The sequence below is a fragment of the Peromyscus leucopus genome, chromosome 1, assembly GCF_004664715.2.
Source record: "Peromyscus leucopus breed LL Stock chromosome 1, UCI_PerLeu_2.1, whole genome shotgun sequence".
NCBI lineage: Eukaryota > Metazoa > Chordata > Mammalia > Rodentia > Cricetidae > Peromyscus > Peromyscus leucopus.
Genome location: NC_051063.1, coordinates 101,494,250 through 101,638,428, shown reverse-complemented (window position 1 = coordinate 101,638,428; position 144,179 = coordinate 101,494,250). Strand labels below are relative to the sequence as shown.

Genomic DNA, 144,179 nt, shown 5'->3' with positions numbered 1-144,179 from the left:
CCTTGTGTCAAAGTGGGAACTTGGACACAGAGACACTCACACTGTTGGAGTGCTGCGTGGATGAGAAGGCAAAAATCGCAGTGCTAGATCTATAAGCCAAGGTTCCCATGAAGTCAGCCGACAGGCAGGTGTGCACAGATTCTCCCTCAAGGTCCAGAACACAAACCAATCATGTTGACATCTTGATTTTAGACTTCTGCCCTCCAGAACTATGTAATGGACCTGTGTGTAAGCTACCCTCAAGATTAATTTCTATGTACTTACTTCACTCACCAAATAAATACTGAAATTCAAAAGAATTTCATGGAAAAGTAAATGATTACTTTTCTATATTTCTACATGTCTATAATCATATTTCCCATTGCAATTACTACTAAGACTGTCTACATATGAAATTATTATGCTTTAAATATTATTTATTCCTTGAGAACTTTATAGAATTACATTGATCATACTAATTTCTCTTTCTAACTCTTCTTTCAGATCCTCCCCCACTTCCCTACTCACATTCCCTCATATTTGCTCTCTTAAAAACAAAACAAAGCAAAACAAAATATAGAGTCAAGATTTTTAAGAATACAAAATTTAATTATTTAAAATATCACATGTTGCCTGAACTTAAGGATATCAAGTAATGCCAGGAATTAGTAAAACTCGTGAATCATCTTAGAATCTACACCAAATGTGGTTTCAGAGCAGCAATACCATCAGAACTCAGAACTCAGGCCTCTGTCTAGAGCCACTGAATCCAATTTTTTCCTGCAAGAAAATGCATTTGTGTGGTCCTAAGATATACAAAAAATTTGCTTATTCTTATGGGCAGACAGTCACAGTTACTACTGAGATACTGAAGAAAGTTGTGAGCAGACAAATGAGACAAAATTTAAATTTTAGAGAATACATAAATAGTATTTCAGAAAGTTATGGTCAAAATTAAACAGAAATTTTGCATAGTTATGGACAATTGAATCATCATGAAAGGAAAGGATCAGTTTTCTTTTGATGACCTGGTGATGTTTCTTTCAGGGATTTTTTTGAGAGAGGATAGTATGACCTCTTTTCTCCAAACATAACATATGTTCTGTGTTTAAATGTTAACTTCACCTCAGGCATAATTCATTTGCTTTTAAAATATGGATAAACTAAATAAAATCTAATATGAAAATATAGTTACATGATTGTATGTTACTTGATATATCTTCTCCAGGGAGGCATCATGCTGTATTTGACTGAATGGGAAAGGAGGAAGAAGGGAACCAAGGAAGCATGTGAGCATGTGAATTCTACATAGTAGAAAGTAGAACCTGAATCTAAAGGAAGAAAGAACTGATGCTTGGTATCACTGGCCATCAGGGAAATACATTCAGATCTGTCTTCTTAACAGTGAACACTGGTGGAGATGTGCAGAAAAAATCCTTTACACTGTGAGGATATACATTAGTGTAATCATTATAGAGAATGCTATGGAGAGTGTCCTAAAGACTAAGCATAGATCCATCATAGGATCCAACTGTATACAGTGCTGGGTATTTAAAGAAGATGACATCACTGCAGTGCAGAGCCTTGCATTCTCATGTTTGTGGCAGGACTATTTCTAACAAACATATGAAATACAGAATTAACTGAGGTGTCTATCACCAGATGAATGGAGGAAGAAAATATGGCTTACATGAACAATGTAATATTATAAAGTCACAGAGTCATAGCCCATCATTTGCATTGAAATGGATGAACTGAAGCACTTTCCATTGGGTGAAAAAGAGACACAGAGAGACAAATATCATATTTTCTTTACATACATAGAAGTCTAAAAATGTCTTCTTGGCTTTAAGATAGTGGGATAGTGTACAGGAGACTGAGAAGTATGGAGGGTAGAGGTGGATAAATGAAAGGCAGGATGTTGGATAGCAGGTAACAAAAGGTAATTAAATAGATTAGGTTCTGGAATTCCAAACTACAAAACAATGCCACAGTGCATAATTATCTTTCATGCATTTTATGAAAATCTGTAATAAAGAAGCCTGAAGTTCCAAAAAACTATAGGGAAAGGAAAATGCCCATTATCTTCCTTGGTCAGTATAAGCTATATCCATGTTAAAATACCACACCAAAGCCCCACTAATGTACAGATTAATGCATACTAAATTTTGAAAACTGTCGTAGATAATAAGATAATTAAGATGAAGATGTTAACATATTATTTTAACCTGTCTCAGGTGTGTGTAGTCTCCTAGGAATTTCTAGCTGATACCAGTTGTAGACTCCCAAGAGCTCTTGGTAGAAATGAAAGTTACATGGCTGGTTCCTTATACAGGGGCAGAATCATGAGCTAACTAACACATAGTTGGCTTGGCAGCAGGTGGAACAGATATCTCCCCTTGGACTGAAAGTCAGGTAGGATGCTAGGATTAAGCACACAAGACAGAGGTTGTTGAGAACTCAGGTAAGAGGCAACAGTAGAGCAGGAAGTACTTAGAGGTGAAAGAAGACAAATTAGAGGTGAAGAGCAGAAGTATTGGACAGGGAGTATTGGAATAAGAGGCAGAAAACAGAGACTGTGGTAAATAAGTGAGAGATCTGTATGAAATTTGCAAGCAAATATTTGCTTCCAGGATAAAACATCAAAGACAGTTATGTCTTAAGTCTGGGAGAGAATTTTTATAGTTCATGGAGGCTCCAAATGTGACACTGTATACTTGAGTTATTCCTTGCATGGCCTTTAAATTAGGATGCATCTAAACTCCCATGTTTCTTAGGGAATAAGCTTCTATATATACCTTTAACAAGATCTTCATGTTATAAGATTCCTTCTAGCTCTCGTCATATTTAGAAACACATCAAATTAATATTTTCAATTTTTGGTCATCATATAAACAACTAGAAATAGGCACATTAGATATATTTTTGAAGTCCTGTTTTTACATATGGTGAAGCCTCATGCAGAAATGGGTAACCAAGTCCATTTAGTAGATGGAGAGTCAAAGGCATGTGAGTGAGTGAGTGTGTGTGTGTGTGTGTGTGTGTGTGTGTGTGCGCAAGCACACACATATGCATGCCTTCTATGTGTTTTCAGAGAAGATTTCATAATGCAGGCTCTTGTGTAACTCACAATCCTCCTGCCTTAGTATCTTGAACAAGTGCTGACATCACCAGCATATAACACCTTCCTCAGCACCAGGACCTGTCTCTTTGTCTATTGCTATGAGTCATCATTAATTTCAGTTCCTACATTCCTAGACACTGAAATGTACATTTTATATTTTCACTTCCTATTTCTAATGTGTGATGGTCAAACAAATTTTAGATGTCACCAAAAGAACACTCTATATGGGCAGCATTGGGTAGACGGTCACCATTCCTAAATGTTGGGATTTATTTGATATGGCAGAAGTTCAGTCTTCCAATTGGGCACCAATTCTAAGCTGCACAAAGAATACAAAAGCTACACAAAAGAAATGACTAATTGTGAAGGTAGAGTCATAAGCACAAATCTAGTCTATCAATTATATAGTTTTTCTTTGTTTGTTTATTTACAAAAGCCAGAAAAAGTAGTGCTTCTGAGATTATACATTCTAGGATCAAGATAACTTTGAAGAAGAGTTTATGCCTGAAAATACTATGGCCTTCCTGAGTGCCACAGTCCTGCTATGTATTTGCATGATGAATGTAGCTGAAAAAAAAAACCTGTTTGTCAAAGACTACTCATTTCTTTAGTTATGTGAGTTAGGTTGGGAGTTTGACAAGTATGACTGAGACATAAATCCTTGGCAAAGTTTGTTGTGAGATGAGGGAGCAAGACATGTGTAGCACAGTTTTCCCTCTGTGTGAATCCCACTATCCTAAGGACTGACTAACAGCTGGCCTGCTTGGATTCTTTGGTGTAGAATTCTTTTATTTTTCTTTTTGAGACTGTAACATAGTTTTGGCAATTCTTCCTTCTTTTTCCTCCCTCCAAGTCCCCCCATATGCCTCTCCTAGATACCAGTGATTCCTGAGACACTGTTACTAGAGTTATAGGCAGAATCAGTTTAAAACACTGTAGACAAGGACCTAAACTCACCACTACTATGATGAGTAGTTTCTATTATTTTTCACATCTCTATACTCAAATATCTAACAAAAATAAGTGGAGGAAAAACTTACTTTTTTTTATGGTTCAATGGATGATACATCATCACTTGGCTCTGTTTCTAGGCCTATTGTAAGGCAAATTATCATGGTGATGGGGATGTGTGGTGGAGAATCTTTATGCTGGACAAGAAGCTAAGAAAAATCTGGAAACACAGGAAGAGGCCAGGACAAAATTTAGTTCTAGGACTATATCCTCTGTGACCCATTCCTCTAACTAGATCCCAGTGTATACATTTCACTACCTTCCAATAACACAGTCATGTTATAAATACATTTAGGGATTAATCCATGCATTGTGTGAGAAATTTCATTAATTGTCTTTGGAGATAAACTTACAGATTCATTCAGAAGTGTGCTGAATTCTCCAGGTAGATCTTAATCCAATTTAATCCAATCAAGTTGATGATCAAGACTAATTATTAGCATAGAGATGCAGAATCCAAGAGCATCCAGGAAAGAATCCAAGATTAGACTTAAAAAAAAAAAAGGACCAGAGTTGTGAACATTCTGAGTAGGGCCAATAGCAATTGCCTGGGAAGATTGTGAGTGCTTTAAATCGATGCAAGTGGCAGCCATAGTACATTCATTGAACCTGTCAACAGCATTAACCAAATTGTCCCAGTTTGAGACAATGAGATAAAATGGACTACCAACACTGAATGGATAATAGATTCTCCTAACTGAGGTTTATTACTTCTGTTCTCCATAAGAAATGCCCATACATACTACTAAACCTCTTTTTTTTTTTTAAATTTTGATTTTTCGAGACAGGGTTTCTCTGTGTAGCTTTGCGCCTTTCCTGGAACTCACTTGGTAGCCCAGGCTGGCCTCGAACTCACAGAGATCCACCTGCCTCTGCCTCCCGAGTGCTGGGATTAAAGGCGTGCGCCACCACCGCCCGGCAATTTGTATCTTAAAAGATGTAGTTTGAGGTGCTGGGAAGATGGCTCTGTCACTCAAGTGCTTTCTGTGAAAGCATGAGGATATAAGTTCAGTTCTCTAGTACCCATGTATAAAAGCTGGGTGTGGGGGTATGTGTCTATAATCCCAGGACTGAGGAGGAGAGAAAGGAAGACTCCTAGGGTTCACTGGACAGCTACTCTAGCTGAAATGGAGAGCTCTGGGTTCAGTGAGAGATTTTATCTGAAAAAGTAAGGTGAAAGCATAGAGGAAAACACTTGATGTAGACCTCTGGTGTCCATATTCATGAACACATATAAGGGAACCCGCACACATACGTACACATGCACATGAATACAGAAACATGTAGGGTTTTTGTTGTTGTTTGATGGAGGAACCAAAACACTTATGTACTTTCCAGCTTTAGAGTTATGTATAAATATATCTGAAAATAAAAATCTATATTCAAATAATATAAAGGTCTCAAGTAAACAGTATAAAGAAACTGTTTAAGTACATTCCATATTTTAAAATGTTATATATGTATATATATATTTTCATCTTATAATTTTATAATTTGAGGTATATTAAATTTAACCCATGTTGTGTAATTGTGACAACTAAGAGATGATATGTGTTTATTATTGATGGCACTGTAGGTCCTGGAGCAGCTGAAGAAGACAGGTACTTGTGATGCTTCTCAATACCTCAGAGGTTGATGTCTCCTCATTCCTACTGATTGGGATCCCAGGCCTGGAGCATGTGCACATTTGGGTCTCCATCCCTATTTGCCTCATGTATCTTACAGCCATCCTGGGAAACTGCACTATCCTCTGTGTCATCAGAACAGAGCCTTCTCTACATGAGCCCATGTACTATTTCCTCTCCATGTTGGCCTTATCTGACCTGGGCTTGTCTTTTTCTTCCATCCCCACAATGCTAAGAATATTCTTGTTCAATGCCATGGGGATTTCTGCTGATGCCTGCATTGCCCAGGAATTCTTCATCCATGGATTCACAGATATGGAATCCTCAGTGCTCCTTATTATGTCCTTTGATCGCTTTGTAGCCATCCGGCACCCCCTAAGATACAGCTCCATCCTCACAAGCTCAAGAGTTGTGCAAATTGGGCTAGTCTTCGCTGTTAAAAGCATTCTTCTGGTGCTCCCCCTTCCATTTACTTTAAAGAGACTCAGATACTGCAACAAACGCCTGTTATCACATTCCTATTGTCTCCATCAGGATGTCATGAAGCTGGCCTGCTCTGACAACAGGGTTAACTTTTACTATGGGCTATTTGTTGCACTCTGCATGATGTCAGACAGTGTGTTCATTGCTGTGTCCTATGTGTTCATCTTGAAGACTGTGTTGGGTATTGCATCCCATGGGGAGCGGCTCAAAGCTCTCAATACCTGTGTCTCCCACATCTGTGCTGTGCTCATCTTCTATGTACCTATCATTACCTTAGCAACCATGCATCGCTTTGCAAAGCATAAGTCTCCATTAGCTATGATTTTGATAGCAGATGCTTTCTTGCTGGTACCACCCTTGATGAATCCCATTGTGTATTGTGTAAAAACTCGGCAGATTAGAGTAAAAGTCTTAGAAAAACTGGGTCTGCATTCTAAGTAATGGGGACAACATTCTTAGATGTTCCATTTTCTCTGCAATTAGCTACTTTAGAGACAGGATAGTGTTTCGTCTTCAAGGAGAATCATTTACTTCACAGCCCTATAGTTTGTTTCAATCAATGAGTACTGTCACTTTTCTGGTTTAAAGGAGGAAGAGGCTTCATATTTCATAGAGCGTCTATGAATCCTTTCACTGTTATTTGGATGGTGGAAGACATCTATCCTTAGGCACAAAAATGATGAATAAGAATTTCCACAATCTTCTGAAGAAAACATGGAGCATATGGTCTTCATTGTGTCTGGGAGAAGCCTGAAGGATTCTGAAACTGCTTAACATCTTGTATTTGTCTCTTATTTTGATCCCTCCTTATGTTGTATTAAACCATTTATTGTTTAATGTCTGAGTGGTTCTTTAATGTTCAGTGTGTTGTTGTAGCAATAGTGTCACCTAGACAGCTGCTGACACTGTAGAATCAGCACGGCTGCAAGCTTGTGAGCCAATACTCATGGTAGGGAGTTCCCAAGTAATTGACATGTCAATTAATGTTTGAGGATTACGTTCTAGGGTGATGTGAAAGAGGAAATTATAAAAACTGTCATTTGCCCATCCTGATTTATGGTGAAATCAATTTTAGAGGAGTAAATTATAAAAGGATGTTAGCATTTGGTAGGATTACAGTGAAAGTTAAGGAACTGAATCTCGGGAGTTGGAGATCAGTTGTAACTCTAGTTGTACATATGTATATCTGTCACACTAAATGTGCTATGAATTCCTACTGCAGATGATTTACTTTTAAATCTTTTATTAGTAAAGGAGCTTTTTTATCATATGTGTCTGGTAGATATATATCAATTTCCACTGAAATATTAAAGTAAATGAGGAAATATTGATAAATAGGTAGCACAAAAAGATATAAAATTAGGAAGCTGTTATAGTTTAATTTCTTTTGCTGTGTAAAACACCCTGACCAGAGGCAACTTGTGGGAAGAATGTGTTTATTCAGCTTATACTTCCAGGTCACGATCTATCACTGAGGGAGGTAAGGGCAGGAACTCAAGGCAGGGTCTTGAAGCAGAAGCAATGGAAGAATGATGCTTACTGACTTTGATCACAGGCTTGTGGAGTCCAGACCTACCTTTCTAGGTTTAGTGCTGCCTACAGTGAGCTGGGTCATCTCACATCAATCATCAATCAAGAAATCTTTCCTAGATATGACCATAGGCCAATCTGATCAAGGCAATTCTTTAGTTGAGGTTTCTTCTTCCCTGGTAAATCTAGGTTCTGTAAACTTGGCATTAAGAACTAACCAAGACAAAACAGCTATCAAATCTAGAAGCTTCTGTGCTGAGAAAATGCTTGATTCAGATTAGCAAAGTGTATTCAATAGTTAATGAAATCCAGGGCCAATGTTCCTCTGATTCTGCTGTGGTAAGCCGGAGTAGTCATACCTTAACTCTGTTAAAGCTTTCTACTCATCAGTGTAAGAAACAGATGTTGCAGGGATATAAGGAGCTTTGTGAGACACAGGGATCTATTCCACTCTAAAGAAAACCAACATGATAAAGTTTGTATGTATATGGATGGGAATGGAAAAAGTTCTACTGAGTGAGGCAACCCAGGTCCAAAAGGACAAATGGCACCTGTTCTCTTTTATATGTTAATGCTAGATCTGACTGACTAGTTTTGTTTGTTTAACTTGGAGTACCTGTGGAAGTGGGAAAACTAGGAAGGGGATATTGATGGCTCACTCTATGGGAAGGAGACAGTAGAACATAAGAAGAATTAAAGTGGAGTGGGAGAATATTGTAGGTGAAATGCTTAAACAGGGAAGTGTTTGGGCCTGAGGAGATGAGAATTAAGTGTAGGACTGTTAACCAAAGAGAAGGGCCTATGAACAAGCCATATGCAAACATACTATCTTGTAACCTAATTTAAAAAATATGAATGATACATTGAATGGAGGTACATTGCATGGGTAGATAATGATGCTCTTTGAAGCAATGGTTACTACAGACAATCTTCAGTGCCTTATAGGGAACACTCCCGTAGGAGTCATTGGTCAGGGAGGTCCTATAAGCCTCCCAAACAGCTCTTGTCAGTCCTTTTGTTGCCCATCAAAGCCAGGTTGTGAGACCCTATTATTGAAAACATAACATACCTGGGCTTCAAGATACAGAGAAAGCAAGTAGGTAGAGAGCTGTAAACTTCCTCCCTGTGGGCTTTTAATAATTTAAAAGATGTTATGGAGGCTTCTCGGGGAGAAAAGACATGAACAATTTTATTCAGTTGTGAGCCCTTATAAACTACAACACTGGGCAAGATATGTTTGTTTGTTTAATAGTGGCACAGTTATTATGAGAGTAACCAAACACACACATTTAAGGCACACATTAACCACACACCACAAAAGGGAGACATGTCTGGTATTATAAAGCTGGCCAGCAATCCATAGATCCAAGGGGGGAAACACACTGCTGTTGTTTAAATAAATTGACAGCATCAAACTGTCTTCCAAATCTGTGTACCTCCATAGAAGAAAGCTACTCTTAGATTTAATGAAAAAATGACAATGAATTCAGCGATCCAAGGGTGACCAATATGCTAAGAATAAGTGGTACCTGAGGGCTTAGCTCTAATTAAGACAGTTATACCTCCTTTTCTACACTAAGGTTTAAGGGACATTGAGAAAGAGGGGGATGGGAACAATGCAAGATCTTGAAGATAAGGAGAATGGCTGTGAATTGTCATCATCTAGGCATGGCCTAGTAACTGCACTCACAAGTCTACAGCAACTGTGGTTAATTACAATGGACCTACACAAGACAGGTCCTGTGAGCAATCAGTCAGGAATGGGGAAGGTGCATATATGGCCCTATCCCCTTACTGCTGAACTGTTTTTTTATTGATAGATTCTAGTAAAGGGGTAGTCATTGTCTTCAGTTGTATACTGATTTCAGAGCCAGTCTTCAATGGTTATCACCAAATCCATCATCACACAGATGACCCTGGTTAAATTCATAAAACAAAGCAGACATTAATGTGAGAAAAAAGTTTGTAGGGGAGAGGGAGGATAGATAGATGGAAGGGAGGTAAGAAAAAATGAGGTGTGTATGTGAAAACAATCAGTATGCACTACATGCTTGTATTAAGTTGCTAAGGAAAAATTTAATTAATTAAAAAATACACATGCCATTATATGTGGAATGCAAAGGTCAAAAAACCCATTGTAAACAATAAATAAAGGACAAAAGTTGTAGAGGAATAAAAAAGTGAAATTGGTTATATAAAATTATTTGACAGTTGTTTGAACAAAATTAAACATAAACATCATAATGGGAAAGGTATAAAATTAAGTTCACTTACAAATTTCAACTTAAAATATAAAAATAGAAATTAGGTAAATGCTTCTTTTTAGTAAACTCTTCATGATATAGGATACAAATATGAATAGAACACATTAATAGATGCATGAAAGAAATTCTTTTTTATTATTTGGGAAATCCAAATTAAAGTAAAGAGACATAGTTATAAAATTAATAAGAATTTTAAAACACTACATTCTTCTCTAGGACATAAGAATGCATGCATATAATCTTTTGTGAAAGGGCTATATACTGAAAATTGAAATTTACAGTCTTATAGAACCATTAGTAATGATCTAGAGAACATCCTTGTAGAAATACTAATGTAAATATTCATAAGGAGTTACACAGGGATTTCTATTTGGAGAAGCAGTAAACTGAAGACATCTTTAATGCCCATCAATAGGAAACAATTGACTAAACTATAATCCATTCATGCTATCAAATGTTATATAGTTAGTTACTTGAATCAATGAAGTCTGTACTAATTGCCTTGGAGAGCCGATGAAAGGAAAGGAATATGATCATAATATATTATATGCAAAATATCTTCTTTAATAAAAAAAAAGCATCAAGGCTCAGTTTAGAGCTTCCAAAAATATTTCACACATCTCTGAAACCATCATTCTTGTGGAAATATTTTCATAAGTATTAAGTATTTATTTAATGTAAACTCACAATTAATATTAGTCGCAGGTTGGAAGTGTAATGCAGTCAGGTTTTCCGAGCTCTACACAGTCAATCTGATGTCACGGAGAGAGAGCGAGCGTGGCATCAGCTCTCGGTCCCCGCTCCCCTCGCCCCGCCTCGTAGGCGTGACAGTTGCCAGAGTCTCAATGGGGGTTGGAACTTCCAGATCCAAGCTGGAATGGCTACCCACTACATCTCCCCCTTTTTGTCTAAATAAGAAGGTTCTAAACTAATACAAGACTATATACAAAGGAATGGTTATCAAATATTGTCCAGAAATAATGAGAGATAATGACCTAGATAAGATGGAACTACAACCAATGCAAACAATATCAAGCAAGAAACACATACTAAAATCCAGAGAAGTATAGAGCATAGGTAAACAGCATGTTATAAAGATCATTCAAAGGTGTCCTATCCTAAAGAACCTGAATCTAATACTTAATATGTTCTATCTAAGATATTATATATACCAAGTTGTAACTATAACTGCTAGTCTTCAATCCCATCAAAGACCTGAGAAGGAACATAATGGTACAGTCGGTAGAGCATGAGACTCTTAATCTCAGGGTCATGGGTTCGTGCCCCACGTTGGGCGCCAGATATTGGAGAAATTATTTGGCCACTCAAGTAGTTAAAGGATATTTATTTAATGGCGAACTCACAAATTAAGTAATGGTAGTCGCAGGTCTGGGAAGGTGTAATGCAGTCCAGTGGTGTTCTCCGGAGCTCTACACAGTCAATCTGCACTGGTCAGTGTCCCGCCCGAGAGAGCGCCAGAGCGAGCGCTGCCCATCCAGCTCTCGGTCCCCGGCGCCTCCCCTCGCCCGCCTCGTAGGGTGACAGTTGCCAGAGTCTCAATGGGGTTGGAACTTCCAGATTCAAGCTGGAATGGCTACCCACTACACTTATGTTGTTACCTAGTGTTCTCTAAAGAACTAAAAGTGTGATTCTGTACCCCCAAATACCTTTAGGATATTATTTGACTATTATGTTAAAAACAAGGCAAGTTTCTCATATAAGCATATTGATAGTCTTGATAACACAAAAATTTGAGAAAACATTCTGTGCTTGTAGAATTGGACAGAAATTAAAATGTGTTAGTTTGTTTTTGTTGAGTACTATCCACAAAGCTTCATTTGCACACCATTATAGTGCTTGTTGTAGTCATTAGAGGTAGTCACAAGATGGATAGATGTCCTCTTGATCTAGACTGATTTGAATTAGTGGCTCTGCCCCAAGTGTGAAGTAGCAGGCACTTGCCTTGGGGCATAGATTTTGCTCAGTTCTGTACAATGTCTCATTCTAGAGACCAGGCAGAGGGAGCAGGAACTACTAGAGAAGCACTTTCCATAGCATAGTAAGTTGAATCCTATTGAAGACTCCTTCTCTCATCACATTCATTAACACCCCATTTGACAAATTGAGATATACAAAGAACAGAGCAAGCCAGGTGCCCAAGATCCTACAATCCTACTACCTCAGTCTTCTAAGTACTTGGATTAGAGATGTTTACTATCACTCAGGACATTATATCGATTAACATTAATTAGGAGCCCAACTATGATTAACTTTGAATGATGTAAGTTTATCTTTACTTACTCATTTTTCTGAATTGCAAAATATTTTAACCAAAATGTACATATATTGAAACTTTGATTAAAATTTTGAAAACTGAATAATGAAAAACACCTAATTGTCTCTTTTTCAGGCTGATGAATTTTATGGCCCTTTTCTTGGTGTGAAGAGCATGAAGAAGCTATGTTTGTTCCTCTGAGGATCACTAAGAATACTACTATGAGTGGTAACTCAGGTGAAAAGTCCTCCATCCAGCTGGGCAGGAGACTCATCTTCTCTTTCTTCTTCCATGAGTCTTTAAATTCTCCACTCTTCTCAGTTACATAGCATATAGTGATGGAATTAACAAACATGCCCCATACTAGGATATATTGTATCCAGCTCTTTCTAATGTCCTTGATAGGTAGTGCCATAGTGGATGGATCACTTCTGTTCTTTAGAGCTTTTATGTTTTCTTAAGCATATGCATTTGTAGAAAAAAGTAGCTAATTTGTATACAAGTATGTATGGACCTAAGTGACTGGTCATGCATGGTGAACTGAGTTTTCATCACTGAGACCTTTGTTTGGGGAGCTCTTTACCACAAGCATGGAGGACATCCCCCTCACTGAGCACAGCCAACTTTCTTGGGCAGTACCCTTTTGAGAATTTTTTCTCTAATCTCCTTCATCTTGACACTGTAGAGAACTGGGTTTATCAGTGGAGGTAGCAGGAAGTGGACATAGGAGAGAAGAGTATGGGCAGGCTGAGGGAGTGGCAGCTTGAATCGGTCAATGAGTGCCAAAAGAATCATGGGTATGTAGAAGAGGAGCACAGCAGAGAGGTGGGCAGCACATGTTTGACCAGCCTTCCAACGATCCTCAGTAGACCCCACACCTTGCAATACTCTGCAATCAGGCCATAGGAGAAGAAAATAAGCAGAGGGTCTAGTGCCATAGCAGACAGTACCACAACCAGGCTGTAGACTGCACCCCACGCTCCTGGGCAGGCTAGGCGAGCCATATCTGGGTGCAAGCAATAAGAATGTGTCAGGACCTGTGGATGGCAATATGGCATGTGAGCCAATAGGAACGGAAGGGGCAGATGGAGACTCAGACATCGGAAAGCAATGGCCATGCCAATCTTGCTAATGACACCATTGGTGAGGAGTGCTGGGTAGTGGAGAGGGCGGCAGATAGCCAAAGCCCGATCAAATGCCATGGCAAGCAAGACAGAGGACTCCATAACAGAAAAGACATGGACAAAGAACATCTGTAGGAGGCAGGCTGAGGCAGGGACAGCATGAGTATCAGCAAAGGCCAGACCTAGCAGGGTAGGCATTAGTACTGTGGTCAAGCCAACATCAGACACACTAAGCAAGAAAAGGAAGAAGTACATTGGGCGATGTAGCGTGGGCTCCAGTGCAATGATCCAGAGAATTGTACCATTGCCCAGGGCAGAGAGAAGGTAGACAGTGATGAGAGGAATTGTCCACAAGGATGGTGCAGCTTCCAGGCCAGGCAGGCCCACTAAGAGGAAAGTGGAGGTCATTGATGTGCTGCTATTTGAGGTTTCCTGTGTAGTTAATATTGACATAGTTCAGGATCACTCTGGAACCTGAAAAGTAATTATATATATATTACACATTATAAATATTTTGGATGATACTCTCTACCACAATCTGCCTCTCCCTTCCAGGCACAAACTCATTCAAACAGTGCATGCTCGCCCACCTCTTGTCCTGTAGCTTGTTTTGTATAGCTTTTATTTGGGCTTATGTGTATTCCTTTAACCATGTTTCTGTACTTTCTTCTAATTTAATGTTCTTCCTTATTTGACACACAGCCAGGAGAAGATCTATATTAACATGATTATTTTTTTATTTGCTTCTTAACTGTAGACAGCCTGTCTTCGGTTTCCCTTTACAATCACATTTGGTCTCCTTTACCAATTCTCACTAAAGTCACCAATTACTACTCTGTTTATAAGTTGGATTGTTATATTGTTGTTTTTCATGTTTTTGAGTTGAATTTTTTAATACAATATATTTTGATCATACTCCTTCCCCTCCCCATCTCCTCACAGATCCTCCCTACCTCCTCACCCACTCAATTCATCTCTTTTCCTCTCTCTTAAACAAAAACAAAACAAAATGTGAAATTCAGAACAAACAAAAAACAGTAAGAGAAAAAATACTTGAATAAAACAAAAAGCCCACAAAAATACTATTGAGTTTGTTTTGTGTTGGCCAACTACTCCTGCACATGGGATTTGACCTGGAGAGAGGTTGATAAACCTACTGACACTCCATCAGAGAAAAGTGATACAATGACTTTTAATGACATATTGATAAATTAGATATTTTCTAAAATGTTTGTTTCTCAGGAAGCCTTGGCTTTTGTGTTCCTTACCTCTTTTAAGTACACCTCTCAGATTTAACTTCATAGTTTACTTAGTCTATGTAGGATGATCTTGATTCTAAACTCAGGCTAACATTAGAAAGAAGGAAACCATAGGGAACTATCTCTCTATTTAAAAATGGACTCAGATTTAAGAAAAGATACACCCTTCCTACCTGCCTCGCTGCCTATGCTGAGGGGTCTGAGTTATACATTTAAAGGGGGGATGTTTCAGTTTTCACTTTGGCTAGGAGCCAATGCAACAATCTCTATCCACACAGATCATGAACCCATGTGTAGAAACTCTAGGAGTTGTCTAAAATGTACTGATTAAAATAATCGATGAGTTTAACAAAATCACAGAATATAAAGGTTACCAGCAAACCCTGATCATGTTTCCATATGATAGTACTGAACAAATTGGCTATCAAATTAGGAAAGTAATTGTATTCATGACAGCATTTAAAAAGCATAAGATGCCTAAAATAAATCACATTTATATTCTTAAAATTACAAAGAAACGCTAAAGAATTAAAAAGCTCCAAAAGTTTCAAAGATATTCATGACTTATAGATCATAAGACTCAATAGATAAAAGTTCAGAAGCACAAGCCAACAGACCTTTTTGTTGTGATCAGTAAGCTTATCATAAAATTTAGATTTAAAAACTATGAAACTTTATAATGTCATGGAAAATTCTTATCTGACACTAAATAAAGTATATTTAATTCATAAGTTAAAATAGCAACAAATGTAGCAATGCTGAATTAAAACAGCTAGACTGGGTATGGTGGTACATGGATGTGATTTCAGTACTTGAGAGGTGGAGCAAGGAGTTGTGATTTTATGGACAGCTGAACAACTTAGAAAGATCCCATCTTGATGAAACCAAGCCATGCCAAATCAAACCAAGCCAAACAAATGAAACAAAACAAAGGTAACATTAAGCATATGCACAGATAAAATATGAAGGGCTACATTGGACAATAACTTCACTCATAAGAAAATTAGTTCAACCTATATTACTAACCAAAGTTCAGAATTTGGACTATCTAAAGAACTATAAGTGACTAATAAACAGATAGAAGAGCTAATATAAAAGATGGCTATCCACAGCTAGTGATTATCATAGGAAAATGTATAAGTAGTAAGAAACATATAATAAAATTAATTTCAGTATTACTGACAGAATACATATTTTAAAAGACAAAGCATGCTTTTATACATTGTATAAGACAAAAAATGTTTTTTAAGGGCTGAAAATATCTACTAGAACAGATGCTAAAACTACTTTAGATTGAAGTTTTTTTGATTATGAAATTGTGTAGTCCCTTTGGGAGAACTTGGGCAGGCCCTAATGAAATAAACTCATTATTAGTTTCGGTGGTTAAGCTGATGTATCTGAGGGTTAGCCTTGCATGACATAAAGAGGCATATAGAAGGGGCTGTACTTCTTAGGGGTGCCACATAGAAGTCTTCATAAAAGAACTTAGAAACAAGTTCCTAAGGAACAAGGAACCTTAAATAATAGTGTCAACTGAAGACCTATTGCAGAGTTTTAGAAAAAGAATGCTCAAAATAGTTATGAATTGTGGCATCACTTATGTTTTTAAAACCTCAAAAATTAACCAGTATCTCCCACATAGCTACCATTGTGTGTAAGTGCTAGAGAGAGACTGAGATAGGTAGCCCAGGATTTGTTTGGATCTGATTACTGATGGCTTGAGGCAAGAAAGAACAGCAACAGGATCTGTCCCAGAGTCCTCAGCCTGTGGCCTCAGCTCTCATGCAATTCCTCTTTATGAGGCATGATCTCATGTCAGTCACTGGGGAAGCTACATTGCTTCTCCTCAGGATTTCACCCTTTCTACTTCTCAACCATGCCGTGCTCTTTGCTGGGACTTTCCTTTGCCATACCTCAGGCTTTGCTGTCAATTTATCTGCCTTCCTATCCTTTGTCTATATATTTTCCTATTTCTCATTTTCAATTTGACAAAGTGGCTGTCCCCTCTTGTCTAAGATCCTTTGTTTATCCACTTCTTAAAAAGGGGGGGGGGCACATCCTTGTTTCTGCTTGTTTTTGGGACAGTTTCCTTATGTTACCCAGGCTGATTGCCGACTAACTATCTTATGTGATCCTCTACTCAGCTTTCCAAGTAGCTGGGATTACTACAGATGTTTGTTGAAATATACCATTGTAAGAGTGCCTCTGTCTCTGCTATAATCCCCCTTACCACTGGGATCCAGACAAGTACTTGTTAAATCATTTCCATTACATTTCAACGTATGCATATGAACGTTCCAGAATTACCGTGATTCTTAAGCTATGTAGATGTATCATACTTTTTTATACTTTCAAATATTTTATTTTGTAAAAGAATGTTCTTTCTCTGTGTCATCACACCTTATCTGTATCACGATGTTTCAGTGAAGACATTGCTCCTTTTGTTCTCAAACCTTGATGTCTTTCTTCACACCACTCTTGTGTTAGGGAATAGACTGTGATTTAGTCTGTCCATATCCACTGTTCATCTTTTATTCTTTGCCTTTCTTATGAATGGGCTTTTACCTTCTCAAGAGAAGGCTTATTATTTTTTTGCTGTGAATATCATCCCTTGCATGTTTTCAACTTCAAATAAGATGTTTCCTGAACCCTCTACACTTCTATGGAGCGTTTTCTTCACTGTGTTTCTCTTAATTTTTCTTCTGGGTTCTGTCTCTATGAAATGTCTTCATCCTCACTCCTTTCTCAAAACATCCCATCCATTCCATTCACCCCCCCCCCCCGTCCTCTCCATCCACTCCCATCCACATCCCACAGACCTTTCCTCATAATCTTAGTCTTTCTGTCACTGTGGTCCTTACTAGTTCCCACCATCTCCTTCTGGATATTGAAGTGTCTTTGTATGACACTTACTCTAGAAAGAGCTTCTGAGTGGGCTTGTAATCAGGACAACAGAGGTCCACATGCACCTCAGAGAACGCTCCTGAGCTTCAGGAATGTGTCAAGTACTGGGGGTGCCTAGCTGAACATAAAGCAAAGGGAGGTTTGAGACGGTGCCTTCTGAGAGAACCTGTAAGGGTTTTGTGGGGCAATTTAAATAGACATATATGAGAATCTAAATCAAAAAGTCTTGTCCTGTCTTATTAAAAATCATACCATACATGCCCTGTTCACATGTAGTGTGTTCATTCATACACCAGTACATACTCACATTCAGTAGGCAATGTGTGTACTAACATGTAAGAGATATGGACAACACTCACATATATTTCACACACACATATGTACATTCAAACATAGAAATATATACACTCATACACATATACAAATGTAGTTTATATTTTACCAAAAATTATTACAGTATCTGTAGATCAAATTAAAATAAAACTGTATATTCCAACCCATATCACATTCAAGGGATGAAGTAACAAATATTTGCTGATTTTCTCAGGCAAATAATTCAAAAAAATGTATTGATGTTTAAACATGCACTCACATGGAAAACCCTTGTGGAAACAAAAGCAATGAACATGCATATGTATTGTTATCACATGTATACCCATGGTTTAAAATTCTCAATGCTAATTGCTGTTCACTAATCTCTTACCACTTCACACAGCTAGGAAAACACAAAGACTATGAATCACACTTATGCAAATAGTAACTTCTGTACCTTAATATACATGTATGTTCACAGGAACTTCATAAACATCTTGCCAACTTACAGAACTCACACATGCAATATGTATGTATACCTGTATGCACACACATATATATTCATGTATATATGTATCATGAATGCATGGTCTCATAAACATGTTCCTTATGATAGTATTTCATGTCACACAAACCACTGTTATCCTTGTTTTGTTTCCATATATAATAAGTAGCTACAAAGACAAGCGCAGCTCCACATGAAATCTTGAATTCTGTGAATTTACTTTTAGATAACCATCACAGACAATGAAGACATTATTGCTAAAGGACATTTGTAGATACCACACAACATTTTCTAGAGGACAAAGGCTTTGTACTTTGTGAAGTTAGTTTCATGTTACCCGAGATGCAAATGACTGATATGATTTGGTGACTAGAACAGGATATTTAGTTATGCTGGAGAGTTGATACTGGTATAATGAAGACAATTTGCAGACTCACTGAAGTGGCAGCCAGTATGAAAAATTTACAGTAATTTGTGTGCCAGGCCTAGCCCTGACATTTAAATGCCTCATGAATTTTTTTCCTGACATTTACCAGACCAATTGGGTTAGACAGCATCTTTGGTTGCAGCGCAGACATTGCTCCTTTCTTTCTCAAATCTATAATCTTAGAATGACTTTAGTGTGTGGACAATATGATAGAATTCCTAGCACCAACTGCCCAGGGGGTTGTGCAATCTAGAATAGGCCAGAGACGGAAGCATGACTAAAGAGTGTGGATTTCTCCTCAAAGCAGTGATTGCCCTTCACATCTGAGAGATGCCCAAATGTCTCAACATTAATTCATAACATAGTGAGAAAGATTTCTCAGTACTGAACACTGTTGGGAGCAAAATAAGATATTAAGTCAGGTAAAATTTGAAATATGCATGTGAGAAAATACCCATATGAACATAAACAACAAGATAAAAAGCAAGAGCAGTGCCAGAGTTGAGCAAGAAAATAATCTAAGGATGATAAATATGTAGTCAGATTATAGAGCACTGGTGTAAATGATAACTCTAAGCGTTATTAGCCCCGATCTCTGTGGGTGGATGGATTCAGGGAACAGTTCTGTGTCACGCTATATTACATTTTTTACATTTTTTCTTATGCTGTGTCTTCATTAGTGACATCTGTGGGATTTGGCTTTTCCCTAAAGGACATGGACAATAGAATCCTAGCAGATTTCATGGGGTGTGGGTGGGAGGAAATCAGAAAGCAGCTCAGATTCAATTCTCAATGTTCATCTAATTTACCATCCAGGCATCTGACTACCAGCGACCTGACTAAACAGCACTATACATTGTAAAGCTATGTGTCAGTGGTAAGTTTGGGCGAAAAGGTCTGCTCTGAATAAATTAATTTGTAAAGTCTGGAGTTCAAATTTTAGAGTTTTTATCCTCAGTTGTGCAAGGCTCCCCCCCCCACACACACACACTTTGATGCTGTGTGCTGCTTCACAGGACTTGTCCTTGTATGCGCTGCTGTTACTGTCTCGGCATTTTCTATCACAGGAACCAGTTTAAGATTACTGGGACTCAGAGGTCCCCGGATCCTTTGGCCATTGTGATACATTGCTCCTTCACCGGCATTACTCCATTTATTACCATCGCTCTGGGTTGTCTCCACACATCCTGATACCTGCAGCCAGCACACTCTTACAAGCCTCTCCACTCAATTCTCCTACTCTTTGTGTTTGATTTCAACAGCATCTACCCATTGCACCCGACACAGCTCACTGAACTTCACGAGCATTATTTTTTGAGATTGCTGGCTCCATGTCTCAGCATCTTCCCTCACAGCATCATGCTTTTCTTTTCTCCCTACCTGACCACATTTAACTTTGCAGCTCTACTCCACTTTTTTTATGTTAAAAAAAAAAAAGAATAAAGTAACATTCTAAGAAGAGTGGTTCCTGATCTCTTTCCTGAGCTTCCAGGCTGAACAGTGGAAAGTTTCACACCCACCTCCGCTTCCCCTTTGCTCTCTTGCTTGTTTCCCTGCTTCTGTCTCTGTCCTTCTCCCCCTGATGATGTCACTCGCACCCCGTCATCCATCATCCTTTCCCGCACCTGCTTCTGTCTTCAATAGTTTACTCACCACACCTGGCTTCTCCCAGCGACCCTCACACACTCTAGTGCTGCAGCAGACTGCCTCTGCTGTATTCTTTATGTTATGTCGGCTGCACCAAGTCTGGGGGGATGGTTAGGGTGTGAGGTGAAGGGAAGGTGAGCACAGGTGTCCAGGCCTGTCTTTGCCAGAGCCCCATGGGGAAGCCTCAGCGAGAACTCTGTGGTTAGTTAAGAGCCTGTTTGTCCCAGCAGAAAGACCATGGTGACCTTTGAATTGCAGCGGGAACAGAAGGATCCCTTCATCACTGCACCCAGCCCTGATTTTGCAATGGAAGGAGCAGGCCCCTTTCCACTCTAGGCTATTCTGATTTTCATAGACCCGATAGGCCTAAGGAGCCCTGTCTTCCCCTGACCTGTCTGGCCTTTGACCATCATCACAACATTTACCTAGCCTTTTGTTTTCAGATAATGGGTAATGAGCCCCAGAGAGTGCCCCAGCTCAGTCCTTGGGGACCCTTACTGGTTTTGTTGCTTCTGGTTTTGACTAATTGCCATTAGCACAGTGTGGCACCACATGGTGCTAATAAGACCCAGGTCACAGGTCCAGCCTCCTCAGGGATGGCTTATGCACTTTGCTTTGCTTCCTCAAGTTTAGGCTAGAATCAACCCAAACCCATCTGGGCGACAGTATGGTATTAATCCCCATGAGATTTGATCTCTGCCTCTACATACATGCAGGTTGTTACATACAAAATCATGTTTACCTAATGTACACCTAAAGCTCAGTTAGATCCTCTAGCTCTTTTGAGCCAGTTATTAAATTCCTTTTCATCTCTTCTCTGTACTTTACACCGTCTCATTGTCCTTCTTGTTCTTTTTAAAAAATTTACTATTCATTTCTTTATTCATTTATTCATTCATTCATTTATTATTTATTTATGTATTTTTTATTCATTTTACATGCCAACCACAGATCCCCTCTCATCCCTCCTCCTTCCCCCGCAACCCCTCCTCTAACAAGGTAAATTCATGATGGGGAAATCTACAGAGACAACTGAACCAAGTTCAATGGAACTCACAAACTTTAGACCAACAGCTGTGGAGCCCACATGGGACCGGACTAGACCCTCTGCATACCTAAGACGGTTGTGTAGCTGGGCCTGTTTGAGGGGCACCTGGCCGAGTGATCAGGATCTATCCCTGATGCATGAGCTGGCTTTCTGGATCCCATTACCTATGGTCACACATCTTGCTCACCCTTGATGCAGGGGTGAGGGATGTGGTCCTGCCTCAATTGAATTACAGGGCTTAGCTGCCCTTCTTCTTCTTAATAAGTGCTTTCTTTTCCTGTTCTTACTAAGTGGTTAGCATATCACCAGATATACCCATTCCCATCCCAGATTGTAGCTTTTCCATTACACACAAATGCCTCTAAGTAACTTGGGTACCCATTGTGTGCAATGCCACCTCTGTTCCTCTCTTCCCCAGACCTTCCAGGAGTGCTTTTGTCCCAGTAATTCCTGCCATAGGCCCAAGGAACCAAACTCCTGATGTATCTCAGCTCCTCTGTAACACTCTAATACTCATTTCCAGGAGATTTTGCATTAATCTTTCTGTCCTTGAGGACAGCAATGTAGCTCCTGGACTGAGGGACTGCATGCCTTCTGCCTCTGCCTTCAGGACCATTCTAACTTGTGCGATGCTTAGGACCTAGAAGCTGCTCTCAAATTTACCAATTACACTTTACTTGGTAAATGGATCAATTGATCTTAGTTACTCAAATTGGCACAATTCCTTATCCAGGCCCCATGTCATCTATAGATTTTTAATTTTGATTAATAATGTAATACAAAAACATGAAAGTTGCAGGATTTTGAATTTTAAACTAATAACTTTAATTGCATAAAATTTATGCCCTATGTAACCTACTCTCATTTTATGAGATTGATGTCACCAATTATTTTCTTATGTATTATATAACCATTGAGCTAGATTTATGGTTTTTAGTGGTTCTATTATTTCAACTGCATATGCCAAAATTTTTAATAAAGTTGTTTAACTTGTTTGTCCAAATTTGCCTTATTGCAAAAATGCCTACTTTTGTTTAACTTTATTTTGCTCTGTGTTCCTTTCATTTTAATTTGAAGGTCTCTGTTTAGAAGTTTTTATAAGGCTAGTCTTCAGTTTTAATTTAACACTCTAAGTTCTCATTTTTGGAAGACAGGATTGCTGAACAAATTAATCTTGGTTTATAGGGTTTTTGTTGTTGTTATTATCTTGCTCTTTCTGGACCGTTCCTGTTCAGCATCTGCACCACTAACTTACAGAAAGATTTCTGCTGAAAATCAATCCTCTCCCAATGTGAAAATGCCCTTGAATGGGTTTAGCTGCTTCAAAGCATCTTCAAGGCTCCGATTCCTCTTTGAATTAGACAATTTCCTTATAAAGAGTTCCAGCATGGTCCTCTTTGGCTTCATCTTAACTGAAGTTATCTGAACCTCTTGAATTTATATGTCCACTTTCTTCCTAAGGTTTGGGTTACTTTTAATGGTGATCACCTATTTTCTCCATTCTCTCTTGTTTTATTAACTTATTTGACAGTAGTCTATAAATCCATTTAATTATTTACTTACTTCTTTCCATTTTTGCAAGTCTAAATTAAAGATTCCTAATGATCTATTTTCAAGTATGAAAACTATTTGCTTTCTCTTATAAGTCTGCACTTGGGCCCCTGTAATGAACTCTTACTTTCAATTTTCATATTATTTACTCCTAGATCTTCTAATATTCCCTTTTAGTTGATGCATCATGATCCTGATTTCATTTTTGTTCTCTTTTGGTTCATCCAGTATCTTTTTCATTTATTTTTGTTTAGGCTGTTTATAGATTATATGTCTTCAAGATTTCTGGAAGGTTTTTTGTTTTGTTGTTGTTTTTTTTTTATTATTATTTTACAACACCATTCAGTTCACATATAGCACAGATTCCTGTTCTCCCTCTCACCCCCTCCCCCAGCTCACCCCCATTCCACCTCCTCCAGATCAAGGTCTCCCCGAGGACCGGGTCGACCTGGTAGACTCAGTCCAGCAGTCCTTCCCCCCTCCAGACCGAGCAAGTGTCCTGCATAGTCAGGATTCAAAGCAATTCATGCAAGGACCAACGCACAATGCACAGCTGCTCCCAAACAGATCAAGCAAATGATGTCTCACGATTCAGGCTGATCAGTTGGGGCCTCAGCCTTTGGTTTATAGATCTGTGCTCCATTCATTTGGTTATTTGCCGCAAAGACTGCTGCAATGGTCGCGAGACGGCAGGAATGACTACTCTGGTGATGGATGACCAGACACCTGATAGTTTGCATAAAATCAAGACTGAGAATCTGAATGCAGACATCACGGCTGGCCCTGTGGAGCACTGGAGTCTAATTAGTGAGAAAGAAGAGGTTTATGAGCGAGAATTGTTGAAGCCAAGGTTGGATAAAGCACCGGGACAAATAACCAAATGAATGTTTTTTGTTTTTTGAGTCAGGTTTCTCCATGTAGTTTTGATGCCTGTCCTGGATCTCGCTCTGTAGACCAGGCTGGCCTCAAGCTCACAGAGATCCGACTGGTTAAAGGCGTGCGCTAACTGCCACCAGGCCTATTGCTGGAGTTTTATTTTGATCTTTTCATTGAGTTGTTTCTTTAGATATCTTGTATTATTTTTGTTTTTTTTTTTGTACTCCTTGTAATTGTTTTTGCTGACATTTGACCCTTTGAGAAAATTTTCTTTTCTTCCTGTTTATTTATTTATTTATTTATTTATTTATTTATTTATTTATTGCATGCTAGCTTTTCCCAGGGCAGTTCCCTCTAGCGTGATCACAACCCATCAATCATCAGTCTAGATGCTCTCAAATCTTTTACCAGTCTCATGTTCCCCCTACTGTCTGCTTGTGGTACCACAGCTATAAAGTCAGTACTCAACTCCTGTTTTCAGCGACCTCCAAGCTACCTAGGTCGTTCTTTGCACAAAATGTAAGGGGACTTAGATCACATGAGGAAGCATGGTACAGTTTACAGTAGGGATTGGGGAAATCTGTCAAAGATTTTGTTGTTATTTTTAACTTTTTGTGTATATAGAATACACATATATGTGCGTGTGGGTACACAGGACATACGTGTGTGATGCATATCTTCTGCATGTAGTCAAAGCTGCTGGTTGTTCCTGATCATAATGAACGTATCATACCCAGGGGATAACACTTCATAGCCTTTCTTTCCATCCCTTGTCTCTTACCACCTCTGTGACTTCTTTCTGCGATGTTCTCCAGGCTTTGCTGGAGGTCCAGGGTGGACCACCTCACAGTCGCTTAGTCTTAGCTCTTCCATCAGTGATGAGTATTTGCATAAAGAAACTTCTCTGTCGAAGGCTGAAAGTGGCACTAGTTCATAGCTTATAACTCGTAACATCATTTAAAATATGAATTCTCTGTAATAGTTTTTACAATGTGATGAAATGAAGTAACTTCATATTTTATATAAATATTTACATGTTTGTTCATTGTCTTTTCTTATATGCTCTAGACACAATGAAACAAAAACATGTAAAAATGACTTGGAAAAAGTGAGTAAAATTGGAAAGAACTGTACTACTTGGCTCCCAGTATTCTGTAAGACCATAGTGGTTGGGGAATGTGAAAGAAATAGACACATAGATCAATATGTAGTACAGACACTCTGGAAAGATTTACAACCTATACTTTGACAAGAGAAAAACAGCAAAATAATTCAGAAAGCACAGCTTCTTCAATAAATTACCCTGGAATAATTTGATATAAAATAGTTAAAGCATATTTGACATTTTATACAAAAAGTGACTTAAAAGGGTCATAAATTAAAATGTAAAACCTATCACTGTAAAATTTCTAAACAAAATTAGAGAAAAATTAATATATTTTATTGTGTATTCTTAACCAAAACCAGAACCTATAAAACAAAAAATATATAAAATTGATTTCATAAATTTAAAGTCCAAGAATATTTTCAAAATATTAAAATAAACCAGGTGGTGGTGCACACCTTTAATCCCAGCATCAAGGGGCAGAGACAAGCAGATCTCTGTGAGTTCAAGGCCAGTCTGGTCTACAGAGTGAGTTCTAGGTCAGTTAGAGAAAACTTCTCTCGAAAAGGAAATGGTAAAAGATATTGTTAAAATTGAAAGACAAGGTATCGTCAAGAGAAAATTATTACAGGGGTTAGTGAGTTGCTCAGGAGATAATGGCACTTGCTGTCAAGCCTGAAGAACTGAGCACAGTCCCTGGGACCCACAAGGACTCACTCTTTCTTGTTGCCTCTGAGTGCCTCATGCACACTGTGATGTACACACACACACACACACACACACACACACACACACACACACACACACGCATTGTACTAACGAATGGATAAATGTATGTAAAACTAAGGCTTAGGGAACATTGTATAAGGGAGGGTCTGGAAAGATTTTAACAACCATAGGGCCAAGATGTCTGTTGTGAGATAATCTCCTCTTTAAATGACAAGGATATTTCAGTCATAAAATTGCAAAGGTGTTTCCCCTGCAAAACAACACAATGACCACAACAGCTGACATGCTATTATGGATGAGAAAATTTTCACAAGGTTCCAGCCCTAGATGAAGAGCTATAGACAATTAATGGCAGCTGTGTGAGGGAGCATCAGTCTTTTCCAGGGACGATTCCCTTGATAGGTTGTCCACTCTCAGGGGCCAGCCCTAAACACATATATGTACATGCCATATGACATTTGTTAATTTCTTGTTTCTGTGATAAAACACCATGACCAAGGCAACTTAGAGAAGGAAGTTCCTGGTTTTGGCTTATGATTCCAGAGGGTTAAAGACTCCATCACTATCATGGAGCGGAAGTGTCACAGCAAGCACCAGACAGCAATAGGAACAGCTGAGAACTCACATTTTGAACCCAAAGTAGCAATCAGAGAGAATGAACTTGAAATGGTGCAAGTCTTTAAGCTCTTAAAAGTGGCTTCCTCCAGTAACCAGTAACACACTTTTTCCAGCAAGGCCACACCTCTTAAAACTATTTCAGCAGGGCTACCAAGTTGGGACCAAGTATTTAAATATCTGAGCCTATGGGAGTCATGCTTAAGGACTCAGCATTTATGTGTGTGTGTGTGTGTGTGTGTGTGTGTGTGTGTGTGTGTGTGTGTGTGTAACAATGATAAAGAATAAAAAGTTAGGAATTTGAGAGTGGGGGTGCACAGGAGTTGAAATGGAGAGAGGAAGGGGTGAATGTGATGGAAATGCAGTACACATGTATGAAATTCTAAAAAACTAAAATTTAAATGAAATAGAAAAGCATCAAAATGTTCACAAGATAAAATGTAACTCAATATCTAAAAATAAATATCCATCTCAGAAAAAGTGAGAGGAAATATTTACAAATCACAAAAAGACCCTCTTCTTTATTAAAAATAGAAGTTCTGTAAACCCAACATTTAAGAAAGAAGAAATTAATACAATAAAATTGAGCAGAAGAAAGGAACTGAAGAACCATTTCATCAAAGATTTATGCACAGCATATAAACACATAAATGCAGGCTCAACATTGCTCAGGGTTTAAGGAAATACAGAACGAGATTGGCGAGAGATTGCGTTATATAACTGTGTGAATACAGGAGAACTAGAATACTCTTACATTGAGATAGACATGCAAAATGGTATAATCCTTTTATAAAGCACTTCCATGTTTTCTTATAAAGCTAAATATATATGAAACACATTTCTAGATAATTTTCTCCTAATTATTTAATCAAAGAAATGCAAATTTATATACATATAAAACTTACACGAGTGCTTTAGAAATGTTATACATAGCTGAATGAATGAACCAAAAATTGTCTGTGTATGGAATGCCAATCAGCAATGATTTTGATACATATCAACTCATGATAAGTGAAGGAACCCAACTACAAAAGTTTGTATAACACGTAGTTTGATTCAGGTGATATTTTAGGTGAAGAAAGACTACAGTTAAAGAATAGATATGGATTTCTTAGGGCTTGACAGCTAAGGGGAAGAGCTGGCTACAAAAGGGTCACTTCAGTGAATGTTTTGGAATGATGGAACACCTTTGCATCATGGTCATGTTGGGGTTTACAAGACTCTATACATTTCTCAAAACTTAGGAAACAGCATGACAAAATGTGAATTTCATTGTATGTAAATATGAAAAATAATTAAATTGACACTCTCACAAGAACATTTGCCAGTTTCACTGTATTGGTGACTTTTCTTGCTGCTGTGACAAGAAACCAGGCATAGGTGACTTAAGGATAAAGAGTCATTTTCTTTTTTTTTATATTTTATTTTACAATACCATTCAGTTCTACATAACAGCCACAGATTCCCTTGTTCTCCCCCTTCCTGCCCCCTCCCCTTCCCCCCAGCCCACCACCCATTCCCACCTTCTCCAGGGCAAAGCCTCCCCCTAGGACTGAGATCGACCTAGTAGACTCAGTCCAGGCAGGTCCAGTCCCCTACTCCCAGATTGAGCCAAGAGTCCCTGCATAAGTCCCAGGTTTCAAACAGCTAACTCATGCAATGAGCCCAGGACCTGGTACTACTGCCTAGATGCCTCCCAAACAGATCAAGCCAATCGACTGTCTCACCTATTCAGAGGGCCTGATCCAGTTGGGGGCCCCTCAGCCTTTGGTTCATAGTTCATGTGTTTCCATTCTTTTGGTTATTTGACCCTGTGCTTTATCCAACCTTGGTTTCAACAATTCTCGCTCATATAAACCCTCCTCTTTTTCACTAATTAGACTCCCAGCGCTCCACCAGGGGCCTAGCCGTGGATGTCTGCATCCAGATTCCTCAGTCCTTGGATGGAGTTTATTAGGCACAACTATTAGGGTATTTGGCCATCCCATCACCAGAGTAGGTCAGTCCCGGCTGTCTCTCGATCATTGCCAACAGTCTTTTGTGGGGGTATCTTTGTGGATTTCTGTGGGCCTCTTTAGCACTTTGTTTCTTCCTTTTCTCATGTGGTCTTCATTTACCATGGTCTCCTATTCCTTGTTCCCCCTCTCTGTTCTTGATCCAGCTGGGATCTCCTGCTCTCTTTCCCTCGACCCTTGCCCTTCATTGCTCCCACTCATGTCCAGGTTGTTCATTTAGATCTCAGCCATTTCTCTGTCATTGGGCAATCCTCGTGTCTTTCTTGGGGTCCTGTTTTCCAGGTAGCTTCACTAGTGATGTGAGTAGCAGTCCAGTCATCCTTGTTCCACATCTAGTATCCTCTAATGAAATGATTGTGTGTGTGTTTTCTTTTAGTTTGTTTGTATGTTGGATTACATTTACTGATTTTTGTATATTTTGAATCATCCCTGAATTTCTGGCATGAAGCCTACTTGATCATGTGGTAGGATGTCTTTCTGTATGCTATGAATATGTGTGGCTCCTATTGGATAATAAATGAATCTACATTGGCCTATAGCAGGGCAGGATGGAGCCAGGCAGGAAAATCTGAAAGTGATAATGAGAAAAGAAGGGCAAGGTCGAGGAGACGCCAGCCTGCCACCCAAGGAGCAACATGCCAGCAGACCAGGAACACCATGGCCATGTGGCAATACATAGATTTAATAGACATGGGTTAATTTAAGTTGAAAGAGCTAGCTAGTAAAAATTCTTAGCCATAGGCCATACAGTTTGTTATTAATATTAAACCATCTGAGTGATTATTTTATAAGTGGCTGTGGGACTGTAGGTGAGAGATTTTTTCCCAACTGTGGGCTGGGCAGGACACAGGAAATCTTTCAACTACATTTGGCACCCAACATGGGGCTAGAATTTCTACCCAAAACCCGAGAAAGCTTTTAAAAAAGATTCTAATAAAGAGCTAAAGTAGCTTTCTAGTTGTGTCTCTCAGGCAAGCCATGATATAGACATGCTATGGCCTATGGGCTTGAGCTACAGAATGGCAGGTCTGTGGCATGTGGGCTTGACCTACAGCATATTCCTGCCATGGTACACAGAGGTGTCTCCAAGCCATGTATCTCACAGCATGGTGGATTTAGCTTTTGCTAGTACAGACAAAAGAAGTTTCTTGGCTACATGCTGCTGGATGAAGGAATAGAAACACTGCTTCCCAGACTTGGTGGTGAACATGGATCCCAGAGCTGGTAGCAAATGTACCTCCACCATGTTGGGAAGCTGAGAGGCATGGAGTCAACAGACAAAGTCATCAAGCATCTTCACAGTTTAAAATCTCTCCTGGTCAGAGAATGATTATAGATTCATAATAAGACAGATTCAGATGGAATAAAAGTAAGTGGTTCACAGTGTGTGTGAAAATGTATGTAGGCTTGGAAGAGCGAGAAAAGGGAATATATGCAGTTATATAAAGAAATAGCTTTAAAAATAAAGTTTTTTAAAGAGACAACAAAAGTAATATAAAAGTTAAGCCACATAAAGATGAAAATTACACAAAGAATCTGGATACCAGATATTATTATATTGTCTTGACTTCAAATTCGTGTCTAAGGTTATGTTACTTTAGAAAAGAGTTTCTGTTTTTCTTTCCACAGAACATAAGAACCTATGTATTGCATCCAGGCTAGATATGGTTTGATCAACCAAGACACCCTGAAAGGTCAATACAGCTATCCTCACAGACTACTACAGCCAAGATTTAACTACAGTTCTTAATTTTCTCAAGATCCCCATAAGATTGCCAGGACCCAACCAGCAGGAAGTAGTATGAGAAGTTATGCCCAAATTCCCAAAATATTGTTTATAAATCTTTATTTTTATTTAAAGGGGGTTGATTATAGATGCAATCTCTTTCTAAAGAAAAAAAGGGATAATATAGATATGATAGGATAAAAGGATAGATTATTGCATATACTTTTAAAGATCAACAACTTGTTTGAAATGTTTTACATTGCTACAGATTTTACTTTATTGATACAAATTTAGAGTTAATTTTGCTATATTGTATATATATATATATATTCCTACTTGTGTTTAAAGTATTATGTTTATGCAACTCATTTAAAATTGTAATGTATAGTTAAGAAATACAGATTAGTAATTAGTCATCTAAGATATTTAAACTTATAGTCATGTTAGTTAAGTTTTTTGGTATATAAAGTTATATTTCAATTAGGTAAGTAATCTTCAAATACTTCATAGACCTACAGAACATGGCATTTAAAATGTTTTAATAACAGGCTTTTTTTGGACAGTGAGACACATCTGCTCCTCACAGCATCAATTACTTCAAAGAGGATGATGGGCATCAAAGAAACTCATTATGGAGTTTGCTTTCTTTGTGGCAAAAGTTAGCCACTAGGCAAAAAAGTGTCCTTACATCCACTGCTTGGTAAAATGTTGTATAGACTGGACATATAGGACCCATAGGAAAATAACCACTGAATTTTGCCAAAACAAGGTAAGGTGGTCCTTCAGGTTTCTGATTCACAGAGGAGACTGGCAGACATTCTGAGGGACACAGGGAGAAGTAACTGAAAAACACTAGGCCTATAGGCTGAAGATAGATGCCCCAACATTGCAGAGGCACTTGGGTGACTGTCCAGGCAGCCAGATGTCTCTGTCATTTCTAGAATTATGGAAGTTGCTTGTAATGCACTTTCTGTTTACTTAGGTAATACTATATCCTTTTGGTGTCTTTGATGGAGTTGAAGACTAGATAGTTACAATTATAGTTTTCATAGTCATGATAAAAAAAGTTAGACATAAAACTTTATACTCACAAAAATATAGGTGATAGAATATTTTCTTCAATTTTGCCAAATACAAATAGACTAGATGTTGTAACTGCAATTCTTGCTTGATAACTGTTTTGTCATATATAATTTTACTATGTTAAAGTTAAAACCTTCCTTTTTGATTAGACAGAAAAGGGGAAGTGCTGTGGGATGTCTTTCTGTATGCTATGAATATGTGTGGCTTCCATTGGATAATAAATAAAGCTGCATTGGCTCATGGCAGGGCAGGACAGAGCCAGGAGGGAAAATCCAAGAGATAATGAGAGAAGGGTGGGGTCAAGGAGATGCCAGCCTGCCGCCCAAGGAACAACATGCCAGCAGACCAGTAATACAATGGCCACGTGGCAATACACAGATTTAATAGAAATGGGTTAATTTAAACTGAAAGATCTAGCTAGCAAGAATTCTTAGCCATAGACCATATATTTTGTTATTAATATTAAGTCATCTGAGTGATTATTTTATAAGTGGCTGCAGGACTGCTGGTGAGAGAGATTTGTCCTGACCACGGGCTGGGCGGAACACAGTAAATCTTTCAACTACGTGGCCATGGTGGATGATCTTTTTGATGTATTCTTAGACTCAGTTTGCAAGTATTTTTGAATATTTTTGTGTCTATGATCATGAGGGAAATTGTTCTGTAATTCTCTTTCTTTGTTGAGTCATTATGTGGTTTGGGTATCAGGGTAACTGTGGTCTTATAAAATGAATTGATCAATGTTCCTTCTGTTTCAATTTTGTGGAATACTTAAGGAATATTAGAATCAATGCTTGTTAGAAAATGTGGTAGAATTCTGTGCTAAAACTATTGGGTCCTGGGTTTTTTTTTTTTTTTTTTTTTTTTTTTTTTTTTTTTTTTTTTTTTGGTCTGAGAGACTTTTTATGACTGATTATAAGTAACTGGGGGGGGGTTTATAGGTCTATTTAAATTGTTTATTTGATTTGGTAAGTGGTATCTACTCATTTCTTTTAGGTTTTCCAATTTGAGAGAGTACAGGTTTTTTTTTTTTTTTTTTTTTTTTTTTTTTTTTTTTTTTTTTCCCCGAGACAGGGCTTTCTCTGTGTAGCTTTGCGCCTTTCCTGGGACTCACTTGGTAGACCAGGCTGGCCTCGAACTCACAGAGATCCACCTGGCTCTGCCTCCCGAGTTCTGGGATTAAAGGCATGCACCACCACCGCCCGGCCGAGAGAGTACAGGTTTTTAAAGTATGACCTAGTGATTCTTTGGATTTTCTTGGTGTCTGTTGCTATGACCCCTTTTTCATTTCTGATTTTGTTAATTTGAATATTCTCTGTCTTTTATTTAGTTTGGATAAAGGTTTGTCTATCTTATTGATTTTCTTCAAGAACCAGCTATTTGTTTTATTGATTCTTTGCATTGGTCTCTTTGTTTCTATTTTTATTGATTTCAGCCCTCAGCTTGATTATTTCTTGCCATTGTCTCCTTCTGGGTGTGCTTACTTCTTTTTGTTAGAGAGCTTTCAGGTGTGCTGTTAAGTTGTTAGTATGAGATCTCTCCAATTTTCTTTTAATGTAGGCTATTGAATGTAGCACTTTAGTGCTATGAACTTTCACTTAGTACTGCTTTCATTGTGTCTTATAAGTTTGGGTATGTTGTATATTCATTTGCATTCAATTCTGGAAAAGCTTTGATTTTTGTTATTCCTATCTTGACCCATTTTTCATTCAGTAAAGAGTTGTTCAGTTTCCAAGAGTTTGTTAATTTTCTGTTGTTTTTGACATCCCACTTTAATCCCTGGTGGTCTGATAGGAGGCAGGGAATTATTCAAAATTTCTTCTATGTATTGAGACTTGCTTTGTGTCCAAGTATGGGTTATTTTTGGAGAAAGTTCCATGAGGTGCTGAGAAGAAGGTATATTCTTTTGAGTTTGGTGACATGTTCTGTAAATATCGGTTAGGTCCATTTGGTTTATAACACCTATTAGCCCAAGTATTTTTTTTTTTTTTGTTTCGTTTTTGTCTGAATGATCTGTCCATTGGTGAGAGTGGGGTAATGAACTCTCCCACTATCAGTTTGTGGGGGTCAATATGTGATTTAACCTTTAGTAGTGTTTCTTTTACAAACATGTGTTTGGGGTAAAGATGTTAAGAATTGAAATGCCATCCAATCACTAGAGTAGATCAGTTTGGGCTTTCTCTCGACCATTGCCAGTAGTCTATTGTGGATTTCTGGGGACCTCTCTAGCACTTTGCTTCTTCCTATTCCCATGGGGTCTTCATTTATCATGGTCTCTTTTTCCTTGTTCTCCCTCTCTGTTATTGATCCAGCTGGGATCTCCTGCTCCCCTAAGCTCTCTTTCCCTCGACCCTTGCCCTTCATCACCCCCCCCATGTCCAGTTTGCTCATGTAGATCTCATCCATTTCTCTGTCACTGGGCAAACCCTGTGTCTTTCTTAGGATCCTGCTTTCTAGATAGCCTCCCTGGAGTTGTGAGTAGCAGTCTAGTCATCCTTTGTTTTACATCTAGTATACTTCCTATGAGTGAGTACTGTTGTGCTAGAACTCTCATCCAGTGACTGATGGAAGAGGATGCAGAGATCCACAGCCATGCCCCAAATGGAGCTCCGGGAGTCCAAACGTGAGAAAGAGGAGGAACTGTATGAGCGAGGATTGTTGAGACCATGATTGGAAAAAGCACAGGGATAAATAGCCAAACTAGTGGAAACACATGAACTATGAACCAATAGTTAAGGAGCCCCCAACTGGATCAGGCCCTCTGGATAAGTGAGATAGTTGATTAACTTGAACAGTTTGGGAGGCTCCCAGGCTGTGGAACTGAGACCTGTCCTTAGTGCATGAGCTGGCTGTTTGGAACATGGGGCCTATGCAGGAACACTTTGCTCAGCCTGGGCGAAGGGAGGAGGGGACTAGACCTGCCTTGATTGAATCTACCAGGCTGAGCTGAATCCCCAGGGGAGTCCTTACCCTGGAGAAGATGGGAATGGGGAGTGGGCTGGGGGGAGGGTGGGCAGGGGAAGGCTGAAGGAGGGAGGACAGGGGAATCCATGGCTGATATGTAAAATTAAATTAAATTATAAAATAAATTAAAAAATTAATTAAAAAAATTGAAATGCCATCTTGGTGTATTTTTCCTTTGATGAGTATGTAGTTTCTTTTTCTATCTATTTTCATTAATTTTGTTTTAAAATCTATTTTGTTAGAGATTAAAATGGCTAGATCAGCTTGCTTTGTAGATCCCTTTGCTTGACATATCTCTTTCCAATCCTTTACTTTGAGGTCTTGTCTATCCTTGATTTTGAGGTGTGTTTCTTGAAAGCAGCAGAAGGAAGGATTTTATTTCTGCATAGATTCTGCTATTTTGTGTTTTTTTTTTTTTTTTTTTTTTTTTTGCGGGAGGGGGGTTAGACCATAGATATTGAGAGATATCAATGATAAATGATTGTTGATTTCTGTTATTTTGTCAGTGTTGTTGTTGTTCTTGTTTTGTGTGTGTGTGTGTGTGTGTGTGTGTGTGTGTGTGTGTGTGTGTGTGTATGCATGTTTCCCTTGTTTTGGTTTTGCTGGTATGAGACTATTTATTTCCTGTGTTTTCATTATTGTAGTTACTCTGCTTAGATATGAGTTTTCCTTCTAGCTCTTTCTGTAGGATTGGGTTTGTACATAGATATTGTTTAAATTTTATTTTATCATGGAATATCTTATTTTCTCCATCTATGGTGATTGAAAGTGTTACTGGATATAGTAGTCTTGGCTGGCATCCATGGTTCCTTACAGTTTGCAGCACATCTGTCCAGGTCCTTAGAGTCGTCATTGAGAAGTCGGGTGTAATTCTCATAGGTCTGCCTTTATATGTTACTTGATCTTTTTCCCTTGAAGCTTTTAATATTCTTTCTCTGTTTTGTATATTTAGTTTGATTATTCTGTGCCCAGGGCACATTCTTTTCTGGTCCAGTCTATTTGTACTTTGATAGGAATCTCCTTTAGTTTAGGGAAATTTTCTTCTGTGATTTTGTTGAAAATATTTCTGGGCCTTTGAGCTGGCATTCTTGTCCTTTTTCTATTCCTATTATTCTTGGGTTTGGTATTTACATAGTATTACAGATTTCCTGGATGTTTTGTGTGAGGAATCTTTTACAGGGTACATTTTCTTTGACCAATGTATCCATTTCTTCTATCATATCATCAGTGCCTGAGATTCTCTCTTCCATCTCTTGTATTCTCTTGGTGAAGCTTGCCTCTGTGGTTCCTGTTCCCATTCCAAAAATTTGCATTTCCAGAATTCCCTCAGTTTTGTGCCATGTTTACGACAGAACATCTTGCAAGCAGGACAAATTGTAGGTCGAAAGTTTTATGGCTGGGTTGATGTCCCAATCCCTCTCTGCTGGAAGTCTTGCCTGGTTACTCCATTACTAGAAGTCTTCACTAGGGTCATCCTTGTGAGTTTCTGGGAATTTCCATTTCACTAGGTTTCTACATTGGCTTGAAATACCCACGAATTCCAGTTGTCTATCACAGTACCCTCTTCACTTGATCCATCCTATTCCCATTCCCATCTGCCCCTAGTCCACCCACAAAATCTATTTTCCCTTCTCAGGGAGATCCATGTGTCCCGCCCACTTGATACCTCCTTGTTACTTAGCCTCTCTGGGTCTGTGAATTGTAACATAATTATCCTTTACAGTTAATGTCTACTTATAAGTAAGTACATACCATGTTTGGCTTTCTGGGTCTGAGTTGCCTCACTCAGATGATTTTTTTCTACTTCCATCCATTTGCCTGCAAATTTCATGGTGCCATTTTTTTTTTTTAAAAAAAAACAACTGAGTATGTAAATGTACCACATTTTCTTTTATCCATTCTTTGGTTGAGGTACATCTAGGTTAAAACTTATGGGAGTGCCCAACCAATGACTGGTCCAACATTAAACCCATGCCATGAGAGGGAGCCCATGCCTGACACTGCCTGGAGGGTCAGGAACCAGAGGCTGGATAGCCCAGAGACCTAGGATAGAACCAAACACAAACCAGCAAAAAAAAAAAAAAAAAAAAAAAAAAAAAAAAAAAAAAAAAAAAAAAAAAAAAAAAAATCAATGAAATGATTCCTAATGTTACTCTGCTATACTTGTAGCCCAGCATATTCATCATCAGAGAGGCTTCATCCAGCAACCGATGGGAGCAAAATCAGAAACCCACAGCCAAACATTAGGCGGAGCTTGGAGAATCCTGTGGAAGAGGGCAAAGAAGGGATTGTAGGAGCCAGATGGGTCAAGGACAGCACAAGTAAACAGCCTACAGAATCAACTAATCAGGGCTCATAGGTGTTACAAAGACTGAACTGACAATCAGAGAGCCTGTATGACCAAGATCCTCTGCATATGTTATGGTTGTGCAGCTTGATGTTATTATGGAACACCTAACAGTGGGAGTTGGGGATGTCTCTGATTCTTGTCTGCTTTTGGAACCTTTTTCCTCCTATTGGATTGCCTTGTCCAGCTATTATGAGAGGATGTGCCTAGTTTATTGCAACATGATATGCCATGTTTGGTTGATATCCCTGGGAGGCCTGCCCCTTTCTGAAGGGAAATGGAGGAGGAGTAGATCTGGGGGAGAGGGAGGTTGGGAGAAAGGACTTGAAGAGAAGAGGGAAAGGAAACTGTGGTCAAGTTGTAATATATGAGAGAAGAATAAATAAAAAAGAAGAAAAGGAATTCCGTCACTTTGCATTTTCTTTATTGCTTTTATTTCCATTTTCAGGTCCTCAACTGTTTTATTCCTTTCCTTCAAACTTTGTTTGTTCTTGCATCTCTTTAAAGGATTTATTCATTTCCTTCAATTGTTTGTTTGTGTTTTCCTGGATTTCTTTAAGGGATTTATTCATTTCCTCTTTAAGGACCCCTTTCAACCTAGTATCTTTTTCTTGTGCTTCAGTTATGTTGGAATATTCAGGCATGCTGTGGTAGGATGGCTGGGTTCTGGTGGAGACTCATTATTTCTCACTGTTATTGATTGTGCTTTTACACTGGCAACTGGGCATCTGGGTTTGGGATGATTATAGGTCTAGGTGTTGATTTCTGGATTTGTTTTTGTTGGGTGGATGTTTTGTTCCTTGGTTTCTGGTTCCTCTCTAGATTTTCGGAGAGTGTGATGGCTGTGTGTTGCCTATTCTACTGACCTGCTCAGCTGGTGTGTTCACAGGGAATGCCTACTGGTGTTGGTGCTTGGGATACAGGTACTAGTGGAGTAAGGGAGGTTAGAAGGGCATGGTCAGTGGAATCCATAGGGAATGTGGGCAGGAGGGATCAGAGCAGCTAGGGCTCTGTTGCAGCACTGGGGAAGAAAATGAAGGATTGGGTCTGAAGGAGCAGAGAGAGGGCAGAAGGTCTGTGGGCAGCCTGCCTGATTTTCTGGCAGGCATGGCCTAGTAGTGGGTACCTAGTAGAGCTAGAGCCTGGGACACAGCAATGAGTGTGGAGAGGGAGGTTTGGAGAGGATGGTGTATGGGGTTCCCAGGAGATATGGTCATGGGTAGAGAAGCTGTGGTTGCTGGTGTGTTAAAACACTAAGGTTAAGACTGAGAGATTGGGTCTAGGGCAGTGGCTCTCAACCTGCCTAATGCTATGACCCTTTAATACCATTTAATCCTCATGATGTGGTGACCCCTGACTGTAAAATTATTTTCATTGCTAATTCATAACTGCAAATTTGATACTCTTATGAATTGTAATGTAAATATCCGTGTTTTCCAATGGTCTTAGGCGACCTCTATAAAAGGGTCATTCAGCTTCTAAAAGGGGTTGGAATTCAAAGGTTGGGAACCACTGGTCTAGGAGAACAGAGAGAGAGAGGAAAAGATCTGTGGGCAGCCTACCTCTTATTAAGTGTTTCATAAAAGTATATCATGCTATCCATAATGGATTTTGTCTTCAACTGAATTAGAAACCTAAATTAATGGTTAGTAATATTTGGTGGATAGAAAGCTATGTTTCTCATCAATCAACATATTAAAATAAAAATGATGTGGTGATGTCTGTTAAAGCTTTATATTTGTGCTGATATGATATGACAGAAAGACAACAGAAATCGGATTCCATAGAGATACACTTGATTGACTTGGATAATAAAATAATATTGGTTAAGTATTTAAAATAAAATTATGATGATTTAATTACATCAACACTTACGTGTCTGGAATGAGAAAACAATAACAGAATTGCAAGATGACATATTTACTAAGAGCACTGGAATACAAATGTTGCAAGCAGAGCAGATCTTCATGTTATTAGCTTGATAATTATACTACCACATGATTGTGTGATGCAAAGAAGAACTTTGAGTCTGGAAACTAAACATTTGGACAGACTCTGGGATTATGAGAATGTCCACATCAATGTGGAATAAATCTGGAACTAACATACAAATAGAAGAGCAGGTGTTGTGCTGTACGGGACTTCATTTTTTTTTGTCACTGTTTCTTCCTGCCCTTTAAGATCTCAGGTCTCAAGAGCACACTTTGGCCAGAGAAGAGCTCCTTTTATGTTATTTCTGTACTGTGTTATTTCTACAATCTAATTCTTACAAACTTGCCAAGTCTGGGCCAATCCCTAAATAGTGATTTTTTTCTGAACAAGAGTACAACATACTCACCAAATTTATGAAGATCCATGTGTATGAACACGAAACTATGAATAAATTCAGTACATAATATTATAGAGGACATTATTTATGATTGGTGTTGATATATTGCTCTTATTATTATAATTGGATATTATAGAATTCATTCTCTCTTGGTTGATGGAAGCATTGATTAATGACATCCCATATCTCCTCTTGTTTGCTTTTGTAAAGATCATGACTTATGACAAGATTTACTAGATGGATATTGGTGACTGGAAAATGAAGGTGAAATAAAAGAAAAAATGAGAAAGTCATTAGAAACTTGGAAATTTTTTCAAGTGAGATAATGATGAAGGTGTTTTTCATTGAGTTTTTAAAATTTGGATGAATTTTGAGGTAAATAAAATTGAATACAATTTGTTCATTGCATGAAAACTGTGAGATGTCTACAATGACCATGAAAAGATGTCATAGGGCAGTAACCTGTTTCTGGAACTCGCCCATCTACTTTCTAAGTAGTACCCTCAGCATTATCTAATTTGTCAGACCTAAGTGGCTAGGGATGGTTTAGTTGCCCTAGAGAGATCTCTGTTTTGGAAGACCAGGGGATCTACAAAAGTCTCCATGACACAATAAAGGGGAGATTGCTGGAGTAGATCAGTTCATAAAAGTCCTGATTGGTGTCATGGCAATGGCTTTTCTAGGAGAAACTTCGCTGTGCTGTTTAATTATTTTACCTAGTTTTGGGCCACTCAACAGTCAGGTAAGTGTGAGAGGAAATCAAGAAGGTAAAGATGGCCATGGGAAGATGATTTAAGATGGCTTTACAGAAGCGTCCTGGAGTGTCTCCTTTATCTCTCTTAGCTTTGATTTCTCAATGAAAACAACCTACAGCTTGTGTGTTGTTCTCTTTCCTATTCACATCTACTTGTTCTCCTTTTCACTCGTATCTGCTTTAAGGGAAAGGTGTGAAACTGAACTTCTGTGACCTAGTGGTGTAGGTGGGGGATAAAGACCATTTTCCAGACTGGACACACTGACTTTGAAGCAATGGATTTCAGTTACTGAGTTAATGTTGGCAGAAGATGAATGTTACCTATGGGTTATGGTGTGCTTACTTCTATATTTGAAATCACACTTGGAAATTTCTATTCTTGTGGTAGGCATTCATGACTTTTTTAAGTGAGGGTGGCTACAATTTATTCTGTGCAGGAGGGTTTAATTTATTCTTATTTCTTCAGTCTTGTCTGCCCTTTGTACACCTGGAAATAATGAAGGGTATATTTGTTCTTTCAATTCCAGTCCTAGCTGTAGTATATTTCCTACCAATACCTGGGGATGTCTAGGATCTCAGAAGTTACCTACTGCCTTACAGAAAATTAAAGTCCATTTCATTTCTTTATGGCTGCTCTGATAACATAAAGAATTCCATCTGCTTCTTCAATGTAAGACATGCAGTTGATGCTACAAGACTAGAAGGAAGCTAAGGTGCAGACACAGAATGTTTACATGGCCTGGTGTTCTTCCGCCAGAAGGGAGGCAGTACAGAAGGTAGAAGGGGCTCCTTGAACCACCCATGGCACAGCTTTGCCATGATCTGAAGATCGTTCAAGAGCACGATATTCAGAGAATAGAGTGGGCTTCCATCTGTTTTCTAAATTGTAGGTAATTTACATAAACAGTAAGACTTGAAGATTCATGACAAAAAGGGTCTCTGCCAAGAGCTGCAGTGACTTTGCCTTTTCTGAGTCTGCAATCCCCCTGGCACTTAACTCTACTTCTCAACAAGGCTATGCAGTTCCTTACCTCTTATGAACTTGGAACTTTTGCTTCTAAAATGAATGAAAGAATGATATCAAAAAATGTTAATTCCCTAGACTTCAGGGCTCTGTTAATTTATGATTAAATGCATCATTTTTTAATCTCTACTGCTCCTGTTTTCTCCCCCTCCTTCTTTTCTTCCACCCTACTTACTCCTCTTTCATTTGCTCCCCTCTTAAAATTTTTTTTAATCACCATTCTGCATTACAGGTATTTTGCTGCTAGGCCCTCTGGATATGGGGAGACAGCTGTTTAGCTCGAACTACTGTTTGGAGGCCCCCAGGCAGGGAGATCTGGATCCATCCCTGGTCCATGGGCAGGCTTTTTGGAGCCCAGTGCTTAGGTGTGACACCTTGCAGAGCCTTGGTGCAGGGGGGAGGGCCTTGGACCTGCCTCAGCTGAGTGTGCCAGGCTCTGCTGACTCTGCATGGGAGACCTTGATTGGAAAAATGTGGGGATGGGGTTGGGATTGGGGAACAATAGGGGAGTGGGAAGAAGGAAGAGGGGGGATCTGTGATTGGTATATAAAGGGACTAGAAAATTTCTTAATAAAAAATGACTATACGTGGAAGATGGGTAGCATAAGCACAACCATTTTTTTTTTTTTTGCTTTTAATTATTCCAGCAAGTTTATGGGGCAAGCTTGACAGACACTCCCTTAGTGGGTTTCTAACAAAGGGAGTCCTAGAGAACAAGCTCCAGCTGGCTTAGAGAGCAAGCAAAGAAAACTTGCTCAGGAAGTAATCTCTCCCCAAGCCTGCTTTGGTAACTTGTTTCATAAAGCAGAGCTCTGTGAGAACTTTAGCAAATCTGTGACTATAGATCTGTAGGTATTGAACAAACATTCACTTTGGGATGCAAATGGCTAGATAAACTTTAGATTGTACACCCTTTTGTTTTGTTTTGTTTTGTTTTTAAAGATGGAAGTGTTTACATATTTAAAATGCCAAGTTAAACTGGAAAAGGGTGAGGCAATGAATAGGAACAAATGAAGAACCTAAAATTGGCATGAAGTTAATCAGCAACATAACAGAACAGAGAACATCGACTTTTAAGGACTTTTAAATATAATTCCCATGGCTGCAGATTTTTAATATGTTTATAGTTTGAAGACAAAAAGAATTTTGAATTTAAAATCTTTAAATTAAAAGAAAGAATTTTCATTCTCAAAAAGCACTCAGGTACAAATATCTGATACAATAATTTATTAGAGAGATAGAAAACGTATATGTAAATGTTAACACAAAAGATGAAATGTTTTAATGAATATTCAAAAGCATTTCATAGGCACAATGGAAAGAAATGACGATTGCATAGAATTAGTAAGATGTCTCAACTCTTAGTAAGAAATCTTTTAGAGAGAGATTTCTGGGAGAGTTAAAACATAATTGCAAGCAGTTATAACTTATTCTTCTATCATGTCAGAGAATCAGTCAGGATTGGATGCACAACCACAGGGGGAGCTGCTTAATAATAGCACAGAAGAGGGTGAAATAGTTTTTAATTACAAGAGATATTAAATAACCATGATTCTTTGTGTTAGGGGAGAATCTATCAACTTCAGCTTCCACTGACTGAAAAGAACACTACCTCACCTGAAAAATAAAACCTCCAGAAAGCACAGAATAAAAACACATGAAAATCTAACATTAATACTAACAATGCACATTTATTCTGAATTATTATGATACCAAGCTCATATTATCTTCTTTTCCTCACAGTGATCCTTTTGGGTGTGGTCTACTTCTGGCTGAAAAGCAGACCATGACTTTCTCAAGGGGGTCTTTGGAAAAAAAATAGATTTTGGTTCTGGTTATAGAAGTATAAACTACAGATTTCCATTAAGGTGACCATGCCTCTCCTTAAATCAGAATGTGTTACATGATAAATGTGACTTAGAAATAGAAAAGTGTAATGTGATATGATCTGTAGGTGAACCTCAATGCATCTTATATTGACAGTATAAATAGCTTACTCTGGAAAGGATTTTACTATTGCTTCCACAACCATGATTTATTTTGCTTTTTGTTAATATCTCTGCAACTTAGAAGAGATAAATACTTTCATTTTAATGATGGATGTAGCTGAAGTGTTTGAATTCAGGATGATCTGTGCTTAGATCCAGACTCAGAAGGATGAAGGAATCTTGTAATTTGAGTAGAAATATACGAATATGAACTAGGCATTTTAAGAGTCCAAGGAGTGTGACTGGTGGGAGTGGCAATCATTATGACAATTCAGAATTTCATATTTTATACTAACATCATTAGAATTGTATTGTATAATTTACCCTCAGTGAGTCACTGACGCTGAATTTCCCTAGGTGTGACTCACATAGCGATAACGGGGAGAGCAGGGTCTAAATATAAGATGTGTGCTTCTCACCTTCTTAATAACCTTGAATCTAATCAATTAATAAAGAAAACTAAGTCTTAAGGTTTCAAGATTTTCAAGGAGGTTGTTTTACCTCCTCAGCTGCTGATTAGTCAACATATAGGATATTGATGAGGAGGAAAGGATAGGAAATGAGAGATTTTTGCTTCTCAGATGGTAGTACACTGTGTTCCTTAAGCTAACTGTAGTATGTGTACCTGAGTGTGTCATTTTCCCTGGACCATTAAATATGTCTTCAACCAGCATCTTCCTTAAAGTGGTAATTTCAGTGACTTCACATACACACTCATGAGGAAATAAAATGGCTGTACTCCTGGGCTGGACAGATGGTAACACACCAATAAACCCTACCATTGTTGCTTTAGGAAGACACTCACCAGGATTCCCAAAGATTCCTCTCCATGCCTATACCATATTGACTTCATGGCAGATCATAACCATTCCCAATTCCAGCATCTGTACTTTGTTTTAACTGGAATCCCTGGACTCGAGCAGAAGTATTATTGGATGGCATTCCCACTGGGTGCTATATATGTCATTGCTCTCTTTGGCAATGGTATTATCATCTCTACAATCAAGACTGAATCATCTCTGCATATTCCTATGTACTACTTCCTGTGTATGTTGGCATTTGCGGATATGGGGCTCACTGTTTGTACTCTGCCCTCTATGCTTGGCATATTCTGGTTTAACTACAAATTTATAAGCTTTGATGGTTGTCTTATTCAGATGTACTTCATTCACACCATCTCAGCCACCGAGTCAGGAGTGCTAGTCGCAATGGCCTTCGATCGTGTTGTAGCAATCTGGAACCCACTCAGATATGGCACCATTTTAACCAATGGTGTGGTCTGTAAAATAGGAATACTCATCTTGTCAAGAGCAGCCTGTGCAGGCTTGCCTGTGCCTTTCCTCATCAAGAGGCTCCCATTTTATCGCTCCAACATCCTCTCCCACTCCTTCTGCCTCCATCAAGATGTGATGCGCCTTGCCTGTGCCAGCACCCGTGTTAACAGTCTCTATGGCCTTATAGCTGTCATCTTCACCATGGGCTCTGACTCCCTCTCTATTCTTTTCTCCTATGTGTTCATACTCCACACAGTGATGGCTATTGCTTCTGGGGAGGGCCGGCTGAAGGCTCTCAACACTTGTGTTTCACACATCTGTGCTGTACTTATCTTCTATGTGCCATTGATTGGGGTATCAGTCATCCATCGTTTTGGAAAGCACTTGTCACCACTGATTCATGTCCTTATGGCAAATGCCTTTATTCTTGTCCCCCCTGTTCTCAACCCCATAGTTTATACTGTGAAGACCAAGGAAATACGAAAAAAGATTATCCAGATATTTGTTCGAACCAAAATTAGTACTACAGGGGGTTAAAACTTACTAGTTTGATAGAGAAACAGTTCTGTAAAAACTCAGATATAACTATGAAAATAAAATGTTTATTTTTTAAAGTTTTCTGTTTGAGTTGAATCTTGAAAAGACATATTTATCTGCTCAGAAAATAGAAACTTCATTTTTCTGTGCTAAATTGTCTTTTTCTTAATACAGAAAGGGTCACACACACACACACACACACACATACACACACACACGTGCTCTATTTCTCTGTAAACATATAGTTAAGACTTATTATATACTAGATGAAAGCAGGGAATATTAATAACTTTGTTTTGAAAATAACTTCATTGCTCAAAAATAAGAGAAATGTTTTGTGTCTTTTAAGTTATTGTCAATGTAATGACTTTTATTTAACATAGTAATTTAAAGCATTTCTCTTAGAAGTTGCCTGCATAAACGTAGTAGATGAGAAAAAAACCTCTATTTATTAAATATTAAGAGAAATGGAAGAACCTCTATTAAGTTAATTTTAAGACAAAAAATGGCCAGATTTTATGATTAAGAATATAAATATAAATCAAAGTATTGTTCTATTGTACAACTTGGGATCAAACACTTTAGTGTGACTTTAGCTGTTCCAGATGGGAGCTGAATGACAGTAGGTGTTACATTATTTTTCTTTAGACATACTTTTAAGTTTTGAAAATGGAAACACTTCTTGGTATCTACAAAACAGAGAGGGAGAACAAGGAAAAAGAGACCATGATAAATGAAGACCCCATGGGAATAGGAACAAGCAAAGTGCTAGAGAGGTCCCTAGAAATCCACAAAGATACCTTCACAATAGACTACTGGCAATGGTCTAGAGAAAGCCCGAACTGACCTACTCTGGTGATCTGATGGCCAAACACCCCAACTGTCATGGTAGAACTCTCATCCAATGACTGATGGAAGCAGATGCAGAGATCCATGGCCAGGCCCCAGGTGGATTTCTGGGAGTCCCAATCAGTGAGAAAGAGGAGGGATTGTATGAGTGAGAATTGTTGAGACCACGATTGGAAAAAGCACAGGTTGGAAAAAGCACAGGGACAAATAGCTAAACTAGTGGAAACACATGAACTATGAACCAATAGCTGAGGAGCTCCCAACTGGATCAGGCCCTCTGGATAAGTGAGACCGTTGATTAGCTTGAACTGTTTGGGAGGCCCCCAGGCAGTGGGACCTGGACCTGTCCTTAGTTCATGAGCTAGATGTTTGGAACCTGGGGCATATACAGGGACACTTGGCTCAGCCTGGGAGGAGGGGACTGCACCTGCCTGGATTGAATCTACCAGGCTGAGCTGAATACCCAGGGGAGTCCTTGTCCTGGAGGAGGTTGGAATGGGGGGGTGGACTGGGGGAAAAGCAGGGGGGCGGGAGGGGGAAGGACAGGGGAATTCGTGGCTGATATGTAAAAATAAATTAAATTATAAAATAATAAAAAAACTAGTAATAAAAGACACATGACCAACATACCAACAAAAAAATTGGGTAATTCTCCTGTTTATATTTTGTGGAATAATTTGAGGAATATAATATTGGAATTAACTCTTCTTTGAAAGTCTGGTCAAATCATGTGCTTAAACAATCTGGACTTTGTGCTTTTTTTTTGTTAAGGAGTCTTTTTATGACTACTTTTATTTCACTGCGGTTTATCGCTCTGTCTGTTTAAATTGCTTATCTGATCTTGATTTAATTTGATAAATGGTATGCATCAAGAAAATTATCCATTTCTTTTAGATTTTCCAATTTGGTAAAGATTTTTAAAGTATGACCTTATAGTTCTCTGAATTTTTTCAGTGTCTGTTGTTATATCCCTTTTATTTCTTATTTTTTAAAAATTGGATATTGCCTGTCAGCCTTTTAATTAATTTAGAGAGGGCTTTGTCAATCTTATTGATTTTCTCAAAGAATCAACTCCTGTTTCAGTGACTCTTTATATTTTTATTTATTTCTATTTTATTTATTTTATCTCTAAGTTTGATTATTTCTTCCCATCTACTTCTTTTGAATATGATTTATTCTTTGAGTCCCATAATTGGGGGTATGTTGCATATTCATTTTCATTCAGTTCTAGGAAGTCTTTAATTTCTATCTTGACTCATTTTTCATGCAGTAGTGAGTCGTTCAGTTTCCATGAGTTTGTAAGCTTTCTGCTGTTGTTGTTGATATCCAGTTTTAATTCAGATTCAGGATATATAGTGTTATTTCAATTTTCTTGTATGTGTTGAGACTTGCTTTGTGTCTGAGTGTATGGTCAGTTTTGGAGAATGTCCCATGAGATGCAGAGAAGAAGGTATATTCTTTGAGTTTATACAAAATGTTCTGTAAATATCTGTTAGGTCCATTTGTTTTTATCACATCAGTTACCTCCAGATTTCCTTTGTTAGTTTTTGTCTAGATGACTTGTCTATTGGCAAGAGTGTGATATTGAAGTCTCAAAGTATCAATGTGTGATTTAAGTTGTAGTAGTGTTTCTTTTACAAACATGGGTGCTCGTGTGTTTGAGGCATAGATGTTAAGAAGTATAATACCCTCTTTGTAGGGTTTTCCTTTGATGAATATGTAGTGTCCTTCTCTATCTCTTCTGAATAGTTTTGGTTTGAAATCTATTTTATTAGATATTGAAACAATTACATAAGCTTGCTTCTTAGGTCCATTTGCTTGGAATATCTTTCTCCATTTTTTACCCTGAGGATATCTATCCTTGAAGTTAAAGTGTGTTTCTGGGATTCAGCAGATGGATGGGTCTTGTTTTGCATCCATTTTGTTAGTCTGTGTCTTTTTATAGGGAATTGGTACTATTGATATTAAAAGATGTTGGTTAACAGTGATTGTTTATTTCTGCTACTTTGTTATTGTTGTTGATGTGTGTGTGTTTCCCCTTTTTTGATTTGTTGTCCAGAGATTATTTAGTTGTAGTTAACCTGTTTTCTTATTTGTAGTTAACCTCTTTAGGTTAGAATTTTTTTCTAGTGTCTTCTGTAGAGATCCATTTGTAGATAGATACTGCTAAAATTTGGTTTTCTCATGGGATGTCTTATTTTCTCCATCTATTGTGATCAAATGTTCTGTTGGATTTAGTATTCTGGGCTGGTATCTGTGGTCTCTTAGAACCTGTAGATCCCATCTACCCAGGTCTTTCTGGCCTTTAGAGTCTCCATTGAAAAGCCAGGTGTAATTCTAACAGATTTGCCTTTAAATATTATTTGGTCTTTTCCCTGTGCTTTTGGCATCATTTCTTTGATCTATGTGTTCAGTGTTTTGATAATTACATAGCTATGGGACTTTCTTTTCTAGTTCAATCTATTTTGTGTTCTCTATGCTTCTTGTACTTTGATAGATATCTTCTTTTTAGGTTAAGAAAATTTTCTTCTATGAATTTATTTAAAATATTTTCTGTCCCTTTGACCTGGATTTCTTTTCCTTCCTCTATTCTCATTATTCTTAGATTTGGTCTTTTCATAGGATCACAAATTTCCTGAATGTTTTGCGTCAACAGTATTTTTTATTTAACATTTCCTTTGACCAATGTATCCATTTTTTCTATCATGTCTTCAATGCCTGAAGCTTGTTCTGCCATTTATATTATTCTGTTTGTGAAGCTTGCTTCTGTGATTTCTGTTCAAGTTCTTAAATATTTCATTTTCATCTTTTCCTCAGTTGAGTTTTCTTTATTTCCATTTCAGATCTTGAAATATTTTATTCATTTCCTTCTAGTATTTGTTTGTGTTTTCCTTGCTTTTTAAAGGGATTTATTCATTTCTTCTTTAAGAATCTCTATCATATCCCTAAAGGCTGGTTTAAGATCTTTTTCTTGTGATTAAGCTATGTTGGAATATTCAGGTCCTGCTGTGGTAAGGTTGTTTTTGAAAGAGTTAAACATTAGAAAAGAGGAAAGAGCCTCAGTTCCAGACCCCCAACCCCTCAGCCTCAGCAGAACATTGGAAAAGAGGAACGAGCCTCAGTCCCAGACCCACAACCCCTCAGCCTCAGCAGAACATTAGAAAAGAGGAACAAGCACCAGTCTCAGACACCCCAAACTGTTAGCCTCAGCAGAAATATTCTTGTGATATTTCTTATGGCATCAGCAGAATGATCTTGCGACATTATTTGGGTCTAGCAGAACATCCTGTGGCTATTTTAGGAAGAAAAACAGCCCCCATGGAAAGTCCCCATAGCTATATGCCCCTCCTTGGCACTGATTTTTAAACTAGCCAATTATGTATTGCCCCAAATGCTAGGCTAATATTATGGATTTTGCTTTTAAAAGATGCCTGCAATTATTGTTCGGGGCTCCTCTCACTGAATTGTGTAGGGGGGTCCGTTTGTGCAAATGATTAACAAGCCATGAACCATATGGCAAAAACATAGATAAGAAATATGGGTTACTTTAAATATAAGAGCTAGATAGCAACAAGCCAAGCATTGGCCAAACATTTATAACTAATATAAACTTCTGAGTGGTAATTTGGGAAGCAACAGCCAGATATAATCAAGTATTTGGGACAGAATGCTCTGTCTTCTGGTTACCTTTAGGTGCTGGTATCTGGTCTTGTCTTTGTTAGGTGAGTGTTTTGTTCTTTGGTTTCAATTTCCTCTCTGGTTCTCAAGAGTGTAGTAGGTGTGTGTTGCCTGGTAGGAAATTCTTCTGGGTTTTTGATTGATGTGGCCATTGGGGATTCTGGGCAAAATGTTTTTTCTGGGTTTGAGAGCTTAGGAATGGAATTTCTGAACTTAGGAATGGGGATGAGCTGGTGCTGTGCTGAACATGCCTACAGTAGGGAGCAAAGCAGGGTGTTACACCAAGATCTACTTATTGCCCTAGTAATGGAGCAGAGAATAAGGAGAGGCCACAGTAGAAGGTCTGCTATAGAGCTCAAAATGAGACTGTCACATTGGATTTTGAAGAATGGAAGGAGAGGTGACGATCTGCAGTTTGCCTACCTGCTTCCTTTGTTGGAGTAGCCTGTGGGTTCCCAGGGAATGTCTTTTGGAGTTGGGGATTGGGATAAAGCAAGTAGTAGGGGGATGGAGGGTAGGAGAGGGGACCCTGTGGGGTTCACTGGAGATGGGGGTAGGGGGAGAAGGTGGGCACAGTTATCTGTGTGCTGGAGAGCTAGGGATGGAAATGGGGGATTGAATTTGGAGGAGCAGAGGAAGAATCTATAGTTAGCTTACCTGTTTCACTGGTCAGAGTCAGGAATCTGTATTAATTACCAAAAGAAGTTTCTCTGGTGAGAATTGGGTGATACATTCACTAGACTATGGGTATAAAGACAAGAATTTAGGTGACACTTTAGTACTATGTCCATTTATCAGCATAATAGTATTAGGTTCTCCCCTGGGGCCTATGGTCAAACAGCCTTAGCTTTTTTTTTTTAATTTTAATTTTATTTATTCTTTTTTTTTGTACCAGATATACGTTCTGTCTGCTGGAGTGGGCTTTAAATTCAACAAGATTGGTTACTCCCAACACTCATGCCACTGTGGTACTAGTGGACATATCTTGTCAGCCCAGTCATTTTTTAATTAAGAATTTTTTTATTCATTTTACATACCAAAGATCCCCCCTTCCCTCCTCCTGTCCCTCTAGCCTCCCCCTCCCATCCTAGCCCTTATTCCCTGCTACAGGAAGGTAAGACCTCCCATGGAGAGGTACATTTAATAGAGGCAGGTCCAAGCCCCTCCCCTGCCTCAAGGCTGTGTAGAAGTGGGCTCTAAATGGCCTGTTCATGCACCAGGGATGGATTCGAATCCTACTGCCAGGCCTCCCCTTAAACAGATCAAGCTACACAAGTGTCTTACTCTGTACAGGGCTTAGTCTAGTCCCACGCAGGCTCCACATCTGTTGATCTAAATTTCATAAGTTCCCACTTGTTTGGTTTGGTTGTCTCTGTAGGTTTCACCAGCATTATCTTGATGCCCTTTGCTCATAGAATCCCTCTTTACTCTCTTCAATTGGACTCCTTGAGATCATCCTGGTATTTGGCTGTGGATCTCTGCATCTGCTTCCATCAGTTATTAAAGAAAGGCTCTATAATGACAGTTAGGGTGTTCACCAATCTGATTACTGGGGTAAGCCAGTTCAGGCACCCTCTCCACTATTGCTAGTCTTCTAAGCTTCAGCAAAGTCATTTTTGAAGCTCACAGAATTTGCAGTTAAATAAGATTGTTGATGTGTTTCTTGCCTGGTAATCTGCATAGAAACCCACTCAGTATGGATGAAGTTTCAAGATCAGCAGCAGATTTGTGTCTCCAAGTCCAATGGCCCAAGTATGTGATATATTCAGCAATACATACTTACTGTCAAGTTCTGAAGGGCAACCAAGAGCAATGTTACTGGCTTGTAATGTTTGGGAGGTCTATGGGATTCCACTGACCAATTGCAAAACATGTAACCCATACCTGGCCCTATAGTGTCTGGTAAAAGCATTACTCCCTTATGACTGGATAACTCTATTTAAATCCTCAGATATATGTATATGTGTATGTGTTATGTGTATATTTAAGGAAGAAGCTACTATAGTAGTAGATTTTCATGTGGCCTTTTTGAAGGTCTTTAGTATTAGTTTTCCTTACCAGGACTCTATCTTACTCTGTTCTTCTATTCCCTATCCAAATTAATCCTGCCTATCACATTATCACCCCTCTTCCTCTTTATAGCACTTACTGTCTATCTGTCTTGCTTTAAAAATCCCTCCATGGTCCATTACTAGTTTCTTGCATGTTTCTGATATGTCTATTCCATTAAAACTAAGAGTTGTGATACAAGGCAGATTAGTTTTCTCTAAGACCTCTTATTTAAATTATAACAAAATATATTTTGATCATTGTTTCTTGAGTTTCCTAAGAAAACATTCTTCTTGTTTCAGCCACCCTCAAGTTTCTGAACCAAGCTGGGCGGTGGTGGCTCATGCCTTTAATCCCAGCACTTGGGAGGCAGAGGCAGGAGAATCTCTATGATCGAGGCCAGCCTGGTCTACAAAATGAGATCCAGGAAAGGCACAAAGCTACACAGAGAAACCCTGTCTCAAAAAATCAAAAAAAAAAAAAAAAAAAAAAAAGAAAAGATTCTGAACCAAATGTTTTATTTCTTTGTATAAAGACTAAAGGAGACTGACTGCCACAAACATGAATGGTAAAGACAGGCTGAGGAAAGAATCTGGGCTTAATTTGTAATGTCTGCTTATGTTATTTGAATGGAGAATGTTTGTGCCTTTATATTTATTAAAAATAATTACTCTGGTATCAGAGTTACTTCTGGGTTGTGTGATAATTAAGGTATGGATAGACCTCAATTTAAGGCAGTTAAATAGGAGAGATACATATATGGTAAACCACTCTTCTAATTTCTAAAGCTAGAAAACAATAATTTGAATGTTTTCACCACAAAGAAATAAAATTTGATCTGAATTAAGCACTATGCAATATATAGACATGTTAAAGGTCAGTGTACATTAAAAAACCTCCCATAATGTGTGTGTATATATATATATATATAAAAATCAATATATATAAATCAATTTCACAATTTTATGTTTTATAATATATTTCATTAAATGTTGCAACATGAACTATTCTGTATATGCACATATCAAGGTTTTTTATGTTTATGTGTATATTTTTGAACACTAATGAGCTTGTGTATAATATGTGTTAGGTCAGTGATAATATGCTTGAAATTTCAATACTTTTGGCTAACCTGTCTTTCACTTTTCACTTTTGGGCTAACCTGTTTTCATGTTATTAGCATGATAATCATATTACCACATGATTGTGTGATGCAAAGAAGAACTTTGAGTCTGGAAACTAAACATTTGGAGAGACTCTGAGATTATGAGAATGTCCATATCAATGCGGAATAAATCTGGAACTAACATACAGATAGAAGAGCAGGTGTTGTGCTGTACAAGACTTTTATTTTTTTGTCACTGTTTCTTCCTGACCTTTAAGATCTCAGGTCTCAAGAGCACACTTTGGCCAGAGAAGAGCTCCTTTTATGTTATTTCTGTACTGTGTTATTTCTACAATCTAATTCTTACAAACTTACCAAGTCTGGGCCAATCCCTAAATAGTGATTTTTCTGAACAAGAGGACAACATACTTACCAAATTTATGAAGATCCATGTGTATGAACACTAAACTATGGATAAATTCAGTACATAATATTATAGAGGACATTATTTATTATGATTGGTGTTGATATATTGCTCTTGTTATTGTTATATGAAGTAATAATTGGATATTATAGAATTCATTCTCTCTTGGCTGATGGAAGCATCGATTAATGACTTCCCAAATCCCCTCTTGCTTGCCTTTGTAAAGAACATGACTTAGGCCATGATTTACTAGATGGATATTGGTGATTGGAAAATGAAGGTGAAATATGAGAAAAAATGAGAAAGTCATTAGAAACTTGGAATTATTTTCAAGTGGGATAATGATGAAGGTGTTTTTCTTAGAGTTTTTTTTTTTAATTTGGATGCTTTTTGAGATAAATAAAATTGAATACCATTTGTTCACTCCATGAAAACTGTGAGATGTCTACAATGGCCATGAAAAGATGTCTTAGGGCAGTAACCTGTTTCTGGAACTCCCCCATCTACTTTCTAAGTAGTGCCCTCAGCATTATCTCATTAGTCATACCTAAGTGGCTAGGGATGGTTTAGTTGCCCTAGAGAGATCTCTGTTTTGGAAGACCAGGGGATCTACAAAAGTCTCCATGACACAATAAAGGGGAAATTACTGGAGTAGATCAGTTCATAAAAGTCCTAGTGGTGTCATGGCAATGGCTTTGTTAGGTGAAGCTTCGCTGTGCTGTTTAATTATTTTACCTAGTTAGGGGCCATCAGCAGTCAGGTAAGTGTGAGAGGAAACCAAGAAGGTAAAGATGGCCATGGGAAGATGATTTAAGATGGCTTTACAGAAGCATCCTGGAGTGTCTCCTTTATCTCTCTTAGCTTTGATTTCTCAATGAAAACAACCTACAGCTTGTGTGTTGTTCTCTTTCCTATTCACATCTACTTGTTCTCCTTTTCACTCGTATCTGCTTTAAGGGAAAGGTGTGAAACTGAACTTCTGTGACCTAGTGGTGTAGGTGGGGGATAAAGACCATTTTCCAGACTGGACACACTGACTTTGAAGCAATGGATTTCAGTTACTGAGTTAATGTTGGCAGAGGATGAATGTTACCTATGGGTTATGGTGTGCTTACTTCTATATTTGAAATCACACTTGGAAATTTCTATTCTTGTGGTGGGCATTCATGACTTTTTTAAGTGAGGGTGGCTACAATTTATTCTGTGCAGGAGGGTTTAATTTATTCTTATTTCTTCAGTCTTGTCTGCCCTTTGTACACCTGGAAATAATGAAGGGTAAATTTGTTCTTTCAATTCCATTCCTAGCTGTAGTATATTTCTTACCAATACCTGGGGATGTCTAGGATCTCAGAAGTTACCTACTGCCTTACAGAAAATTAAAGTCCATTTCATTTCTTTATGGCTGCTCTGATAACATAAAGAATTCCATCTGTTTCTTCAATGTAAGACATGCAGTTGCAGTTGCAAGACTAGAAGGAAGCTAAGGTGCAGACACAGAATCTTTACATGGCCTGGTGTTCTTCCGCCAGAAGGGAGGCAGTACAGAAGGTAGAAGGGGCTCCTTGAACCACCCATGGCACAGCTTTGCCATGATCTGAAGATCGTTCAAGAGCACGATATTAAGAGAATAGAGTGGGCTTCCATCTGTTTTGTAAATTGTAGGTAATTTATATAAACAGCAAGACTTGAAGATTCATGACAAAAAGGTTCTCTGCTAAGAGCTGCAGCGACTTTGCCTTTTCTGAATCTGCAATCCCCCTGGCACTTAACTCTACTTCTCAACAAGGCTATGCAGTTCTTTACCTCTTATGATCTTGGAACTTTTGCTTCTAAAATGAATGAAAGAATGATATAAAAAATGTTAATTCCCTAGACTTCAGGGCTCTGTTAATTTATGATTACATGCATCATTTTTTAATCTCTACTGCTCCTGTTTTCTCCCCTCTTCTTCTTTTCTTCCACCCTACTTACTCCTCTTTTATTTGCTCCCCTCTTAAATTTTTTTTTAATCACCACTCTGTATTACAGGTACTTTGCTGCTAGGCCCTCTGGATATGGGGAGACAGTTGTTTAGCTCGAACTACTGTTTGGAGGCCCCCAGGCAGGGAGATCTGGATCCATCCCTGGTCCATGGGCAGGCTTTTTGGAGCCCAGTGCTTAGGGTGTGACACCTTGCAGAGCCTTGGTGCAGGGGGGGGGCCTTGGACCTGCCTCAGCTGAGTGTGCCAGGCTCTGCTGACTCTGCATGGGAGACCTTGATTGGAAAAACGTGGGGATGCAGGGTGGGTTGGCAGGGGGAAGGCTAGGTGGTGAGAAAGGGAAGATGGGGGAATCTGTGGTTGATATGTAAAGAGCCTAGAAAATTTCTTAATAAAAAAATGATTACACATGGAAGATTTGTAGCATATTCACAACCATTTTTTTGCCTTTAATTATTCCAGCAAGTTTATGGGGCAAGCCAGACAGATACTCTCTTCATAACAAATTTAGTTGGGGTAGAAGGTTTCTGACAAAGAGAGCCCAAGAGAACCACTCCAGCTGGCCTAGAGAGCAAGCAAAAGAAAACTTGCTCAGGAAGTAATTCTCTCTCCCATAGGCTGCTTTGGTAACTTGTTTTATAAAGCAGAGCTCAGTGAGAGCTTTAGCAAATCTGTGACTATAGATCTGTAGGTATTGAATAAACATTCACTTTGGGATGCAAATGGCTAGATAAACTTTAGATTGTACACTGTTTTTTTTTTTCCTAAAGATGGAAGTGTTTATATATTTAAAATGCCAAGTTAAACTGGAAAAGGGTGGGGTGATGAACAGGAACAAATGAAGAACCTAAAATTGGCATGAAGATAATCAGCACATAACAGAACAGAGAAGAACATCGACTTTTAAGGACTTTTAAATATAATTCTCATGGCGGCTGATTTTTAATATGTTTATAGTTTGAAGACAAAAAGAATTTTGAATTTCAAATCTTTAAATTAAAAGAAAGAATTTTCATTCTCAAAAAGCACTCAGGTACAAATATCTGATACAATAATTTATTGGAGAGATAGAAAACATATATATATATATAAAATGCTAACACAAAAGATGAAATATTTTAGTGAATAGTCAAAAGCATTTCATAGGCACAATGGAAAGAAATGACCATTGCATGGAATTAGTAAGATGTCTCAACCCTAGAAAGAAATCTTTTAGAGAGAGATTTCTGGGAGAGTTGAAACATAATTGCAAGCAGTTATAACTTATTCTTCTATCATGTCAGAGAGTCAGTCAGGATTGGATGCACAGCCAAAGGGTGAGCTGCTTAATAATAGCACAGAAGAGGGTGAAATAGTTTTTAATTACAAGAGATATTAAATAACCATGATTCTTTGTGTTAGGGGAGAATCTATCAACTTCAGCTTCCACTGACTGAAAAGAACACTACCTCACCTGAAAAATAAAACCTCCAGAAAGCACAGAATAAAAACACATGAAAATCTAACATTAATACTAACAACGCACATTTATTCTGAATTATTATGATACCAAGCTCATATTATCTTCTTTTCTTCACAGTGATCCCTTTGGGTGTGGTCTACTTCTGGCTGAGAAGCAGACCATGACTTTCTCAAGGGGGTCTTTGGAAAAAAAATAGATTTTGGTTCTGGTTATAGAAGTATAAACTACAGATTTCCATTAAGGTGACCATGCCTCTCCCTAAATCAGAATGTGTTACATGATAAATGTGACTTAGAAATAGAAAAGTGTAATGTGATATGATCTGTAGGTGATCATATGCATCCTATATTGACAGTATAAATAGCTTACTCTGGAAAGGATTTTACTATTGCTTCCACAACCATGATTTATTTTGCTTTTTGCTAATATCTCTGCAACTTAGAAGAGATAAATACTTTCATTTTAATGATGGATGTAGCTGAAGTGTTTGGATTCAGGATGATCTGTGCTTAGATCCAGACTCAGAAGGATGAAGGAATCTTGTAATTTGAGTAGAAATATACGAATATGAACTAGGCATTTTAAGAGTCCAAGGAGTGTGACTGGTGGGAGTGGCAATCATTATGACAAATCAGAATTTCATATTTTATACTAACATCATTAGAATTGTATTGTATAATTTGCCCTCAGTCAGTCACTGGCACCGAACTGCCCTAGGTGTGAGTCACATAGAGATAACAGGGAGAGCTGGGGTCTAAATATAAGATGTGTGCTTCTTAATAATCCTGAATCTGATCAATTAATAAAGAAAGCTATGTCTTAAGGTTTCAAGATTTTCAAGGAGGTTGTTTTACCTCCTCAGCTGCTGATTAGTCAACATATAGGATATTGATGAGGAAGAAAGGAATGGAAATGAGAGATTTTTGCTTCTCAGAATGTTAGTACACTGTGTTCTTTAGGTAACTGTAGTATGTGTACCTGAGTGTGTCATTTTCCCTGGACCATTAAATATGTCTTCAACCAAGATTTTCCTTAGAGTGGTAATTTCAGTGACTTCACATACACACTCATGAGGAAATAAAATGGCTGTACTCCTGGGGAGGGCAGATTGTAACACATCAATAAACCCTACCTTTGTCATTTTAGGAAGACTCTTACAAGGATTCCCAAAGATTCCTCTCCATGCCTATATGATATTAACTTCATGGCAGATCATAACCATTCCCAATTCCAGCATCTGTACTTTGTTTTAACTGGAATCCCTGGACTCGAGCAGAAGTATTATTGGATGGCATTCCCACTGGGTGCTATATATGTCATTGCTCTCTTTGGCAATGGTATTATCATCTCTACAATCAAGACTGAATCATCTCTGCATATTCCTATGTACTACTTCCTGTGTATGTTGGCATTTGCGGATATGGGGCTCACCCTTTGTACTCTGCCCTCTATGCTTGGCATATTCTGGTTTAACTACAAATTTATAAGCTTTGATGGTTGTCTTATTCAGATGTACTTCATTCACACCTTCTCAGCCATTGAGTCAGGAGTGCTAGTCGCAATGGCCATCGATCGTGTTATAGCAATCTGGAACCCACTCAGATATGGCACCATTTTAACCAATGGTGTGGTCTGTAAAATAGGAATACTCATCTTGTCAAGAGCAGTCTGCGTGGTCTTCCCTGTGCCTTTCCTCATCAAGAGGCTCCCATTTTATCGCTCCAACATCCTCTCCCACTCCTTCTGCCTCCATCAAGATGTGATGCGCCTTGCCTGTGCCAGCACCCGTGTTAACAGTCTCTATGGCCTTATAGCTGTCATCTTCACCAAGGGCTCTGACTCCCTCTCTATCCTCTTCTCCTATGTGTTCATACTCCGCACGGTGATGGCTATTGCTTCTGGGGAGGGCCGGCTGAAGGCTCTCAACACTTGTGTTTCACACATCTGTGCTGTACTTATCTTCTATGTGCCATTGATTGGGGTATCAGTCATCCATCGCTTTGGAAAGCACTTGTCACCACTGACTCATGCCCTTATGGCGAACGCTTACCTTCTTGTCCCCCCGGTACTCAACCCCATAGTTTACACTGTGAAGACCAAGGAAATACGAAAAAAGATTATCCAGATATTTGTTCGAACCAAAATTGCTACTACAGAGGGTTAAAACTTACCAGTTTGATAGAGAAACAGTTTTGTAAAAACTGAGATATAACTATGAAAATAAAATGTTTATTTTTTAAAGTTTTCTGTTTGAGTTGCGTTGTGAATGATATTTTTCTGCTCAGAAAATAGAAACTTCATTTTGCTGTGCCAAATTGTCTTTTTCTTAATACAGAATTTTTATATATACAAAAGCTGTATTTCTCTGTAAACATATAGTTAAAATTTATCATATACTAGATGAAAGCAGGGAATTTACTATTTTGAAAATAACTTCATTGGTCAAAAGTAAGTGAAAGGTTTTGTGTCTTTTAAGGTATAGTTAATGTAATTTATTTTATTTAACATAGTAATTTAAAGCATTTGTTAGAAGTTGCCTGAACGAATGTAGTAGATGAGAAAAAAACTATATTTATTATATAACAAGAGAAAAGGAACAACACTCTATTAAAGCTTATTTTAAGACAGAAGAATGGTCAGATTTTATTATTAAGAATATAAATGTAAATCAAAGTATGTTCTATTGTACAACTGAGGACCAAACACTTGAGGCTGACTTTAGCTGATCCAGATGGGAGTTGAATGACATTAGGTATTACATGGTTTTTCTTTAGACAAGTTTTAAGTTTTGAAAATGAAAACATTTCATGTTATCTACAATGATTATGAACTAAATTAAACAACAAATTTAATAAGAAGCCATTATTAGAGCTATTTGTGAGCTATAAAGTACTATGTAAAATTGGGAATTATTAAAGAATGTTGAACACCAAGGAAGATAAGAACCTTCATTTATAGACTACTAAGTAAAAGATACAGTGTTAGATAATTTTGCAGGTTAGCGTATCTAAGAATCATGGCCTGTCTATCAAGGAGAGAGTTAGGCATAAATTCCAAGAGAAAAAAAATAACAACAAAGTGATTGATTTTGTAGGCTAGGGCCCAGCTATACAGACTTTCCCAAGAATATTGAGTGTCATTGTAGACAGAGTTCATTTAAAAGTTCACTGTAATGTATATTTTTAAATATTTTGAATGTGTATATTTTGTAATATATATATTGAACATTTTGAATAAAGATTGCATTGCACATTTTGAGTAATAAGCATGTTCAGGGTTGTTCTGAGTGAAGAGTGTTTGAAAGGTTGTAAACTTGGAATGAAAAGGAGGAAGTCATTAGGAGAAGCTTGATTATCACAGAGAGTAAGGAGAGGCCACAGTAGAAGGTCTGCTATAGAGCTCAAAATGAGACTGTCATATTGGATTTTGAAGAATGGAAGGAGAGGTTACGATCTGCAGTTTGCCTACCTGCTTCCTTTGTTGGAGTAGCCTGTGGGTTCCCAGGGAATGTCTTTTGGAGTTGGGGATTGGGATAAAGCAAGTAGTAGGGGGGTGGAGGGTAGGAGAGGGGACCCTGTGGGGTTCACTGGAGATGGGGGTAGGGGGAGAAGGTGGGCACAGTTGTCTGTGTGCTGCAGAGCTAGGGATGGAAATGGGGGATTGAATTTGGAGGAACTGAGGAAGAATCTATAGTTAGCTTACCTGTTTCACTGGTCAGAGTCAGGAATCTGTATTAATTACCAAAAGAAGTTTCTCTGGTGAGAATTGGGTGATACATTCACTAGACTATGGGTATAAAGACAAGAATTTAGGTGACACTTTAGTACTATGTCCATTTATCAGCATAATAGTATTAGGTTCTCCCCTGGGGCCTATGGTCAAATAGCCTTAGCTTTTTTTTTTTTAATTTTAATTTTATTTATTCTTTTTTTTTTTTTGTACCAGATATACGTTCTGTCTGCTGGAGTGGGCTTTAAATTCAACAAGATTGGTTACTCCCAACACTCATGCCACTGTGGTACTAGTGGACATATCTTGTCAGCCCAGTCATTTTTTTTTAACTAAAAACTTTTGTATTCATTTTACATACCAAAGATCCCCCCTTCCCTCCTCCTGTCCCTCTAGCCTCCCCCTCCCAACCCAGCCTCTATTCCCTCCTACAAGTAGGTAAGGCCTCCCATGGGGAGGTACATTTAATAGAGGCAGGTCCAACCCCTCCCCTTCCTCAAAGCTGTGTGAGGTGTCCCATCATAGAAGTGGGCTCCAAAAGGCTGTTCATGCACCATGGATGGATTCAGATCCTACTGCCAGGCCTCTCCTTAAACAGATCAAGCTACACATCTGTCTTGCTGTGCATAGGGCCTAGTCCAGTCCCATGCAGGCTCCACAACTGTTGATCTAAATTTCATGAGTTTCCATTCGTTTGGTTTGGTTGTCTCTGTAGGTTTCACCAGCATTATCTTGATGCCCTTTATTCATAGAATCCCTCTTTACTCTCTTCAATTGGACTCCTTGAGATCATTCTGGTATTTGGCTGTGGATCTCTGCATCTGCTTTCACCAGTTATTGGAGAAAGGCTCTATAATGACAGTTAGGGTGTTCACCAATCTGATTACTGGGGTAAGCCAGTTCAGGCACCCCGTACTCTTGCTAGTCTTCTAAGCTGCAGCGAAGTCATTTTTGTAGCTCACAGAATTTGCAGTTAAGTAAGATTGTTGATGTGTTTCTTTCCTGGTAATGTGCATAGAAACCCACTCAGTATGGATAAAGTTTCAAGATCAGCAGGAGATTTGTGTCTCCAAGTCCAATGGCCCATGTATGTGATATATTCAGCAATACAGATTTACTGTCAAGTTCTGAAGGGCAACCAAGAGCAATGGTACTGGCTTGTAATGTTTGGGAGGTCTATGTGATTCCACTAACCAACTGCAAAACATGTAACCCATTCCTGGCCATAGATTTTTTTTTTTATTTAATACCCTATAGTGTCTGGGACAAGAGTTTCTCCCCTATGACTGGATAACTCTATTTAAATCCTCACATATATGTATATGTGTATGTGTTATGTGTATATTTAAGGAATATTCTATAGTAGTAGATTTTTCATATGGCTTTTTTGAAGGTCTTTAGTGTTAGTTTTCCTTACCAGGACTCCATCTTACTCTGTCCTCCTATCCCCTATACAAATTAATCCTGCCTATCACATTATCACCCCTCATCTTCTTTATACCACTTACTGTCTATCTGTCTTGCTTTGAAATATGTCCACGGTCGCTTACTAGTTTCTTGCATTTTTCTGATATGTCTATTGCATTAACAACTAAGAGTTGCAATATACTGCAGGTTAGTTTTCTCTAAGACATCTTATTTTAAATTATAACAAAATGTATTTTGATCATTGTTTCTTGGGTTTCCTAAGAAACATTCCTCTTGTGTTTCAGCCACCCTAAAGATCTGAACCAAAATGTTTTATTTCTTTGTATGAAGACTAAAGGAGACTGACTGCCACAAACATGAATGGTAAAGGCAGACTGAGGAAAGAATCAGGGCTTAATTTGTAATGTCTGCTTATGTTGTTTGAGTGGAGAACATTTGTGCCTTTATATTCAGTAAAATTAATTACTCTGGTATCAGAATTATTTCTGGGTTGTATGATAATTAAGGTATGGATAGACATTAAGTTAAAGCAGCTTAATAGGAGAGATAAATACATGTAATTCCCTCTTCTAATTTCTAAAGCTAGAAAACAATAATTTGAATGTTCTCACCACAAAGAAATAAAATTTGATCTGAATTAAGCATTATGCAATATATAGACATGTTAAAGGTCAGTGTATATTAATAAACCTCCCATAATGTAGATATATATTAATCAATTTATATATAGCTTTCATAATTTTATGTTTTTAAAAATATTTTATTAAATAGTGCAACAATGAACTATTTTATGTATGCACATATAAGGATATTTTATGTTTATTTGTACATTTTTGAACACTTGATCTTGTGTACTATATCTGTTAGGTCAATGAAAATATGTTTGAAATTTCAATACTTTGGGCTAGCCTGTCTTTTACTTTACCCTGATACTATCTCTATCATACTAGGGAAGAAGCTACCATTGTTGGCATGATCATTACCTGACAGGACAGAAAGATTTAATTTGCCTTTGCTTTTTAGAGTAGTATACTGATTACAACTCATAGTGAATAGATTCATTTTGTTTTAATGATCGGACATATCTAAAGGAGAAAATCCTACACTATTTTAATACTTTTTTAAGTGTCTATGTCTCTCACAAGAGGAAGGAATGTCACTGTCAGGAAGTATTGATAGATGCTGTTCAATGGTGACTTGGGCCAAGAAAATAACATTTGAATTAAGGTTTAAATACCACTTTCATTACTGATTTTTATATGGTATATATCATATACAAAACATATTGCTAAATTCATTTTTTTATCTTTTATTCTTCTCTCATACATTTCATAGAGACCATGGTTTTCATTCCAGCCACTCCCCTTTCCCTCTCCATTCTCTCTTTTCCCTGAGAGCAACTCCTTCTTCCTTTCCCTTAAAAAAGAGCATGTCTCCCAGGGATATCCAAACGTGGCCTAACAAGATATATAAGGAAAAAGGTTCCAAGCACAGGCAAAAGAGTCAAAGACATCCCCACTCCCATTGTTGAGAGTCCAACAAGAATATCAAGCTATACAACCATAAGGTATATGCAGAGGTGTAGCTGGAGAGCCTCTCTCCAGGTTCCACCAAGCCCCCACAATCCCACAACCCATGTATAAAATAATCACTCAGACTCTTATATTACTTATAAACTGTATGGCCATGGCAGACTTCTTGTTATCTACTTCTTCTATCTTAAATTAACCCATTTCTATTAATCTGTAAGTTGCCACGTGGCTTGTGGCTTACCAGTACCTTGCATCTTGCTTGTCATGGTGGTGCCTGGCAGGTCTCTCTCAGTCAGCCTTCCTGTTCCCATAATTCTCTTCTCTGCTTGTCCCACCTATACTTCATGCCTGGCTACTGGCCAATCAGCATTTTATTTGTACAGAGCAATACCCACAGCCCAGAGGATCTAGCTCAGACCCATACAGGGTCCATGTTTTTTTGCTTCAGGCTCTGTGAGCCCCTATGAGCCCTGCTTAGTACATGCTGTGGGTCATGTTCTTGTGGTGTCCTCAACCTCTCTGATTCCTACAGTCCTCCCTCCCTTCCCTTCTTCTTCCATGATTCTCCTGGCTCTGCCTGGTGTTTGGCTGTGGTTTCTTCATCTGCTCCCATCAGTTTATGGTTTTATAGTAGTGAATTTAATTAAAATTTTAGAAAGAGAAGGAAAGAGACAAAGTTAAATGTAGAAAGGGAAAGGGGAAAAGCTAACATGGAACATAGAGATATAGCTTCATCAAATGTTGGAAGAAAAGCAGAAAGTAGAAAATGGAAAGGTGACATGAAATTACTAACAAGATTAAATGGAATTGCAAATACTTGAATTTTACCCAAAGAAATCAAGTTTGGGGAGAATTCAGAGAAAATATTTGAATTATTACATAGAAGGAGATATGAACTGTAGAAACATTAACAGAGGCAAAGCCAGGGTCTACAGAGAGCATCAGCAGGTGCTTGTGTGGTGAGCTACAGAGAACACATACAGAGGCTTGCAGAAAGAATTTTGAGGTTGGGTTTTTCTTCCTCATCATCCAATTGAAGAATAAAGAGGCAGAGAAAATAGAAAGGGCACCTTCAGCCCTTTTTTCCCACAGAGTTTGAACAGAACAAATGTATTCCTCAAGCAACAGTCTTCTTCTCGCACTTTAGATGCAATATAATTTTGTTGTATGGTTACTAAACTATTAAATTTGATATTGGATAAAACAAACACACCTCTAAATATAATTATATTTTATATCTAATCATTTAAAATTATACACAAGCCGGGTGGTAGTGGCACATGCCTTTAATCCCAGCACGCGGGAGGCAGAGTCCGGTAGATCTCTGTGAGTTCGAGGCCAGCCTTGTCTACAAAGCGAGTTCCAGGAAAGGCACAAAGCTACACAGAGAAACCCTGCCTCGAAAAAACAACAACAACAAAAATATACACCAACACTATTATAACAATATATCTCATACATGGTAACATAAAAATAGTACTTTTGAAAGATGAGATAAACAAATGCAAATAAAGTTCTATTAGTTTTCTTCATAGACTAATAGATTCTAATGATTCTTTACTTTATCTTTGATGCTTGTTTCCCATTTATATCACATTGATATTTAGTCTTTGCTTAATGTAGAATAATGCTTTATAACTTCCAAACACATACATTCAAATTCTGCATAAATCAAGAAATGGTCAGGTAATTTCTGGTGAAATCATAAACTCAATGTTTCAGGATTATCCCTTAAACTGACTCTGTTTAGTTCATCTTGTCAAAGTAAAGTTCTTACTTAAAGTTCCAGCAGTATTGATTGCTTTTGTTTCTTAGCCATCTATCATAGGGCCATAAGGTCCCTTTTCTCTTCTGAATTTGCTTGTGAGTCTTGGAAACCCGGAGTCATGGGTCAAATCTCAGTTCACAGGTTTCAGGGAAATAGCTTAGCATTTGAATTCAGCTATGTCAATTAGAAGTAGGATGACCTTGATAAGTTTCTGCTCTGGGTCTCACTTTCCTTCTGTAAAAAATGCTTGTCAAAACTATTTTCCAAGATTGTTGAAGAATTCAATGAGATAACAGGTAAATGATCTAGTTTTATTAGTTAACACCTACACATTAAATACAGAATTCTAATATGATCTTGCTTGCATTGGAAACATCTGAGTGCACTTTTTTGCTGAGAAACATTGCAGAATTGAACAGGAAATAGGGGTATCCCTGGGGTCTAGAGTAATTACTGGTATTTCTTAATGTTAAATACATATTAATTGATGGTTAAATGACTTCTAATAAATTAGTGGTCTTATACTTGAAGTACTATTAAATCATATATTAGCATAAATACAAGAGCATGTTACATATTCATCTGTACATGTGTACAGTGCATTGAAAATCCCTCACTTATGCTCAGCATTTCCACTCGACTTACACAAACCCTGAAGTAGCTTTATTCTGTCAATTTTTATCAAAATCTTTAGTACACAGTAAAATTGGCAACAGTCTTACCAGGTCAAAAAATTATGTATGACTGAATTAAATGTGTGAAGGAAAATTGTCTCATTTAAAAGAAAAGATGTGTACTAGGAATAATGTGTATGATTTAATTTTATCACAGAATTCTTTCAAAACATAAATACCTAGACATAAAGGTAATTGAATTGTTGTGTGGTATTATAGAACTTTGTTTTCTCTATTAAAAACATAATATTTCATAATCCAGTTATTCAGTAGCATTGTGGGACTTATTGAATCATTCTTGATGCAGCTATTCTTTAACTAATACATCAAATATTACTTAACATTATAAGAATAATTTCTCAAAGAACTAATAGAAAGGACAAAGATCACACTCATAAGGGTTATCTGTAAACAGATAATATGTCATTACTGGTGCTCATGTTCACCTTTGTAAATAAAAGTACAATATCACCAAATTAAATTTGATTTATGATAGCAGATATTTAAATACGTGCTTTCCAAATTTAATATAACCATAACAAGAATGGTGTGTTTTATCTTTGCCTACAGTCTTTTCACTCCTACATTATATTCTAATCAAATTTCAAAATTGGATTGTATTATAGCTGTTGAAAGTGGAAATATGAATTACTCCAGGGTTAACTTAATTTTTATTTTAGATGAGATTCCATTTGACTAGGCTCTGCTCTTTCTCCCCTGGAACATTCGAATGACCCGACCTCTTATCTGTTTGTTTTTCACACTGTAGACAATGGGGTTTAGCACAGGGGGCAGGAGAAGGTAGATATTGGCCATGAGCATGTGCATGATTGGTGATAAATGTTTCCCAAATCTGTGGATCATGGTGGCACCAATGAAAGGAATATAAAAGAGAAGCACAGCACAAATGTGAGAGAGGCAGGTGTTGAGGGCTTTGAGCCTCTCGGCTCTGGAGGCAATGCCCAGCACTGTCTTCAGGATGAGTATGTAGGAGAAGAGAATGACGAGAGCATCAAGCCCCAGTGTGAGGATGACCACGATGAGACCATAGAGGCTGTTGACACGGGTGCTGGCACAGGCTAGGCGCATCATATCTTGGTGAAGACAGTATGAGTGAGATAAGACATTGGGATGACAGAAGGGCAGCCTCTTTATAAGAAAGGGCACAGGGAAGACCACACAGACTGCCCGGGCAAAGACAACTAGTCCAATCTTTCCAATAACACCATGAGTGAGGATGGAAGCATAATGCAGAGGATCTCGGATGGCCACATATCTGTCAAAGGCCATGGACAGTAAGACTCCAGAATCTACCAATCCAAACACATGAATGAAGAACATCTTTGTCACACATGCATCGAAGGGAATCTCAGGGGCGTTGAACCAGAAGATGCTGAGCATAGAGGGCAGAGTAGACATGGAGAGACTAACATCAGTCAGAGCCAAGATGCAGAGGAAGTAGTACATAGGCTCATGGAGGCTCTGCTCCACCTTGACAACTGCTAGGATGGTGCTGTTTCCAAGGAGAGTGAGTGTGTAGAGAAATCCCAGGGGAAAGGCCATCCAGGGGTTCTTGTCTGGCATCCCTGGGATGCCTGTCAGAATGAAAACTGGGCGACTGGTATGTGATCCATTCAAGTTTATCATAATGTTCCTACCACTAAGTAAGCTAACTCTCTCACTAGTTCACACTCAAAATTGAAATATTGTCTCATATGAGAGAATTAACTGGTTTTATGAGTGCTTAAGTAGAACCACAAAGGAAAGAATAAAGTTAAAAAAACAATGTCTGCAGGTCTTTTATATTATGTTGTCTTTGTCTTTCCTCAACAGTTCATATATGGTGAGGTGCCTTTTCTTGGGCTTATTTGTTCACCTGGAAAATGAAAATTAGACTAAACATTTCATATTTACACATTAAAGAACTTAAATCTCTCTTCTTTGACCATTTTCAAGGTTTAAAAGAAAATAAGCAAACATACAACTTTGCTAGCTTAGAGAAATGAACTAAAAATAATAATTGAAAAGCCACTAAGCTCTTAGTTCCACACTGACACCGAATTTCTCAAGCCCAAATGCATACAAACTCATATACACATATTCATATGTATGCATAAATGCATATATACATGCAAACCATGCAGTCATATGTTCATTAATCTGCCTCACATTGACTCCAGTGCCTTCAAAATGAACAACGTGGACAATGACATTTTGTTGAATAAAAAATTTTTAAATTAACATTTCATTGTCACACATTTAAAAAGTAGATGCAATTTTCCTTAACCTCATTTTAATATAGCAAAGAGCATAGTATAAAATGTAAGAGCCCATATCCACCCACATGTAAAACATGCATGAATATGCCACTTACATTTATTTAACACCATAATTTAAGTACCATTCTTGAAACTCAACATGAACCTATTTGCAAAAATTTCTATGAAGCATGTGACTATTGCAAACTTCTCCCTTTCTAGGAGCTAAAGCAACTGTGTGGCATTTTTCTTTAGGTTTCTTTTATTGATCATTTACATCCACTAAGGTTTTCCTCAAGTGAGTTCTTTATTCTGAAGTTAATGTTAGTGTTTTTATAATTGAGGTCTATTCCTTACAACTAGAAATTTCATTAAAGGCTTTCCAGAGTCTTAGGCCATCTTGCTTTTAAAATAGCATCATTCAACCATTATATACTTTGCTGGTGCAAAAATCACACCATTTATTCTCTTTTGATATCTTCAATTCATACAAATTTGCAAGTATGTTATCTCAATTTCTATGCCACAAAGATAAGAAGCTAGTAGTCAATATTTGTAATGTTTCTTCTGGAAGGAAAGTTGAAAGAAATTACCCAAGAGGTAAAGTCTGGTAAATGTTTTCCAGTCAATATATCTATTTCTGATTTGCATTCAAATTGTCATATTGTCAGTATTTCCACAACAGAGAGTGGTGGACTATCATATACTCATAAGGGAGTTTAATCTTTCTGTTTTTCAATTCCACATTATGACTTAGTTATATTATTTATTTACTCATGCCAAGATTTTATCATTGTTCGAATGGCTGTTTTCCATGACCTTTAAAAAAGAGTATCACTTGTCTAGAAGTCCAGTGCACTATCCATTGTGCCACAGAGTCAGTATGATGAAATAAAGCCAAAACCAAAACACTTAAAGCCTGAGGGAAAAAAAGAGTATCACTGATAATAGTAGAATGAAGCAGAGGGCAATAATGCCTATAAGCACAGAAATGTTCCTATAAGAGTAACAGGCATTGGGTGATAATCTCAAGTAGGTTGAAATTGAAAATTGCCAAAATTTAAACCATTCTACTCATAGCAAAGTTAGTTATGAAGACCCACACTAATGTTACACACAAGATATTTATAAGTTGATGCAAAATAAAGACTATCCCATTATAATTGCAAACTTTGTCCTATGAATAAAGCCATCAATATTAAGCAATTTGTGAGTGGTATGGCTATTGTAATAGCTTTAAGGGAGAAACATGACACAATATTGCAGATATTTTCTGTATAATATTGAGAGCAACAATATTATATTTGTTGTTTCTCTTTGCAATATATAATTTGTTGTTTCTCTTTGCAGTATGAAGTTACTTCAAACTGTAAAGTATAATATTGGCAATTTATAAAAATATATATCTAAAGACATGAGAATTTCAAAAATATAGTGAAAAAATAAGAAATAGCATTTTATATTAGCACCATATCAGTTGAGAAAAGATCCTATTATGTCACAAATGAATGCGTACTAATTGAATTATTTTTACTTTCTTCTCCTCTATCTTCTTCTTCCCTTCCTCCCTTCTTCCCTCCTTCCCCCTCCCATCCTCCCTTCCTCTCTCCCTTCCTTTCTTTCTTCCTTCCTTCCACCTACCTACCCGCCTGCTTGACTGCCTTGTTTCCTCCAGCTGGCCACTGAACTCAATGCATTATGTATCTTAAGAACATGTTATACTACTTACCTAAACCCTAGCCCCACTGACAAATTTTTAAAAACATAAAATGTCCCTATTTCACATTTCTTTACTTTTAGGTTGATATATTGGAGGCAAATAAACCTTTTGTTTGTTTGTTTGTTTTTTGAGACAGGGTTTCTTTGTGTAGATTTGTGCCTTTCCTGGAACTCACTCTGTAGCCCAGGCTGTTTTCGAACTCAGAAAGATTTGCCTAGCTCTGCTTCCCTAGTGCAGGGATTAAAGGTGTGCGCCACCACTGCCTGGCACAAATAAGCCTTTTTAACAATACTACAATAGTAAAGGGAACATATTTATGGTTTTCTTTGGATTAAATTAAAACTGATGTATAAAATATCTATAAAAATCCAAATGCTACAGTAAAAGGCTTAGGAAAAACAAAATCAGAGGTAGGAAAGCAAGAAAATCCAAGGTCATCATAAGCAGACTATTATCTGGTGAAATGGGCATCATAATCAGGCTATTGCATGGTGGAATGAGCATCAGAATTTCAGAGTTTTGACTTTGACTGTTTGCTTTGACACACATTGATGAACTAGATATACAGAGCACTCACATTCTTTGGCTTTAAAATATATAATTGGCATTCTAATTATCTAAATATTTAAAATATGTAATTAGTTTGTGAATCAGATCTACATTACCATCACCTGGGCAGCTATTAAAACATGGACTTTGCCGGGCGGTGGTGGCGCATGCCTTTAATCCTAGCACTTGGAAGGCTGAGCCAGGCAGAGCCCTATGAGTTTGAGGCTAGCCTGGTCTGCAGAGTGAGATCCAGGACAGGCAACAAAACTACACGGTGAAACCGTGTCTCATAAAACCAAAATAATAATAATAATAATAATAATAATAATAATAATAACAATAATAATAACAACATGAACTTAAATCTCCTCCTACATGTCAAATAAATCCAAACATATGGGCAAGTGCCCATGCATCTGCTTAATCTACATTGGTATCTCTTTTTCTTTTGATTATGTTTTGTGATTTACTTGATACTGAAGGAATTAGAGACAGGTAGGAATAGCACTGTATATAGATTTCTGTGCCTAGAAGTTTTAGTCATGGAGAAAACAGATGATTGAAAAAAATATGAAGAAACTAGAGCCTAGTATGATAATAGCTAACTGTAGGAAGCTGATTACTCATTTCTGTCTATGGTCTCATCCTCTGTTAACCTCACAATTTAAAAAATCTCTGTTCTGCCCATTTAAATTAATTTAAATTACTTTTGTGATGGTTAAAAGTATCATGATTAATTTTATATGTAGCAACATAAAAATAGTCATTCTTAAGAGGCTGGGGGCTAGATGGTTTTGAGGAAGAGGTCTTGGTGGACTCTTTCATAGAGCAAAGGGAAGCAATGCCTTCTGGGAAATGAGCTAAGTTTTAATCTAGTCTTTAAGATTAGAAGTCAAAAACAAAAATATTAAGGAAAGGAAAACCTAATTGATCTTTGAAGTATTGTTATGTGGAATTAAGTGCGACTTTTGAGGCCTTTCTTCCAGAAAACAAGGACTTGGTTGTCAGGCCTATATTAGGCCTAAACCTTGGTGCCATGTAGTTGTACTTAAATCATTTCAATGGAAAGTGTCTTAGTGATTGGAACTTCTAGTGCAGTTTGGAGTTCTTCCATTTGAAAAATGTGATATTTGCATGGGATTGTTTGAATCTTGTTTTCTAGTCCCTCCCCATCACCACCCTCATAGTCTGAAGGTAGATTTTTCTCTTGATAAAGGAACAAAAAAAGTGAACATGTTGTTTGTAAATAGGTATCTAGTAACTAGTGGTAAACTTGAAATGGTAGAATTCTTTAAAGCCTAATTCTAGGTAGCCTTAAGAAAATGTATCTTAATTATTTTTGAACCTGTATTCACCTTGTTTTTTTCAAATATCTTAAGTTATATTTTCTTTTTCAGAGCTGCTTCTTATTTGGGGCTACTTTTTTTTTTTTTAATTGAGGCGTAATTCATAAAAGGGTATATTGTTTTGATGAGACTTTTTACAACTGTGGCTGGATGTCTTTCTTTAGTCTTCCAAGAAGGGCCATTTTACTTTTTTAGAGTTACTTTTTAAAGTCATGAGATCAACAACTTGGACTACTATGCATGTAAGTGCTAATGCAAATTAAAGCCCAAGTTGACCTCCAGCAGCAGTTCATTCTATGTTGACAGTGAGAGAACACTTTGCCTGTTAGGATACTGTTACTCGTGAACTGAAATGCTGAAGAAACCCCTCCCCCTATTTTGTTTTTTGCAAAAATCAAGGTATATTCTAGGGTTTCCTGGTTGACCTCAACAGATAAATTGAGATGATAGTCTTAGTTCAGAAATGATCTGAATGTAGATTTACAGTCTACATGTACAGCTGGCTAAGTGAGATCGCTTTCACAGTTCTGCATGTATCCCATCGGCTCCCCATTAGTCACTGAACTCTTAAAACTGGTATTGTAACATTATCACAATGTTTTGCGCCAATTTTATAAACTTTACAGTGCTATATGTGTTCCTTTTCTGAGGCAAACCAAAGGTATATTTTTCAAGGTTCTGCTGCTATCAGCAGCGTTGATGGAGGATTTTTTATACATTTGTAATAGATAAAAATAAACCAGAAAAAAAAAGAAGAAGTAAAAGTGGTGGAGGAAAAGGTGAACACTGCAAGAATACTCAAAAGGGCTGAGAGTTGCAAACGCCAAAAATGGCTTTGCATAGTAAATGGAATAGAACAGCTCTGAACTATAGCTTACTTTTCCTGGTTTGGTCTGACAGAATGATTGAATGCTTTTGTACAAAAATCAGAGCCTTAAAAACAAGGATTTGGTGAGATTGTAAAATGGTGTGCCACTTTGGCAAAACAGTTTGGTGGTTGGTCAAAATGCAAAACATTGTTACTCTGTTACTCAACAATTCTACCCTTAGGAATATATCCTCAAACTACTGAAAATGTGCACCTATGAAACATGTACATGAAGGTTTACAGCAGTGTGTTGCTAATAGTAAAAAAGTTAAAACAACTCAAATAGCTATCAAATACTGGAGAGATATAAAATGTGGCTTATTCATACAATAGAATATTATTAAGACATAAAAATGAATTGTAGATCTTTCCATTTCTAATTTATAAATACATTTGGGGTTATAAATTATAAATGTACTGCCTCCTGTCAACATTGTATACTTCTAGTTGATGATTTCTGTGTCGAACATTATATGGAAATGTTTCCAAGTATTTTCTGTATTAACTGTGAATGAATAGAACAAAATAAATTGCCTGTGATGAAAAAAAAAAAAAGAGAGTGGGAAAGGAGTTCAGAACATGGGGGATCCATAAAAAGGTAGAACTAGGGTCAAATTTATAAAATTGAAAAAAATCCTATTTAAAAATATTCATGAAAGTATAGATATCAGCCAAATTTAAAGGCTGTGTGGGAAAATAAAGAATACAGTGTCACTGTGTGACCCACACAGCAATTCTACTCCATGTCTAGTCCATAACTGGCTTTGATGTTTTCTCCTGGAAAAAAGTATTGCTTGCAAGTTTCTTGCAGATTTCTCATTCAGTTCCCATGATCTTCAGTTTGTGTCTTTTACTCCAAACCCATCATCTAAACTTCTCTGCCCTTTGATTTGTAGTGTTTTACTTCTGTTCACCTGCCTCCCAACTCTTTTCTCTGTTCCCCTGCTCTGTTCTGTTCCTTCCATCTCACTTGTCAAAAATCACTGCCCAGTGTGCTTGGTCTACCTGCTCCAAGCATCTTACCTGGCTCTCACCAGAAGAGGAGGGCCCCTGCCCGTTTACTGTCCAGCCAAGTGTATGTGTACATGGCTTATGGTCATGCTTGTCTATAAGGAACTGAGAACACAAGTAACACTGCCACTAAGTGCCCTTGGGACAGAAACTAGATATGAGAAACTAGTCATTCCCAGGAGGCTCCACGCACTATCCTGAAGCAAGTCAAAAATAACAGATTAACATCTCCCATTTAGTTATCTTTTTGTTATAACAGTTTTAAAAACCTGATTAATATGTGTTTATTGGCACGTTAATGGAGCTTAATGTGATATTTCAACACATGCCATAGTGTGTGCTGATCAGATGAGGGCTGTAAGCAAAATTATTTTATAATTGGTTTGGAAGCTTTAAGCCACCTCTCTTTTAGATCTTCACAAAACAGATAAAATATTATTTTAAGTTATAACTATGCCACTGGGGGGTGGAATATTAGAAAGTAGCTTCCTGCCTCTCTGCCTTTCCCAAGTAGTCATACCTACTCCAATTTGAGTTGGCCTTACTCCATTATAGCCACACTGCATTCAGTGTTTAATATGTCGATTTGTTTTCTTGTGTCTTCATTTATCTATTTCCACATATATTACAAAGTGTGTTGTGTGTAAAGAGAGTTAAAAAGAAGAGACAAAGTATTCAAAAAGAAATTACATGTGCAAAGAAGAGCACATGTGTTGAGCTAGAAGAACACACATTTCCTCACTTTGGATTTCAACTTCAACCTTATATCCAAGGAGGTTCTCTGATCTCTGTTTTATTATGCTGGATTCTTACACTGAGACATGATAACCTAACAGTGTTCAGAATGCATTCCCTTTCTAATATCCTACATACTACACAATAACCTAGATATTTTCCAACTCAGTGTACTCCAAGTGTACTTAGTAGTAGTATAGCTCAGTACCTGTGGGATGAACTTGGTACACTGATTTAATTTAATAATCAGTGTTAACTGTTTCTTCCTTTTATTGAAAATATTTTTCTTTTTCTCACAAAATATATCCCTCCTTATACTCCTCCTAGTACCTCTGAACCTCTACTCTCAATCCATCCCAATTTGTCTCTTATTAGAAAACAAACAACCTGCTAAGGGATAATAATAAAATAAAGTAAAATATGTTATAATAAGATAAAACAAAAATAATACATCAGAATAGGACAAAACAAGCAAATAAAAGGAAAAGAACCCATAAAAAGTACAAGAAACAGATGTAGATGCAGAGACCTACTTGTTCCCATACTTAGGAATCCCATAAAAACATTAAATTGGAAGCCATGATATACAAAAAGAACCTGTATGGTAAAAAGAAAAAAACTGTATAAATAGAATATAATAAGATAAAAACAAAAATAAGATAAAAATTTAAAAGACCTGACACAACATTATGAGACAAGAAACCTCCAATGCTGCCATGAAGTTCATTTTCTGTTGGCCATCTACTGCTGGGCTTGGATCCTACCCTTAAGAGTAATTTGTTTCCCCAATGAGACTCCACTGGAGGAAACTAAATTTTCATTTGTAGGTGGTTATCAACTGGAGACAGTTTCTGGGTTAGGGGTGGCAGCATGTGTCCTGTCAGCCCCAGGAACACATCTGGTGCAGACCCATGTAAGCCCCGTGCATGCTGCCTCAGGCTCTGTGAGTTCACATGTGCATTGATCCTGCTGATTCAGAAGGCCTTGTTTTCTTGGTGTTCTCCAACCCCTCTGACTCTTACATTCTTTCTTCCAGCTATTCTGCAGGGTTCTTTGAGCCCTAAGGGGAGGGATTTGATGGAGATATTCTGTTTAGGATTTAATGTTCTAAGGTTTCTCATTCTCTATATTGGTTTCCATCTGCGGCACGAGGAAGCTTCTATGATGATAGCTGGGCAAGGCACTCATCTATGATTATAGCAGAATGTCATTAAGAGTCATATTGCGGCTGGGCGGTGGTGGCACATGCCTTTAATCCCACCCAGCACTCGGGAGGCAGAGTCAGGCGGATCTCTGTGAGTTCGAGGCCAGCCTGGACTACCAAGTGAGGTCCAGGAAAAGGCACAAAGCTACACAGAGAAACCCTGTCTCGAAAAACAAACAAACAAACAAACAAACAAACAAACAAACAAACAAAAAGAGTCATATTTCTATACGTCTTGTCATTGTTGTTTTCTTTTGTATTTAAAACAATAGTGTTTGTTTCTAATCCCAGGTCTCTGTGCTATCTAGTTGCAGATTCTTGGTCACCTAAACAGTGTTGGGTATAGGTTCTGTCTGTGGAGTGGGACTTATGTCTAATCAGATATTTGTTGGTTACTCCCACAAGCTTTGTGCCACCATTACACTAGTATACCTTGCAGGCAGGACAGCATTGTAGATCAAAGGGGCTGGGTTAGGGTTTACATTTCTCCTTTGATACTGTGCAGAGTACCACCCCCCTACAAAGCCCCTTACACATAGGTATAAAAATTCCATGTAGGCATGAGCTCAACTTCTCCATGTTCAATGAGTTGTTAGGTTTGGCTTCAACAATGGGGCCCTGCCTTCTGTTTATGAAGAACAACCTGTAGAATTGGAAACAGCCTGGGTTGTTTAGGGGTTCCCATGGGACCATTTTGGCTAACGATTCACTTAGATGAAACCTATTCCTGGAATTGGAAGCTTCATTTGGTGACAAGAGATGGCCAGTTGAGGCTTTGTCTCTCCTATTATTTGCGAATTTCATCTAGATTGCCTTCATATATGAATATATTTTACAAGTGTCTACTGTATTAGCTTTTCATATTACCCTTCAAATGGTCCTTAATTATAGCTGTTACTCTCTATAATTATCTATTCTATTTCCCTTTCCTTGGGAGATGTGTCAATTACCCTCTAGCCCTTTACTCTATACCTAACCTCCATAGTTCTATGGATTGCAGTTTGGTTATCATTGACTTAACAACTAATATCTGTATATAAGCAAATACATACCATATTTGTCTTTCTGGGTCTAGGTTGCTTCACTCAGGATGATTTTTTTCAAGTTCCATCCATTTACCACTGAATTTTGTGATTTCATTTTTTTTAATGGCTGAGTAACACTCCATTTGTATAAATATGTCACTTGTTACTTATCTATTCATCTCTGGGGGGGCATCTAGGTTGTTTCCAGTTTCAGGATATTATGAATAGAGCTGTAATGAACATAGTTGAGCAAATGTCTCTGTGGTAGGAGGAAATTTCTCTTGGATATATGTCCAAGAAGAGTGGGTCTTGAGGTAGATTGAATTCTGTCTTCCCAAGGAACTGCCACTTTGATTTCCATAGAGGCTGTACAAGTTTGCACTCCCTTCAACAATGAATGAGTGTTTCCATTACTCCACATCATTGGCAGCATGAGCTGTCAATTGTTTTACTGATCTTAGCCATTCTGACAGGTGTAAGATGAAATCTCAAAGTAGACTCAATATTTTAAATCTTTTTTGAAACCTTAGTGTCTATGGGAAATAATGTATTTGCATAGAAATAGAAGCTTTTCTTAATATGTAATACACAAAATTATTAATCTCAAGATACTTACTATGATAAGCCCTTTTATTGTGTGTTCATCATGCAAGAGACTATGAAAATATGGCTGTGAAAACGTTTAAAAGGTGCCAAATCTGGGAAAATTAGCTTTTATAAAGATTATTAATTTAGTATAAGCTATAGAAAGCTAAATTCTAGTCAAGATAAGGTTTAAATTGAACACATTCTTGTAGCTGGAATTAGGAGGTCTATAGGATGGGTTAATTGAGAATGAAACATTGAAACCACACTTACCAATGATGTGGATAAAACAGTTTACTGAAGAGGGTGCCTTAGTGTAGCCAAATTTCTAAATGGTCTTACTAAATAAAAAACACGGAGCCAAATATAGGGGTGAAAGCCTTAGAGATCAGGGAAATAGGGAAAGCTATCAGCCAACCTTACCTCACCAACTCTGCAGCTTCCAAATTCGAGTTACTTCCTGTCTACCCACACCTTTATTGCCTTGCTATTCTGCCCTCTCATTGGCTCTCTTAGCCCAGCTATCGCACTTCCTCTTTCTACATAGATCTGTCACTTTATGTCTGTCTGTACAGACCTCCACGCCTCTGTGGTTGGTAGTGGGATTAAAGGTGTATTTCACCAAGCTTGGCTCTGTTCTCTAGTGTGGCCTTGAACACACAGAGATCCTGCCTGCTAAGTGATAGGATTAAGGGCATGTGCTGCCTGACTTCTTGTTTAGTTAAAATGGCTGGCCTTTCCCCCCTGATCTCCAGGCAAGCTTTATTTGTTAAAGCACAAATAAAATATCACCACATTTCAGCACAAATAAAATATCACCACACAGTAGCTGACTGAGTAAGTTCCAGAACTTTACAATAAGACATACACTTAAATTCCAGCTCTGTAATGTGCTAGCTTTTAGATAAGGTTACTCACTCTTTGGTCTGTATTTCCCTCAGCTGTGACAAAATGATGACTAGGTTGATTACAAATGCATATAACAATGTATTTAAAATGTATAGTGTAGTTTCTGTATTCATCAAATATTAAGTTGCTTATACTTAGAAGCCAAATAGAAAACAGGCATGACTCAACTGTTATGGCTTCTCAGGAAGGGCTCCTGTATAAGAGGAAGGACAAGGGAATTGCTGATGAGATATTAGAACTTGTTAGACAAAAGGTATATTAGCATTATAGAAGAGAGAGATTACCTTTTCTACCCTGTCCAAATTAATCTCTGACATTTAGGGAGCTTCTTTGGCTGATAATCTGTAGCCCAGGGCTAGGGGAAGAGAAATGGATGTAGTTATCTAACACAAGCAGGCTGTTTCTGTGGACACCTATTACAGGCAGCCTCCAGGGCCAGGCCTTTGCTCCCAGCTTTGATGGATGGGGTTTGTTTGAGCCTGAGAGCAGTATGTTAAGTTATGCCTGAGCTGCTTTGGGAGAACATTTCATATTGATCTCATCACTCTTGTTTTTATCTAGTGTACTTCAGTAATCAAGATTACTGTTGTCTGGTGACTCTGTGATACTCCCTATATAGTCCCCTCCTTGGGAACTGGTTTATCTCTGTTATGTGAAGAGGCTCAAGAGATGTGACCAGGTAAGTGGAGTGTGTATATGGGAAGGGATTGAAGGGAGGAAATTAAAGTGTCAGTGACGGGAGGAGAAAGATCAAAGAAAACTCAAGAAAATCTTAGAAGATGGATAATGTGGTTGAAGAAATAGAGAGACATTGTTAGATAATCATAGTAATTGAGATGAAGAGACAAAGGACAGGGGGAAAATAAGAGAAAAATAAAAGGAGCTAGAAACTCTTTATTGTGACTATCATAATCATTCTGCAATCGATATTATTAATCAAAACTTTCTGTTGTTCCAGATCATGTATCACTAGCTAGCACTGAGATATGTAAGACTCACATGCTTAACTATCAAGAAACTAACACTCCAGATTGAAAGGATAGCACTTGCTTATACCAATTTTCAGTATCATTTCTGCCTTATAATTAAAAAATCTAATTCAATGTCCAAACATTGTGGTCCCAAGATTTATTAGCAAAGGAGAATTTTCAGCTTAGCATGTTCTGGAGTTGTCAACATATGTTGTGGATTGTGAAAAAAATAGAATATTGACAAATGAAAACTTCATAGCATCTGGGAGCTACAGAGGATGGGCTCTGGTGCTGTTGGTGCTGGAGGCAGTGATATAAGCCTTTGAATTACTAAAGAATAGAATAGAGTGGGTCTTATCTGAGTCACTGTTTTTTGTCTCTTGTATAAGCCAATGTTACCTTCAGTATGGCTGTTCCAATACAGACTTGTGTCTATAATGAAAAAGCACTAATCTTCTTTTCCTGGTTAGTTGGACATGTAGGGAAAATAAGAATTATTCTAGAATAATGTTCAGAAGTCCTGACAAGACTCTTTAAAACAGTATACCTGCAGTAAGTTGGTTCAAAGTCACATGATGGATCTCAAAGGGAAGGCATAGAAACAACAGTGCAAAAGTGTAATAAAGAGGAAAGAATAGAAACTAGGTGGTTTAGTGAAGCTGGGAAGCCACACAGGAACACAGAAACAGAGAGCAGTGAGGGCATCTTACAAATATGTGAGGTGGGAAAAGGAAGACTTACTCAAATTATTTGAATAGGAAATAAAATAAAGAATACATACTAAAAATAGACTAGGAGAGTATGAGGAGAGGGTGACCAATGATTCAGCTACAAGGATTCATCTGGACAGCAACATCTCGAATCATATTAACAGCGGCATCACGTTGTGAGTATCACAAGTGGCAGTGTGACACCAAAGTGCTTCTCTAATAGTCTAGTGCTATCTCTAGACAAACTCCTTGACCTTTTTGGAGGAGGGGATAAAGGGGTGGTTTAAGGAGAGGCTGGGGGGAATGAGAGGAGGGATGAGAGGGGATCTGTGGTTGGTGTGTAAAATGAATAAAAACATTTCCTAATAAAAACAATGTTGTTACAGCAGCACCTCAAACAACAACACCAACACCAACAAAAACAACTCAGAGATAGCTTAGTGACTCAGCACAAAGTCCTATCAGGTTACAAATATGGCTATTATTATTTCATAGTCTACATTTATATGAAAGATATCTAAAAGACTTTATTTCAAGATAGAACTAATCTGGAAAATAAGATGAGAATGAATCTAAGATAAATAATTTATAAAGGGGAAAGGCTCATTTAGTCTTACAGCTTCAGTCCATGGTACTTGATTTGGTTGATTATGCCTGTGGTAAGGCAGTACACTATGGTAGAAGCCCAAGGCAAAGAAAAATGGCTCATTTGATGGCAACTATGGGACAGAGAAGAGGAAAAGGCAGGGATCAAAACACATCCATCCGTGGTTCATCCTCAGTGGCTAACTTCCTTCGAGTAGATCTCATTACCTAAATTTTACTTAACTTCTTTATATCCTATTAATCTAAATGGATTAATACATCCATGATTTTACAGATTTTATGATTCAATCACTTTTCAAAAGTTCAACTATAAACAGTGTGTATTTGGGACCAGAGTTCAACACAAGAGCTTTTGAAGATATTTGGAGTCTAAAATGCAAGAGACAGTAATATCTAAGAGAGAGAGCAGAAGCAAGAAAATGGGGCTAGGCTCTAGCAAGAATGGTCCAAGGTGCTGTAGAAATTAGATCAGAGGTTTTAATTCCTTTATGTTATGGAGGCTGGGGAGTTCCGAATACAGAACACAGTTGTGTAATTTGAGAAAGATGGATAAAAGCATAGGGACTTGCAAGAAGGATCTCATGACACACTGCTTTTTTCCCCCAGAGTTTGTCTTCAACTCATGATGCTGATCTTCAATAACACCACGTCCTCATCTTCCAGCTTTCTTCTTACTGCCTTTCCTGGACTGGAACTTGCTCATGTCTGGATCTCCATTCCTGTTTGTGGTCTCTACACTGTTGCACTCTTGGGAAACAGTATTATCTTGTTGGCTATTATCATTGAACGGAGTCTCCACAAGCCTATGTACTATTTTCTCTCCATGCTCTCTGTTGTTGATCTAGGTCTGACCATCACAACCCTTCCTACTGTCCTTGGCGTTCTTTGGTTTCATGCCCGGGAGATCAGCATTAGAATTTGCCTCATTCAGATGTTCTTTGTGCATTGCTTCTCGTTCCTGGAGTCTTCAGTGTTGGTGGCTATGGCCTTTGATCGCTACCATGGCCATCTGCAGCCCTCTGAAGTATGCTACTTTCCTCACAGACATGATGAGTTTTGTGATTGGACTGATCATCTGTATAAGACAAGTGGTTTTCATATTTCCTTCGGTTATGGCCGTGAACAGTGTGTCTTTCCAGGGAGGCCAAGAGCTTTCCCACCCATTTTGTTTCCATCCAGATGTGATCAAGTTCACATACACCAACCCCTGGATCAGCAGTTTTTGGGGAATGTTTCTTCAGTTCTACCTGAATGGCACTGACTTATTGTTCATTCTTTTCTCCTACATCTTGATCCTTCGTACTGTTCTGAGCATTGTGGCTCCCAAAAAGCAACAAAAAGCTCTAAGCACATGTGTCTGTCACATCTGTGCTGTGATCATTTTCTATGTGCCAATGATTACACTGTCTGTGGCACACCGTCTCTTTAGTTCTACCCCCAGGGTGATCTGTAGTATTTTGGCCAATATGTATCTCCTCTTGCCTCCTGTGCTGAATCCAATCATTTACAGCTTGAAGACCAAGGTTATTCGCCGGGCCATATACAGGCTGCTCCAATTCAAGGGCCCAAGGGACTACAGTGTGAGGAGCCTCAGAGTAAGGTGGGATAGAAGGAGACAGTTTTCTAGTACATGAGTTATGGTTAAAGGGGAAGATGATTTGTTAGTGTTATCTCCAGGTGTGATGATTAATAAGGAAATTTCAACTTTATTACAGGAGTGGAAAAGACCACATGACCTTGAGTTTATGAGAGCTTAAAAAGCACATTTAAAAGCCAATTTGTGAGCAAATGCATAAAATGATGATATTTAAAGCACTTACATGGACTCTTAAGCACAGAATGATACTTTCATGGACAGTGAGGTGGCGTCATGAGTAGACACACCAGCTGTTAAGTTCAAAGACCTGGGTTTGATCCCCTGAACCCACCCTGGGGAGGAGAGAACTGATTTCCATAAATTGCCATCTTACCTGGACCAACAGCACATATATGCACACACACATGTATACACACACACACACACACACACACACACACATACACACACGACAAGAAACCCTAAAAATCCTCCCAGTGGAATTACTATTTCTGTAATTACTATACAGTAGAGCAGGCATATTTAGAGCAGAAAAAAATGACAATGTTTATATTTTAAGTAAATGCTTTTTTCCCCCACTGAGGTTTATATTTCCCAGGGAGTGATGGGGTTTCTTTCTCCCACTCCTGCTGGTGAAAGGAAAAGTTACTTGTTTGTGCAAAGACAAAGACATAGACATGTGTAATTAAAAAGTTTTCAGTTCAAATCAGAGTCCTGTTTCCTTGCACAGGCACTCTTATATATCTTTTGTTAACCTCTTTTGTTTTCTTAACAAAGGTGATGTCTTTACAATTTAAATTGCTTATATATTTCCCTTTAGTACAATACAGCAAGTTACATATTGCCTTCATTGTTGCTGCATGGCCTGGACATGTTAGGATAGGTTCTTATTCTTACTCTCTAGCAAGTGCAGACTCTGCTTTAAGACATTAGCCTTTGTTTGAAAGTGGTTGCTGCCTTCTACCTAGCCAGCTGCCTCCATACTCTACTTCCTTAGACACAGCAGCGTTATGCAGTGACTTTAGTGTTGGGTAATGAGTAATTTTAGGAGCTGGAGAGATGGCTCAGAGGTTAAGAGCACTGGCTGTTCTTCCAGAGGTCCTGAGTTTAATTCCCAGCAACCATATGGTGGCTTATGACCATTCATAATGAGATCTGGTGCCCTCTTCTGGCCTGCAGGCAGGTGTACAGGCAGAACACTGTATACATAATAAATAAATAAATTTTAACCAAATATGAGTAATTTTATGTTGTGTATAATCAGTAGTTTTGATGCAATTATGACATCTTGAGACCACCATAATTAAGGATATTTGTTTTGTAATGAAATAGCCTTGGGTATGGTATTGATAGTACATCAGAATTTTTCTAAAATTTTCTTCCACTTCTGGGATTAGGAAACTTTATTTCCACCTAGAATAATCCATGTCTGAACACAGTAAAGCAACAGATAGTCTGAGCTGAGTTACCTGTTTCTTTAGAAAGTAGGGAACACCAGCCCTAAACTCTTTTCTGTTTGTTTCTGTTTTCTGGAAAACTCCACAGTTTTGCAGAGACATTGATGGCATAGTGATTCTGCTTTGCATAGCTCACTCTATTTTTCAGATAACCATTACCAAGCAACATTCACATTACTTATGATTAAAATTATTTGTATTAGTTCTTTTTAAGCAACACATTCAAGTGTTTTAGATATTTCATCAGATTCATGCTCCATCAGAACAAGCCATTTATTATTCATTTATGTGTACTGAAAGTTTCCACACTCAGTCAGTAAATTTAATTATTTTAATTATTAATTTAATGTTCTTTCTACCACCAGGGTGTAAGAACTTTGATATCAGGGCTATACCTTTAGGTAATCCCTAACATTTAATTTAGTGAATATCACTTAGTTAATACAGTGTGGCATACATTTAATCATAATTTATGTTGCAATAATTCTCTAAATAAGTTCTCACAAATATGTATTTGATAATACCACTCATTATACTCTTAGATCCTTAGAAACTGAAATCCTAATTTTAGAAGAAAACATAATTATTGAGAATCAACGTAGTGTCTAAAGTTGTTTGCTTTGGATTTATAGTTTTTGGGCTTAGATTCAAACACAAAATACTTTGGAAATATGGGTATTTGTAAAGATTTTTTTCAAATTAATTTTTAAAGCTTTAACAACTGTAGAACATGAGTAGTAATGAACTCCTCTTTCACATGCTTACATTAAGTCCTAGAAATCACTGTGTAGACCAGGCTGGCCTCTAACACACAGAGATCTGCCTGCCTCTTCCTGCGAGTACTGAGATTAAAGGCATGCACCATCACCACCCAGTTAAGTGTATGTTCATAATATAAATAAAACTTAAAGTCATCTCAATATATTTTACTTCCTTATGACAAAATACCAAACCTAGACTTATAATACTTGAATAGATTTCCATTTGTCTTTTCAGTGTTATTTGACTAGTCAATCTATTTTGCATGATGTGATATTTCTCCATGTGTTAAGTTTTACAGGTTACATTGATATTGAATGTTTTTGCTTGTTCTCTTTATTGATTTACTAAGAAAAACAGAAATTTCAGCTTTTTAATAAATGTCATTATCACATAAACTCAGTTTCTACTTGTTATTATTGTTATTTACTCATACACTTTTGTAACTTCAGTTTTAGAATGACTTGGGTAAGTTCTAAAAGAATTAATACTGTAAGCTTGATGAGAAATGTATAGAATCTATAAGAAAACTGAGAGGAAAAGACTTTTTTTAGAAGCCTATTTACTCTTCTGGTGCAAAAATAGCCTATCTGATAGGGATTTGAATTTCTGAACTCAAAAAATTAAAAGAGGTATAAATATTCTTTTTTGATTCCTTGATTACAATATAATTTCTTTATGGTGTAATAGAACATGACTCATTTTTAGGAGCAAATTTATTAAATTTATTGAGTTTAGATTAACCTACCCCCCTCTCAATTGTAACACTGTGGCTTTTCTAATATGAGTGCAGTGGTTCAGGCCTGTTATCCCCACAATAAGAGTGTAGAATTAGAGACTCAGAAATTAGGATGGAACAATTAGAGGCTGACCTGGGCTACACAGTGAAATCAAGACCAGCCTAAGCTATATACTGAAGCCATGCCTTAGAAAACCAAGGTCTGAGAATGTAGTAGTGGTGGAATGTTTGTGGAATGTTCACCCAAAAGGTCATGTTTGATCCTCACCATAATATATGAAGAATTAGATATTCTCTGCATATGTGTCTCTTTTTCTCTGATTATGATTTTAGCCAACCATTGGAGATACAGTAGTATATATGATTTGTCTAAATCTTCAATTGAAACAACATACAAATTAAAAAATTGAAGTTAAGTATTGTAGCATAGCTGGAGAACGTGTGGAGCCACTGAGAAACAATTGAGCATTGAACCTAGGAAGAGGCACACATGCTTTTCCCCAGTTAAGCCAGGGGTGTCAGTCATGTTCAGATATCTAACAATAACTCCAGTAAACTGCCCTGGGGCATAAAGCCAGGAGTATTTAACCTTGAAAAAATAACTTTGTCAAATGATTCTTTGAAATAAAAATTATTTGCAAGTTCAGCTTAAGTAGCAAAACATTGAAATTTATTGACAATTTTCTCCCAATTTATGTATAATTTTTAAAGTATTAAATTATCATAAATATTACTTTTTAAACTTGGTCTAGCAATAAATAATCACAAATAAAAGGAGAATAAGAAATAAGAAAATTGTTTGAGAGACTAAGTCATTTCAGCTTTTTACCTTAGCTTTTTATTTTGTTAGAATATAGATATATATTATATATCTTTTATTTCATAATAGATGTTTTAGAACAGTTAATGAAAATGCCAGATGATTAAAAATGCCACACGCTTCTTCTTTACATCTTTTCTAATTCTTACCAATAATATGGTCTTCCCTCTATATCCTTAGGTTGGCAGCTCAAAAATAATGTAGAGAAAAAGTCCCCCCTTTTTTTTCTTAAAGAATAACATATTGGAAAGAAAGAAAATAATCTAAAATAAAATTTTAAATTGATTTAAATTGGAATAATAACATCCTATAATTATTCTAATATTAATTATTTTCAAAGTGACAGTAAGAACTTCATGCTGTAAACAGTGAAGCAAAATATAAGTTAGTGAACTCAGTTTCAGTCATATTGCATAACTGTTCCTGACTCACCTGTCAATTCCCATGTAAATTTTATGTTCACATAGTATTCAGGCTACTGGTTGTATTAATTATAAAAAATGATTAAGAAAGATGATGTTGAGTCTCTATCCAGATCAACTTGAATTCACCTGATTTTGCTAGCTAGAAAGATTGAGTCTGCCTATAACTTGTCCTGAGAAAAATGTTATTGATGAATCTTTGACAATACTTTGCATAGGAAGAAATTATCTTCTTGGTGATCCCGACTAACTCTGACCCAGGTCACTGCCTCTGCCCTATTTTTACTTTAGACCTAATTTTCCTAGAACCTTTTCACGAATTTGCCGTGTCTTTACACAGTATACAATGGGGTTCATCAGAGGTGGCACAAGCAAGAAGATGTCAGCAATGAGGATCATGGCCATGGGTGACTTGTGCCTACCAAAGCGGTGCATGGATGCTAAAGCAATGATGGGTACATAGAAGATGAGCACGGCACAGATGTGGGAGACACAGGTATTGAGGGCCTTGAGGCGCTCTTTGTGGGATCCAATTCCCATCACAGTCCTCAGGATGAACACGTAGGAGACAGCAATGAACATACTGTCTGACATCATACAGAGTGCAACAAAGAAACCATAGAAAAAGTTGACTGTGTTGTCAGAGCAGGCCAGCTTCATAACATCTTGATGGAGACAATAAGAGTGAGAAAGAAGGCTTTTCCTGCAATATTCTAGTCTTTTCAGAGTGAAAGGAAATGGGAGAACTAGGAGCATGCTTTTAACGAGAAACACCAATCCCATTTTGGCAACTCTAGCACTGGTGAGAATAGAGTTGTACCTAAGAGGGTTGCGTATGGCTAAAAAGCGGTCAAAAGACATTATCAGGAGCACTGAGGACTCCATGTCTGTAAAGCCATGGATAAAGAATTCTTGAGCAAAGCAGGCATTTGGGGAGATTCCTGTGGCATTGAACACAAAGATCCGGAGCATGGTGGGAAGGGAGGAGAGGGACAGACCTAAGTCAGAGATGGCAAGCATGGAAAGGAAATAGTACATGGGTGCATGGAGTGAGGGCTCAGTCCTGATCACAAAGAGGATGGTACAGTTGCCCAGGATAGCCACTAGGTACATGATGCAGATGGGAATAGAGATCCACACATGAACATGCTCCAGGCCTGGGATTCCAATCAGGAAGAAGGTGGTGACCTCAATTTCTGAAGAATTGAGAATGGACATGATGGGAGACTTCAGAAGAATCTACTTAGAGATTTGAAGTGACACTTCCAACATGAACTTGTGGTGCTTATATCCTCCCTGTTTTAGCACATATGCCTGAGAGACAGAGAAAACACAGTTAAAAACAAAAGAACAAGACATTTCTTTTAAGCAAACTGTGAGAGAGTTTGTTCATGTTAATTGTCAATAAGCATATAATCACTGCCTCAACCAATCCTATGTCTCCATGGCACATTAAGGGGAAAACACATAAAGAGAAATAACTTGTATCTTTATTCCCTTTGCCATGTTGAGTTTTATTTACTTCCAGTGAAAAATCATACACAGTCAGGGTAGAATCTGGGATAATTCATTTTCTTCTGCTTGGGGCACAGAGGTCATGAAGGGAGGGAGGAAGAAGGGAAGGGAGAAGATACTGGAATAGTGTGATAGATAGATAGATGATAGATAGATACATAGATAGATAGATAGATAGATTGATTGATTGATAAATAGGAAAAGTACTATTAACCTTCTGTAATTGTAATGAAAATCCCTCTTTGTTGTAGGAGAGCATATCTAAGAAAATCAGGTCATATATATGTGTCATAGGGTGGTATATAATCTTATATATACTCATGTATTAAATCCAAAAATAGAGAGTAGTTTAGTGATTACCAAAGTTAGAGGCAAGGTACTGAGAATGATGGGGGTGATGTCAGTACTCAGACTCTTTTCTGACACCATAGGACAATTAAGTCCCTTCAGCTGTAGAAGATTTTCAAAGGCAAATGAATTAACAACACACTTCCAAGATATTATCTTTGTTGACTTAAGTTCATCAAAGAAAATGAACCTCCAATATGTATAGAAGATTTCAATACTTCCTTTTTGGTCTAAAGAATGTGAGGGCCTCTTTAAGTTGTTAGGTCTGTGTATAGGACTCATCACAACTACAAACAGATCACAAGCTTTTGGATTGTTCTTTTGCAGGATATTCAGCCACACTGTGAACCCTAAGTCTGTGTTTGTGTTAATTAAATAAAATAAATCTTGGCTCAGGGGGTGGAACCAGTAACTAGCTGACTGAAATTAGCTATAGGGAGTCCAGAGGAACCAGGAGTATGGATAGAGAGATGCATAGGAAAGAGTAGGGCAGGGACTTGGAATTTCGGCTTCTTTTTGGTTTGGGATATTTGGAGAGACATGACTCTTGCTGAGATTCCAGTCAAAAAGGAAGGTCAGCTGGTTGCTTCCTGGCCTCTTTGATCCAGCAGATTTCCATCCCAATATCTGACTTCTGAGTATTTGTTGGTAAATGGAATGATAGAGACTTAGTTTAAACTTACATATAGTGGCTGCAGCAGAGCCAGCTGTGGGACTGGAAGTCCCTCCAGGTCGAGGCCTGAGTGGACAGTGAGCACTGGCTATGGGACCGTGGCACTGCAGACGGTAATTAAAGTATCAGTAGATTCATAAGCAGTCTCTATGCTGACAGAAAAACATCATTGTTCATTCTTCATAATGAGTCACTGAATACAAATCCTCTTCTAGGAGACCTGAGCTACCCTCCCAAAAGGATGAAGTAGTGGCTAAACCATGATCTGAGTATTAGCCACTCTCTCTCTAAAGTGGTTCTTTCAGGACAGTGTAAACTATCTCCTCAGTAATTACAGCTGGAGATTAGGAGTGCTTGCACCTGAGAGTCTTCCCTGTTGATCATGTCAAGCAGGGCCCCTGTACTCCAGAGGCTAACTATAGTGTAGCTAGCTATACAGCATCCCAACAGTCTTGTGATTGTTGTGTGTGTCTGCTTTCCATGGCAGCCAATAAGGTTGCTTAAAGAAGAGCGGATACCACAATGACTATGATGTTTTCACAACTGAGCACGGTTTCTGGCAAATGGTCCATATCTAATTATATTGAATAGAACACATCCCATCTTACTGAATAGGACACATGCCATCTTAGTTAATAGTACACATCCCATTTTATTGAATAGGACACATCCTATCTTATTGAGTAACTAAATGGTATTGATTTTCACTTCTTGGGAATTATCTCATTGCTCTGAGTGAGTGAAGATTAATGGTCATTTCCTTGGGTTCAGAATCAACCTAAATTTTTTTATAAATTATTAAAACAAATCAATTTGTATATGTATGTATATATACAAACTATATATATAAAACAAATGAAACAGAGAAATATGAAAATACAATTCTAGGATTGTTAGTTTATCTTATCATATGAAATATGTAAATAAATGAGTGAGTAGATAAATACTATTATTTGTGTTTTCCAAGATACTAAATCTTGGACAGAGAAAAAAATGTAGCCTGTACTTAAAGAGATGACTGGAGAGTAGAATTGTTGGACAATGATGTCCATGACATTGTAACACATGTGAGCTTCTCTAAATCTAGTCTCTCATTCAGTCTTCACATTAAAGCATCATTTCTTATGTAAAATTTTGAACAAAGCATTATTTCTGATGTAAAATTTTGAAAACAAAAGCCAAAGGTTCACCAGTTTCTCAAAATATCATTATCAACACATATGAGAATAATATGCTGTTTGAATTTGAGCTTTGTCAATTATCTCCTAATTTCCATTGCACCTTAGTTAACATACTAAAATTACTTAAGTTGGAAAGAAATTATATTCTATTGCTGGATACATAAATATTGATGCTGCTAAAAGGAATGTGGCAAGAAAGGCTGTTATCCTCAGCTTTATTATGAAAAAGTGACACATTGTCCTCCAGACCTGTGTTAGTTAGCACACATCATTGCAATATAATTTCTGACTAAAATGGGTCAAATGATGTAAAACCAGTTGGAATTGTTAGTAGCAAAACCCACCAAGCAGTGTCCACTCTGAATTAGTAAGACAAATGCATAAAATAAATTTCTGCCTAGGAAGATCAAGGGTGAGCAGGTAAGACATGGGCTAGACTTTAGTGTTCTGAGAGGGTAGAAAAGAGAGAGTAGATATTTTAAATGGACCAAAGACCTTAATTTGAAACAGGAAACTTCCCTGTTTCCCAATACCTATACTATACATAGTTCTTCATACAGCTATCATTTTGTCTAAGTAGGCATGAGTAACTGAATGGTTCTTGAGGGGATCTCTCTGGATAGATGAATGACTATTGCTCATATCAAGGAACTGCTAAAAGGAATTTCTTCTCTATTTGATTCTTATAGTGGTTCTCCTAACTTAAGTTAAACTCTTAGGCACACAGCTCAAGGCAAGGTCTATTCATTTCATCTTATGTTTGTGTTTCACTTTTGTTTTATTTACCTCAGCTATTTCTGTACTAAAAATCTGAAGCTTCTACTATAGTCATTCTTATTTATAGATACCTTTGAGTTTTGGTTCTTGGAATATTATTGTTTTAAATATGTCACAGGTTTTAAAGCCATTTTCTAAGACAATGTATTGTTATGGTCACTTACCACTCAACAAAATAGCAAAGCAAATGAATTTATCTCAGAGCCTTCTCAGCCTGTGTTCCAGGTCTGCCAGCCAGGCTCTTATCTATACATTGCAAATGTCTGGAGGTGCCTCTGAGACTTACTCTCATGGGACATCTATTACATCAGCTCTACTACCCTCTATAAACAAATTATTTCTTTGACCAATAGAATAGGACAGAGGATCTGGAAATAAAATGACAAGGCTATGCCCACTTAATTTTGTCAAAGGAGGCAAAAACATTGAGTGGAAAAAAATATAGCCTGCTTAACAAATGTTCCTGGCAAAACTGGTTGTATACCCACAGAAGAATGAAATTAAATTTATATCTTTCACTTTGCATAAAAATCAATTGCAAGTGAAATTGCAAGTATAAAAATCAAAGACCTTAATTTGAAACCAGAAACATTGAAACTTCTAGTAGAATGAAATATGCAGAAGGAATACTCTTTAAGACATTGAGGTTGGCAAGAACTTACTACACAGATCACTAGTAGCACAAGAACTAACCCCAAATGTCAAAAGACGGAACTACCTGAAAATGAAAAGTTTCTGCACAACACCAAAACTATCATCAGAGCAAACAACCTACAGAATGGGAAAAATCTTTACCAGATAAACTTCAGACAAGGGGCTAATATCCAGAATTTACAAAGAGTTTTAGAAATTAAATATTAGGGAAGTAAAAGCATTAGTCAATAATTGGGCAAATTAATCAAATTGACAGTTCCCCCCCAAAAAAAAGAAAAGAAAAAGAAAAAAGAAACACAGATGACTAATAACTATTTTTAAAAGTATTCAAAGTCCATAGTTATTAGAGAAATGCAAATTAAAACTTCTTTGAGATACCACCTCATCCAAGTCAGAACAACTATCATCAACAAATAACAACAACAATCAGAGAGGATTTGAGGCAACAGAAACCCTTACTCACTGTTGGTGTGGGTACAAATTAATATAGCCATTGTAGAAATCAGATTGGATAGTTTTCAAAAATTAAAATAGGACTACCATGGGACACAGATATTTCACTCCTGGACATATGCCCAGAGAACTTCACACCCTGTGATAGAGTTATCTGTACCCCCATTTTTATTGCTGCAAAATTCACTATAGAAAGGAAATAGAACCAACCTCTTTGTCCATCATCTGGTGGATGAATAATGAAAATATGATGCATATATAAAATGGAATACTATTCATTTCTGAAGAAAAATGAAATCACATAATTTATAGGAAACTATCAACTTAGGATATATATTAAGTGATGTCACACAATATCAGAAAGAAGAAAGCCTCATGTTCTTCCTCATATACAGATCCTAGTCTATAGCGTGCGTGCGTGTGTGTGTGTGTGTGTGTGTGTGTGTGGTGTTGAATACATGTAAACAAATGCACACATGGGTGCACTGTGATATACAGAAAGGAGGACAAGAGGATAACTGTTAGGTAACAAGGAAGAATTGAATGGGCACGTGAGTCATGGAAGAAGATATAAAGCTAATTGTTTTTCTGGTTTTAGCTCTATCATGGATTTTTCATTTTTAGATGGTGGATAAGTGCAAGCTTAAAATCCAAGATGATGATTCCTATCTTCAGAATGTTCCAGATGGTTCCAGCTGTGCAGAAGTTCACTGTGATGGATAGAGTTTGGATCTGGTTAATTTTGATGCATGAATTTTTATTTGTAAATTCTTTGTAATAAAGTTTTAGTGAAAATTTTAAAAACAATCCCAAAACTTAAACATCTCTGGGCAACTAAAAATTTCTAGGGAGGATGGGCTCAAGAGGACCCATCCATCTTTGAGGATCTATAGACAGGTGGTGGACACCAGGGAAGGAAGAGATATTTCGTTCAATGGTATAACCACTTGTAAGTTGGCATATGTCTTCAAATAAATCCTCACCCTTACCCCTGTAAGTAACTTTAATTGATGTCATTTGGTTGTTTAAAATAAAATAATATAAAAGTAGAAGTGTTGAGAAGAGAAAGAAGATTAGTGAGAATGGAAAGTTGACAAGAGGAGTAACAGGTATGGGTGTGTAGGATAAAAGTACTTTTTATACATGGATGAAATGTCATAATGAAACGCATTATTATGTGTCATTAATATACTCCAATATGATTAATGCAATTTGCTATAATGGTTACCTACAATATTTCCCTATTTGTGTCCTTTTAATTTATATATAATCATTATCATCAAGTCTTCATATTGCTTCATTGCTCTCAGTGACTTTTCTTTTTTCAACATAAACTGTTACAGACTTGAACTTGATAAAAGCTTTAGAAAACTATGGTCAAAGCACAAAGAGTGTTCATTAAATAGGTTATAACAAATAAAGCATGTAATACAAGAGGGGTGTAATTTTGAGATGTCTGGTTAGAAATGTCAAGAGGGCTATAAATCACATGTGCCTCATGATTTACCAACATCTTTGTGAATTACTGAAAAAAACATTTTGGACTTGTAAAGTGACTTCAGAAGTATTTCATCCTTGTGTATCATTTACTATCTTTTGAATGATGAAACCAATCTGAAGGAAAGTCTAGTAGACTTGCAATTGGAATTAGAATATTTGATTAAACCAAGTCCATTATTTTAATTATACTTCCAGCCCTATGTGAATGTCACATTTTCAGCTTCAATTTAATTCCCACTGTTTACCTCTTACACATTTAACCATCCAATTGTTAACCTGTCTATAGCTCCTGCTGAGACCTGGGTCCTGAGGAGTTAACCCACAGCCCACAATGTTCTTCATAAGTGTACTGTGATGTTCCCTAGGAGACTTCTCTGAATTCTCAGAGGTCTAACTCCAGAGCAAATAGAAGAGCTTGATCTATATAAAGTCAAGGACAAAGCAGAGGATTTTGTGCTCACCTTTCAGAGAAGGGAGCTTCTGGTTCTGGTAAGGAAAAAGAGCGAGCCAATTGTTCTATTGAAAGCTTAAAATTAAGGCTTTGTTAAGTAGCTTATATCTGAATCATAACATCTCATTTACTTGACAAAATATCAAATAAAATAAACCTTAAGTTCAATGAAAACAGCAACTATCTGGTCAGTCTATCATTTGCTGTCATAAAGAAAAAGCTAGCCATTTTTTTTCTTGAACTATTTGTGAAAGTAGCTGCTATTACTGATTATTTGCATTGCGTTAGGGAACCGCATCACACTGCGGTGATATTTTGTTTGTGCTCTAACAATAAAGCTTGCCTGGAGATCAGAGTGTGGAGCTAAGCCACTAGTTAGCCCCAGAGGCCATGCAGTGGTGGCACACACCTTTAATCCCAACACTCAAGAGGCAGAGACAGACAGATCTCTGTGAGTTCAAGGCCACCCTGAGCTACACAAGATTCATCCAGTCTAAAAGAGAAACAGAGTCAGGCAGTGGTGGCACACACCTTTGATCCCAGCACTAGGGAAGTGGAGACAGGAAGTGGTATGGCTGAGCAAAGAGAGGACTCTAAGGTGGAAGGAGACAGGAGCTCAAGCCCCCTCTTGGCTAAGGATTTTGTAAAGGTAAGAACCAGTGGCTAGCTGCTTTGCTTCTCTGATTTTTCAGCATTTACCCTGATATCTGGCTCTGGGTTATTATTAAGACCAATTAGGTTTCATGCTACATCACACTGCTAAATATCTCTGAAGCAGAAATTCTTATGTACAATATTCAAGGAAAGAGGATAACACATTGAGTGTCTTAGATTTACAGAGAGTTAAGTTGGCTGGCTGAGCTTTATGTCCAGATGTTCATGCAATCATCTGAGGTCTTGTTTCTTAACTGAACTAAAGGTATGCTAAGTGTTCTGGGGAATGCTTGATTATGTACTGTACTCAAATCATTCTTCTTCCTGGGAACCAACAACGTCCATTATCTTAGGTTTCCTCCAATTCTCTGTTTTTAATGCAGGGCACTCTCAACAATCTTGCAGCTCCTAAGGTTCTGTGATATTTAAATTTGTATTTTGTACAATTTTTTTCTATCCTTGGTGGTCTCATTTGTTCTCACAGCCCCAGTTACCAACTAGCATATCAATGCTACTTAATCTAATGTTTAGGGACTGTAAAAATATTCTATAGCAATCCTGAAGTATATGAATTTATTAACATGTGCTTGTTGCTCTGGCCTTCCCTTGGTTCCTCTTCATCGTTATATATTTTTAATTTCAAATTTATTTCATAAATTTCATTAATTTATACATTTATTCACATAGGATTTTAAAGATAGGACAGTTTATGTTAGATATAGTCTATATTTGTGTTATTTTGGATATATTTAGAATCTTTAAATATTGGAATACTTTGAATCTAAAAAATATAAATACACTGCAAGATTATATCTTACAGCTGAAAATACAAATAATGAACTGTTTGATACTGACCCAATAATACAATCAGGTTTTAGGTTATTATGCAGGTCCATAGTTAATATTTATATTTCAAAGGGAAATTGAATGGTTTGGATTTGTTTCTTAATTTAGATATTTTTATGCAATTGATCACAGAGATAAGAGGTAAAATAATTCAGTCAGGCTTGTAAGGTCTGGTAAGGCATTCATCATATGACTGTATTGCTGAAATTGCCTCTGAAAAAATAAGATGAAAACCTGAAGTGTGATCTATAATTGCTTAAACCAGGAAACTTCCCTTAATATAATACATGACCACATGAGAAAAGAAAAAATAAAATCTTTCAGGGTTAATTTCTCACATTGTGTTAGAAACCACTGTGTAAATAATGTTAATACTTAAAAATAGTTGTAATGTTATAAATTTAGATATGTGTTTGATTCTTCACAAATATCTATAAAAAATCTGCAGAGATTTGATAAAATTTACTGGTATAAAATAGGGCTCAGACCAGTCAGACAGAGTTAAGTCAAGACCAATCAAAGAAGTGGTAAACATGCTTGAACAACCTCAACAATCTTTGTTGTTCTCATTTTTATAAAATTCCTGATAAATATATTTATTCATGCATATTATATACATAATGAAAACTGACCTCTTAAGATTAAGACATTAATTACTCAAATTTGTTTCTAGCAGTTATTGTTTTCCAAGCTATTTTCATGGATCTATGAGCATTTTAGCAGACTATTATTTCAAACTTTCTTCTGTGAAATTCAGGGATTTGTTGTAGAACTAACACAGAAAGTGCTTAAGGTTGTATGGGGAAAGTAGTGCAAAGGATTCTGAGAATTTTTTAAATTGGTAAGACAAAAAACAGTTGAATTGCCAACAATTTAGAGAATTTATGAATTTGTCACATTGGAAGATATAAACATGAAGGACTTACAGTAACTTTGGAAGAATGTACTAGCTGCATATGCTAAATGTACTTTGATGCAATATATAGAACTCATTCCTTTAAAACTGAATATCACCTAAAAGAATTATTGCTTTTTTCTCACATGACTTCAGATATAGCTAACCAACTTCTAGTCCCCCACATGTCTGTTCTTAACAACTCAGAAGTCAAGCATTTTCTTCTAATTGGGATTCCAGGACTGGAATATGCCCACACATGGATCTCCATCCCCATCTTCTTCATCTACCTCATTGCCATCATGGGAAACTGCATTATCATTTTTGTCATCAAGACAGAGGCCTCCCTTCACGAGCCCATGTATTATTTCCTTACCATGTTGGCTGTCTCTGATATGGGCTTGTCCTTCTCTTCCATTCCTACCATGTTTAGGATTTTCTTTTTCAATGCTATGGGTATCTCACCCAATGCCTGCTTTGCTCAAGAGTTCTTTATCCATGGGTTCACTGTCATGGAATCCTCTGTGCTCCTAATTATGTCTCTGGACCGCTTTCTTGCCATTCACAATCCCCTAAGATACAGTTCTATCCTCACTGGCAGCAGAGTTGCTAAACTGGGGCTAATGTTAGCCTTCAGGAGCACAGTTTTAGTGCTTCCATTCCCTTTCACTCTAAGAAGATTGAAATACTGTCAAAAGAATCTCCTCTCTCATTCATATTGCCTTCATCAGGATGTCATGAAACTGGCCTGCTCTGATAACAAGGTTAATTTCATTTATGGCTTCTTTGTGGCTCTCTGTACCATGCTGGACTTTGCCTTGATTGTTCTATCTTATCTGCTGATCTTGAAGACAGTACTCAGCATTGCATCTCTGGCAGAAAGGCTCAAGGCCCTAAATACTTGCATCTCCCACATCTGCGCTGTACTCATCTTCTATGTGCCTATCATCACTCTGGCTGCCATGCATCGCTTTGCCAAGCACAAAAGCCCCCTAGTCATAATCCTTATTGCAGATATGTTCTTGTTGCTGCCACCCCTGATGAACCCCATTGTGTACTGCATAAAGACTCAACAAATCAGAGAGAAGGTCTTCGGAAAGTTGGTTAACTTATGTGTCAGATAGATCTTGATAATATAAGTAATAATTATCTGCCAGTAGATACTTACTGGTACTTGGTGTGCTCAGTGTCATGGTGGTCATTATCTAGTGAGGGACTGGAGTGAGACACCAAAATTCTGTGAAGTATAGAATTTGGATTTGAGAACATTCTGAATAAGCGTAGAGGAAGCAGTAGAGAGTTATGGTATGATTTAGAGAGGCTTAACTAACATTTGAAAATGAATTCAAATAAAAACATTTATGTGAGTAAGCAGTTAAATTAGTCTTTAAAGAATTGATAAAATTTGAGTAGGCATTATCTTTCATTTACTATTTATAAAATATTTATGTAATGCATAATAATTATACCATAAAGGAAAGCAAATTAGCAGAGCACACAGTAGTAATTTGGTAAATATTGAGTGAGAGTTTTGGATGAAATAACAGAAATGGGTTTAGGAGTTTCTAAAAAGAGTTGAACTTTAGACACATTTGAAAGTCCTTTGGGCTGAAGGGCAGAGACATGTCTGATCCATGTTCAAGATAGAATGAATCTGGGGGAGACAAGGAGACTACTCAATGCTCCTGCTGTGAAGTGGTAATTCTAGGATGGGCAGAGAAAGAGCACAAGTATGTTTATTTCATTGTTGTGTGTTTGTTCTCATTTTTGTTGTAAAATAAACATGTCATTTGCATGAAATCCGCACATTCCAGAAAGTACCTAAGAAATAGTTTTAAACCCTGTGATGTTACTATTTAGTCTGTTATGCCATAGTGTTTGTACTTTTCAAATAAAATGTAGCTCTTAAAATTAAATTTCTACAGGTTACTGAATTTGGTAGAATATATTTTTCATCAAAATTTGTATATTAACATTTTCTCATGAAAATAAGAGCTATTTTAAGGAACAATTAAAAGGCTGCTTTTTTACTTGAAAGTTCAGTTGGAAGGAAAGCTAGGTATTAAGGCTGTTGTGAAATTCTCTCTAGGGTTCTGAGGCTACAATTTCACTATGAACACATACAAACTTTTCAAAAATACTGGAGATTTAGAAGATGAGGGTATTTTTTTTTGATTTGTCTCAGGTGACTGAATATTAAATACAGCATCCAAGAGAAAGCTTGAAGCATGAGGCTGGCATGCTGTTTACCAGTCACTAAAGAAAAATAGCATAAGCCCCATTTGGAAGACAACAACACTGGTGTAATGTGGAAGTAACCTTGTATCTTAAACAAGTTTCAGTCATCAAACTATGAAGATCCTCCTTTACTGAGGGGCACCTCTAATGTGCTTTTTCACTCATTGATATCCATTGCTATGTTCTTAGTTCATATTTAAAATTAGTCTTCATTTTAAATCTTAAAATAGCTCTCATTAATTTATACCACAATGGTAGGTCTCCACATATTCATTTATATCATTTATGGATATTCTTCTCTTCTCTGTGTTAACACTGTCTGCCTTGCTCTTCTGAACAGCAGCATAGATGCACTTATGCATCTGTTTGTGGTAAACTCTGCAGTGTTACATTTGTTTTTTATTAATGCATAACAAACTATCATATATTAAATGGCTCAATACAATAGACATGCTTTCTTCCTGTAGTCACTTACTTAAAATACTCACATGAGTCTCACAGGGCTAAAATCAAAGAGTAGATAAGCCAACATTTCTTTTTGAGGTCACTGAAAATAATCTTTCCTCACCTTTCCCAGTTTCTAAAAATCACCAGCATTTCAGGGCTCATGGACCCTTCCTTCCTCCATCTTCAAAATAAACAGCGTTGCATCTCCACATGCACTCAAAACAGTTCATAGTCATATTTCTAACACTGACCACTATCAGAAAATATTCTAAGGGTTTGTAATCAAAATGATATCCCACTCTCAATATCTGTACCTGTAATTATAGATACAGAGTATATTTTGCAATGTGCAACAACATACTCGAAATTCCAGGAGCTAGTATGCTGAAATCATTGGGGAGTGTGTTTTTCTACTTATTATAAATGTATTTCCTTGGCCTATTTTTAGCAGAGAATCATGGGCATGATTATCATATTCAAAACTGAAACTAACATTAAATACGGGTTAGTGAATTTGTCAAAATCTCGACAATAAATTCATATTAATACACATGGCACAGTTCAGAAAGATAACACAATGAAATTATTTTATTGAAAAGGGCTTATTGAACATTTAAAACCAATTATGTTAATTTTCCAGTTCAATAGAAAAATGGTGGAATGCCAAATGTCACATATGTATTTAATCTATTGTAATAATACATGTCCTATATCTTTTGGAAAACCTCAGAGTGTGACTGAATGCCAACAAAATCTAAATAAATCCAAATCCAAACCAACTGTCTTCATTATGGTTCACTACTGCTGTGAAGAGACACCATGACCATGGCAACTCCTATAAAGAAAACATTTAATTGAGGGTGGCTTGCTTACAGTTTCAGAGGTTCATTCCATTATGATAAGGAAGGGGAGCATGGCAGCAAGCAAGCAGACATGGTACTGGAGCTGAGTATTCTACATCTTGACTCAGAGGCAACAGGAAGTCAACTGACTGTCACACTGAGTGACTTGAGAGAGACTTGAAAGTCTTCCCCCACAGTGTCACATTTCCAACAGAAGGTGTGGCCTAGAATAGAGGTGTGGCCTCCAGGCTCAAAGTCTGTATTAAAGTCACTTGTCATCCAGCCTCCTCCAACAAAACCACACTTCTTCCAACAAGATCACACTTCCTAATAGTGCCACTACCTATAAGCTTAGGGGGGCCAAATACATTCAAACTACCACAACATCTCAATACTATTACAGAAATAGCCGTGATATCAGAAACTCCCTGGATTTGTTTCAGAAACTACCCAGAAATTTCATAAAACTTTTTGAGAACCTTTGGTCTTCTAAATGAATCCAAAGTTTATGAAAGAAATGAAAGAGAGTCCAAAGTTTATGAAAGAAATGAAAGAGAGTCATGGGCATATAAACAAAAGAGACTTTAGCCTCTAACTTCAAGGCAGTCCATACCCTCATATCAGGGGATAGAATAACCCATCAATTCAGTCATGAGTTTATGGCAGGTCTGGTTAGCAAGCTGAACTGAGTTGGGCCTCTCATGGTGATTCTGAGACACAGACAGGAACTAAAGCAACACATGTTCACAGTACATGCTTTTGCCTGCATGTAATGTTACAAGTTGAAAGGGCCTTCCCATTCCTCCCAGACAGGTGAGGATGACTTCTAATTGCTTACATATATATTTTCCAAGGCATGATTATTACAAATCAGTTAGTTATATATGAACTAAGAATGAATTCCATGTTTAATTAAAAGAATAATGTAACTAGTTAGGGTATTCTCCATTCCTTCTATCTTTTCTGCTTCCTTCACTTTCAGTTTTTCTTCTTAGAGCCACAAAGATCCTTGTACATGGCTTGATAAATAACAATATTCCTCTACAATGATGTGTAAACTCCTTAATGTCAATTCTTCAACTAAGTTCCGTCACATTTACTTGGAAGATATAACCATTTACCTCTACTGTTTTATCACCCTTTGTTTCTAACCAGAACCCTCTATTTCCTGGATTATTACAATAACCTCCCAGCTTTTTATACCCTCTTTCCTCCTATAGGCAATTCTTTATATGTCATATCCTTAACAGCAATTTTCCAGTGACTTTCCATCTTATTTTGATTGAAATTCAAAATGTATCAATGACTTACTTACATTATATAGGAACTACCTCTCTTCCTTTCTTGCTATGCTTGCCCTTCTAACTGTCTAGATGCAGTAGTATTATTGACATAAACCCATTCTAATTTTAGATTTTTCACATACTCTTCTATCCATTTGGAACCCTCTCTCCTCCAGCAATAGCCTTATGTCACATATTATTGAAATATTTCCTTCTTAGTGAAGATTTCCTTGACCCTTGTAAGACTGCAACCTTCCAGAGCCTATCTTACCTTTCTTTTCCATATAAGATTTTCTATCTCTACCGTATTATGCTTTTTATTCATTTTCATGTTTATTGGCTCTTTAACCCTACCAGAAGCTCTCAAGGGCAGAGTTTTGCCTGTTTTGTCAACTGCTCTATTCCTAAATTCACAGAAACTGGTGTGAGTAGCCACACAATATATACTAAATGAGTTACCACATCTATACTGCTTCAAGTGCTGATCCCCATGAGTTTCTGGCTGTACCCTAAGGTGTCTCCTCCTCTCAATCTATCAACACCATGAGTAGGACTTTTTCTTATTTTGTCTTTCTGTAGTATTAAGAATCGCCTGGGGCCTCACACAAACTAAGGGAGGACTGATACTGAGTTAGAAGTCCAGCCTTGAGTAGTTCTTAGCAAAAATTATAATAGCGCCATTTGTTGCATTTTGGCCTTTTAAAGGAATTCTTGCTTTATTTAGAATACAACTTCTCTTCCATTTTACCTGGATCATATCAACATGATGTACAAGACTTAAGCTAGAGATCATTCTTAAAAATGAAATGTGCCAGATCTGCTCATTTATAAATGCTGCTCTGGAAATTCAGTTCTGGCCCTTTTTTCAGGGCCATTTCTGGCCTGTCTTACTTGTTTATTATACCTTTTCTATGTTATGTTTGACTTTATGCTTCCATGGCTTTTGTTGGCTTAATAAATAAAATAAACTGAAGTTTGTTGTAAGTAAAAAAAAAAAAAAACTCTGTTAAGAATTTCCTTTGAAACTTTCTTTTCTTTAAGTTGTAAACTTAGCCACTTCAGTGTGCCCTGATCCTTTTTTCTCTTATTTTTCTAAAGAAAACAAAAAAATATATATTTAGTATATTTATATTATTTTAAATAATGAATACATCATGAAATAGATAAATTAAGCTAACATGCATTATCTTGTTTGTTTTTGTAGAGAACACTTAAGATCTACTCTTATAAATTGTCATGTAAATGATGTAGACAGCTTTGCAAGATGGAAATTGTTATCTATGTTGTTTTAACAGAAAATTGAACTCGAACCAGCATAATACGATTTTGTCAAACAAGCTACTGCAATTTGCCCAAGTTACACATAAACTAGAGCCTTCTAAACATGACAGCAAGTTATCAGTGTAACTCTTTAATTCATTAAAATATATCAGAGGATGTGGCTCACTGCACTCATGGTACTGTAATCACGAGTCCACTTCATGCTCACAGAGTTCATTTGTAGAATTACAGGCAAACCTCAGAAATTTCAGTGGCTTCATATTTCTGTGAAGTTTGTGTGTTTCTTGACACATATTGGAGAAATTATTTTGGCCACTCCACATAGTTAAAAGGATATTTATTTAATGGCGAAACTCACAAATTAAGTAATGGTAGTCGCAGGTCTGGGGGTGTATGCAGTCCAACGGTGTTCTCGGAGCTCTACACAGTCATCTGCACTGGTCAGCGCCCGGCTCAAGAGAGCGCAGAGCGAGCGCTGCCATCAGCTCTCGGTCCCAGGCGCCCCCTCGCCCGCCTCGTAGGCGTGACAGTTGCCAGAGTCTCAATGGGGTTGGAACTTCCAGAACCAAGTTGGAATGGCTACCCACTACAACACATATGTTATAAACCACTTATAATGTTCCATCTTATACTATTTTCTATACATTGATGTTCTTAAGCTTCACAAATAATGATACTTAAAGTACATCCATAGACATCATTGTAGAAGTGATTTTCTCATCAAAAGATGAGGCTCTGGTGGTGAATGGTGTGTGTGTGTGTGTGTGTGTGTGTGTGTGTGTGTGTGTGTGTGTGTGTATTGTGGGGGGTGACAAGTACGAGAGAAAAGTTAGGTGCTATTGCCCTTGAAAAGGACCAATCTTGAGTGAGATGTGGTTCCACATAAGCTTCTGACAGGGGATTTTGTGTTTAGCCAGTTTTTATTTGAAGTCTATATTGTGCACTACTATGCAGGATTATGGCATCCCCATGCTTCCTTCTCAGTGTTCTAAAATCCCCTCACTAGCATCTTATTCGGGCCCATTTTCTCCATAAATATCTCCAATCAAAATGTTCCAATAACATGTATTTCTCAGAAAATAACTTTTAATCTCTAGCAATGTGTCGGTATAATCCTGATACACATATGAGAGGGTATAAAGAACACTTTTGATTAAAGCATGTATTTATGACCTGTATGATGTTATCTATGATTGATCTCTTTCCACTTATCTCCCTTTCCTTAGTCTCCCCAGACATACAAGGGAACAGCAACAGCAGCAACAAAAACAACAAAAATTACCTTGGACCTGGAGAAATGGCTCAGTGTCAACAGCACTTGCTACTCAATTATGAGAACTTAAATTTGGATCTCAACATCCAAGTAACAAGATGGACATCCCATAAATATCCTAAACTTCAGTTTTGAAGGACCTGATGTCCTTTGTATGCATAGGAATGACTGTGTGTGCACATTTACCCTCTCACTCATTCTCAGGCATAGATAATAAATATAAATTAAAAATAAAAATCAATCAAGTTAATTCCCTGGGTATACTGTTTCTTGTTTACTTCTACTCAGCTTTGGACACATGCTGTTCCAACTGCTTGGGAGATATAAGCCCCTCCCTCTACAGTCTTTAATGGCCCAACTCTCATAAGTCTTCTAAGACTGATTACTATGTCACTCCAAAGAAAGATTTCTTTATCCTTTCTTTCCTGAAATGTCATCTGATTGAAGATCATGTCTCTTTTCTGCTATCATTCTAATCACATTTTCTTTGAGCAACAAAATTAAAAACTGATCCCAAATTTGTGTCTTAAAAAATTATTTTGTTTACTAACATGTATTAGAATTGGGCTCACAGTAGAATTGATTCCTTCACTGGTTGCCCACTGGAAAGGCTAGATAGATAAGGGCTCGGATAATCTGAATTATTTTTACTCACTGATGTTGACACTAACTTAACTAATGCTCTGATATGAGCTTTGTCTATTGGATGGACCATCTACATGTGATCTCCCCATGGGATTTAGTCCTCTAGGTGTGGTATCTGGGTTCCACAAGAAGGCTGTAAGCAGAACATTTACAATTTAAGTTAGAAATCAATGATTAGGGATGTAGAAGAGTAGATTTCATCTCTTAATGTTAAGAAATTTCATTTCTTGAGCTATATTTCTGCTGATATATTGGGGCAGTATAATTTACCATACCATTATGTATTATATCCATCAATATCCACCTGTAAAGAGATAATTATGTGAGAGATGTGATTTATTCAACCTTCTATATTTGTTGAGTAAACTGATACTTATCTTCTCTATTTCAAGCATTGGCAGAAATAGCAAATTTATGAACTGATCTAGTTACAAAAGGCATGAGTTACCCTATCTCGGATCTGTTTGGTCTTGACACTGTAGACAATGGGGTTCATCACAGGAGGAAAAAGAAGGTACACAAAGCCCATGACCACTTGCACCAGATGGGGTGCCTGCTTCCCAAAACGGTGGATTACTGACAAGCCAATCATAGGAGTATAGAACAAAAGCACAGCACAGATGTGTGAAACACATGTGTTGAGAGCTTTGAGTCTCTCAGCCCGGGAGGCAATGGACAACACAGTGCGCAAGATGAGTGCATAGGAGAAAAGGATGAGCAGGGAGTCCACCCCCACTGTGGAAACAATGACAAACATGCCATAGATGCTGTTGGCCTTGATGTCTGCACAGGCCAATTTCATCACTTCTTGGTGGAGACAATAGGAATGTGAGAGGACTAGGGAGCCACAATAAGGAAATCGTTTGAGCATAAAGGGCAATGGGAAAATGAGTGCAACACTACGGCCCAAAGAGGCCAGGCCTATTTTGCCAATCACCGTGTGAGTGAGAATGGAAGCATAGTGCAAAGGACGACAGATGGCCACAAAACGATCAAAGGCCATAGAGAGCAGCACAGAGGATTCCAAGAAGGACAAACAGTGGATGAAAAAGAGCTGGGTAAAGCAAGCATCATGACCAATGTCTCGTGCCCCTACCCAAAAGATTCCCAGCACTGTAGGGAGGGTGCAAAGAGACAGACCCAGGTCAGTCAGAGCCAGCATGGACAGGAAGAGGTACATAGGCTCATGGAGGGAGGGCTCTGTCTTAATGATAAAAAGAATTGTGCAGTTGCCCAGGATGGAAACCAGATACATGAGGCACAGTGGGAGGGAGATCCAGATGTGCATGTGCTCCAGCCCAGGGATGCCACTCAGCAAGAAGGTAGAGGACATGCTGCCATTTCCTAGGGGCCCTGGTGTCATTGTAAATGGAGAGAATGAATGAGCTGGATTCTGTCCAAAATCCTGAAATAAATTGGAGAAATGTCAGTGATGGATTGAAACTGGCAAAATTGAAATTCAAAACCAAAAAGATTAGAACTATATAATCCTACAACTGTATAGTTTCCTCAAGAGATTATTTCTATCTTTTTCTGGTTTCCTCTTTTTATTAAGGCAGAGACTCCCGTGTACCAGGCTGGCCTCAAACTTGCTATGTAGCTGATGATGACCTTACACTCTCCATCTTCCTGCCCGTTCTCCCCAGTATTGAAATTACAAGCCTGAAGCCTCTTGCTGGTTTATCAATACCTTTTTAAAGAAAATATTTTCAGTCACAGTTTCAATGAGTAACAAAGACACAATAGTAAAGAGACTTACTAACCTGTGCAACTTCTGAGAGATGAAGTAGAGAAGTTTTTGTGTTAATGAAACTCCTCTCCCCTTTCTTTTTGCTCTGGCTTCCAGACCAGCTCTTTTAACCCATGTATCTTTAATTTTTGAATTATGATATTGCTATGTTCCCAGACTAGTTTGGTTCTTGAGTTGAAGCAATCCTCCTGCCTCAATCTCTTGAGTATCTGGCCCTTCAGGACTGTGGCACTATGCCTTTGGGATTTTTATTATGCTTTGTAGCATTTCACCATGATGACCATTGCTTTTTGGGGGGAGGGTCTTTTGCAGCAGCTCATCTCCTTGGCTTCTAGGAATTTCTCTGTTTGCTCTTCTAGAATAAGTGATGTTTTCTTCTTCACAACTCTGTTGAGCCTACATCTTATGAATGTATCATTAGTCAAACTCTTCACATACCTTTTCTATCAGATCTTTACTAAGGTTCCTGCTTCTTTTCTTTCATCTTCTGTTTCCTTTATTTATGCTACTGTGTTTCCTTTCCTGTACTTTGATTTTCTTACTTTCCTGTCTCTTTCTGTTGCAATTTTAACCATTGTACAAAGGTTATGATACTTAAGTCCTTCACTTACTTCTGCTCTCTAATTTTGCAGATATGGAAGTCTCATCAGTTCTAGCTCATAAATCATGCCCAATTCACAGGACTCTAGATAGACCTGGAGGGTGTGTTGCAGTGGTTTGCCAGACTGTGCCTGATTTCTACAGTGTGAAACCAAAGTCCTTCACTCAGTCAGAAGCAGATTCACTAGAGGTCCAGGAATTTGAGTGATGTGGACCTAAGTGTTAGGATGTGACTTCAGTCCCTCTTACACACTGAGTATTTGAAAGTCTATAGAATAAAATCCAATGATGCTGGTAGGCTCTATCTTTCTATAGATTGAAAAATAACCACATAGGAGTCCAATCACTGAGCACAGGTCTATTGCAAGTTGGTTCCTTGACTTCTACTGCAATGATGCCCCATTCCTAATATTGATAAAATATGAGCTTAGGCAGGGTGGGCTTTGCTTTATTCACCTCTGTAAAATATGACAGGTGATCAATATATTTTCCTTTCATGGTTGAAAGTTAATTTTTACTTGGCTAATGATTAATAACTTGAAGAAAGTTACAATGGTTTCTGAGACTATAGAGATAGTCAAAATGAAATGTAACAACACTTTTTCTTTGAGTGTAGGTTCTTGAATAGCTGCCATGCTTTCTGTCACATAATGATAATTTAGTGACAAACAGCAACAGTTAGCATAAAACAAAAGGCCTAATAAACCTTTAAAAATATTGATTCCTTAATAAATTTAAGAAATTGCTGCTGGAGGTATCAGTTTGGGGTCCCTGTGCTGAGTTCTCCATACTTTTCTGCTCCATAATTAGTTCACATTATTCATCAAATTTAACCCAGAAGAGTTGCTATATAAACTTACCTGTCAGGGACAATAAACATTCAATATTCAAAGCTTTGTCAGGTAAAGACTGTTGAGGTAGGGTGAGTCATTTTTCTTCAGGAAAATGACTCATGTTAGGTGGCCCATGCTCCAACAGATGGCTCTACATTTATGCATACAAAGACTCAATAGACTATGATGAAAAAAATCAAGAGGTTGGGAGAAGGATGTGGCTAGGGAAATTTGGAGTTGGAGGAGGAGTAGGGATTGACTTAAAGCCTTGAAGACTATTTCTACTTTTGCAGATTAAGGCAACAAAACTAACATGCAAACTTTCTAAGATTCCAATGGGATTATTTGTAGACTGTTATTGGCAAAAATTAGATGTTCATCAGGAATTATATTTTTTTCTTCATGCTATTCCATTTAAACATCAAAAATCTATATTGTTTGGTTTTCTTTTTTTAGTTACAGGTTTTCTTCATTTAGAATTTTTAAGCCATTGATTTTTTTGAAAATCACATATGTATTATGATCATATCAACTCCTACATCAAGTATTCACCCAGAAAAGCAATGGAGCTCTAATTCAAACTTAAATCTTCAGAAGTAAAATGTTCATAGTGAAAACTGAAAAAAAATAGACCATTGAACATATCCAGGCAGACACTTAGCAGCCTGGAGTGTCTGGAAGCTAAATAACAAAGAACATAGAGATATACCAGGTTTTTCATTCTTACCTTCTATTTGTTAAAAGCTCAAGTCAGATACACTTTGGAATTAGAAATTGTCCTTTTCATTGTGAGTGGGTAGCACTGAATAGAAATCAGCAAACATAATAAGGATAGGTTGGAGTAGGGGAAATAGAGATAAAATAAAACCCAGAAAATGAAGCCAAGATACATTAACTTTAGAATGAACATCTTTTATCTGGTTTGGGGTTTGGCAAGGATTGAGACCTTAGTACGGTAATTATTAAGAGCCAATGGAACAACTGTCAGAGTGTACTTTTTCCATCTGAGGGAAGCTTTATTGTTCTTCGTTATTACTAAAACAGTTGTTATAAGTAAGGTTGGAGTGGGGATAGATTTAAGCCATGATCTTTTCTATAGTTTTTCTGCTTGGAGATCTCTTTCTGAATGAAATTTAGCAGCTTTGATGGTATCTATTTTTGCTAATTCTGTGGTGGCTCAGGGAGTAATCATTACATCTCACAGAAAAGATTTTCTTTCAGGAAGTCAGTTTCCTAGACACCTGAATTTTTCTTTCTTAGAGAGTTTCCTCAGGTGTGTTAAGCTTGTTTGCAGATGAAGTGGTGGATGCTGAACTCAGAATAGCTAGTCCATCTCATTTCAGCACTCCAGTTTTACTATCTCAACTCTCTGTCCACTTCTCATCAGTATTTCTACTATTTCCATATAGAAGGCAACTTCCTGGGCAGGACACCGGGGAAGTGGACGGTTATGAGGAAGCTGTAATTTGCTCTTTGAGCTAGCTCTGAGATCAGACCTGGGATTCCACACAGTCAGGAAGACCTGATGCAGCAACTGTCATCTTCAGGAGACATCCTTGTCAGTGTTTTGTGGTCAAAGTCAAGGCCCCTTTTCTGCCTCTCCAAAGCCAGGGTGAGTCTTCCAGGGTTTCTTAGTGCTACAACTGAACATGAAACACTGGTCTACTGAACTGACTCATTATACACCAAGGTTCAATCCAGAGGCTGCAGACCTCAGACAAGGAAGAAGGAAGCTGAAGCTAGAGGCCATGAGCTTAGAGAGAGACTGGAGGATGAATATAGAAATCACTGATTTTAAGTAACTGAGGTGCCAATGAGACATTTCCAATTGCTTTTAATCATCTCCCTACTGAGACTGGGCTCTTGGGCCTCATTAGCTCAGACTTTGAAAGGGAAAGAAAAGAGAGTAGTGAGCTCTTGTGAGATGAGCATCTCAGTGTGTGCCAGGCACTTGGACCCAACCTGAAGGATATGGAGAAAGTTTTACACATTCTCCACAACTCCAACAAAGCAGAGTAGGTGCTGTTGGTAATATTTTATTATATACAGTATTATAGGGCACACTACCATTTGAATACATTAAAAATGGCAACATGAATGCTAAGAACAGATAAGTACATATAATATTTGTAAATGAAAGATTTGCTATAAAGGGGGAGGGGGAAATAGGAGAGGGACTTAACTGAAGATGGTACAGAGTAACACAGAAGGAGAGTGAGGCAGCAGAGATAAGTAACATTAAGGATATTTGAAAAGGAAGAAACTATTTTATAAGTTTATTTAAAATTATATTGCTGGGTGGTGGTGGTGGTGGTGCACGCCTTTAATCCCAGCACTCGGGAGGCAGAGGCAGGTGGATCTCTGTGAGTTCGAGGCCAGCCTGGGCTACCAAGTGAGTTCCAGGAAAGGTGCAAAGCTACACAGAGAAACCCTGTCTCGAACCCCCCCCCAAAAAAAAATTATATTAAGTATATAAAATTGAAGTTATTCCACACAGGGTGATAATACTCCACCCAAGAGCCATAAACTAACAATACCCAGTGCCAGAAAAGGAAAACCTCCCTTTAGTAGTTAGTCAGAGGGGTGCAAGGAACCCAAAACAATATTGCCTCCTAGAATGTGAAAGTAAGTCCCTATTGCTGAAGACACCACCAACGTTGAACATAGGACTTGGAGGAATTGAGCTTGCATTGAACTGGAAGACTTCCTTGAGGGTCGCTCTCATGCATGAGAAGACACTATATAAGTTGTCAAAGGAAGAAAGTAATCAATAGTCTTGTTTAGTGGTAAAGCCTATAAAGCACAACAATAACCACTCCCAGAAGATACTCAGAATGGTGCACTAGTGATTATCATATCCTGGGACCAACCAATAATGGTCTAATTGGAATAAGGGTCTGATCAGTACTGTAGTACTCATGCCTGGTACTGTAAAGCTAGCCAACAATCCATGCCTGGAGAGATCATAGACCCTAGAGGAGAACCTGCTACTGCTGTTTGCCTAAATAAATACAGCTTCTAACTGTATTCTAAATATATATCCTTATACATACATACATACATACATACATACATACATACATACATATATAAATGTGGCCCTCACCTCTCATCAAAGGAGCTTCTTTTGAAGCAGTTGGAGGTGACTAGAGATCTATGAAGTGTCTAGGCACACTGAAACATGACCCCTACACCTAAGGCTCAGACACATTGTAGAAGACAAGGATAGAATGATTTTAAAAGTAAAAGGATACTTTTTTGCTAGATTGTGTCTTCTAGACCTGTCAGGGATGTGGAACCCATGAAACATCAATGATATGGTGGCCTAAAAAAGAGCTGACTACTGACCACATGAATTGACATGCCAATGTGCATGGGGAAAGTCCACAAAGTCCCACCCTGAGAAGGAGAACTGCTGGAGGAAATAAATTGCTTCTGGGGGAGGGAGAAAGTTTTCTCCATGTATGATCAACCTGATAAATTATCCAACTATAAGTGTTCAGCCCTAAACACATGTACATATGGATAACACTGAATTGACTTAGTAGGGTATGTGTATGTAGTAAAATAACAAAATAACACAATATATAATATAATAAAACTAATAATACAGTCAGAAAAAGAGGTCACAAATTTGAGAAGGAGTGAGGGGTTATATAGGAGGAGTTGGAGGTAGGAGAGCAAGGGATAGAAATGATGTAAATATAGTACTCATATATGAAATTTTCAAAATATATAAATAAATACAATCACTTCTTTTAGTGATGGTGGCCCAGAGAGACCAATACCACCTGACAGAACTCCTACACAGAATCTGAAAACTTGGTCTTGGCAGTGATGAGACCATAGTAATCTCCAGAGGCTGATAAGTGTTAAGTTGAATTAGATGGGGAAAGGTTAGCTAGTGAGATCAAACTATTGTGTGGGAGTAGACATGAGTTCTGGTGAGTTATTGTGCAGTAAGATGATTATCTCAAAACTGAAAAGAAGTTGGAGGTGGTATCTCAGTCATAGAATTCATGTTTAACTTTTATGAGGGCCTGGATCCACTCTTGGGTATCAAATCTAAGCAAATGAAACCATTATTTTTAGATGATGATACAGGGATATAAAGAAGTAATCCTTTATTTTCGGACTCTGGAAAAGATGATGAAGAAGCCATTATAGACAGAGAAGTAAATACCCTTTCAGTGTTTAGGAATTACTAAACAAATTGTGAATATGAAGAAATTTTTCCGAGTCTCCAGCCCTGTTGCAGTTTATTCCTATCTGGTGATTTAGCTGATTTTTTGGGGGATGTAAATGGTTCCTCTGTGGCCACAATCCACTATACTTTTGGTTAAGCACACTATCTGCAGGAGGGTGTTGTGAAACAGTGTTTATTCAAATTGCAGTCCTCCACGTAATCCAGACTGAGCTAAAATGGACTGTCATGCTTGTGATCATTCAAATGTCTTAGCCTCACCACAGTGCATCAGAAAATTTAATATTAAAGAACATTACAAAGACTTGGGTGTTTTTGTGTATGTTTGTATTTGTGATTTATTCCAATTCTGATTTACAACTTTTATTATAAAATAATAATGAAATTATCTTTATAAAAAATTAGTAGCTTCACATTTAGTTTGGAGTTGTTTCCAAACCCAAGAACCAGCTATATTAATTAAAGGATGACATAACTAAATACTTTAGATTAGGGAGCTTTATAGCAGCAGTTTGTTTTTCCCACAGTTGAAAGGTATCAAAATCCAGAATACAATTCTGATGTTCTCTTCTGGGTTTGCATGGGTCATCTTCAAACAATGGTCCTTACATATTTTACCCTGTGCAGATGCAGTCTTGCCTTCTCTTTAAGTGTTAAAATCACTTCCTATAAGTATATCACTTATCAGATGTTAGTCCTACTTTATTGACTCCTTTTTCTCCCAGTACAGTGTCAGTTCTTACAAGTTAGAAATGATCTAAACTACAGCACTTATATATCCTCAATCCTGCCACCCTTTTATGAATATATTTTATTCATAAAATTCAACACATTTTATAGCAAAAATGTTTTGTGTACAATAAAATAATACATTTTATTCTCTACTTCCTGTGATAATTCTTCTTTAAGATCTCTAAACCTGACCCCTTGAATAATAAAACTAGTCTTAGAAATATTTTGGTTAAGTTTGAATGGCACGTTATGAAGAGGGAGGGGGTAGAAAAGAAAGGGAGATAAAGAGACAGAGAGAGAAAAAAAGAATTGTGATTAATCTTTGATTCACCTTTAACAATTTTAATCAGAAAGAACATAGAGAATGATTTATACTACAGACAAGTTTATCCCATCAGCTTTAAGACTCCATGAAGTTTTTGTAAAGAAAAATAGAATAACAATGTGGAAAAACTAGAGTTCACTAAGCTTAAAGTGCCCAGCTTTAAGAAGTGCAGCTTTTTAAGTAAGGTAGATTTGGATGTGGTTCTAGGCTATCTTTTATTAGATATATGTAATATTGATTATAATAGTTAATGTTACTGTTTCTTGTCTCTAAAAGACTTATATGATAATTGGAGAGGAAATAATCCCTTTCATTGTTGTAGATGTTACCAAATAAAAATAATTTGAGAAAATTACAATAAAATGATTGTTTTTGACATTTTATTAGATGAACATTATGACTATTTTAAAATTACAAGCATATTTTAGGTAATATTAATGTTAATAATTTGTACTGAAATTGAAAAATCAGAGCCATTCAAAACAAGTTATGGTGAAAATAATAATAAATTAATTAATTTGAGGAGTAAGAGTCCCTAGTACTTCAAGAGCAATGTAGAATCTATGAAGATCAGTGCCAGAGGTTGTGCATACTATGCACATAGGCCTGAGTTCCGTCTCCAGAATTATTAAGAAGAAGAAAAAGAGTAATCAAGGTTAAGGCAGAAGACACATTCATAAGAAAGCAGCTACTAGAGTCTGTCCTGCAGGTCGCTCTGTGTAAGAATGAAGGAGGCGGGAATAAGAGTGGCAAACACAGCAAACATACAGTGACATTGCAAGGCCTTTACTGGAGTTGACAGTTGGGTGAGAGCTTGCTAAGCTCATGAGAAATTGGTGTTGGCAGAGGAATGGGTGTTTGCGTGCAAGACAGGTATTACTTTAGATCAGGGAGGGACAACACCAACTCCTGACTCATAGCAGTCCTCTCTCTGGAATTCTGATAACAATAAGCATGGACTATGTCTCAAATGGTGGGAAGTGATCACTGGATGGTCTTAGGGCATCAGGAGAACTGAAGAAACAGGCAACATAGACAAAGAAAAGCTGATTCATCAGGCATTTTCAGTAATCACATGATGATTGACCAAAAGGCACTTGGACCACAAGAAGGGTAGAATCCATTAGGATGCATGTTCATAGGAATCTATATATTTTATGTGCTTAGGCTCTACCTTTGTTGCTAGGCATGCCTATGTATGTTATGCAAGCATGATTACTTTCATAGTTTTATTTTTTGTTGCCTTCTCTATATGTGAAGGGCCAAGACCTAAAATTGATCATGTGTAAATGTAGTAAACCTTGTAGCACTGCTAGTTGCTTCTTTCTCCTACTTTGTTTCTCTTACAATAGCTTCCTCCATTGTATCTGAAGTTAAACTGCTTGACAGAAAGAGATGGTTGAACCAAACCCTTTTAGTTCTCATGACTCTAAGGGAAGTCATAGAAGATGATTGTTCTGTGTCAGAATATAAAATGTCATAGTTTGCTTTATATATATATACAATGTGATAATAGACAAACTGTTTCACACAAACTGGGCAACAGAAAAAATAAGTACCAAATACAAATAATCAGGCAACAGCAAACACACACACACACACATAGAAAAAAACAAGAACAACAGTAATCTGTGTGCTCATGTATGTGTGTGTGTGCGCACATGCATGTTGTGTGCATATGTATGCATCATTGATTTGAGTAGATACAGAAGATAGGAACATTTTGCAAAGAACAACAATACTTTTATCTTTTATTCTTATCTGGGTTGTACCTACAGTAGGTAAAGGAAGAAGTCAAGTCCCTGAGTACTTACTCAGTTCATGATTGATAAATCCCTGCTTCCGTGACCTCTTCTGAAGATTATCCATTATTAAGTCTTATACTGGTTTAATTTGATATCTTTCTTCAAAATTTGAGGGCATCTGTTCTCTTGGTGTACATGTGTGTGTGAGAGTTTGTGTGTTTGTGTGTGTGCACATGTACACATGTCTGTGCCCATGTATATACCTGTGCACGTATGAATAAGAGGCATCCTCATGAGAATTCATTACTGTGAGTGTGGGTATGGATATGTGTAAATGAATAAAAACTGTTATGATAATAAGGCAATAAAATACATAAAAATGTAAATTTAAAAGAGAACTGCTAATTAAATTCCATTGTCAAGAGATGATTGAAAGAGGAAATGTGCCAGTTTGCACTTTCTCACATTATAAACATTGGTATACATGGAGAATTATATATTTGCCAGGAACTGTGTTGGAGATTTCTGTGAATTGCCTCATTTAATCTCTGCAACATCCCTACGGGAAAGGAAGGTATTATATTTATTTCTATGTTCTTTTAATTGTGAAAACTAAAGAGTCAGAGAGGTAAGTAACTCCCTCAATGTCACACAGACTGTCAATTGTATACCTACTATTTTTTATTGTTGTTAATAAGTGAGATCATGATATTTTCCCACAACATAGATGAACTATAATAAAGTGGCCTATATGGCCAAACTTTTTCTAATTCTACTGAAAACACCCAGGTGACTTTACAAACTCAAACTTCTTGACAATACGCTGGCGTATTTGCTTGGTCTTGATGCTGTAGACAATAGGGTTCATGAGGGGTGGTACCAGCAGATACACATAAGACATCAGAAGGTGTACAATGCGGGGAAGATGCTCACCAAAACGATGCACAAGGGATAAGCCAATCATGGGGATGTAGAATAGCAGCACTGCACAGATATGGGAGATGCAGGTGTTGAGGGCACGGAGGCGTTCCTGGCGGGAGGCTTTGCCTAGTACAGCATGGAGGATAAGGGTATATGAAAGGAAGATGAGCAGGGAGTCCACACCCACAGTACAGGCCACAACAAAGAGTCCATAGATATGGTTGACAATGATGCTAGAGCAGGCCAGTTTCATGATCTCCAGATGCAGACAGTAGGCATGGGCTAGCACATGAGAGCGGCAATAATGGAAGCGCTTAAGGAGGAATGGTAATGGGAGAATGAGGAGGGCACTTCTCAGTACTGAGCTCAGCCCCATCTTCACAATTCTTCTGGGTGTCAGGATGGTAGAATAACGCAGTGGGTTGCAAATGGCCACGTAGCGGTCGAAGGACATAGACAGTAGAACTGATGACTCCACTAAAGACAAGGTGTGGATGAAGAACAGCTGAGTAAAGCAGGCGGGGACGCCAATCTCTCTGGCATCAAACCAGAAGATTCCCAGCACAGTGGGCAGTGTGGAGAGGCAAAGGCCCAAGTCTGTGAGGGCCAGCATGGCCAAGAAATAGTACATGGGTTCATGGAGGGTGGCATCAGTTCGGATGACATGGAGAATGGTAAGGTTCCCTAAAATCACTGTCAAGTAGATGGAACAGAAGGGAATGGAGATCCAGCCATGGAGCTCTTCCAGACCTTGGAAGCCTGTCAGGAAGAAAGTGGCTTTTTGGAGACTGCTGTTGTAAATGGTGACCATGGCTTTACAATCTTATATTCGCCAACCTAAGGCATAAGATATATTCCACATAAATTATTGAGAGAACTCAAACTAAAAAGTACAATGCAGAAATGTCTACTAGGGTTAGCTCGACACACTATGCCTTCAAATATATTCATTTGCCTGAGTGTTTTGTTTCATTCCAAGTTTTCTAGAGAGAATTGAATCCACTGTCATCTAAATGACTATCGAGTCAGGAAGAATCTGCAGATGGGGGACTTCATCTAGTACCCTTTTTACAGCAGCAGGGTGGATGATCATAATGGATTGCTATAGCTTATGGATTCTATGAAACTTAGCCTTATGGCAGCATGTCTTCTAGTGCTGGTCTCTCTAATATTCAATGAGGCAACCTCATATATTATGTTTTGGTGTGTTTATCCTCTAGAAATGTTGTTTATTTAATAACTGAAGCATTCACAATCACCTTGTATGCATGATGAACTCAAACTAAAAAGTACAATGCAGAAATGTCTACTAGGGTTAGCTTGACACACTATGCCTTCAAATATATTCACTTGCCTGAGTGTTTTGTTTCATTCCAAGTTTTCTAGACTACAGGGGGAGATCTAAAATAGTGTTCAGAAGTTGTTGGCTGGCATCCCAGAACTTATGAACAGAGTGGGATATTTCCTGAACCTATACAGTAGCTTTTTGATGTATTACATTAGTTTCCTAGGGAGATAATAAATAAAAGTTTATTAACCACTAATAAGGCAGCAAGGACCAAAGACATGATTTCAACCAAGTTTAGCTAAGTGAACCAATCAGTTTACTGAGTTCACATGCAGATGTGTTAATGAAGGGTTATTTTCAGGTGGGTGACTCTCAAACAGGTGCACATTGAAAATTCCCACCACAGCATGGCCAATGGCTCCTAAACTCCATTGTTCCATTGACTGTATTCTCTAGTACATCCCATGACCACATAAAATTGGACAGAATTACATGCACCTTAGGTCAGGAGAGTTCAGTCTTAATCTCAGGTGAGGTCCCAATGGCCTTGTCCCCATTCTCTTCACAAGGAAATTTTGACAGGCCTGATTTTGTAAAGGTATCTTGCAGGTAACTACAATATGCTGTGATTTCAAGAAGGTCATTGCTTATTATGCATGGTGACAGTTTTCCACAACATTGTATGAGGAGGCTTATAGTATCTGAATCTTAGAATTGAATGACTCCTTAGTGAAGAGGTTCTCAACCTATGGGTCACAATCTCTTTGGCAAACCTCTATCTCCAAAAATATTTACATTATGATTCATAACAGTAGCAAAATTATAATTATGAAGGAGCAACAAAAATAATTTTATGTTTGGGGGATCACAACACAAGGAACTGTATTAAAGGGTTACAGCATTAGAAGGTTGAGAACCACTGCCTTAGAGGAAGCTGAGTCCCCCAAAATTATCTTCAGAAAAACAGTTAGTTCTGGGAGGCACCAGTCTCCAGAATCAGAATGGATTAAACTAGTCCTTGATGGAAAAATGGTCCAGAAGAGGTTAGCATCAACTCTGATGCACAAAGAACAAAGGAAAGACACCAGAAATGACCAGCGGGAGTCTCAAATCTATTGCCTAGATTCTACTGCCTAGAACTTAGCTCAGAGTGAGCTATGCCTCTCGGCTGGGATTGATAAGACTTTTAGGCATAGTTGCCTATAATATCTGAATAGGGTTGATTTTGCTTTTTCTTTAGAACCAATTACACCATAAAATGCTCAGATGTGTCCTATGCATGCAGTGTAGAAGGACTAGTTATTATCCATCACAGGCATAAAACATTTGAAATAGTATTTGCTACATGTTATTATACTAGATGCATGCCATTTAGCAATGACACTAGTTCTACCACAGAAGTTCTATTCTTAGGAGCCAAATGCAGAAGTTGGAACAGTGAGAAAGATATCAAATGATCTGGTTAAGTTTACTAAGTAGGAATGAATTGAGATTAAAATCCAAACCACTCTAGATTACATCTAGAGTCAATATGGTCTTTTTACTGTATTAATACTGCTGTTGCACAGAAAATTAGTTGTTACAAGAATCAGTCAGTTTAAAATTAAATTTAGTACCCAGTAAATTCCCTACCTTGGATAAGTCTGTATTTGGGAATTTGCAATTTATATCATAATAGTAAATGAACCAAAACAGAAAATAATAGTGAATAAGCACATTTGTGAGATGCAGTTAAGTTTGGGGCATATTGAATGCAAGATTCAAAAGGGGTTCTGGAATTTCTAGAAGAATAGAAATTAATGGGGTATCTAGAATATATATATAGTTTGTGTGTGTTTGTTTGTTTGTTTTGAGTGAGAGTTTGTACTATAGGGCACCTGCCATCTGTATGGAAAAATTGCTATGCAATACAATGTGGAAAGCAGAGTTTGGGGCTTAGATCATAGTTCTAGAAATATTAAAATGAAGATAGGACATAAAATTAGATTAATAAGGGACATAGTAGAGAATCACAAGGAAAAATGATACAATATAAATAAGATCAGGTTACTATTGTTAAGTGCATAAAGATGAAGAAGAGCAGTTTAAAAAGTATTGCAATATGAGGACTTTAGTGATTCAGAGAAAGTTTACATAAACTGGAGATAATTAAAGAACTTATTCCTTATGGACTTTGGAGAATAAGTGAAAAGTGAACATTCTTTATGTTTTTTTTCCTTAAAAGAAAATCTGTAGGTTGATGTGGATATCAGAAACATTTTAATGAAAAAGTTTAGGAAGTTAAGGATAGTCTTACGTTCTTTCAAAAGTCTTTTTTATAATGTAGAAGGACATAGAAAAACCATTAAAAACATACAATTCTCTCTCCAGCTTTGCCACCCATACTGTAAATTAAAATAAACTATAATGGAAAAGTTAATTTGATGATAACACCATGATTCTATGATTCTTAAAGAAAAACAAGAGATTGATATAAGGAAAGAAAGCTAGGGTAAATAGCATGAATGCAAGAGAGAAGTGGAGGCTTGGGGAGGGAGGAAGTGGGGAACAGACAAACGAAAAGGGATTTGGAGAGCATAGCACCAGAAGCTGGGCAGTAGTGGGCAGTGGTACAAGATCATCCTGAGGATGAGGATGCTGATCGGGAGAGAAAATGGCAAAATGGAGATCTGCCATCATTCAGAGAGAGATGTGCAGATTCCCAGTGAGCTTGTCATCATCCGCTCTCCTCTGCTTCATTTAAGAGTTTGAGAAATAAGAGACATTAAGGGGTCATCTTTATTATCCCTCTATCTTTAAACACAGAGGGTTCATCCTGACTGATGAATGAAAAGTTTCACTCATGATTTTCTATTCTAGCTATGCTCTTAATTTCCAAACATTTTTCTTGCATCGTTTATTTTTGTTATTAGTTACATTCAATTATGCAAAGGGAGATCAGGAAATCGAAAAAGGAGAGCAAATCTTGGCTTAAGCCAGGGGGATTGGTTGGCTTCATCACTGGAGCTCTCAACTCTGGCATAAGCAAGAAAACTAGTTACAGACTTGCTGCATAAAGGTCTGAGTAAGTGGATGAGGAAGATGGGACACAGTAGAAATAAAGAATAATTCTTAGTGCTGGTCACTGTTACTTCAGATCAATGGATCAGCTGATTGCTCTGATTCACTCCTACAAAGGGATGTCATCCATGTCTGTAGCACAGACTGACTCCCTCTGAACTGAATTCTTTGTATCTTAATGATACAAATTTAATATTTAAACATACCAATTTTTAAATGAATGAAACATTTTGTCATTAATTATGGTACATATTTGTTGGCTTTTGCTTTTGTAATCGACCAGCTAGCTTTAGTTAGGTCACACAACAGAGTTCTCATTATTTTCCTTTGAATAACACAATCCTCTCTGGTTTCCAGCATCCTTCTTCCCTCTCATTGAATCTGAAGTGGAGGAACTGTTAACCATTGACATGCTTTCATCCTACCTAGATAGCTAGGTGAAAGCAGGAGTAGGTGATGTGTGCAAGGTTGTCTGTGTTGGCTCTTAGTCTCTTGTCTCTCTTTCTCCCCCTTGCCCTGCTCCTCTCCTATTCTGCTCTTCTTCTATCTCCCCTAATTTACTCCTTTTCATTCTTTCCTCGTTAGTATCTACTATTTGTAACACAAAAGAACTTCAAAATTTCTCCCAAAGAAAACCATAACCTAGTGTTGAACTTGAATGTTCCAAGTTGTAGAAAATTCACCATGGTAATTAAATATATAACACAAGTTTAAGTAAGAAAGGTATAGATTACACTTCCAGTTTTTTAAATCAAAGAACTACATTCTGAGAAGAAAAGGGATGAGAGATTAAGTATAAAAATGAACATTACTTTTATAAGAGCACACACAGTAACTAAGGTAGGATTATGCCTCTAAGTTTCTTGTCCCATGTCCACCATCTACCATTCAAAACCCTCTTGACTAACATGGTTGGGGACATGGCTAGGAGGGAGAGCTCAGTACATGATCTAGTAGTTCCAGTTTCCTCTTCTCCTAACTTCTCTATTCAACTTTGCTTGTAACATACCTGAGCAATAACAGCTGGAGAGAAAAGGGTGTGGGTGGCATTCTTCAATTCAGAATTCAAATTCAATGGCAGATTAGCTACAAGAACAGTAAGCAGTTCCTGTTTGAAATGTCTGGTCCTTTTAAAGTGTCCAGAGCTTCTCAGGGGACTCAACTGTGAATGATAATTCCCCAAATATTTCTTATGCTGTTAGCAGCACATTCAGGGAGGGGCTGGGATAAGTATCAAGGGAAGAGGCCAGTGTTGAAGGGATATGTCTATCTTGTCTCTGGGCAAAGTTTAGGGTCATGTTAGGATGATTTCAAGTTTTTATACTGACTGTGAAAGCAAAACCTCCTGAGAGCAAGAGTCTCATATATGGACTATCTCTCCTCTTTTTGTTAGTGTATTTTTGGTCCCATCAAACATTCTTATTTATTCTGGTACTGACTGGCAGAATTGTGAGTGATTCTAGGCTGAAGCCCACATTGCAGAGGCCATGTGCTGAGAGACACATTTGTGTCCCTCCTTTCTGATGCAAGGCCTCATTTCTGAAGATAACACCTATACAATTCATTGAACATGGAGATGTCTAGCTGCTTCTTTCATCACTATGTTCTAGCATATTTAGTATAGGAAGGTACTCTGCACACTATCAAAAGAGAAATGTAAACACCAAGCCAACCACGAAACCTTTATCTATAATGATGTCCTACCTGCAAGGTATGCTGAGGCAATGGTGGCACAGAAGCTTATAGGAGTAACCAAGAAATAACTGATTTGATGTAAGGCCCATTCCATGAGATGGAACCCATGTTCAACACTGCTTGGGTGAGCAAGAATTTGAGACATGATAGCCTGAAGACCTAGGGTAAAATCAAATAATACAGTTTAAAGAGAAGAAAACATAGTGATAAAATGAATCCTAATGATTTGTAATAATAATCTGCTATACTCATAGATTGGTGTCCTGTTCAGCTATCATCAATATAGAGACCCACAGCCAGACATTATATAGAGAATGAGAGACCTTAGAACACTCAACCCTGCATCAAATCCCTCTGCTCAGAGTGCAGGGAACCTCCCAGAAGAGGAGGTGGAAAGAATGTAAGACCCAGAAGGGATGAAGGATACCCAAAAACAAGGCCCTCTAAATCAACATTGGCAAAGTTCATATGAATTCCCAGAGACTGAAGCAGTATGCACAGGACCTGCACAGGTCTATACCAGGTCCTCTGAGTTTATATTGTGGCTTCCAGTTTAGTGTTTCTGTGGGATTCCTAAGTCTGTGTGCAAACCAGTGGGTTCTGATTCTTGTGCCTTCTCATGGGCTCCTTTCCTTCTATTGGCTTGTCTTGTCCAAGTTCAATGTTACAGCTTTTGTTTTATCTTATATTTTATCTTGTTAAAATTTTTTAAGAAAAAAAATGAATGAATGAATGAATGAAAACCTAGATGATAGGGTAAAGGTTAATAACTGAACTGCCATTTATACCTGCTGAAAGAGGGAAAATCAGTTTTATCCAAAGGAGTGACACTGGGGAGGTTACCCACTCCAGGTCAGACCTCATGTTCAGGAGTAGTGGACCAGTACAAAATAGACTCCAGCTTATTATGTGTACATTTATTTGGTTACAGTGAGGTGTTTTGTTTTTCTTTTTGAGTGGTATTTGCATAAGTGTCTGTGGAGAGCAAACTGTAGTCTTGGCAATAGCCTAGGTTGTTTGGGGATTCCTGTGGGGCTCCTTTGGTCAGGTGTTCCGAGCAGGAACAGTCTTATTCAGAGAGAAAATGCAAAAAGAATGTCAGAGCAAAGAAGTAGGAACAGTGGTATGGAACACTGACTTCTCGACCTGCTATTAGTGTTGCCCTCTTGAGCTCACAGTGGCTAAGATTACCCACACAATATTTGTCTGAGATTGAGGCCTTCAACTTCTTACCCTGGAGAGGGGAACATGCTCACAAGGCTTTACCCCTCCATGGGATTTACAGGTGGTTATTGGTTGATAGGTTAAGGAGAGACATTTGTGAAGAACTCTCATGAAACTGATGAAGTTACACACATACACACACACACACATAAGTACACACTCATGAAAACACACACACACACACACACACACACACACAAACCAACAAAAATGGCATAAAAATGAAAAGAAAACATCTAGTTGGGGAAAAGGAAGGAGAGTTTCAGGAGTGGGAAGATGACAAGAGAGGATAATGAGGGTGAATATTATCAAAACATCATGTGAAATCATAAAATGTTGTAATGAAACCCATTATTAGATATGATAAATATTTGCTAATAAAACACTAAAAATACTGTTAAAGACATCCAGGCACCTTTCTCCCAAGCAAAGGACCAATTATCCTACCTAGCAGCAAATTTACATGTTTTAGGCTTTTTCTCATGGCTTTCTCCAACTAGGAAAATGGTCAGAGAATAACAACACCATGGGGTTGGAGGTTGGTAAGGAGGAAATGTTTTGCCAGGAATAAGTGGGACATACCAAAGATGTGGGGGCAGAAGTATTTACCAGACCAGACTAAGCAGTGAAAATTCATGTTTTAAGAACACACTACAAGGGACATGGAAATGCAGAGAGCAAGTTATTATAGAGCAAACTGCTTCCTGAGAAGGGCTGGGAGCTCTTTTGTAATAATGAAAGGGAAGTGACTTGATCTTATCCCATGGTCTATTTCTTGGTTGTGTAAGTGAGCATCTCACTGTCTTGTTAAGTATTAATTTTTACAGTGTCTGTTATCTTTCTTTCAATACACATAAATGCATATCACATGGTTTTTGTTTCATTCCTTGAATTTTTTTTCCCTCATCTGTGTGGTCTAGAGATGAGTAAGCCACCTTATCTCTATTATAGTAACCAGTATTAAGAGGTAAGAAACTACTTTTAAAATGGGACAATGTAGGTGGGAATTCGTCAGTCTAGAAACAAATACTAATAGCTTCCTCAGGCCCTTGACAAAGATGTTCAATATAGCCTTTGGTTGGGAACCCTTCTGGAATCATATCTTTGATATTTGTATTAAGAGATTTGTAGGGTGACATATTAGTTCATGAAATTCTTCATATTAAACAGTTTTTTGTTTCTCAAATAACTCAGGATCAAAGATCTATCTGTCTATCTCTGTAGCTGAAGTTTTCCTGGTCCTGCCCAGCTCCCTCAGCCCTGAGGCCACATAGATCCAAGTAAACACACAGAGGCTTATATTAATTAAAACTGCTCGGCCATTAGCTCAGGCTAACTATTGACGAGCTCTTACACTTAAATTAACCCATAATTCTTATTTGTGTTTAGCCACATGGCTTGGTACCTTTTCTCAGTTCTGCCTTCACATCTTGCTTCCTCTGTGTCTGGCTGGCAACTCCTGACTCAGCCTTCCCCTTCCCAGAACTCTCTTCTCTGCCTTTCTGCCTATACTTCCTGCCTGGCTACTGGCCAATCAGCACTTTATTTATTAACCAATCAGAGCAACACATTCACAGCATACAGAGTGATATCCAAAGCATCTCTCTCTTTCCAAACACTTTAATATTCCTTTGAGATTGTCTATTTGGCTTAAAGTGCCATGCCATACACCAGACATTTTTTGTCTCTTTGACATCTTTGCTTTATCTAGTACTCACTTTTATCAAAATACATATCATTAAAACTACTTAACCATCTTTTTAATATTATTTTTTAAATGTGGGAGTTTGGTGACCAGTGGTTTAGAGTGTTTACTGATTTTGTAGAGGATACAAGTTCACTTCCTAGAACTTGCTTTCTGGGCACATATGTGCCTGTAACTCCAGATTCAAGGGATTAATGACCCATTCTGGCCTCCTTGGGAACCACACTCACATACATCCTCACACAGACACAGCTAAGCATACAATTTAAAAATATGATATTTAAAGTAAATAAACAATAAAAAATGAAAGGATATTCTTGGTGATTGTCTGAAACAGACATGTATATTTTGAATTATATGTTGTAAGAAGAAAATAAAAATATTAAAGAGTACATGAATGAGCCTCAAGAAAAGTGTTTGTTTTGTTGTAAAAATGTGTGCCTTTCCAATAAAATTACTGAACACTAAAAATGTCTATGCAGACTATTAGAGGGGGAAATATGAATATATATAGGAGAAAAGCTAAAAATTTGGAATAAGCATTTTAATGTGGGTGTGTGTAATATACATATCATGTAAGGATAGAGAGAGAAAAAAAAAGAGAAAGAGAGAAAGACAGAGACAGGAAGAGAGAGAGAGAGAGAGAGAGAGAGAGAGAGAGAGAGAGAGAGAGAGAACTTTGGGGGATTCAGAGAATGGTAGCCTAATGTGTATTAAATTTTCACTAATTTATTTATTTAAAAGTTATTTGAGTATTTCATCTGGAACTCATAATCTGACAATCAATTATTTCAGATATTATAGAAAATAAGTTATGCCATCAAAGATAGTCATGGAAGACTTCACAGTGAAAACATCATCTTACCTGGATGAAATATTGATAAAAAAAATTGCCGGGCGGTGGTGGCGCACGCCTTTAATCCCAGCACTCGGGAGGCAGAGCCAGGCGGATCTCTGTGAGTTCGAGGCCAGTCTGGGCTACCAAGTGAGCTCCAGGAAAGGCGCAAAGCTACACAGAGAAACCCAGTCTCGAAAAACAAAAAAAAAAAAAAAAAAAAAAAATTACAGCTAGTTGGTGGTGGCACATGCCTTTAATCCCAGCACTCAGGAGGCAGAGGCAGGCAGATCTCTATGAGTTCGAGGCCAGCCTGAGCTACAGAGTGAGTTCCAGGAAAGGTGCAAAGCTACACAGAGAAACCCTGTCTTGAAAACAAAAAAAAAAAAAAAAAACAAACAAAACAGAACAAAACAAAACAAAATTGCAATTTTTACTGATTTTCTTTTCAGTCAAAAAATGGATATTCTTTAGATGTATGTTTACCAACTGGTATTAAAATACATAAGGAGAAAAGTTCTAAAACATAGTGCATACATGTGTAAAGACAAATGAATTTTTAAATAGTGGACTGAAATAAGCAATTGTAATATGGTCATTTGCTGTCCTTGGGATAACTAGGAAGCTGTAGATGGTGCCCACTGGAAACCCCAACATCAGGGGCAAAAGATAGAGGAGGTTGAAGCCAGCTTGACTACATAGGGAAACACTGACTATTAAAATTATCTCTGTTAATGTCATATATGACTCTAAAAGCAATAGTTCTTTTTTGATTTTTTTAATTAAAAAAATTTATTCATTTTACATAACAACCACAGATCTCTCTCTCATCCCTCTTCCCACTTCCCCCACCTCCATCTCTCCCCACCACCATCCCCTCCTCCAAAAGGGTAAGTCCTCCCATGGGAAGAGAGCAATGCCTGGTACATTTGAGGCAGGACCAAGCCCCTCCTCAAAGCATCAAGGGTGAGCAAAGCATCTGACCATAGGTAATGGGATCCAGAAAACCGGCTCATGCATCAGGGATAGATCTTGATCACACAGCCCGCCCGGGGCCCCTCAAACAGACCCAGCTGTTAAAATGTGACTTCATTTGATTTTGGATAACCAGTTGGTATGCTCTTCCCTAGGGAAGAGCATTTCTCCTGCTGCTTGTATGTACGTGTGTGTATATATAAACAACAATTAAAGAAAAAGAGACCAGGAATTTGAAAAAGAACAAGGGTGTACAAGGGAGGGTTAAAGGGAGGAAAGGGAAGTGGTAATGGTAAAATTATATTATAATCTCAAAAAATGTGTGTGTATATACATTTGTGTTGGCAGTGTGTCCTGGAACAAAACAGGTCAGCATAGCAGCACCAGCAACATTAAAGAAAAACCAAGAAGAAACCCTAGCCCTTCTCTTGGTTTTTATTTTCTCATAAAGTAAAGGAATATAGGAGAAGAATCATTTTAGGATAAGTACAAATATAGAAACTTTTCATATTATTTTATTGGTAAATATTTTTAAAAGCAGGAACCACAGTCTTTCAGTCTTCCTTTATGTTTCAGTTTTCAGATGTACAGTCTGAGAGTCTCAAGACAACTCTAGTATTAAGGACACTCAGCATGCTGAGTATCATGAGACATTTGCTCTATGCTCTATCTAATTGAGACACTAAGGATACCCACCATATTGAACACCATGAGACATTTGTTCTCTGCCCTCTGAACCAAGTAAAAATGATTCCAGGATGCTGAAAATCATCTGGCTGAGGTACAAAGGGTATTCAGCTCAGTAAGCATCTTGAGACATTTATCCTTAGGACCCTATCTGATGGTCCTACCCAACAAGGCTCTATGTATCATGCTTTTTCCCAACCAAACATCTGGTCTATTTAATTACTACGTAGACATTTGTTTCCTTTCTCATTCCTCAGATCAGCTTCTTTTTGCACAGTTTCTTCAAAACCTTTACTCAGATTTGACAAGCTTTCACACAAAATACACAATGAGATTCATCAGTGGTGCTGCCAGGAGGAAAACGTCAGTCATGAGGATGTGGGTCAGAAGAGACACCTTCTTGGCAAAGCAGTGGAGCATGGCTGTACTCAGTATGGGCACAGCACAGATGTGAGAAAGGCAAGTGTTGAGAGCCTTGAACTCATCTCTAGGGGTTTCAGTCTTCAGTACTGTCTTTAAGATCATTATGTAGGAAAAGGTAGTAAATGCCAAATTGAACATAGCAGAAAGTACAGCACACAGTCCATAGACTATACTGAGTCTATTGTCAGAACAAGCCAGCTTCATGACATCCCGGTGAAGACAGTGGGAGTGGGAAAGAAGGTTTTAGTGATGGTACCTCAGTCTTCCTGAGAAAGGGCAGTGGAAGGATCAAAATAACATTCTTGGAAGTTAGAAAGTCCTAGATTCTGATAACTCTGGAGATGGTTAGGATTGTGCTGTATTTCAAAGGGCTGTGAATGGCCACATATCAGTCAAATGTCGTTACAGACAGCATAGAGGCTTCAGTGACTGTGAACAGGTGGATGAAAAGCTCCTGAGCAAAGCATGCAGCTGCATTAATTCCATGAATTCCAAGCAAGAATAGTCCCCAGGTGGTGAGTAAGTAAGAGAGGGACAGCTCCAGGTCAGAGATGGAGAGTATGGAAAGGAAGAAATACAAGGGCTTGTGGAGACTTTGCTCTGTCTTGATAAAAAAGAGGACTGTAAAGTTACCCAGGAAAGAGAGAAGATACACAGATGAGAAAGGGATGGACACCCAGATGTGACTGTCCTCCAGTCCAGGGATCCCAATAAGGAAAAATCTAAAGAGTCCGTGTCACTGAGAGGAGACATGCCTCTGGAAAGATACTACTTAGGGGATTAGCTTGAGGCAGGTAGGGAACTCTTAAGTGATGCTAGGGCAGAAGATACTTTCTCTGCTGCAGTACACCACAGATTCTGAGAGGATCAGCAGATACTTCTAAGGTCAACCATCAATGCACATTGTCAGCTTATACTGTGAAAGCAAGACAAAAACAAATGGGAGGGATGTGGCTGGCATCTTCATCTGTTATCTTGTTTCATTCTGTTGTTGTCAACTACCTTGGATCTAGTCTCTTTAACAATCTAGATAATCCTTTGACCTCATAGAAAACTCCTGGGAGAGCATACAACTGCATGGATTCCACTGATTCCAAGGAAGAATAGTTACTATTCTTATGCCCCATTTCTCATGGAAGATCTTAAATCTCATGCTTATATTTCAGTTTAATAAAAAATAGTAAGGAAAGCAAAGTTTTTGGAGAAAGAGAACATTTTGTAGGTTAGATTGCATATTCAAAAATTATTTTATGCCTTTATATTCATGTTCATGTGTATCTATCAGAATAACAACTTAAATAGTGAAAATGGGGTATAGAATCTGGGGGTTCAGAATGGTAGTGCAGAATAGCATATAGCCTTACAGACAACAGGAACTTTCAGGAAATGGGTAGGTTTATTCTATGCATACACAGGATGTTTTAAATTAGCTAACACCTCATAAAAATTATCAATATCAGCATTTAAATACTATTCAAAACACAGATTTTTTTCCCCTTTGAATTGAGTTGATATACACTTCAAAAATGCATCTTATTTTCTCTTGCACACAAACTGATTTCAGAAAATAGCTTCTTTACAGTCTGCCTTTCTTTTAAGCTGATCAATGTCTGGCCTCTCTCAGTACTAGAACAACAGGAGCATAACATGACAGTACTGTTAATGGCCGGATTTCCACCATTCAGAAGAGTTGGTAGAGTCTAGTTATAGTTTTACATTTTTTATTGAATTAAACATAATGTTAATATAAAATGACAGCCATAATCAAATCTGTTGCTATTTATACCAAATTTCATCTATTCAATAAAAAAATGAGAAATGAGATCTGTGCTTGTTTCAAGATTATTCTGAATTCCCCAATCAACAATAATATTCTTCCCTTTTAACAAAGCAGACTACATCTCCTTTACTGTTTCTTCAGAATGTGACTATATTTTCCAAAGTCATCCTTTCTATGGGCTTTGTTTTTTGTTTTCATGGAGATATATACCACTTTATAAATTTATCTTTGTAGCAGGAATCTTAAAAGTTCTTATTAATAAAATCAAACCCGAGGCCAGTTATTGGGGTCAATGCTGGTAGATCAGAGAGACAGAACAAGCCACAGCTATCTCACCTTGCCAATTCCTCAGCTGGTCCTGTTTCCTCAGACTGGAAGCTTCTGTGTCCTCATCCCAATGGCTCTCAGCTGAATTACTGCTCAAAAGCCTGAATGCTTAACCAGCCAAATGCTTCTAGTTTCTGGTCCTCACACCTTATATACCTTTCTGCTTTCTACCATCACTCCCTAGGATTAAAGGCTTGCTTCCTGGGATTAAAGGCATGAGTCACCATGCCTGGCTGTTTCCAATGTGGCCTTGAACTCAGAGATCACAGATGGATTTCTGCTTCTGGAATGCTAGGGTTAAAAGCGTGTGCTATCACTGCCTAACTAGTGGCTTTTCTGTTCTCTGACCCCAGATAAGTTTATTAAGGTACACAATATTTTGGGGAACACAATACCACCACATATCTTTCTTCTAGTACTTTTATTTGAACATGATTTTCTTCATAATACTCTACTAGTTATAATTAAAATAATCTTATGTGGGAAGGCTTTGGCAACTAATATTCAGACATTTGATTCATTTTTGTCTTCAAAACTGCATATTTTTAGGTAGTTTCCATTAAGGTTTAATTTTAAGGTACAAGATAAATATCACGAATTAACTATCATTAGCGTTATTTAACTCTTAAGTCAAATTAAAACATTCTATAAGTGGCTATCAATTTTCTCATTTCTGTTCTTATGCTATTAGTTAATCTCATGCATACATAAAATAAAGTCTTATGTGGTACAATTAATTTTCCAAGGACACGTGTCTTCCAACAGAAAGACAGAAGATTACCATGTGATAGTTCACGTAGCCTTCACACACACACATCATCTAGATTTGATATTTCTAAGACTTTTAGAGTTATGCTCCTATTGTCCCATGTCCTTTGTTTCTCTTTATAAGTTCTTCAGTAGTCTCAACTTCCATGGAAATCTGGTTTATGGTTACTAACATCACATTTAGTGTAACCTCTCAGAATCCAGATTGAAAATCTGGGAATTTTACTTTACCTTTAAAAAAATGCAATGTGACATTCCATCATGAAGTTAACAGGGGGGTCAGGGGATGAAATTGGAAGCAGGGAATTCTTTAAGCTTTCACTTTCTACTGGGATATACAGGCTTAGGAAGCCGGGAAAGTATGTCTACACGCAAAAACTGTTTGAAGAATTGCTTCATGCAAATCTAGGACTTGAGTCCAGGGATGTAAACAAAGAGCTGAATGGAACATAGACTTAGATGAAAGAAAGAGCTATTGTTAGGTGTCTGGTGGACATCTTCAGGTTCAATCTCTACTTCTCAGCTCTCTGTTTTAGCTGCTGTTTTTTCCTAGGTATGATTTCCCGCATAAGGAGGCAGGAAAATTAGTTGCCCTGGTTGTTCATTTGTTTGTTTTTGTCCATTTAACACAAGCTAGAGTTATCTGGGAAGAGGAAACTTAGCTGAGAAAATGCCTCTATCAGATTGTTTATAGGCAAGTTCTTAGTACATTATCATGATTAATGATTGCTGCATGTGGATCAAGACCATGGGGGTGGGGTGGGAGGGCAGTGACACCCCCTGGACAGGTGGTTTTGACCTATATAAGAAATCAGGATGAGAAAGTCATGAGGAACAATCCAAGGCCTCTGCTTCAGTTTCTGGTTCCAGCTCTGTGCCCTGACTTCACTTGGTGATGAAGTGTGACCTGAGAGTTGTAAGCAGAAATAAATCTTTTACTATGCAAGTTGCTTTTTGTCATGTTGTTTCATTACAGCAACAAAAACCTTAAGTAAGACTATTTCTTTAGAGTAACATGGTCTTAGACCATCAATATTCCTTGTTAATTTTCTCCCAACTTCAAATTATACTCTGTCATTTATGTACTTATTAAACATTTTGATTTTTTTCTTTGTGAAGTACTTAGGTAAATATAAATATTTGTTTAGTTAGGGCTCTCTAGGGGAACAGAACTTATAGAATATATGTATATATATATCCATTATTTATTTAATCATATAATTCCAATAAATCACTTTCTATATATACATATACATATTTATGAACATATATATAGAGAGTGATTTATTGGATATATGTATATATGTAAAGGGATTTATTAGAATGACTTACAGTCTATGGTCCAGCTACTACTGCATGGGCTGTCTACCAATGGAAGGTCCAAGAATCCAGTAGTTGCTTAGGTCACAAAGTTGGATATCTCAGCTGGTCTTCAGTATACACCAGAATCCCAAAGAAGTAAGTTCTAATGCCAGTGAAGGAATGGACTTGCTAGCAAGAAACAAGCAGAGAAAACACATTCCTTCCTCCATGTCCCGTTTATAGGCTGTATATGTCCCGTATGTAGGCTGCCAGTAGAAGGTGTGGCCTAGATTAAGAGTGAATCTTGTCATCACAAAAGGTCTGGATTAAAGAGGTATTTTCTTACCACAAAGATCCAGATTAAAAGTCGATCTTCTCACTTCAAATTGTTTAATAAGAAAAATTCCCTCACAGGTATGTCAAGCAATTTGAGTTTTAGTAAATTCCAGATGTAGTCAAGTTGACCACCAAGAACAGCCATCACAATGTTTATCTATTTTATGTTGAAATAAGTGTTTTTTCCACATTTATAAGTAATAATATAAGTATATATGGTACATTATTTATCTATGGTAAGTTATTTATGGGTCACATACAGTATCTATTCTCCCACCTTATTGTTGCCTTTTCAGTCCTGTTTATTCAATCAATAACAGATACATAAGTTTATATTGAAATGACAAGGAAATCTGAAACAAATATGGGGAAAACAAAGGCCAGTATCCACAGGAAGTCAGTCTGACTTTGCATTGTAAACCATATATAATTTATCAGTCATATTAACTTCATAATTTGACTAGAGATATGGAAAATACAAGGAAAACATTTTATAATGGCTTTCGTGTTTTGCCTATAATACTTTTGTGTCTTCCTATCTTCACTAACACACAGACACCTTCAAGTTCTGACACCCCCAGCAATAATGGCGTGCTTTAATGTAATATGCCATAGTTCAGTGCACAAAGGAATTCTTTGGAAGGCTGGTTAAGAACAATATTTTTTTGGCAGTTGTTTTTAAACATATCATAAGTCACTATATTTTAGCCAGATTCAGGATAATATTTATGCTGGTAGAACAGATAAACACATTTAAAGATTTACTACTTAAGCACTATATCCTATAGTTCTGATAGGTGGAAGGAACCTGTCAACATGATTTATTTTATTAGAGAAGAAAAACATCAACAAAATGTGTGTTTGCTTCAATTATGTTAAAAATGAAATCCTGATAAGACTGCCATAAATAATGGGAGTTATCACTGGTGAAACTTCGTTGGTAAAAGTGGTCTGCCTGCCTAACTTACACATTCTGTACACCTAAGAAATAATGCTCATTTTTGTCACTGTACATTCAATAATATTCTATCCTTTGCAGTGTTTTCTCTTTATTCTTCAAACATGACTGATGGATGTCCAACAGAATTTTAAAATGAAACATATGGAAAATAACAGAAAATCTTGCCATTCTCTAAAATGAAACAAATAATTGAGAAATACACAAAACAATTATCTCCTGGTAACATACATTATCATTTTTCAAAAATGCTTGAGTGGAATCTTTTTCAGACTTAAAATTGTTCATTAGTTCTTTGTCTTTATAAGGAACTCTGATGGCAGATTTCCCTTAGGTTCTTTGTAGCCTAGATCAAGGTCATCCAGGTAAGCATTTGTTATTTGATCACTGTATTTAAACTCTAGTTAGCCTCAACACTATTGACCTGATAGCTCTGTGGGTGGATGTGTAATCCTGAATATGACAGCTAAAACATAGTCAGCATACTCCAGGATGTGGGAAATAATGTTTGCACCCTAGCTCTTGACTAACTTTCTGCATGAAGTTCATTAAATCAGTCCTTACAACTTTAGTCTTTTTAACTGACTAAATGTAGAACAATGCTTTTTGAAAAGCTGATTCATTGTGAGAATCAAAGAAAAATGTGCATGAAAATGTCTAAAATATATTTTGCATGTATTAGAAATTCACAAAGCAATGCTCTTATGTATGAAAAATCTAATCATTAAATACAGATTACTAGCTGGTTCCAGACTGATTATTATCCTTTAAGCATTAGGCATTTTTGTAAAGTATCTCTTGATTTACTTGAAGATAAAAATGTAGGGAATGATGGCTGATATAATTGGTAGAAAAGACTTACTTGGAGGAGGCATACAAAAATTCTACCGTTTCAGTGATATGCAAGATTTTGAGATTATATAAGCAAAAAATGAGAATATTTGCTGTATATTTTAAAAAAACAATGAAGTTCTTTTAACTATTGTATATCAACTTCCCATTTCCCAAACTTTGGGTACCTGTGATACCTTAATGATTTAAGCAGCACCTAACAATCATCGTGATTGGATATTGCAATACTTTCAAACAGACAATTATTTTTTTAAACATGCCTTGTTTTAATTTATTAGCAATTATTTATTGATACACACTTTGCATCAGAAACGTCCTAGTCATTAGTTTTTGTTGAAGTCTTTTAAATATTTGATTTTTTTGAATTTATTTGTTTTACACACTTGAGCCTAGAGTTCTTGAACATTTTTCCAGAGTTACACATGATTGATACACACACAATAGGTGATAAAAATTGTAACTCTATGGCTAAGCATATATGATAACTTTTAGAAGCACAAATCAGTCACTGTTCAGTTAGAGTCATGATGGCTTTTTACATTAACATGAAATATATTATTTAAAAATTTAGTTGTATAATTCATTGAAAAACATCCTTTATTGTATTTGACACTTGATGAAAATTTTTTTATAATTGGTTGCATAGAAAGACTAGAGTGAGAAAGAAGGAAGGAAGTTTAACTAGTTCTAACCTGATTGTAATTTCTAGATTAATTCCATAGATATTTAACATAGAATGCTTGTCCCTTTTGATAAAATAAATAGGTTGGCTTACTGGAAGTATGCAGCATACCTTTGTGTTCAGGAAGTATTTTTTTCGTTGTGACTTTTCAATGTTTACATGTATTCAGATATAGTGATATAACACGGGCTTTCATGGAAGCTGGAATTTCCCACCAGCGATGTTTCTCACATAATTTGTTTTGGATCAGATTTCTAATCTGCTGACTTTTCACAGAATATACAATGGGATTCATTAGAGGTGGAGCCAGAAGGAAGATATCAGCTATTATGGCTCCAATGACTGGAGAAACGTTTTTAGCAAAACGGTGAAGGGCTGCCAAGGTGATAATAGGTGTGTAGAAGATGAACACAGCAAAGATATGAGAGATGCAAGTGTTAAAGAACTTGAGGCGACCCTTGTGTGAAGCAATCCCCAGGACAATTTTAAGGATCAGCATGTAAGACACAGAAATGCACACCAAGTATAACAGAGATAAAACAGCCACAAAAAATCCGTAGATCATATTGACCCTATTGTCGGAACAGGCTACTTTCATAACATCCTGGTGAAGGCAGTAAGAATGAGATAAGAGACGTTTCTTGCAGAATTTCAACCTCTTTAGTGTGAAAGGAAATGGCAGAATAAGTGTAATACACAATGCAGCAAATATTAGGCCAATTTTAAAGACCTTGCTGCCTGTAAGGATGGAGGTGTATCTCAAAGGGTTGTAGACAGCTACAAAGCGATCAATGGACATGATGAAAAGCACTGATGATTCCATAGCTGAGAATATGTGAATGAAAAACTCTTGAGCAAAGCAGGCATCTAAGGAAATCTCTGTGGCATTGAGCAAGAAAGCTCTCAGCATGGTTGGAAGGGAAGAAATGGACAGTCCTAAGTCAGAAAATGCCAGCATAGAGAGGAAGTAATACATAGGCTCATGCAGAGAAGTCTCTGTCTTTATGAGAAAGAGGATGATGCAGTTCCCCATGATGGCCACAAGGTACATTAGACAAATTGGGATGGAGAGCCAAATATGAGCATGCTCTAACCCTGGGATCCCAATCAGAAAGAAAGTGGAGATTTCTATGACAGAGGCATTGTAGACTGACATCACAGGAGTATCAGGTGCTTAGGACCTGGATTTCAGAAGACTGCTCCTGTAGTGGCATAAATGAATTGTCTTAAATGAATATGTTTAAGTTTGAGCTAGTACAAATATTGACATTCTAGACATTCTTCTGCAATAATTTTAGACCTTTAAAAATAACCAGCAAATAAGATTAACTTCAGCAATTATATCATCAGAATTCAATGAGGTTAATGAAAATACACCTTCACACATAAACACCAACACAGAAACTTTCAAATACTTGTCTTAGACACAGAGTACATGCAGCAACAACTTTCCCAGATTGAATTACCTCTGACATATTTATTAGTATAGCAGCAATATGAGCTTAGAGATCATGTGAATAAGTTTAGGATAAGATAAAAATAATCATTTACTATAATTTTATTTGTAAGTATTCAAGAACATTAATCCATACTATTGCTTCAGGAGATGATCCAAGTGAACTGTACATGGGTTATTTTTCAATGACAGATATTTCTAAGTATTATAGATTATTTAATATGAGGGGAAACCTAGGACATATTTGCGGACAACCTGATTCTTCTTATAGTACTGTGTTTGTTTCTTTTTTATTCTGTCTATAAAGTAAAACACCCACATTTATTCTCATATCATCCCATGATCAAACTCAGTGAAGAGAGAGCAGCACTTCACGTTCAGTCATTGCCTACATAAATTGTGCTTTTCTCTACCTGCTCTGTATTGACAGCCTCCAATAAAAACACACATTTTTTATATGCACTAGCAGTGAATGAAAGAAATTATAGTTTCAGTTTGGTAGCCTCTGTGTTTAAATCAAATGATGGTGTAGAGTTTGCACAAAACCTTATTCTCACAATGTTGCTCAAAAACTATGAGTTCATAAACATATTTTTGCTGACATTGTAGAATCGCTTTCTCATTTATCAAAAGACAGAAATTGGGAGGCAAAGACTTAAAGTTAACGAGAAGCATGAGCACAGGCTACAGAGGCCAGAGATGCTTAGTCATTCTTGTTGTTTTCTCACCAAAGCAACCATGGTGCTTTATAATCCATGTTCTAAATAACATATTAACATGTGAGTCAATGGCTATCTCTTAGCAGTTGTTTCCTGAGAATGGTCCACATATCTGGCTTTAAATTTCTTTCTGTGCTTCTCGGTGATTTGGGGGTAGCACTTGGTTGTTTTCCATGGTTTGTTAGAACTCTGGGCTTCTAACAGACATTTAAAAACACTGTTAGATTTTTTTTTAAAGGTTGAGGTTCTAGCCTTTAGACCAATAACTTTGAAACCTCAATCAGCCAAAATGACAAGCTGTTTGCTTGAGGTGGTACAAAGGAAATTCAGAACTGTGTTCGTGAGGAAGCTTACTAGTAAGTTGGTAGATAGTTGGATCTAGAAAGAAGGGGAAACTGGTATGCTACAGAGAGATTCACTGCTGTGGAAGACCAGCAGTTTATCTTCTCTTCAGTGTCTAATCCTGCCTCCCTAAGGATTCCAAATTAATCCTCAGAGCTCTGGGGATTCTAACTCAGAGAAACATAATTAGAAGAAATGAAAACTCCCTACAGGTAAACCCTAAAATGACACTGGAACCAGGGGGTTTCACACAACCTCACGTCATTGGAAATAGTTAACCTTTATAAGAGAGAACCCATTAAGCCTCCTCTGTTCTGACTCATAATTCTATTTCTCTGTTCCACAATCCCAGTGTGCCATGTAAGACCAAAACAGCCTCATGATGTACAACTATGTATTTACATGTCTGCTTTTGCCACTGACTTCAATGTCTTAAAGTCACTGGGTTTTCATTTACAAATCAAGAAGATTTTGAAATCCACCACCTCCCCCAAGATGTTATTCCTTTTAATCACTCACTAAGAAGTGCAGTACACTTTTTATCAATTTATTTACATGATGTTTAAATTCTGTTTAAAAGCTCATACTTTCTTTAGAACAATTTAGAAGGGTTTAGACTATACCTAAGTGTGGTCTATTTTTTATTTTATTTATTCTTCTTTCATATGTTATATCCTGACCAGTTTCTTTTTTCTCCTCTCCTTCCAGTCCCTCCACTAACCTCTTCTCTCTCCCAGATCGAATATTACTCCATTTCCCTTCAGAAAAGGCAGGCCCCCAGGGATATCAACCAATGATGGCCTAACAAGATACAATATATATCAAGGATGTGATATCCTTAATGGATGAGACACCCCAGTGAAAGGAAAAGGGTTCTAAGCACAGGCAAAAGAGTCAGAGACAGACATCTATTCCCATGTTGGGAGTCCTACAAGAACAGAATCTTGAATACACAAATGAAAAAAAAAAAACTATGCATTTACCTCAGCTATGATTTTTGTTGATTTTCAGTAGGAGGAGGATATTAGACTTCAATATGGAATTTTATAAAAAATGATATGTAAACCTTATTCCATATTCACTGGTTATATTCAATTAACATTTGTGATAAATTCTTGCTAATTTTTAGTCTGTTTATATATTTTTCTAATCATCCTTATGTTATATCTCTAAATTGTTACTACTGTTAAAATGATGTTTCTTTCTCAATTTTTAGCTATCAGAAATAACATACACCACTTTGTGATTATTCTAAAAGTATTTTGTTTAAAATGTCTTTTTTATAACTTTATTATATTTTTGTAAGCATGTAAATATTTTTTTCTGTTGCAGTATTTAGAATTTTACCTTAAAACTTCTTGATAGTATATTAACTTTATGTTTTTGTTCCTTAGTGTATCCTTTCAAAAGACATTTTGTTAATTAAAATTTGTTCTTTGACCGTTTCATAGACTGTGTAATGCATTCTGATAACTCCCATACTCCTACTGCATGTGTTATCTTCTTTCTATCCTGTCAACTCCTCCCTTCTTTCCTACACATCTTCCTCACATTCATGTCTTTGTGTTGTTGTCTTGTGTTTTGTGACTCATTGATTGTGAACCCCAATGGAAGGTTCCAAACCCAGGATAAAACTGTTGTCTCTTAAAGTTATGTTTGACTCTTTAATGTAAGCATAACTATCTTAAAATTCTAGTTGGTTTGTTTTCACAGAGGTATATTCCTGAGGCTGTATAACCAGCATCAGGTCACTATTACATTTTCAACAATAGAAGAGGACTGCATTTGTTTTCTCAAAATTCATGGGCCAAAGCAACTTATTTATTAACCAATGGGAACAACATATATTCACAGCATACAGAAAGACATCCCTCAGCACTTTCCCTTTTCTATCTAATAAAAAGGAAGGTTTTAGCTTTAATATAGTAAAATTACATATAACAGTTATCAAACAATAATTATAGTTACAATATCTGATCTATTTGTACTTGGCAAAATTAAAGAAAATATTTTATCATCAATCTTATATTTGTGAGTCTAAAGTTTCATATCTAATTTAGCCTTTATCATAACCAAGGAAAGTTATAACTATCTAGTCTTCAACTACCTCAAAGACCCCAGGAGGACATAATATTACCTAAGTAAACAGAAAGAGTATTGTAAGCAATTTTTAAAAATCTAGAATGACAGAAACTGCTGTCTGTCTGGACAGTCACCCAAAGTTCCTCTGCAATGTTGCAGCACCCATCTTCAGCCTGTAGAGCTAGAGTCTCTTAGTTGCTTCTCCTTCTGTCCTGCAGAATGTCTGACAGTCTCCTCTGTGAAGCAGAACCTGAAGGACCATCTTGCCTTGTTTTGGCGAAATTTAGTGGTCATTTTTCCATGGGTCCTGTATGTCCAGTTGATATAACATTTTGCCAAGCAGTCCAAGCAAGAACAGTTCTTTTCCCAGCAGTCCATTGTGTACAAAGAAGATAAACTCCATATGGAGTGTCTTTGATGCCTGTCTTCCTCTTTGAAATAAATAGGCGCTGCCAGAAGCAGATGTGCCTCACTGTCCAGAAAAATCTAAGTTTTTATAATATTTTAAATGCCATATTCTGTAAGTCTTTGAAGTGTTTGAAGATTACCTACCTAATTGAAATATATCTATGTATACCTAGAAAGCCTACTAATATGACTGTAAGTTTGATTATCATAGATGACTAATTTTAATCTGTATTTCTTAATTATACATTACAATTACAAATGAGCTGTACAAACATAATACCTTAAACAAAAGTAGAAATATATATAGTATAACAAAATTAACTTTAAATTTGTGTCAATAAACTAAAATCCATAGCAATGTAAAAGATTTTAAACAAGTTGTTTCTCTTTAAAAGTAGATACAATAACCCACCCTTTTTTCCTATCATATCTATACTATCCCTTTTTCTCTTTTAGAAAGAGACTGTATTTATAATCAACTCCCTTTAAATAAAAATAAACATTTATTAACAATATTTTGGGAATTTGGTCATAGCTTTTGATACATACTACTTCCTGCTGATTGTGGGCATTGGTAATCATATGGCGATTCTGAAAAAATTAAGAATTATAGTTAAATCTTGGCTGTAGTAGTCTATGAGGCTGTATCGACCTTTCAGGTGGTCTTGGTTGATCAAACCATATTATCCTGGAAGCAATCCATAGCTTCTAATCTTCTGTGGAAACAAAAACAGAACCTTTTTTCCAAGGCAATGTGTCCTTAGACATGAATTTTGAAGTCAAGATACCTTTAAAATATACATATTAGTTTAACTGAGTAGTCCCTACAATCAGATGTCTCTCTGCAGTTAAAAATCCCAGGGACAATATAATAATATGTAGTATCCAGATTCTTTGTGTAATTTTCAACTTTATATGGCTTAACTTTTATATTACTTTTACTGTCTCTTTAAAGACTTTATTTTTAAAAACTATTTTTTCTTTTCTTTTCTTTTTCTTTTTTCTTTTTCTTTTTTTTTTTTTTTTTTTTTTTTTTTTTTGGTTTTTCGAGACAAGGTTTTTCTGTGTAGCTTTGCGCCTTTTCCTGGAACTCACTTGGTAGCCCAAGCTGGCCTCGAACTCACAGAAATCTGCCTGCCTCTGCCTCCCGAGTGCTGGGATTAAAGGCCTGCACCACCACTGCCCGGCTAAAACTATTTCTTTATAATAACTGCATGTATTCCTTTTCCTGTTTCTTCCAACTTTACATACATTTTTACACACACTGCAAACTGTTTAGTTTTATTCCATCTGAATCTGTCTTATTATGAATCTATAATCCTTCTCTGACCAGGAGAGATGTTAAACTGTTAAGCTGCTTGATGACTTTGTCTGTTGACTCAATGCCCCTCAGCTTCCCAACATGGTGGAGGTACATTTACTGCCAGCTCTGGGATCCACGTTTACCACCAAGTCTGGGAAGCAGTGGGTCTATGCCTCTATCCAGCAGCATGTAGCTCAGAAACTTATTTTTTTGTCTGTACTAGGCAAAGGAAAATCCACCATGCAGTGAGCTGCATGGCTTGGAAACACCTCTGTGTACCATGGCAGGAATCTGTCATGCTGTAGGTCAAGCCCACATGTCACAAACCTGCTCAAGCCTGCAGGCCATGGCATCTCTGTATCAAGGCTTGCCTAAAAGACACAACTAGGAAGCTGTTTTTAGCACCTAATTAGAATCTTTTTTTAAAGCTTTCTCAGGTTTTGGGTGGAAATTCTAGAACCATGTTGGGTGCCAAATATCTGTGAGGATGAATCATCTCAGCCAGTTGCTTTGAAGCTGATTTTGGATGTTAGAACATCTGGAGAGCTCTCAAGGGGTCTTCCTTGATAAAAATCATATTAATTTGGAAGCAATCCATAGGTTCTCATCTTCTGTGGAAACAAAAGTAGAACCTCTTTCCCACAGCAATGTATCCTTAGACATAAATTTTGGGTCAAGATACCTTTAAAATATATAAAAGGCTTAACAGCCTTTACAATCAAATGTCTTTCTGCAGTTAAAAATCCCAAAGATAACATAATCCAGACTCCCTGTGTAATGTCCATCTTTACGTGGCTTACTTTTTATATTGCTTTTACTGTCTCTTTAAAGATTTCATTTTTTTGAAAGTATCATTTCTTTATGTAACTGTCTATATCCTCTTTTTCTTCTCTCTTCAAAGCCTACATACATTTTCCCACATAGTGTAAACCATTTAGAGGTTTATTCCATCTGAATCTGTCTTTTGTGTATCTATAATCATTTTTTGATCATTGCTTTAAACTGTAGTGTGGCTAGGACTGAAGTGACAGCCCTGGCTGCTGGCTCCAACCACCTCAACTTCCCAACATGGAGAAGGTACCCAGGAGAGTCATGCTTACCCCACCAACTCTGGGGTCCACACTGCCATCAGGTAGTATGCAGCTAGCCCACAAACCTTTTTTGTCTGTGTGAGTAAAAGCTAAATCTTCCATGCAGTGTGCTGTGCAGCTTGGAGACACCTCTGTGTACTGAGGGAGGAATCTGCCATGCTGTAGGTCAAGCCTACATGCCATGACTTGCCTGAGAGACACAACTAGGAAGCTGATTTTAGCTCTATTTTTGAATCTTTTTTAAAAGCTTTCTCGGTTTTTGGTGGAAATTCTTGCTACCATGTCTGGAACCCAAATGTAGTCAAAAGTTTCTCTGTGTCCTGCCTGGTCCTACAATCCCCCGCCAGGCCCCACAGTCCCACATTTCATTTTTTTTTTCTTTACTTCAAACGAGATCACACTCTCCTTGTGTGTTTTTGTTTTACTTTAAAATACTTTTAACTAAAATAAAATTACATCACTCCTACATTTTCTTTACCATCCCCTCCCAGAGACCATCCCTTGAATTCCTTCTTTACCCTGTCCCCAGTCCATTCCTTTTGGATTTTGTGGCAGGGTCTCCTGTATCCACTCATGCTGTCCTTGAACTTGCTATGTGGAGAAAGATCACCCTTAACTACTCCTGATCTTCCCGCTCCACCTCCTGAGTGGAAGGAAGTACTGGGACTCTAGGTATACACCACCACTCCAGGTTAATGTGGTACAGGGGATCAAACTCAGGGCTTCTTACAGGTTACTCAAGAATAATACTAAGTGAGATACATGGACAGGCCCCCATGCATAAAGAATTATTATGTTACTATTTTGCTAGTTCCCTTTCTATACATTGATTATAGTTCTTAATAATCAAAAACCACTCTTTTACAGAGAAACATAGAAAGAAAATATTAGGAATTGTCATAAATTAGCATTTTATAATGCCTTAGAAAATTCATTATTAATCATTTTAAAATTGATAGAAACATCTGATTCTTTTTATCATGATTTTTAAGGAAGACACAAAAATATTTTACTTATGTAGTATTGTCTATCATATATAAAAGTAAGTTTGCTCAAAGTACATAAAATTAAAGTAACACAGTGTGTAATGTGTTCCTATATAGATATTTAGTAAATATCTGTTTATTTGACACATAATTTGAAGGTTGTAAGATACCTAAAAGCATTTGGAACTATTTCAGTCATATAAATTATGATACTAAACCTAGCCATGATCTTGGATAATTTCTGTCATCTGCTTTTATTGTACATACATGTCAGGCAAACAGTACAAACCAAAAGTAGTTAAATGCATAGGTTTTTGATTGGTATGAGGCTTGGGGTTCATGTTTAATATTAGACAATATTTAGTATCAAGCAGTCCCTTTACTGCTCTTATATTCATACATTCACTTAAGGTTGAATTACTAGTGCTATGTATATTATTATTTTTTTTCAATTTGTATAGACCTTCTACTTCTAAGTCAACAGGAATAGAATTCATTTATTGTATTTGAATTAATTTTGTAATGCTGGCCAGAGGTAGAAAATATCACTTATATATAACATACACAAATATATATATATAAATTTACATAGGCCTAGAAGGAAATCTTATAAATTTTTATCCTGAGTAAAAAAAATTGTAATATAAAACTTACTAGTTTATATTAAATATCCTATGTTTACTCTACTTTATACTTGAATCCAAATTGTGTTTCTGAAAAAAAAATGGAACAAAACGAGTTTACTGACTTATAAAAGAGTAAAATATAGATTTTACATTTTACAAAAAACAGGGTTTTATGTAATCTAGGATGGCTTTGAAGACACTGTGTGGTGAGGATGACCTTGAACTCTTGGTCCTTCTTCTTCTCCTGAGTGCTGAGATTATAGGTGTGAAGCTGTAATGCTTGGCTGTAATGATACTGTTTAATCCAGCTTGTGGAGAACACTTTTAAGGTTTTGTCTCTAAAGCATAATCAAATGGAGATTTGAACTACCTTTAGGTGATGTTGGAGAAGACATCTAACAGTTGTTTGATTGATTCTAAAGCTAATATGGATAAATATTCAGTTTCAATTAACCAGTGTCTTTCATAATCAGATGGACACTTTTATTTTGGTTGTAGGGAGGCATGAGTCTCCTGAGGGTTCTGATACTTTTAGAATTCTGATATCCTAGTAGTGGCAGGGAGCTGATAGACCAAGGTGGGGAGGAAAGTGTGTCAGAGGTGGACAAAGGGGAGGATGGTGTCAGAATCAAGAGCAGCAGTAGAAGGACAAAAGGGAATTGGAGGGGAAATTGATAGCTAACGGAGGAAGGAAGAGTAGACACAGTGGGAAGGAGCATCATAGACATGACAATGTAAATAGGGATGAGAGTTCCTAAGGAGGCCATTGAAGTTCCAGATTATTCCCCATGATTGTATGAAAATAAAAATAGAGCCAGCAGAGTTGGGAAATACATTGTGAAGAAAGGGTCAAGAAGATGGGTAAACAGAGCCTATCTAACTTGCCCTGGGTAGATAAGAGTCAATTGGAGAGAAAGGAAGATCCTTGCGAGATGCAGGGGAAATAATCCCCATCCTCATGATTAGAGAACAGATCTCACTCAAAACAAGGATCCAGGTATAACACTTCAGCCTGGAGGTAGACATTCTTGCTCAAGTCAGAGTCAGGAAGAAAGACTTCCAGCTCCATATGGAAAGTTCATGTTTTTAGTTCAACTGTGTGTGTTTGGGTTCTTAGCACAACTTATGTACTGTACTCAAATCTCAAGAACAAAGAGCTGTCATTCCTGTGATTCAACTGATTTTCCCTCAGTGCAATGGTTCAGAAATCTGACTTACCAATGGATCTCTAGACAAGAGTGACAACAAGGGGCTAGAAAATGTGACATAGAGTCATTGGTAGGTGATTTTCAGTCCAATTATCATTTAGTTACTAAGTTGTGGCATCATGAAACTTGTAAAAGATGTGCAAAAAGGACTTTATCCAGGGAAGCTCTCATGGTGGTATAGGGTACTCACGGGTCTTTTTAGTAGGGGAGAGCAATTAGGCTTAAGTCATAATAACTGAGTAAAAGTAGAATTAATGGACTGAGAATGCATGGACAAGTTGGTTGATGAATAAGAAATGTCTAATAGTAAATATCAAGGTACAGGACAGTTTAGGGTTGCTGATGCTGCTCGCTGAATGTAGGTCAAGATGATCAATTATCAAACAAGCAATTGCAGAATATAAGGAACTCACTTAAGTATTTAAGGTAATCTAATATAAGCAATGGAGAGATTTGGTTAAACTAATTTAGCAAAACACTTACTAAAGTTGTAGAATGTAAAGATGAGAAAGGGAGTAGAAAGTTGAAGCTTGGTTGAGAAGAGTTTAAGTGAAACTGAACAACTGCTCAAGATTCTTTTTTATTGTGTGTAA

At 37.4% G+C, this 144,179-nt stretch overlaps 11 protein-coding genes across 11 annotated transcripts; 5 read left to right on the top strand and 6 right to left on the bottom strand.

The window, feature by feature from the left end:
* Window positions 1-5,703: 5,703 nt before the first annotated feature.
* LOC114706713 (olfactory receptor 51A7-like) lies at window positions 5,704-6,733 on the top strand. The gene has a single exon (XM_028889202.1). The coding sequence runs from the start codon at window positions 5,725-5,727 to the stop codon at window positions 6,661-6,663; it is 939 nt and encodes a 312-aa protein (XP_028745035.1). The 5' UTR covers window positions 5,704-5,724; the 3' UTR covers window positions 6,664-6,733.
* Window positions 6,734-12,897: 6,164 nt separating this feature from the next.
* Window positions 12,898-13,868, bottom strand: LOC114706598 (olfactory receptor 51S1). The gene is given in 2 exon segments (XM_028889063.1): window positions 12,898-13,184; window positions 13,187-13,868. Coding segments are annotated over 2 exon segments (969 nt in total).
* Window positions 13,869-43,474: 29,606 nt separating this feature from the next.
* LOC114706653 (olfactory receptor 51H1-like) lies at window positions 43,475-44,434 on the top strand. Its single transcript, XM_028889145.1, has one exon. It carries the CDS (start codon window positions 43,475-43,477, stop codon window positions 44,432-44,434), a length of 960 nt encoding a protein of 319 aa, XP_028744978.1.
* Window positions 44,435-57,184: 12,750 nt separating this feature from the next.
* On the top strand, window positions 57,185-58,144 carry LOC114706588 (olfactory receptor 51H1-like). The gene has a single exon (XM_028889043.1). It carries the CDS (start codon window positions 57,185-57,187, stop codon window positions 58,142-58,144), a length of 960 nt encoding a protein of 319 aa, XP_028744876.1.
* A 7,663-nt stretch (window positions 58,145-65,807) lies between these two features.
* On the bottom strand, window positions 65,808-66,758 carry LOC114706709 (olfactory receptor 51H1-like). The gene has a single exon (XM_028889199.1). The coding sequence runs from the start codon at window positions 66,756-66,758 to the stop codon at window positions 65,808-65,810; it is 951 nt and encodes a 316-aa protein (XP_028745032.1).
* A 13,460-nt stretch (window positions 66,759-80,218) lies between these two features.
* LOC114706593 (olfactory receptor 51T1) lies at window positions 80,219-81,242 on the top strand. Its single transcript, XM_028889048.1, is given in 2 exon segments — window positions 80,219-80,608; window positions 80,610-81,242. Coding segments are annotated over 2 exon segments (1,011 nt in total). The 5' UTR covers window positions 80,219-80,230.
* A 4,442-nt stretch (window positions 81,243-85,684) lies between these two features.
* Window positions 85,685-86,635, bottom strand: LOC114706707 (olfactory receptor 51A7-like). Its single transcript, XM_028889197.1, has one exon. The coding sequence runs from the start codon at window positions 86,618-86,620 to the stop codon at window positions 85,685-85,687; it is 936 nt and encodes a 311-aa protein (XP_028745030.1). The 5' UTR covers window positions 86,621-86,635.
* An 8,899-nt stretch (window positions 86,636-95,534) lies between these two features.
* Window positions 95,535-96,473, top strand: LOC114706701 (olfactory receptor 51A7). Its single transcript, XM_028889190.1, has one exon. It carries the CDS (start codon window positions 95,535-95,537, stop codon window positions 96,471-96,473), a length of 939 nt encoding a protein of 312 aa, XP_028745023.1.
* Window positions 96,474-103,782: 7,309 nt separating this feature from the next.
* Window positions 103,783-104,746, bottom strand: LOC114706627 (olfactory receptor 51G2). The gene has a single exon (XM_028889103.2). The coding sequence runs from the start codon at window positions 104,719-104,721 to the stop codon at window positions 103,783-103,785; it is 939 nt and encodes a 312-aa protein (XP_028744936.1). The 5' UTR covers window positions 104,722-104,746.
* Window positions 104,747-114,319: 9,573 nt separating this feature from the next.
* On the bottom strand, window positions 114,320-115,279 carry LOC114706652 (olfactory receptor 51G1). The gene has a single exon (XM_028889144.1). It carries the CDS (start codon window positions 115,277-115,279, stop codon window positions 114,320-114,322), a length of 960 nt encoding a protein of 319 aa, XP_028744977.1.
* Window positions 115,280-133,513: 18,234 nt separating this feature from the next.
* Window positions 133,514-134,521, bottom strand: LOC114706573 (olfactory receptor 51A4-like). Its single transcript, XM_028889026.1, has one exon. The coding sequence runs from the start codon at window positions 134,519-134,521 to the stop codon at window positions 133,514-133,516; it is 1,008 nt and encodes a 335-aa protein (XP_028744859.1).
* Window positions 134,522-144,179: the final 9,658 nt, after the last annotated feature.

Bases quoted from the DNA above. Each gene is read 5' to 3' on its own strand.
- LOC114706713 (XM_028889202.1), top strand. From the start codon at position 5,725: ATGCTTCTCAATACCTCAGAGGTTGATGTCTCCTCATTCCTACTGATT.
- LOC114706653 (XM_028889145.1), top strand. From the start codon at position 43,475: ATGGCAGATCATAACCATTCCCAATTCCAGCATCTGTACTTTGTTTTA.
- LOC114706707 (XM_028889197.1), bottom strand. From the start codon at position 86,620: ATGTCCATTCTCAATTCTTCAGAAATTGAGGTCACCACCTTCTTCCTG.
- LOC114706588 (XM_028889043.1), top strand. From the start codon at position 57,185: ATGGCAGATCATAACCATTCCCAATTCCAGCATCTGTACTTTGTTTTA.
- LOC114706573 (XM_028889026.1), bottom strand. From the start codon at position 134,521: ATGTCAGTCTACAATGCCTCTGTCATAGAAATCTCCACTTTCTTTCTG.
- LOC114706627 (XM_028889103.2), bottom strand. From the start codon at position 104,721: ATGACACCAGGGCCCCTAGGAAATGGCAGCATGTCCTCTACCTTCTTG.
- LOC114706709 (XM_028889199.1), bottom strand. From the start codon at position 66,758: ATGATAAACTTGAATGGATCACATACCAGTCGCCCAGTTTTCATTCTG.
- LOC114706701 (XM_028889190.1), top strand. From the start codon at position 95,535: ATGTCTGTTCTTAACAACTCAGAAGTCAAGCATTTTCTTCTAATTGGG.
- LOC114706652 (XM_028889144.1), bottom strand. From the start codon at position 115,279: ATGGTCACCATTTACAACAGCAGTCTCCAAAAAGCCACTTTCTTCCTG.